The following is a 144,179-nucleotide window of genomic DNA, read 5'->3' on the forward strand; positions in this document are numbered from 1 at the left end:
CATGAGTGACGCGACCAGCTTTTATATTACTCCAGTCAATAGTTTTTACTTCATCCACTACACACTTAGGGACCACAGGAATTTCCATGCGTTTGACCGATTGCATGTAATAATATATCGCATTGCACCAGAGTCAATCATAATCTGAGCATCGATTCATTGATTTTGGGCTAGGAGTTGGGAGACTATTTGTCCCAATCAACCCAAAGAACTTGCCTCCATAGTCTTTGGGCTCTTCAGTTTCCCTACTCACTACGCCTTTTTGTTTTTACAGGACAGTCACGTAGGAATTGTCCTTGTTTTCCACAATAAAGGCACAACTTCTTATCCCGGCATTGCTGTCTCTCTTCGTCACTCAGGGGGCCCTGCACACTCTCTATTTGCATAGGCTCAGGTTCTTCTGCACCTTTTCAATTTCTGCTTTCTTATCTTTATACATAACCACTTTGGGGTTAAAACACCCTTTCTCTTGTCTCTGCTTATGTAGCCGATGATCTAATTCAACTTTGAGATTAATAAGAGCATTACAGGACTCTGGGGGATATAGTACTGGTGCGAGTACATCTTTTAGTTAATCTTTAAGCTCTTTATAAAAAAGAGCCCTCCGTTTGGCCTCCGGCCACCCTGCCTCCGCACCCAATTTATTGAAACTGGAAATATAAGTCGTCAAATCTTTGGACCCTTGTTTTAGATGTAAGATGATCTGAATTCCTAAAGTTGTGGGACCTGTCTAATAAATAGGAACTGCCCTTTTAACATTCAACATATACTACAATACTTCTTCCTCTTTAGAAGAAGAATTAGGGAAAAAAGAAGGCAACAGTACCGCTTGCTAGACATGAAATGTTGAGAGAACTGTGGAAAAGAAGGAATGATCAGGGCTTAGAATAACCCCTTCTTCCATAAATCTAAGCAAAGAAGGTTTAACAGTAAAGCTGCCAACTCCTCAATTCTTCTGGGGAAAGTTATCGCCACCAGAAAAACCACCTTCATAGCTAGGTACTTTAAGTCCACATAGAGCAATGGTTAAAACGCCCTCCCCCTGTAAAGCCTTTAAAGCCAGAGGTAGATCCCAGGTGCGTAGAACTGGTTTAACCATTGGTTTAGAAACTGAGACTGAGAATTTTTGGATGAAGAAGAAGGCTGGTAAATGATGAGGAATGCCTTTCCTCTTTAAAGAGACAATGAAGTTTGTCCTCCAGTTCCACCCCAAACAAGTGTGCTACCTCAAAGGGTATACGCAGAGCTGCCGACTTCCAAGAACCCTCTATTCACCATCCTTTAAGGAACAAGTTCCTTCTGGCAGCCACATTAGCACCCTCAGCTTATGCAGATGAACGAACCTAATTAAACACAGTGTCCAAAAGCAACTCAGAGTGTTTCTCGATAGCTTCCAATAATTCAGAGCACGCCGACTGGCCATCGACTGCCCTGAAGAGCTCCTTAGCATCCGAAAACAGAGACTGACTAACATAGACCCCATAGATACCTGTTCTCATCAATTTTGTAAAGCAAAGGTAATTTTTTTATCTGTTCAATCCTTCCAAAATCATGTCCTCAGTGATAGTGAGTACACCCCACAAGACTGACAAACATAGATTCCACAAACTCAGGTAACTTTTTCAAGGCAAACTCTAGAGCATAAAGTGTGGCCATAAACCTAGGGACAATGATTTTATTCTAGTCCTTTTCACTCATGCATGAACTCTGTAATAACAGCGGTGCCACTCTCTCTGGCCTCAATAAATATTGAAACACAACATAAGGCCGCAGCAATGCAGGATACATACGCTTGCCTGTCCGTCGACAGCGGCTTGTGTATGTATGCAGCCACACCGCCTGCTGACAGCCATACCTCCGGAGACGGGCGTCACAATGCATGAATCGGCTATCCAGTGATTTCGATTCAAACCAGTTCTCTTTTGCTACCCACAATGCCCTTCACCGAAGGTAGCAGGGGCATTGTGGGGTCTCCTCCCCAGGTCCCCTGTCCAACAGGGATTCCAAGGTTCTACTCCTGTCCCAGTCAGGACATGAGAAAAAACAGGAAGTGACATTAGGCATACTTGGCTTATATGGCATAGGGTGGTCTGGATCTGTAGGTGAAATTTCCTGTTCTTTCTCATGTGGAAGGTGGGACTAACCTCATGTTTAATGACTTAGATGAGGACGTAAGAGGTAGGACATGGGGACAAATAATTTTTCAAATGTACAACTTTAATCATCATTTCCGGTTGAGCCTCTGACGTATCGCTGTGTGCAGTGAACTTATTTTGTCTTTCACTATGAAGAAAACGCAGGCTGATGCACTCCTTGCATGGAACATGGGACTTTGCCAAGGCTAGTACGTTGTTGCTCTGAAACCAACTGAGTCTGTTTTGGATGGTACCAAAGTTCCAGAACATGTGTCTTTTCCATCTGATCTTGACTCCTTGATTCTTTTAAACTCATCTACCTTCTATGCTTTCATTTTAGCACACATTTTTCCCGTTGTTTCCTGTTCTTTATCGGTAATGTTCTTAATAGCTTCTTGAGAAGACAGGTCTCATTTTCATATGATCTTCAGCATATATATTTGTTAGCTCTGTTTGCGTTTGGGCCAACTGCGCTCAGGTTTTACTTCATTCCTTGCCTTATTTCTGTTTCTGTTCTTTAGCCAATGGAGTACTTTCAGCTTCCAGATATATTTAATTATTGCCTATTTTGATGCTTTTTATTCAGTCTGGTGCTTATTGCACTAGTGCCAATGATTGCGCTTGTTTTCTATACCTCGAATTGCCCAGTGGTAGTCTCTGTATGATTACTGGTTTAATTCTAAGTGCAGTTACCATATGTTTTGATAAATGTATCTCAGATTGGAGTTTGAACTCACCGATTTGTCTTTGCAAATGCTTATTAATCTGTTCCCACTTCCCCTGTTGTTGTTCACGATCTTATATACTTCTTCAGGGTGTGGTATTCTTTGCAGTTCTCTGAGATCTTCTGTTCTACCATATCTATTTCTGGTGACTGGTTAGAGCCACTTTCAACTGTTGTGAGCACTAAAGTGATCAAGACAGATCTACTGCATTTTGCGAACGGTTACTCTGCGCAGTTAACTTTAAATTAAGGTATATAGGCTATATATACAGAACGTTAAAAAATCAGTATTCAGCCGCAAACTGAATACCAGTTTCTAAATCGTAGAAATGGAATTTATAGAGCCAATTCGCAGTCCTCAAGTTAGCGTTGCAAATGGTTTCTAAGTCTGTAACTTAGTGACTCCAAATGCTGAATTGGAAATAGTTATTTGCGATTCGCTATTTATGTGTTCATCACAGCTGCAAATAGCGAACAGTCGCGAAAACAGTAAATTGCACATGCAATTTACCACCACCTCAATCCTGCTGGTAATCATGTGCAAATTACATAAAGTGCCCAAGAATGCATCACAGTTTTTCCTGCTCTGTAGGTCATGGCGAATGAGGATTTTGTCTGGATTGCAGAGAAGGCATAGAAGAGACAGGAGAGGATTTTCAGACTGAGGGTCACACTGTATGACCAAACAGCTGAGGAGATATAACCACATATAGACTAAGTAGCAAAGTAATCATAGATCTAATTGCTGAATTAAAGCCTCAGCTTGAGAGACTCACATTATGTGGTAAGACCATCCCCACCTATGTTCAAGTGTGCATCTATTAGTGTCTGGTAGCTATCAAGATGTGATTGCAACAGCTAGTGGTGTGTCCCAGAGTTCACTGTCACGATTTTTCCATGCATTTCTTGATTCTATATTAATGTTAATCAATACCAAAAGCGTTTACTTGACGGGCGAGTGCAACCAGGGGACCTACCTATGACTTTGATGGAGGGTGCCGGGGTGAGCGCAGAACTACCATATGTGGTTAGGCAAACGGCCTGCTTGTGGCAGGAAGTTGTGGAATGAGTGCTGGGGTGGGCTCCCTTTCACCCAGAATTGTACATCTGGCAATTAGTTTCTCTGAGAAGGATGGTGGAAAACATGTCTTTCCAGGCATGGAGAGAGGGTGATTGCATGGCATTTGCAGACTTATATGTAAATGACACCTCACTTTTGAGCAGGCATGTGAAGGGTTTGGCCTGGGACAGAGGCAATATCTTCAATATGCTGGCCTGATGGAACTGGCCAAGGTGACATGGCCCACTTATCTAGATATGCCCCAGACTACTGAGACCTTAGACATAATGCTAACATGTGGAGCTGGGCGCAGACTGGTGTCTTAGTTGTACAAGGCCATGAGAGTGGACTCGGGATCTCGGGCTTTTAGGGCGTGGGACGCTTGGAATGAGGAATTGCAGGCGCCATTGCCGGAGATGGATTGGGTGAGAGTATGTACGCTAACTCGTAAGGTGTCTTGCAATGCCCGGCTGAAGTTGCTGCGCTATAACTTCTTGCAGCTGGTGTATATGACCCCGGTGAGGCTCCACAGTATCAACGCCTCCTATTCGCGTGAATGTCCTAGATGTCATAGCGCCCATACGGGGTTCATGCATTTGGCGTGGGAATGCCCGGAAGTTCATCAGTATTGGCTTGATCTGGTAGCGAGTCTCCGTGGAGGGGTGGGAATCGCGCTAGAAGCTATGCCTGAACAGTGCCTCCTAGGGATGGTACTGCAATGCGAAAAAAGAAAATGGATAGCAAGCTAATACAACTAGTGTTGGTGTTGGCTGAACGGAGGGTCGCCATTTGCTGGTTGGGTGAGCGGGCCCCCTCTTTTGTGAACTGGATGAGAGATGTGGGAGAGTGGTCTTTGGTGGAGGAACTGCATATGAAAGCCTGCCGCAGGGATGAAAAGTTGGAAGTGGACATAGTAAGTTGGAGAGAGTTATGCAGGGAATTTTGAAATCCAACGGGGACAGGTAGTGAATAGGCTAGTGAGTTAACAGGCTAGTGAGTCTGATGGATGTAAACGTTGGTGCTTTTGTCAACTCTAACTGTTTATGACGCTGGATTTGCTGATGATGTGTAGATCAATAAAGGGTTCTGGCCCATAATCAGCAAGGCTAGGCCAATATAACAGTATACATAACAACACAAAAGCCAATACTGATAATCATTCAACAATTGACTCTTCACAATCACTTGTGACACTCATAGTGATTGACAAACCAATACATTTATTTGGTCTTTTTGAATTTTTTGTATACTAAATTGAATCAGTTCATGTTATTACTTCAATGAACATTCTCACAATTGTAAAGCCACATAACAACTATACAAACATATGGACAATTACTTATGAAACAAAAATATGACACACTGCCAGCCACATTGAGGATGGACGCTTGGATCGGACGCGAGTAAAGAGACACAAGCCTGAAGATTGCTACACACGGCTTAGTGGGGTGTTCCTCTTTTAAAAAAAAAAAATGGATTCAGCCATGAGCTGCTCGGATACGTCCTCCTGAGACGTTAAACCATCCTCACAATCCTTTACGACTAAGCTGTTACAGCACACCCTAATTAGTTATAATGAATCCAAAAATAAGCGTATTGGATATTTATATCTCTTAACATATGATAATCAATCCCTGAAATCATACGACAAGTGTAATATATTCCAATCTTGTAGAGATTTTCAAAGATAATCCACGAACATCTTCCGTTAAAAAGTTTTCTTATTGTAGTAAAAGAAATTCCCAGGAATTATTGAAGCCAACACGTGTTTTGTCTGTACAAATTTGTATTCAGACTTTCTCAAAGCGCAATGGCAGTATTGAAGGCAGATGGTCAGCGCCACAATGGGTGTTCCGTATGGGTGATGATCTAATCAGAACTCAAAACAATCCTGAGTTCAGACCACAAATTCAAATAACATGTATAGTTGAGAGTGTAAGGCTACACAACTCTTCAGATATCAGTATCAGACCTGTGCCCTGTTGGTCTTGGCCAACTCCAAAGCAGTCCCAAAATATGGCTGCTCAAATAATGTGAACCAATTACAAATTAACTGAAGTCACGCCCTTGCTCAATACGTGTACGATAACCGATACTAGAGCACCAGCTCCTACAGTAGTAGAGGAGCATCGAAAAACCAGACCTTGGTAAGTAGGTCACCTCACGAAACACTGAGGTCGACAACACACCGGTCGTACGTGTGGCTGTCCATGGAGAAAACAATCACCTCACGATCCATTCTCCAAAAAAACTTCAAAGCAGGCATTCTCGAACTTTTGAATGGTAATGATTACACCTTCGATGGGCACAGTCAGTGCCACCATAAAACACTTAAACAAGCTCCCTGGTCCCAGTTCTTGATGATAACCCCAACCAAAATATTTTAGGGGTTTGAAAAGCGTCTACCTACTGTGTATAACTAAACAAGTGATTCTGAAACTTGAGTGTCAGGTCTCTGTGGTTAAAATACCCTATAATGAAAAACAAATGTATGTATTGATGACCTGAACACAGTACTGTTTGGTTAAATATCCCTCCAGGGGTTGTGTTGGATTTTAAGAATTTTTTCAAAACAAAAGCTTTTTTTACGACTTTAACCTTTCTCTTGGTGTTCTTCTCTTTTTTTCCTTTTTTACTTTTCGATTTACTTCACTTTATTTCCTTCAGAACTTGAGCTTGCTTAATTTCTTTAAACGTTTGTAAATGTGATATGTAATGTAATGTCATATTTTTGTTTGATAAGTAATTGTCCATATGTTTGTATAGTTGTTATGTGGTTCGAAAATGTTGAGAATGTTCATTGAAATATTAACACAAACTGATTCAATTTAGTATACAAAAAATCAAAAAGACCAAATTTATTTTTATTTTATTTATTTTATTGAATTTATATTGCGCACAGCTACCCATAAAGGGTTTCCCGGCGCCAGGGACAGCCTAAAGAAGAAAGATAGGTAATTGCTGAAACAGGAAAAGCAGAAGCATTTGACCAACTAAAACAGAAAAGTTTTTAGCTTTTTGCGAAAAGCCAGGAGATTGGTCTCCGTTTTGAGCGTCAACGGAAGAGCATTCCACATCTTCGGCCCCAAATGGGCAAAAGAGCGGCCTCCCATTTTTGTCAAGCGAATTCTAGGAATTACAAAATTGGCTTGATTTGATGACCTAAGGGGACGATTTGGCTGGTATAGCCGGACAAGATTGTGCAAGTATGTGGGAGCGGAACCCTGACGGATTTTAAACATAAGGCACAAAGTTTTAAAAGCTACACGGTCAGCAATTTTTAACCAATGAAGGTCACATAGGGCTTGTGTTGCAGACATTCTGCGTGGAACATTGCACAGAAGGCGGGCAGCTGAGTTCTGCACAACCTGGAGTATATTCATTGTAGCTCTATCAGCTCCCAGATAGAGCAGATTGCCGTAGTCAATACGGGACATTACAAGAGCCTGGACAACAGTTCGACGAGTAGACTCAGGCAGCATCCATAGGATCTTCTGCAACCAGCGTAGAGTATTAAAGCAGATTGCAGCGACCTTAGTTGCTTGTTGACGCATCGAGAGTTTCTCGTCGATTAGAAAGCCGAGGTTACGAACAACTGGCACGGGGGTAGGCAGTGGACCCATGTCACTAGGCCAGTGTCTAGAGCCCCACAGATCTTTATGTTTGCCAAGTACGATAACCTCGGTCTTATCACCATTGAGTTTTAGCAGGTTAACCTGCATCCAGGCTGCAACCCGAGAAAGGCCGATTTTAAGGGCAGAGGTGTCCTGAGACCTACTGTCAGACAGGGAGAACACGATCTGCGTGTCGTCTGCATAGGAATAAATAGACAGACCGGCGTCCTCTACAATCGTGGCAAGGGGTCTGATGTAAATATTGAACAACAAAGGGCTCAATATAGACCCCTGCGGAACGCCATAAGCAGATGAGCAGATCGCCGATTCAGCTTTGGTTGAAAATACCTGAAAGGTACGCTCATTAAGAAATGAAGCCACCCAGGCAAGCGCAGATCCCGCAACACCAAGGGAGTGAAGGGACTCTAGAAGAATGGAATGCGACACGGTATCAAAAGCCGCGCTTAAATCCAATAGTATAAGCGCAAAGGTCTCACCACTATCAATACCGTGTCGGAGTCGCTCAGTCACCCCCAGGAGTGCGGATTCGGTGGAATAATTGGCGCGAAAGCCTGATTGGGATGGATGGAGATATCCCGTATTTTCAACAAATTCGTTTAGCTGAAAGTTGACATGGCGTTCTAGTATCTTAGAACAAGCTGGCAGCAGGGATATAGGCCTAAAGTTGGCCAGGTTAGTAATGTCCATACCAGATTTCTTCTGTAAGGGAACGACCATGGCGTGTTTCCATTCCTGTTCCACCCGAGATTCACTGAGAGAGATGTTAAGTAACCTCATTAGGAATCTACGTGGTTCAAGGTCAAGTTGTTTCAATATCCTCATAGGGACAGGGTCCCGAGGAGATCCTGACTTGATGCTTTTTAGGCACGACAGGAAGGAAACATCATCAAATAATTTCCAGTTGTGCAGAAACTCAGTGGGAGGGACAAAGACATTACAACAAGAGCCAGATAAGAAGGGATCAATAGGGGGCGGAAGGGAAATTAAGGATTGGTGAATGTCTTGAACCTTCGATATAAAAAAGTCCGCAATAGCATTACAATGTTTACCATCCAAAGCTGGCAACACAGGAACAGTGTCAGCACCTGTAAGTTTATTAACAGTAGCAAAAAGAGTCCGAGGACAATTTTGCACTGAAGTGATAGTAGAGGTAATGTAAACTGCTTGGCCCGTTTACAGTTGGCATGATAAGCTTTTAGCTCATCCTTGTAAATCAGTTTAGAGGGAATGGAATAAAATCTTCTCCACTTCCTCTCCAAGGCTTTACATTTAGCACGTTGGATTTTTAACTCATCCGAGTACCAAGGTGCTGGGGGACGCAAAGATCGAAATTTACTGCCCGAACAGGGGGCATGCACAGATACTGCATCTGTTAGCCACCTAATAATAGGGGCATTCAAATTCTGCTCAGTATTATTGAGAGAAGGAATAGTCTTCGTCAGATGCAGATTAAAAGTGACTATATCGATTTTGTCCCATCGATAAGAGGGTTTTGTTTCCTCTACATAAACATTGGCTATGTAAAGACCGGGCGGTAACACAAAGTGTACGGCATAATGATCGGACCACACTAGCGGACGTGCCAGATGAGAGCACTCAAATGGAAGAGTGGAAATAACTGGGTCCAAAAGGTGACCGGCAATATGAGTAGCTCCAGTATTGCAAAGTTTGAGATTAAAAACCTCTAGATCAGAAAGAAGAGATTTTGTAAGGGAATTATTAACATCATCTAGATGAATATTTAAATCACCAAGTATGGTGAAATTATTTGATTTCAGGAGTATTGCTGATAGACAGTCAACAAGTAAGGGAATCCAAGAAGCAGCATTCCCCGGGGGCCGATAGATTAGCAGACCCGAAAGTGTCAAACGGGGATTAATCGTGAGTTTAAACAATGCAGCTTCACTACCTGGAAGATGTAGTGCCTCCAGTTTACATTGGTAGGTGGATTTAAAGATAATGGCAATTCCACCCCCTTTACCTGAGGGTCTATCCTGATGTAACATAACATAGTTAGAAGGAATCGCAGTAGCGATATCCGGACCTGAGCTGGCATGAATCCAGGTCTCGGTTAGGAATAAAACATCAGGGGATTCCTCAATTATGAAATCATGGATGTTTAGATTATTCTTAGGGAGCGATCTACAGTTTAGGCTCCAAAAATGGAGCGGGGCGGGAGGGGAAGTACCACCCTTCGTAGGCTTCCGTTTCCCCCTACAGTGCTTAGTATACTGTTGGGTTTTAGAGAGCTGCATTTTGCCAGTAGTAAAACCGCAGCCGGGGCATAAGAAGTAATGGCATGGCAGAGTGCAGATAGCGCAATGAGAGGAGACAGAAGGTCGCAGTAAATAGAGTGCCGCAAATGAATAATAAACGCGACCGCCCTGAGTTAACGTACCTGAAGTCACGTTGGTAGTGGACAGCCCGTCCTGCAGCCCGTCCTCAGCGCGGACGGGCGCAGACGGGCAGGACTCAGGCACGACTCCGGCTAAGCGAGGGCGACCCATTTGCGCGTCCCGCTGCGCGGTAGAGAAGAGCTTTAAATAAGCACTCCAGGCCCAGCTCGGTCACAAGGGCGTTCCAAAATGGCGCCCGTAGTTGTAGTAGTGATCCCAAACTAAGATGGCCCCCAAGCAGGGCAAACCCCGGGACCCGGACTCGCCGAAAACGGCGATGCGCTTTCCTTTATATGCGGTGTGAGGGAGGGAGAGATGTTAAGCCCAGCCTGACCCCGCCTAAAAACAGGGGAAAAACGAAAATAAATACCAAAGCAAATATGAAGAAAGGTGAGTTTAAAAATGAGGTAGCGCTAGCAGCAGCGCGAGCGCTAAGCAGCAATACCTATCAGGGCAGAGATGGAGGAGTAATCGCCTTAAATAGGCACTCCAGGCCCAGCTCGGTCACAAGGGCGTTCCAAAATGGCGCCCGTAGTTGTAGTAGTGATCCCAAACTAAGATTGCCCCCAAGCAGGGCAAACCCCGGGACCCGGACTCGCCGAAAACGGCGATGCGCTTTCCTTTATATGCGGTGTGAGGGAGGGAGAGATGTTAAGCCCAGCCTGACCCCGCCTAAAAACAGGGGAAAAACGAAAATAAATACCAAAGCAAATATGAAGAAAGGTGAGTTTAAAAATGAGGTAGCGCTAGCAGCAGCGCGAGCGCTAAGCAGCAATACCTATCAACTATCACTTTTAATAAGTACCAAATAAATGTCTTTGTTTGTCAATCACTATGAGTGTCACGAGGGATTGTGAAGAGTCAGTTGTTGAATGATTATCAGTATTGGCTTTTGTGTTTGCTCTGTATAATGGATTTGCTGCTGAGTCATGAAAAGTGTAAAGTATATTCAACTGTGCAATATGCTTGGGACTCTAATGCGTGTAATGAAAATAAGCCAATAGATATTGTCTCGAACGATTCTGTATATGACTGCCCAGTTTGATGTGAAAATTGACAAATAAAGTTAAAAAAAAAAGAAAATGTTAATCAATACCCACATATATTTGCCTAGAAATTACCATGAACTGCATACACCTAAGCTTCAATTTTGCAGGATAACAAAGTTCCCAAATGTCATTGGATGTGTAGATGGTATATGTGTCAATCTGCCCACTCTCCACCATAGAGTATTAATTCAGCAACAGTAAAAGTACTAATACTAAGTGTATACATGTTCTGTGTGATATAAAATATGTGATCCAAAACATAGTAGCACGTTTTCCTGGAAGTACCCATGATTCATTAATTTTCCGAAACAGTGACATCCATGCAAGGCTACAAAGTTTGATGACGCAAATATTTTGAGTTATAAGCCTATGTTATTTTTTTTTTACATAATAGGACATATTTTTTAAATGTGATGTATAACAATATACATTACTATTTCGGATGATAGTTCATATGCCACACACTCCTGGATAATGACTCCATATATGAATCCATCCACACACAGTGAGCGTCGCAACAATGTGGCACAAAGGGAAACCAGAAGTGTGATTGAGGACACATTTGGAATACAGAAAAGTAGATTCAGATGCCAGCACAAGAGTGGTGGTGCCCTACATTACGCTCCCGACATCTGCTGCAAGAGTGTTGCAACATGTGCAATTTTTCACAATGTAGCAACATGAAGAGGTTTAGCTGTTACTGTAATTGACTATGAAACTGATGAGGAGGAATAACAGCTATCATAATGTCTTCAACATGATGAATTGGGACCAGCAAAGAGTTGAAGGTGCCATGCCAACATTACTGATTATTATTGTTTTGAGTGAGTGAAATCTAGACAAACTAATACTAAATAAAGCTCATGCCATTTTGTGCAGGTAACAGAAATCAAACTTTAATCCTACTTTCTTCTAGGACTGTAAGCATAAAAAATGATATTACTTCATGTCACCATTAGTATAGAAACATAATTTGACATATGGGTTACGAAAAACAGGGTAATCAACATAAGGACAAGGATATCAGACTATGACTTCCATTTGGTTTGACTAGAAGGGCTGACACCCAGATTTTAACCTTCAGTAGTGCAACTCCTGGTTTCACGAATGCTCATGGTGTTACTAACAGACATACTACTCACACTAGAGTGTTCCTTACTCTCTGGAAATACTACTTTCCTGGCACCTGCTAACTGAGTAGTTTGCAATGTCTCAACAGCATTTGTGATCTGTACCAGTCACGGGCCCCATCCCCGCTGTTGTGTCCCATATCAACCTGGAGGTCTCAAGCCATCCATCCATACAGACTACTGACGTGCCCTACGTCTGTGGCGTACATGGTCTGCATTAATATCTAGACATAGGGGCTTCATAGCTTCTTTCAGATGATCAATCTCAGCATTCATGTGCTGTTGAAAATCAGCTAGGGTTGCTGCAATGTTCTCGAATCCGGATGCCATCCTATTCTCAATATTAGTAAGTTTGTTATTAATCTGCTTTATTTCCCTCTGTTGTAGGCGCTGAACTTTAGCATTTAGGTCTCCAATTCACCAAACACCATTACATTTTATGCAATGTCACCACTTTCAAGGTTTGCAGGGGATGGATTAGAGGACACATGGCGAGTGTGATGTCTTTGTCTGCCCCACTGTTCTCTTGGCCTGTCTGCAGGGTCCTGGCTCAGTCTCAGAGTTCTCCCTGCACTATTTGTAAAATATGGAATAAGGTCACGAGCTCGTGCCATTGCGCTACTAATTGAAATGAAAAATCTGGATATTGCAATTGCACTAGGAAATGATATGAGAGGTGTAAACTGTTTTGCAAGGGAAAATCTTAAGAAAGGATAGTGATTCATTTATCTTTTAACCCACCCATTCAGTAGATAAAGGCTTAAGACCAAAGATAACTATAGACCAAATGGTTTTAATTTATTGCTTCTAAGGAGGAATGATGTGGGTAAAGCACCCTTTTAATCTTAGGGTCTATGTTATCATTGTTTAATTATGTTTTTATGAGGTTTTAAACTTTTTAACTGAGTCTATAAAATTGGAAATATAGAGGCTGCTAGGGGCGATTGTAGATACGGTTTTATTACAGATGTATTAAGCAAAGCTATCCGCAGAGTAACTGTGTGATTTTAAATGTTAATGAGTTTCTTCAAGTTAGTTGTCTGGTGTTGTATAGTTTTATGTATTTATAAGATCCGTGGAGTTTAAAGACTATGGCCTAAATAAACAGAGTTCTCTCTCTCTCTCCCTGCACACAGTACATTGAATGACTGTGACTGCACTTGCACTGTGGTGCTCATTGGTGTCAATTGTGGAATTGTGTCTTCACTATCATCAAGAAGTGGCTCTTTCTCTTGCATTGGAATATCCTCAAGGGCCTCACCTTCAGACACATCAGTCCTATAGGCATGGATATCTGTTTAAAAAATGAATACATATCATTTAATGTATTGTGGCTGAGTTAGATGAGTTTAAATTATTGTGTTGATATATTGAAGTTTTGGGGGGCGGTCCGAGATGGCGGAGTGAGGACGCCCTAGAGCACAGCTGCTGCCGGGGCTCCCGCGGACTCACCAGTTTTTGATGTTTTTGGGGTTACCCAACCCTGCAAGGGGTCCCATGCTTTGCTGATTTTACCCCTTAGGGCTAATACTGCCTAAACTTGACGAATATTTGTTTTTGCTATACCAAGAGCCAAGAGGGTACTTACGGACACCGGCGTGCTCCCAACGGTGGATTCAGCAATCTGCTTGTGAGGAGCAGCCGGTATTCTTTCTGCGGTGTGGCCATCTCGCTGTTTCATCACTTCATTGCTTCATTGATTCGCTGGAGGAACGTCGAATGCTTTGGCTCTGGCTGATCCGCCGTTTCGTGCAGCAATCCACCCTGCGCCTGGCTCACCTAAACCAGGGATCTGTATTCGGCTGGTCGGGGCTGCGGTTTGGACGTGGACGTGCACCTCGGACCGCGGAAGCCGAAGAGGAGAAGAGTTTGCTGAACTTGCCGAAAACAGAAGCGATGGCTCCAAAAAACTTGCCTAGGTCAACTCGGGCTACCAAAACTGTGGTAATCGACCAAGCAGTAATATCGCCAGCCTGGGTTACAACTACGATTACAACTGCAGCTGTGACAGCTATGATGGGGGCATCTGTACTTCCGTTGGTTACCACAGCAAAATCGCCAGCTTGAGCCACGGGGGCGAACAAGCAGGTACTACGCCCTCCAGTATTGATTGTCGATGGTACGTTTTCTTCTAATGCAGTATTATCTAAAACTAACAAGGAAGCAAATACTAACTCGGACCCTATTATAGAAGGGAACAGGGGGGTGCCCTTAAATTTGGAAAAGGAAAATGAAAATGAGAATGAGGGGACTTCTATAACTCCACCTCCGCCTAGTGATAAAACCGACTCATCTGGCATGCCGGTTCGATTAGGAACTACAGTGCTAGGAGATGGTCTTGACTCTGTTCCTCAAGAGACGAATACACCTTTAGCCAAAGGCAAGGAGACAACTGCTGGTAAAGGGCCCAGGGAGCCGGAATTGGATATAGCTAATCCACAGAAACTACCATGGGGAAAAGTTTTACCAGCTCGACAACTGTGACTGTGTTACCCTCCGGAGTGGGGGATGAGGATCGGGATGGCGAGGGTGAAGGCGAGGGTAAAGGAGGCTGTTCTTCTGAGGGCTCTGAATATGAGGAGGGAGAAGAGTACGAAACAGGGGCTAGAGCCGCTATAGAAACAGCCAAATTTATGGCGGATCGAAGGGGAAAGGCTAAACAAAAAAAAGTCCAAGAACAGGAATAAGAAAGGGAAAAGAACACCAGTAGAAGGTTTATCTTTACTCAATACTGCTCCAACTATGAAAAAAATATCAATCTGGACAAACGCCCTCTTAGGAAGTGAATCCAGGCTAAGGGACTATTGAAGAACATGACCCTTAGATTGTCAGGCTCGGCCCTATCTGCTGATGAATTTCAGGAAAAGCGTGCGGGCCCCCACCCGTCGCCTCAAGCTCCCCCTGCACCAGCATCAGCTTTGGATGTAGATTTGGTCCCGCTTACCAGTCCTACAGGTCTGGCATCTAGCTCTGTACTGGAAACTTCCCCTGTAAGTCTTGAAACATCCAGCCATGGTCCCGGCATATTAACATGTATGCCTTCTGATAGCCCGGACTCCCCTTACGACACCTTGCCAGATGGTTTTGAGAAACGGGGCCCTGAATTGTCTCCTTTCGAGGTTATCCTAAATACTCTAACTAGCCATCGTGCTGAGGCGCAAGACCTTTTTCTACAACTACGGGGGGAGAACACCAAACTCCAGAACTCATTGACAGAAATGACTTCCAAATTAGGCGGGATGTCGCAGGAAATTGAAGACCTTCAGCAGAGAGTTGTTGGTATTGAAGAGAGCTCAGCTCACACTGAGTCTTCTCTGAAGGATCACGAGAGCCAGATTCTTGCTCTACAGCTGAAGGTCGAGGACCTAGAGAACCGCCAACGTCGATCAAATCTGAGACTCTTTGGTGTCCCGGAGGATGCTGAGGGGCCAGATGCAAGGGCATACGTGGTGAATCTACTAAATAAAGCTCTACCTGATTTAGCTGACTGGGATTGGGACTCTCAGGTTCAGAGAGCCCATTGTCTCCCCCATTTCAGAAGAAGAGGGATAGCAAATACCCTAGGCCCTTTATTTTTTATTTTGGGAATTTTCTTTTGAGGGAGGCAGTAGCTTTTAAAGCACATCCCAACTCTCCTATCAAGTTTGAGAATATGTCTTTATTTGTTCGCTCAGATTTGAGTAAACCTACTATGGATAGGAGGTGGAGATTAAAAAAATTGATAGACCCTTTCAAAGCTATTGGGGGACTAGCGTTTTTGCAGAAGCCTGCCCGTCTCAAAGTCATTAAAGGAGCTCACACCTATTATTTCTCGGATGAGAAGGAGAAGCTGAGCATGCTATCTAATATGAGTTAAATTTTGGGCTAAAACTGAGCGATTATTATGTATTTTTTATCTCTCTTTAGTTTTCTTTAGCTTTCTCAGATCCCGTGGGATCGCAACTAAAGTGCTTTTTTTTCCCTTCCTTCTTATTGTTTGTTGGTACTTAAAAAAACAACATAAAAAACAACTGGGTGGTCAGGTAGCCCTGGTGCTGCTTTGCTCTGAGCTGCCCATTCAACGGCAGCAGATACGGAGGGGGCTCCCTCTTGTTCTGGGTTGAGGGAGAGGGGGGGGTGGGGGTGGGCCCAGGTTCTCCGAGGGGTGGTCGTTTGGGGAGGGCTAAAAATTTTTAAAAGTCAGCACTTTGTGATAAAGGCTTTAATCTGAAAGGAAGACACTGTTGCTTTTTCTTATTATTTTCTCTGCTTGATAATATACAGTGTGGCGAAATTGGCTTAAATCATCGATTAAAATGCATATATTAAAATGCTTAGCGTGGAACGTAGCCGGCCTAAATAGCAAGAGCAAAAGAAGACTTATTTCTGAAGAATTAAGCCTTTACAACCCTCAGCTTTTACAAAAAGGTGAGGAGGAATTATCATGCCTCCATCAAACACTCCAAAGCAACATATTACACAAACCTGATTGAATCATCTAATAATAAGCAAAAAGAAATATCCCAAATTGTTAAAAGTTTAATTAATCCCAAAATACTTTCGCAGTAAATTCCGCCATCCCAGACTTTCTGTGATGAAATAGCAACGTTTTTTGAACAAAAAATCATTAACCTTACAAAAGATTTCCCGCTAATTGATGAACAAGAATTAGATACAGCACATAAAGTACTAACAGAAAAATCCGATATTAGAAGTTGGGAAAGTTTTGCTGTGATTAGTCCGGATGAATCTTCCCAAGCCATTTCTAGACTAAAATCAGGCTCACCTTTTGACCCTTGTCCTCCGGCCTTATTAAAAGCAATTATAGAGGAAGTTAATCCAGTGATTAATTCGATTCTGAATTCATCTCTACAGACAGGAGATATTCCAACATGCTGGAAGGTTGCAGCGGTCAAACCCCTTCAGAAAAAAGCCATCCAAGATCCCACTGTACTAACCAATCTACGGCCCATCTCGCTCCTTCCAGCCGTATGTAAACTTGCAGAGACTTGTGTTAATAAACAGCTCACAGCATATTTGGAGGAAAATGATATTCTCCATCCAAACCAGGCCGGCTTTAGGGCACACCACTCGACACCTCTGCTGTTCTCCACGGAAACAATTAGAGCTGCATTGGATCAGGGCAAAAGAGCAGTCCTGATCCTGCTAGATCTATCTGCAGCCTTCGACACGGTGTCCCATGCTATCCTGTTACATCGCTTAATGAGTGCAGGTATAGGGGGCACCGTGTTGAAATGGTTTAACAACTTCCTAACACAAAGAAAGCAGATTACCATACTAGGGCAGTACTGTTCTGAAGAAAAGAAAGTCTATTCAGGGGTACCTCAGGGATCTAGTTTGAGCCCCATTTTATTTAATCTTTATATGGTCCCACTGATCGAGCTCATTTCTTCCTTTAACATCAGCTCAATAGCATACGCCAATGATACTCAATTGGTCCTAATCTTAGACGAGGACCCGGCGATTGCAGAGCGCTCTTTGAGGGATTGCCTGAAGGCAACATTTGACTGGATGAATAAGAATCACTTGAGATGTAACATCGCAAAAACAGAAATTTTGCCTTTTGGCAAAAATAATCCCTTCTCGCCGCAGACCTGTTGGCCAATAGAGGCAGAGGCTCCGCCTAGCACCATTATAGCTGCGCGTAACCTGGGAATCAAATTTGACGAGACCCTATCCTTTAAACAACAGATAAGAGAAGTAGCGGATCATGCTTCAATTTAATAAAGGGTCTCAGGAAATTTTTCGATCTCCTTACTCTATCGGCCAGACGTACTGTAGCAGTGGCATTAATCACAACCAGGTTGGATTATTGCAACAGCTTGTATGTAGGGGTAAATAAATCATCCCTGCATAGGTTGCAAATGGTCCAACATGCTGCAGCAAGACTAGTTCTTAAGTGGCCCAAAAAAACCTCAGCCTCTGCAGCACTGGGTGTGCTCCACTGGCTTCCTATTCAAAAACGTATATTATTTAAGGCCCTAATAATTACATTTAGGGCCTTTCACAAACAAGGCCCAGTATATCTGCAAAAAAATTTCAACTGCTACCACCCCGGTCGAGAGCTCAGATCATCAACCGCAACTTGATGGCCATTCCAAAATTCAGACTCGCCACTAGAGGAGGAAAAATGTTAGCAGTAAGAGGGGCGAAAGCTTGAAATAAACTGCCTCATCAAATGCGTGCAATCACCTGTGAAAGGAAATTCAGAAAATCCCTCAAAACATGGATTTACAGCCTGGCAGATACCACCTGTAAAACACTGGTCTAAGATCCTAACGGCAACATGGTAATATCATCTTCACCATCTCTGAGTACACAAGTCAAAGTGCCAAGATGCTCCCAGGAGCGATAGTGCGCTATAAAAATCCCCCCTCACATCACATCACATCACATCACAGCTAATTTTCTTATCTGAGACACATATTTCGTATAAGGATAGAAAGATACTTAACCAGCTGGGTTATGAGGTTATAGTTTGCTCTTCTCAACAGATTTCTCTTAGGGGTGTTGCCATAGTAAAGGATAAAAGATCTAAAACTGAAACGATCAAATCTGGCACTGATAAATTAGGCCGGTGGGTGATTGCGCAAGTTAATATTGGTAATAATAAATATGTACTCTGTGTAAGCATGGGCGTAAAATCCGCTCCGCTCGCGGATTTTTCGGATTTTCGGCAAATCCGCAATCCGCGAACGCTCGCGAATTTGTCGAAAATCCGTGAATCCGCTCGCGGCGGATTTTTTGCTTGGTTGCGGCGCGCGGCGTGGTGCACGGCGTTCACTTTCCGTCATTTTAGCGTTTGCCGAGTTGTTTTTCTTTGCGAGTGACGCGCCATTTTAGATCTTGCTGCGTGTTCCCGCGGGAGTTTGTCGCCCGCGAATACGTACTCGCGGCTTGCCACCTTGCACAGCACACCTCGCGAGAGTTCGCAATTGCGAACACGTAGTTGCGGCGGAAAGGAACAATCTCGCACTTGCGAAATAAAGATTTTGCAATTTCGCACAAGAAAATCACCAGCAAACAGGATAAACCTTCAGAAAATTATGATTTTTATCAGAATCACTCCTCAGGTTGACATTTGCATGGCCTTTTTTTTTTGCAAGGAGTCCATTTTGGGGGGGGGGGGGAAGGAAGTGCCCCACAGTCTCCAACTTCCTGTTCCTGTCCAGCAGGCTCCTCCCAGTGCTTTGTCCATCTCCTGGTCACTTTCATTTGGATCTGGAGCTGGAAGGATTACTTTTTGTGGGTGCTGCTGGATATTTGGATTTGAGGCCTTTTTGACTGTCTTTGGATCACTTTTGGATTAGAAATCAACTTTCACAAGTAAGTTTGTTTGGGGCATTACAGTTGCTGCAAGTAAAATTTTGGAACTTTTTCAGAACATTAAATAAATTATATTGTGGGTAGCCACAGTATCCAGTAGGACCAGGGTTGGTTAGGGGTACATGATACAACTGTTTTGTTGAATTTAAACACCATTTAGGCCATGGATGGGCTGGGATTGTGCTGATTTTTGTCTTTTTTTTGGGACTGCTGGTGGGGCCCTTTGCCCAGGGGTGGTGAGTGTTGCATGGGCCTAGTCTTTCTGTGGGGTGTCTTCTTAAATTTAAACATAATTGAGGCCATGGATGGGCTGGGATTGTGCTTATTTTATTGTTTTTTGTCGTTTTTGGGGGGCTGCTGGTGTGGCCTTTTGCCCAGGGGTGGTGGGTGGTGCATGGACTGAGTGTGCCTGTGGTGTGGTCTCACTCTCTTTAATGTAAACATCATGGATGGCATTGGATTGTGGTGATTTCTGGCTGTTTTTCTGTTTTTTGGGGGTGTACTGTTGATGTGGACTGGCCATGTGGGTGGTGGTGGTGGCCGTCTTGAGTGCTGGCTGCTACAGGCAACATGTGCTTGGGGTGTAAGGGGCCATTTTGAGGAGAGGCAGTGTCTGAGGCCTGCACTTATTTTGCCTACTTTTCATCCATTATGCCCAGGGGTAGTGAGTGTTGCATGGGCCTAGTGTGTTTTTGAGGGGTGTCTTCTTGAATTTAAACACCATTGAGGCCATGGATGGGCTGGGATTGTGCTGATTTTATTGTTTTTTGTCGTTTTTTTGGGCCTGCTGGTGGGGCCCTTTGCCCAGGGGTGGTGAGTGTTGCATGGGCCTAGTCTTTCTGTGGGGTGTCTTCTTGAATTTAAACATAATAGAGGCCATGGATGGGCTGGGATTGTGCTTATTTTATTGTTTTTTGTCGTTTTTGGGGGGCTGCTGGTGTGGCCTTTTGCCCAGGGGTGGTGGTGCATGGACTGAGTGTGCCTGTGGTGTGGTCTCACTCTCTTTAATGTAAACATCATGGATGGCATTGGATTGTGGTGATTTCTGGCTGTTTTTCTGTTTTTTGGGGGTGTACTGTTGATGTGGACTGGCCATGTGGGTGGTGGTGGTGGCCATCTTGAGTGCTGGCTGGTACAGGCAACATGTGCCTGGGGTGTAAGGGGCCATTTTGAGGAGAGGCAGTGTCTGAGGCCTGCACTTATTTTGCCTACTTTTCATCCATTATGCCCAGGGGTAGTGAGTGTTGCATGGGCCTAGTGTTTCTGAGGGGTGTCTTCTTGAATTTAAACACCATTGAGGCCATGGATGGGCTGGGATTGTGCTGATTTTATTGTTTTTTGTCGTTTTTTTGGGCCTGCTGGTGGGGCCCTTTGCCCAGGGGTGGTGAGTGTTGCATGGGCCTAGTCTTTCTGTGGGGTGTCTTCTTGAATTTAAACATAATTGAGGCCATGGATGGGCTGGGATTGGGCTTATTTTATTGTTTTTTGTCGTTTTTGGGGGGCTGCTGGTGTGGCCTTTTGCCCAGGGGTGGTGGGTGGTGCATGGACTGAGTGTGCCTGTGGTGTGGTCTCACTCTCTTTAATGTAAACATCATAGATGGCGTTGGATTGTGGTGATTTCTGGCTGTTTTTCTGTTTTTTGGGGGTGTACTGTTGATGTGGACTGGCCATGTGGGTGGTGGTGGTGGCCATCTTGAGTGCTGGCTGGTACAGGCAACATGTGCCTGGGGTGTAAGGGGCCATTTTGAGGAGAGGCAGTGTCTGAGGCCTGCACTTATTTTGCCTACTTTTCATCCATTATGCCCAGGGGTAGTGAGTGTTGCATGGGCCTAGTGTGTTTTTGAGGGGTGTCTTCTTGAATTTAAACACCATTGAGGCCATGGATGGGCTGGGATTGTGCTGATTTTATTGTTTTTTGTCGTTTTTTTGGGCCTGCTGGTGGGGCCCTTTGCCCAGGGGTGGTGAGTGTTGCATGGGCCTAGTCTTTCTGTGGGGTGTCTTCTTGAATTTAAACATAATAGAGGCCATGGATGGGCTGGGATTGTGCTTATTTTATTGTTTTTTGTCGTTTTTGGGGGGCTGCTGGTGTGGCCTTTTGCCCAGGGGTGGTGGTGCATGGACTGAGTGTGCCTGTGGTGTGGTCTCACTCTCTTTAATGTAAACATCATGGATGGCATTGGATTGTGGTGATTTCTGGCTGTTTTTCTGTTTTTTGGGGGTGTACTGTTGATGTGGACTGGCCATGTGGGTGGTGGTGGTGGCCATCTTGAGTGCTGGCTGGTACAGGCAACATGTGCCTGGGGTGTAAGGGGCCATTTTGAGGAGAGGCAGTGTCTGAGGCCTGCACTTATTTTGCCTACTTTTCATCCATTATGCCCAGGGGTAGTGAGTGTTGCATGGGCCTAGTGTTTCTGAGGGGTGTCTTCTTGAATTTAAACACCATTGAGGCCATGGATGGGCTGGGATTGTGCTGATTTTATTGTTTTTTGTTGTTTTTTTGGGCCTGCTGGTGTGGCCCTTTGCCCAGGGGTGGTGAGTGAGTGTTGCATGGGCCTAGTCTTTCTGTGGGGTGTCTTCTTGAATTTAAACATAATTGAGGCCATGGATGGGCTGGGATTGTGCTTATTTTATTGTTTTTTGTCGTTTTTGGGGGGCTGCTGGTGGGGCCCTTTGCCCAGGGGTGGTGAGTGGTGCATGGACTGAGTGTGCCTGTGGTGTGGTCTCACTCTCTTTAATGTAAACATCATGGATGGCGTTGGATTGTGGTGATTTCTGGCTGTTTTTCTGTTTTTTGGGGGTGTACTGTTGATGTGGACTGGCCATGTGGGTGGTGGTGGTGGCCATCTTGAGTGCTGGCTGGTACAGGCAACATGTGCCTGGGGTGTAAGGGGCCATTTTGAGGAGAGGCAGTGTCTGAGGCCTGCACTTATTTTGCCTACTTTTCATCCATTATGCCCAGGGGTAGTGAGTGTTGCATACTTGCATGTCCGTAGTCTTTCTGTGGGGTGTCTTCAATGTAAACATCAAGGATGGCATGGGATTGTGCTCATTTTTCTGTGTTTTGTCGAATTTTTGGGGTGTATAACTGAACTGATGTTCCTCTGTCTTCCATTGCTTTTAGGTGCACAAGAAGACTCAAGAGAACCACCAGTGCCAGGAAGAAGTCCTGCAGCGGTGTGTGCAGCATAACGTCACGCGACGTCACGTCTGGACACAGAACCCTCTGCAACTCGTGCAACTGCTGCCTGCTGACCTGCTCTGAAGAGGATGGCCCCAAAAAAAGTAACCCGTAGCTCCTCTAGCAAGAAAGGTGCCAGTAAGGAGCAGAAGAAGCAAGTTACCAAGGAGACTGGTGTGCCGCCCGCCCCTTTTTTTGGGAGTAAAAAAAAAAGTATGCCTGCAGCAGCAGCAGCGGGATCTGCTGGGGACCAAGCTGGCAGCACCCCCCCCGCTCCATTGGGCTCAGTGCCACCACCACCACCACGCCAACTTAAGTCCAAGCCCTTGAGTGCTGCAGAGGCAGCCAGTATAGTTCTTCAATCACCATCGACCAGTGATGTTGGCTCATCGCAAGAAAGCAGCAGCAATGTCCCTCAATCAACACAGGTTGTTGTAGCTCATCTGACGAGTGTTGAACAACCACAGCCGCAACAACAATCACATGTGCAAGTACAAGCCCAAGTACATGTGGAAGGAGAGGCAGCGCAAGGAGATGCGCAAGCAGAGGTGCATGGAGGGTCACAAGTGCCCACAATAGTTGTTCCTCCCGAAGTAGGGGCACATCAGGAAATCGACAATCAAGGCGAGGTATCATTTGAGGAAGCCACTCCTCCTGCTGATCCTTCATTGTCTTCCACAACCCTAGCAAGGAAGAGATCAAGGGTGGTGTCTACATCCTCTTCAAGCACACCTCCTTCTGATGATACGGATCAAACTTGGGAACCAGCACCACAGCCGTCTGAGAGTGAGGCACACCATGATCCAACAAAGGTACTTAAGCGTAAAAGGAAGCTCGTCCAAAGTCTCAGACTTATGGAGTGTGATGAGGCTCAACAAGAAGTGGCGGATACTGCTGCTGATGAAGACTCTGCCAACGACGACCCAGTCATCATAAAGGTCACTGCAGCCCCAGCGGGCATGCAGCAAACAGACATTTTGACCCTAGCCCGAAGAGCTGCTGCGCGTGATGATGATGATGATGATGTTGTCGATGAGGAGGCAGTGGAAACACCACAATCATTGGAGTTAAGTAGTACACCAACTCGTCCCGCTTCCATATTTCTTTCTGGCAAGAAGAGACCTGCGTCAACCTCGACCTTAATTAGTGGCTGTGAAAGTGGAAAACGTACAAAAGTTGGGCAATCCAGATCCTCCACTTCATCTGGCATTAGCTTCATGACCACCACCACCAGTATCGCCGCCTCCTCCAGGTCCCACAGACACTTCAAGTCCCCAGTTTGGGACTTCTTTACTGTTTGTCCCAAAAATCCAAAGTTTGCCATTTGTACCCTTTGTAAGCTTGCAGTTAGTCGTGGTAAGTCAGGTACCAACTATGGTACCGGCGGCCAGAGTGGTCATCTTGAGAGAAAGCACGCTGTCCAATGGTTTGCGCACCTAGCTGCGATCAAGAAAGGCCAAAATCAAGGAAACGTTGATGTTTCATCTGATGTTGACGAGCAGGAAGAAGACGTGTCAAACACTTCCCTTACACCCAGTACCCCTGTCAGCAGCACACCCAATGTGAGGCACACTAAGAGTGTTGGAGCGAGTGAGACACCAACGCACAAAAGTTCACCAGCGAGCAAAATTGGGTCAACGAAGTCATTATCAGCCCGTAAATGCTTGGTCCAGGCCAACATTAGAACAATGCTTACTTCAGACGTGCCATATGAACGCAACCACCCACTGACGCGTCTGTATAACACTAAGCTGGCTAAAATGCTAGCTGTGGACCTTCTACCTTTTTCTTTTGTAGAAGCGGTAGGTTTTCTTGAATTAGTTGCAACGCTCTGCCCTAAATGGAAGGTTCCGAGCCGGTTCTATTTTGCCAGAGTTGCGGTTCCAGCACTACATGAAGATGTGCTGCAGGCGATTGGGGCAGCTTTGCAGAAGAGTGCTGTTCACACAATACATCTGACAACAGACATGTGGACCAGTGGCCCAGGCGATGATTACATGTGCATCACTGCACACTGGGTCTCTTTTTCAGGTGTTATAGCAAAGCTAAACGCAGGTGTTGACCCGGACCAAGTTTTCAAAGCTGCTCGGAAACATGCAACACTAGCCATGTTTGGCTTGGAGAAAAGTCACACAGCAGAAAACCTTTTGGAAGAGTTTGACAAAAAGGTCTTGACAATGCTATCCCCCCTAAAACGCAAGATTGGTTATGTTTCCACGGATAATGGCGCCAATGTAGTTAAGGCCATGTTCCTTGGTGACCATGTTAGAGTGCCGTGTTTGGCGCACTGTATCAACCTGGTAGTTCAAAAATTCTTGAGTGATAAAGAGAGTCCAGCGTTCGAGGTAATGGCCACCTGCCGCAAAATGTGCAACCATTTCAGCCATTCTTTTAAGGCCCGGAAGCATCTGCGGAGACTGCTACTTCAACGTGGAATGCCAGTGAAAGCACTCATCCAGGAGGTGGCAACACGTTGGAACTCAACCTTCTACATGCTTGAGCGTCTGCATGAGCAGTATACGGTACTCGATCACTATTTCTTGACAGAGGCTACATCTCAGAAGGAGGACCTGCGGATGAGTAAGGCGCAATGGGACATAGTTAAAAGCCTGACAGACATGCTTCGTCCTTTTGAGTTCTTCACGCGTGCAGTCAGCCAGGAGGACTGTAATTTGGGAAAAGCTATCCCATTGTTGTGCATACTGGAGCACCAACTGATGGCGGTTTCTTCTGAGTTTGCAAAAGATGAAAAAAAAAAAAACCATTTCATTTTGTCTGAGAAATTATTACATCGCCTACGTGGTGATGAACGTCTTCAAAACATCAACTCAGATCAGCATTACATTTGTGCTACTATTCTGGATCCACGCTACAAAAAGGCGCTGGCAGACAACGCATTCTTTCCTTTCGCTGATGCAGATGTTCAAAAGTACAAACATTGGTTAGCCTGGTCAGCCAAGAGGTTTGAAAAAGAACGGCAGGTTATTGAAGGAGAAGCCAGTACATCAGCATCAGCATCAGCAGGCCATCCGCAGTCACAAGAATCCACTTCTGCACCTGTGGCTGGGGCACAAGTGACCTCTCAGCCGTTAAAGACACCGGCAACTGGATCATCTGCACCACACACAATGACAACACTAACAGTGGCTGGGGAGGAGGATTGGCTAAGTTTGATGGGGTATGGTTCTCGAAAAAATGTCACAGGCACAGCAAAAAGTAAGCAAAGTGGAGGAACAGTTGATGACCTTGAGTCGATGGTGCAGGACTATCTGAATGACTCAACAGAGGTCTTCCTTAATGATGAGCCATTGCAGTATTGGCATGGCAAAAAACAATTGTGGCCACAGCTCTTCAACCTGGCTATAAACTATTTGTCTTGCCCACTCGCAAGTGTGTCTTCTGAACGTGTTTTCAGTGCTGCTGGTGGCATTGTAACTCCCAAACGGAGCCGCCTCTCGCCCAAAAATGTGGAGCGGCTGACAATGATCAAGATGAATCAGCACCTCATACCACCAGATTACAAAGTACGAGAAAGCACGCCGCATGAAGACGAGGAGGACAGCAACGTAGATGAGGGGATTTTTTCTCTGTTCGGTGCCACTGACCTCATCCAGCCTGAATTCGCAGAGTATGATGACGAAATCTTGTTCTTATTCCCTGACACCGAGCCCTGAAAATGAGACAATCAATCAAGAACTTTCTTTTTCGTCCTTATTCACTTTTATTCCTGTGTGCTTTGTGTCTCTCTTTCTTTGTTTTGCACAGTTAATTTAATTCAAACTTTAATCACCTAATCCCAAAAACAAGACCATCATCAGAACTGTCTTCACTTGTTTGCTTATTGATTTGAAGGTGCCGCAGTCTACATTCCTCAGGTTCACAAGTTCTGAAGAACATGCTCCTCTATCCTCCTCCTCCAGACTGCGATTTCCCTCCAAGCAGAGTGCTGGATTACGCACAATGAAGAAAGACTCAGCACTTGTGGGGGTGTTGTACTTCTTTGCGGGTGAGTTGACGGTTTTGGGCCCATTGCTGTGAAGCTCTAATAATGGACAAAAGTGTTTTGGACCAAATATGAGGTGGAAATTTCTTGCCGTTTTTGCTGACTTGCTTGCCTTTGAGGTGCTCTTTGGCGGGGTTCCGGGGGTTTGTGTGTAATTTTTGGTGTCTGTCGAAGCACTGCTGCGACAGTCTAATCTTGATTGCATTTGCTTTTCAGGAAATCCGTGGTGGAAAACAGGAGTTATGATGATTGATGATGATGACCTAGCTGAACAGCGCCGCATTTGGAACGAAGGCCGAGAGATATTGTAAGTATGAGATTTAGCTTTTTCGCTGTTTGGGGGTGTTGTCGGGTGTTTTTTTGCGGGTGGGTTGGCGCCGGCGGGTCTTGCCTGGGGCATTCCTGGGAAGGTCTAATACCGGATAGAAGGGTTTTGGACAAAATCCATAAGGAACAGCCTTTTTTTTGCCATTTCTTCAGACATCTTGCTCAATGTAGCGTTTTGGGGGGCTTCCTGCTGTTCGTGGGTGGGTTGCGGCCGGGGTCTCTGTCGAAGCACTGCTGCGACAGTCTAATCTTGATTGCATTTGCTTTTCAGGAAATCCGTGGTGGAAAACAGGAGTTATGATGATTGATGATGATGACGACCTAGCTGCACAGCGCCGCGTTTGGACCGAAGGCCGAGAGACATTGTAAGTATGAGATTTAGCTTTTTCGCTGTTTGGGGGTGTTGTGTCGGGTGTTTTTTTGCGGGTGGGTTGGCGGGTCTTGCCTGGGGCATTCCTGGGAAGGTCTAATACCGGATACAAGTGTTTTGGACAAAATCCATAAGGAACAGCCTTTTTTTTGCCATTTCTTCAGACATCTTGCTCAATGTAGCGTTTTGGGGGGCTTCCTGCTGTTCGTGGGTGGGTTGCGGCCGGGGTCTCTGTCGAAGCACTGCTGCGACAGTCTAATCTTGATTGCATTTGCTTTTCAGGAAATCCGTGGTGGAAAACAGGAGTTATGATGATTGATGATGACCTAGCTGCACAGCGCGTTACTTTGGACCGAAGGCCGAGAGATATTGTAAGTATGAGATTGAGCTTTTTCGCTGTTTGGGGGTGTTGTCGCGTGTTTTTTTGCGGGTGGGTTGGCGGGTCTTGGCTGGGGCATTCCTGGGAAGGTCTAATGCCGGATAGAAGTGTTTTGGACAAAATCCTTAAGGAAAAGCCTTTTTTTTGCCATTTCTTCAGACATCTTGCTCAATGTAGCGTTTTGGGGGGCTTCCTGCTGTTCGTGGGTGGGTTGCGGCCGGGGTCTCTGTCGAAGCACTGCTGCGACAGTCTAATCTTGATTGCATTTGCTTTTCAGGAAATCCGTGGTGGAAAACAGGAGTTATGATGATTGATGATGATGACGACCTAGCTGCACAGCGCCGCGTTTGGACCGAAGGCCGAGAGACATTGTAAGTATGAGATTTAGCTTTTTCGCTGTTTGGTGGTGTTGTGTCGGGTGTTTTTTTGCGGGTGGGTTGGCGGGTCTTGCCTGGGGCATTACTGGGAAAGGTCTAATACCGGCTAGAAGTTTGTTGGACAAAATCCATAAGGAAACACCAGTTTTGGCACTTTTTGTAAGTTAGGGTTCGTTAGGGTTAGCCCTAGCAGCAGGATTGCATGTGTTTAGGGGGGTTCTATTGCAACGCGGTTCTGTTGTTGTAGAGCACTGTTGGAGCGATGCTGGCTATGGATACTTTTGCTTGCAGGCAAGTGGTTTGAATACAATCCACGGACTGTATTTGGGCCTACTGTTACTTTCAAAGTACGTTTTGTAACCATTTTTCTGCTAGGCATCGTTTTTGGAGATATGATTGGGTTCTTCTACATTTTTGCGACTGGCTTTAGTAAGGGTCTTGGTGGGAGCATTGCTGGGAAGGTCAAATTTTGTTCTAAAACACAGTAGTACACCCACCTTGAGGGGAAAGATCCGCTATAATATTTTGGCCATCCTTATTGATCCTTAAAAAGGTGACTCAGACAGAGCACGCAATTTCAAAAATATTGTACTGTCTATTAGGGAAATCAAAGTGTCACTTTTTGAACCACACAGCGTACATACCTTTTATTTATTTATCAGTGGTATTGTAATAGCACTTCCTGTTTTCCGTTCAATAATTACAGGCCGGGTTTCAGTCAACATCCGCCAGGCAGGCAGTGGACAGGGTGTCTCTTCTGTCAGTGGTCACCACCACATTGATGGACGAAGCGTCAGCTGGAATGGAGGAGTGCCGCCAATAAGAGGAATTGTTTGCTGCATGCAACTTACTTACCAATTTCAACAGGACAACTCCAACAACATACGCAATACAGATACAGTATCCATTGTTGTCTTTTATTCTATGAGTGTGACTGCATGTGCTTACCTTTAGTTTGTAACCAAAGATTGTCTGTAAACTCTGTATCTTCAATTATTGTTTGTCCAAGCTCTGCTTTTTTTTTCTTCTCTCAACAAAACCTACCCAAAAAGAAACCCCCATTCCCATCCATTTTACAAACCCTAACCCTCTTCCCCCGGGCTGTGTTGTTTTGCTTGATGTCTGACTAAAATGACATCAATAATTCCACACACTTGCTGGGGAGGATAAGGTGATAGCAGCAACAGGCTGGTGAAGGAATACGAGGATATCTTCTAGACTTACTCAGCTTCAGTACTATATCTTCTAGTAGTAGTAGCCAATGTCAAATAAATTCAACGCAAGTACTAGTTATACTTGCAAGCAAATACTTTACCATTTGTTAGGCTACATTATGGCACTGTTCTAGTGTACTGTCACCTGCTATTTTCTCGATCGTACCGTAACCGTTGTAATGCTACAGTAAGGAGGACAAACAAGGTTTCGTTTTCTTTTTTTCCATAGGCATGCAACTGCCACTGTGTCACACCACTAGTACCACCGCAATGAGGAAATGTCACCCGCCCAGGATTGACAACGTTAATCCCCATTTCACCTGGAGCCAGCCCTGGGCCTAGCCCTAATTTCTAACACAAATTACAGGTAAGATAAGCGTTTGGTGGGAGGTAGTATAATGGAGTATTATTTCGGAGTAGACAAGAGATTGACGGTTGTACTACTAAAGTCCTACGACTGTTCAGGAAAACAAAGTTACTGTTACACCCCCGCCCCCCACCCACCAGACTGAAAAGCAGTAAAAAACAGGTATGGTCAGATAAAGTTGAAAAATATATTTATTTAGCCCTAACAAAATAATCTCCCTCACCCACCCTAACCCCAACGATTGTCTCTGAAACGTCCCAAAAGGATCCCAACTCCCAAATCCCACCCCCCAAAAGTCTATAAAAAAAGGGCAAGGGACACTCCACTACTGGAGGGTGCTAGTGCTGGTGCATGATGCGGCATGGGCATCATACTCCTTGCGGAGGGTGGCAAGCTCGGAGCGGAGGCCCTTAACCAAGTTCTTATACCTCAGGACCTCCTGCTCCAGGTTGGACATGCGGACTCGTAGGCGGCGTTGGCGTTCCTTGCAGCTCCTGTGGGGGGCAGCTGGTATTTCGGTTGCTTGGCGGTGGCGGTCGGCTTTCTTAGCCCGGCTCGGTCCCGCTGGCTTAGTCACGGAGGAGGATGCAGTGGTCACAGTCGAAGATGTTGCCCCGCTCGACTGCGTGTCCTCCTCCTCCTCCAGGGCCACCAGCCGCCGATACTCGGCGACTGTGGCCTCCAGCCTCCGTTGCCGGGCCAATCTAGCCTGCTCCCTCCTTGTTGTTGATTTGGAAGGAGCAACTATATGAAGAAAGAAAGACATAGTCTGTAACCAATGCTCCTTATTAATAAGACAAAGTGATTGAGCCGAAAGTTGGGTCACAGAGTACAAGTAGCAAATTGAAAGCACAGTACATAACTATTGAGGACAGTATCTATGTAACCTCCCACTTCTGCATCCTTGCTCTAACAGTAGTGGTAGTTTAATGAACTAATTCTACGACCACTGTGGACTTCCATTACAGTCGACTATGACAGTACACCAGTCTTATTCTTCTTCTTCTCTCTTGTTTAGGGAAATGGGTACGTTATCTTATGCAAGCCGGCAGAATGACATGGACACAGCACAGTGAAGTTGCACCCGAGAAAAAAAGTTGCACACCATGATGATGGAGACAGACTTGCGTTACTGTACCGGTCCAGTACATGCAGGTGGTGAAGCTATTACTTTTCTATTACGGGTGGCACTGAGAATACTCTGTTACAAGGGCTACTGCTTAATTAATTTACCTTTCACCCTACAGTGCAAATGAGTACTAGAAAAGGAAACTGAAGAAGCTAACTAATTTGATTATCTATCACTTCACATGGGACGTATTTAATGACAGATGAGATGACTTTAGGTGCTTTGCTTAATATTGAGTGAACAGTGATACACCCACACATGAATGACGTACTACAAGTAAACTAAAGTTATTAAGAGAGGTACGGAGTGTCCACCGTAATAACCAGATATATGCTGTGAATGCAAACGCAATACAAAGTACTGCTACTATTCATGGTAGTATTGGACACATTTACAATTTCTTTTCCTTGCCTTCCCTGCACTGGGACGGACGTGCGGGTGCGGTGGTACATGCTCTTCAAGGTAACACTTACTTCACCTGGCGACCATCTACTCTCTCTAGATACACATGTGCTATGTAAGAGTCAGAGAATACCATGCTCCAGGCATCCATTCAGTCAAAGTATACGCACACATACAGTTTCTGTTTCACCCACCCAGGCTGCTGTCCTTCCACCCATCCTTGCTTCATCATTGACCCAGCCATGCACCATACCATATTCTTTCCTTCCCAGCCACCTCTGGGTCCAAGCAAACACATATCGTTCTTCTTTGCCAGCCATCATACAAGTTCGCGTCCCACTTACTTACACCCTTCTTTCGCTTTTCGTTCATCCCATCCATCACGTTCGTCTAAGAACTTATTGGGATTCTTCTCACCAAAAACTTCACAGCTAAGTCGAAGTACATTTCGAGGAGGCTACTACTTGGTTGATTTGTAATTGTAATACACCCGTGCAGAAAGCACACTATGCAGTCTTCAATCTCAATAAGTAAGGAATATATAGCTTACCTGTTTCCGCCACCACCGTTTGATCCCCCACAGGAACGGCCACCAGCTCTTCTAACGCCGCCTCCTCCCCAGAGGCCTCCGAGTCCAAGTCCAACACAGCCACCTCCGCGCTGGCCCCGTCACCAGATGTTACACCTACAAAGTACATTTAAGAATGTTAGAATACACCACTCACTACTATATAATATTTGGTCTAGGAGAAATGTTAAAAAAACAGAATACAATGTAATAATTTGTGACTGTCTACTCCATAGTAAAAATGTCCCATTTTCCAGGGAAGGCTGTTGTCTTGCTGGCGCTGCACTTTTATGCACAACTGATGAATGCTTGCTTTTGATTTTTAACACGCACCACTTTTTCTCCTAACAGACAGAAGCTTGACTCCTGAGTCCTAAGAACACGACCAGGATCAAGTTCAAACTAGGTGAGAGTTCGGCTCGACCACAAGAAATGTGTCCAATTAATCGTCAGCACTAACCACTTTTCCGTTTACAGTTAAATAGTTTTATGACAAAGTAGATTTTAATAAATGTGTTTACTTTTAATAAAGCTTTTACACTTAAATAGACTCTGTGGTTTTTGTTCCTCTAGACTAGAGTGGATGAGCTAAAGGTTTTGGAATTTTTGCAAGCATGAGTGCCTCTGACACTTCTTGACTGTGCTGTGACTCCGTACTACTCTCTTGTCCTGCGTACGATAATCTAGAGATCATTGGGGATCTATAATCGGTGACTTCGGGAGCTGAATGACTCTGCCACACTATCTAGTCAGTAAGGAGACAGTGCATAGAGGTATTGCTGAATATAATGGGAGTCCAATGGAATTGCCAAATGTCCAATCTTAGTTAGCTACACAGACAGACTAATAAGAATAGTCTAGTAATACCACAGGGAGTCATATTCGAGGCAGGATAAGAATTTATATCCAGTCTACAAGAAGATCAAAGACGATTTAGAAAAAATCGAATGAGGAACGCTAGGAAAAAATAGGTACTGTTTATTAAAATGTAAACTTACTGGGGCCAGCAAAGGAGCCCTCGCCTGCCCGATCCTGGCCTGCATCCTCAGCACCCTCCTCCTGTGTCCTCTTGCCCTTGGGGGGAGCTGATGTACAACATGAAAGAAAGAAAAACCAGAAAACATGGATGAGATTTTTCAACCAAATCAAACATTTGAAAAGAACAATAACAACATATTTTGGAAAAATAGCAAATAGATAGACAACTATTCCACGGGATCTATCTCATGTGGTATACTACGTTATTCGTATTGCCTGATTTGCGGAACGTTGACTTAGAAAGTTCCTATGTAACTCAAAAAACAGACTACTAAAGAGGTTTGCCTAGGCCTGGCACTGCAGGCAGCAGTGCGCAACACGTGACAGACAAAGTCCATCCTGCTTGCAGATCAGTGAATACTCAAACTATCAATCCACCCGCCACCACCGCCACTATTTCTTCTGATAGCCATGTGACTGTCTAAAGGAAGGACTGGACTTCAGTCTGTTGGGGCTGATTTATAAGTCCCTTGCGGAAGTTGCGGCTGATTTTCCTCCATTGTTGCGTGCCTTTTCTGACGCAGCGGCAGAACAAAAGACTCGCCATGGTGTTGGTGCGGCGTATATATTAAAAAAAAAAACACATATGGGCATATGGGCGATGCATCACGTTGTAAAGCCCTGCGCCATCAGGGGGCGTTCCGGCGCAAGGGAGGGCGTACCTGCGCAGGAACGAATCCTAAAAGTGGCTGAGGGAAATCTACAAGATGTCAATCAGTCACTTTTAGGACAATGATGCATGACTCAAACCCTGCGCGCTTGAAGCCGACGTACGGCTTGATGCATCATTGGGGAGATAGGGTACCCCAGAGCATTGCTGGAGCTGCGCCATCGTTGGCACGCAACTCCAGCAATGCGCTGCCTTTACGGCACAGATGCGTAAGGCTTCTGTGACGTTTTGGGCCAATGGGTGGTGGTGGCATGGCACACAATTACTGCCGCATCCCTGCTACTTTGCAGGGATGCGCCGGTAATTGAAAATATGACCCTTACTGTCTAGCATTACGCAGTTCTTTTCTTTACAGTACACTCATACATAATTTCTCAGGCCAATGAAATGCTTCTGAACACAACATACAAAACAAAGAAGCATAGTAGCAAGCAAGGCTACTGAGAAGGAGAGCAGTGCACCTGAAAATGAAATGCATAGAAGATTTTGAAATATAATTTACCTCAATGTAATCGGCAGCATTATTGCTCTTGGTAAAGAACAAAGATTTGCAAATAACAGAGCAGGATAAAACAGAGTAGTAAATGTACTACTACTACTACTCACCAAGCCCGGGGACCTCTACGCCGAGCGCGTCCAGCAAGTCCCGCTCCCGGTCCATGACATCGGTCCAGCGGTGGGTGGCCTGGTTATATGTGCGCCGGACCCCAGAGATCTTGTACATGGCCCGGCACACCTTCTCCCACCGCTGGCGGCGCTCCCGGATGCCATAGCCGGTCGCGATCTTGCCGCCTCCCAGGATCGTCTTGGGGAGGCGGCGCTGGACGTGGAAGATCAGTGCCGCCACTTCCTCCGCGCTGAAGATCTCCCTCGGGACCACTTGCTCCCCCCTTAAACGCCCGCACGGGAGCCGGGCACGGGGTGCGGGACCCTTCCCCTTCTCAGGGTGCTTCCCGGCTCCCTTTACCATGGTCTGGGCAGAAATAAACTTAAATGATAAAGAAGAAATAGAATAGTGAAGAAGAAAAGAAAAGAGTTTAAAAAAGTAGTTTAAAAGTAACTAAAAGCTGCAGAAAACACAAAAATATAGAGCTAGAAAAATAGAGGGTTAGATAATAAGTAAAATTAGATCAAAAAAACTTCAAACAAGCAAAGGATGGCAGAGATTGAGAGAGGATAGAGAAAGCATGCCCAGAACCATAGCAATGAATGAGAAACAAGATGGCCGCGCCCGTTCACGACCGCGTGGGTAAGTTCGCGCAAGATTTTCCTTGCGAGTACGCGCGAAATTGTACTAGCGAGCAGCACACTTTGCGAGATTACACATAGCGGGCGGAAACGGAATTACGTCACGCCAACAAGATGGCCGCGCCCGTGTACGACCGATAGGGTAACTTGGCAAACGTATAGCTAGAAGCGCCTCGCGAACACGCGCAAGATCACGCGAACATACACGTCGCAACAAAAACAATTTTGTATTCGCACGTATTCGCGGCTTCCGAAATCGATCTCGCACGGATTCGCGCCCCAAAAAACGCGCGAAATTGCAGAAAAAACGATTTTAGCTAAACTGAAAGCAATGAGCAGGTGCAAAAGTTCAAACTTAACACTAGTAACATTCAAGGTAGTGCTTCCTGATGGGCCCCTCCAGAGTTTGCAACTATTCTATGACCCTGCTATGACCCAAACAGCAGGCTCATAGAATAGCACCATAAAGGTCCTGTGAAAAAAATTTTTCACTGCAACAAAAAGCAAATTACAGATAAGGAAGGAAGCAGGTGCCAGCCAGACTGGAACTTTCAAAATTACTGACACATTAATGAAACACAAATTAATTGATGGCAGTTGAAGAAGGGCAGGTGTGCTTGCTTTTTTCAACCACCATAATCTACAGTGATAAATAAACCTAATAGGTGCCAGTGAGGATGTACTAGAGGGTGGCATGGGTGTCCCAGAGGGTGGCAGTGGTGAAACAGAGGGTGCTGTGAACCTGTGATGATAAACCAGACGTAGAAACAACATAGTCGCGGCCGTTGCAAGCCGAAAAGTAAGTTCGCAATTGCGAACTTGTCCCAAAATCGGCGCGAACACGCGCCAACACAAAAAACGGAAAAATCCGCAAATCCGCTAGAGTTCGCGGATCTTCGCGGATTGCGAATCCGTAAATACGCAAATTCGCGGATTGCTTTTGTTTTTGATTAACTGAATTTGGAATTATTGGGTTGGGAGGGGGAACTTATCGTGATGGGGGATTTTAATTGCATTATGGATTATCAGCAGGACACAACAAGACTGGGTACTTTGCAGCGTATGCACAAAGTCAGGGCCGCTATTTTAAATATAAGCCGAGTACACAATGTTAAAGATGTATGGCGTTCTCTCTATCCCGACATACCTGGCTACACGTTCTACTCAGCTCTCATAAACTTTGTACGCGGATTGACATGGCATGGGCAACGGATCGAATAATTCAGAATAGCTCTATGGAAATTTGGTCACGGGTGTCTTCGGATCATAATCCCATTCTATTAACATATAGCTATGATGAGGGTCAAATCAACACAAGATTGTTTTCCTTCCCTCCTTACCTATTGACCGATACAGCTTATATTTCTCAGCTCAAGCTGCATTTGTGTGAATTTATTAAAATAAATCTTCACACGGCTTCCCATATTTGTGTTTGGGACACTTGTAAGGCCAGCATCAGAGGCCATGCGCAACAATATATTTATAAACAGAATTCTGAACGCCGGAAGATTAATAACAAATTAATAGCAGATATTATGGAATATGAAACTTTATTGGTTGTGGCGCTCCGTTTGCGCTCCACCAACATTGTAGAAATAGAGATAAAACTTGGATCATTAAAATCTAATCTTAAAACAACTTTTATTGAAAAAAGCTGCGCCAAAATGCACAAGACTAAAATTCAGTATTATGAAGGAGGGGATAAAATCGGTAAGCTACTGACTTACAAAGTGGCGGATGATAGAGCTCAGACTCGTATTAAATGTATAAAAGGTGCGAATCAAATTATTTATAATCAACCTGTGCAGATCTTGACCCAATTCAGGGAGTATTATAGTACCCTTTATACCCCGGGGAACCAACCCCCTACATCTGACATCTTAGAATACCTAGAAAGTAATATCAAGGGAAAATTTAATTCACCTGGTTTAGAACATCTGTCGGATGATATTAATGGGCTAGAATTAAGGCAGGCTATTTTATCTTTGCCTATGGGGAAAGCCTCAGGGGAGGACTCAATACCGGTGGAATTATATAAAATTTGCATTGAGGAAATAATTTCCCTTTTTCTTCTTGTAACACAATATATTGGGGTAAAGGGTATCGCCCCAGATTCTTGGAATACAACAAAAATTATTTCTTCCTAAAAAAGGACAAACCAGCTGAGGAATGCGGGTCGTACAGGCCAATTTCTTTGATTAACTCAGATGCGAAGGTTTTTGCCAAGGTTTTGGCAAATAGGCTGGCCCTGATTATCCCTGAGATTGTTAGTGAACAACAGCACGGTTTCGTCTTGGGCAGGGACACAACAACCCACATTAACACAGCTATCACAGCCTTTGACATTGCAGAGACTGAAGCCTTCCCACTCGGCATGATTTTATTAGATGCCAAAAATGCCTTTGACCGAGTGGGGTGTGACTATGTTTGGTCTGTGTTGTCTTTCATTGGTTTCAGGGGTAAAATGGTCAGCTGGATTCAGGCTCTATACGATCAACCCACGGCTAAAATTAGCTATTCAGGTCTGTTATCCTCTGCTTTACCCATTGCACGAGGAACTCGGCAGGGGTGCCCGCTGTCACCCCTGCTCTTTTCCATATCTATGGAGCCATTTCTTTCTGCACTCCTGGCCCAGCCTAGGATAATCCCATTTTGTTCTGGACCTCACTGTTTGAAAATTACCGCATATGCGGATGACATTGCAATATACTCTTCAAATGTCACAACAGCACTAGAGGGCATTATGGTTGAAGCGAAAAAAATTGGCAATGTCTCTGGCTACAAATTAAACGCGAATAAAACCAAGATAGTGGTCAACTATAAATCTCCGGGGGGAATTATTGGGATCTGTAGGGCAGCTAACTATTTAGGGGTGAAAATATCATCTAAGATTAGTGATATAATTCCCATTAATTATGACGTGCTTGTCAAATCAACCAAACTGCCTTTAAAAAAATGGCATAAACTACCATTAAATATCATAGGTAGAATAAATTTAATTAAGATGAAAATTCTTCAGAAATTTCTTTATTTTTTTCGTTCTATTCCTTTGGCACTTAATAATGTTTTTTTTAAAAAGCTTGATGGAATTTTAGCAGTTTCAATTGGGGCTATCGGAAAGCACGAAAAAGCTTATCTTCATTAAAAGGATCTATTGATATGGGAGGTCTTAGCTTTCCAGACTATAAACTCTACTTTTGGGCCACTTTTATTGGGCGCCTTCGTTCCTTGCTTAACCCTGATTTAAAAAAATTGTTTTTTCATACCATTATGCTGAATTTAGATGTAAGAATGTTTTTGCTCAGATTGAATGACCCAATTTTTTACAAAAGAGTCAAATTTAAGACAGCGCAAGACATTGCCAAGATCTGGTTCAGTATTTTGCTTTTCTGCAAGACCTCTTTCTATCATCCAAAATTAAGGCTTTGGGACAACCCAGGACTTCCGGGGATATTTAATGATAGCTGGGCTAGTGCTTGGGCAACCCATGGTATTGTAACCTTGGGGGGCTTGTATGGTAGTTTAGACTTTGAGACACTAAAACTTCTGTACCATCTTACGGAGTCTATGAGGTTTAAATACATCCAGGTACACGACTCTCTGATACATCGGATGAAAATTCGAACGGTTTCAGAATCTGATATCTGGGAGTACCTCTATTCATCTAAAACTAAATCAGTAATAAGCACCGGTTATAGCTGCTTAATTTCTTATGTAAAACAGGATTGTTCTAAATTAGCGGAGAAATGGAGCTTTAAACTGGGAATGACGATCTATTAAGATCAGATTTCTCATTCTCTCTCAAAAATTAATAATTTGGTTCAATCAGCTAGCTTACGATTGCAACAATCTAAAACCTCTTGTTTTTTATACTATACCCCGGAAGGGATTCTTAAATGGTCTTCAAATACATTATATACTTATCGTACCAAATGCCCTTAGTCTGTTACTGTGGGTGCTAATATAGAACACATGTTATTTTCCTGCCTGCTATTGAACGACTTTTGGTTTAATTTGGATAAAGTTTTTAAATTTAAATTGGTAAGGCCACCATCACTCTCAGCGTCTACTGTACTTTTAGATATACATAGTACTACCTTACCTCAACAGGCCCTAATTACTATTCTGTTATCCTGTGCTAAACTTATGATAGCTCGCGCATGGATATCATGCAGTGGTGGTCTTTGGTCAATGAAATTCATAACATGGAAGCAGGAATAGCCCGAATTAGGGGTACTAGGTCTTTGCTTAAATTTGAGAAAATATGGGGCAATTTTATTTAAAATCTTTTATGAAGTAGATTTCTCTTAAAATGGTATGAATTATTTGCTAAGCATTGTGTATTTCTTTTATTTTGTATTTTTGCCATTCTGTATATATTCATGTATAGACATCGATGGTATATATGCATTGTTTTTGTTTGGTTTTCACTTTGTGCTGACAATAAAAATTTATAATAATAAAAAAAAAGATATATTGAAGTTTTGGAACTTTACAGCAGCCCTTTGTGAATGCACTGCGTCTCCCATGATGAACTGTTCATGTGCAAGGATAGTTTAATCACAATGGTATTTCTGTGTGGGCCACATATCATCCACATTTTCACTATCATGTGCTAAAGATCTGTTCTTAATATGTATTTGGCATGGTGATTAGAATCTTGTAGCACACTTACCTTGAGAGGTACGTGGCATCTCAGAAGTATCAATACTTCCAAAGCCTTCCACTGCCTCTGGCTCCAATTTTGTTCCAAAAAGTTCCTCAAGTGCAGAGCGGGGGGCCTCCTCCAGTTCCTCTGACCTGCATTAGCCAGGTTGCAATCTTCTCCTTTGTCCTGGATCTTAGCTTGTACCGTATTGTTTTAATCTCATCAATAAACCTCTGTGTGACTCCCACCGCATTTATTTTTATCTGCATTGCCTCCCAGATTTTTCTTTTTTGGGATTCAGGCACAGCAAGAGATGTTTTCCCAAACAGTTCATCATGGTGGGCCACACATTTCTCTGCCAGGATCTCTGAATCCTTTTTCAAAAACTTAAATTTTTGTTTTCTGGCCCAATCTTCCTTGTTGGTGTCCTTATGTGATATGTTCAGCTTCTTTAGGGGTGGATAACGAGCCCTCAGGGAGATTGAGAGAGGATTTTCACCTAAACTTCCAACCGCAATCTTCTCCAATGTTCACTGCTTCCTGCATACACTGTCATCAAAGTGGAGCATATGTATCATTCGCTATTTGCCAGCCGATTCATTTTAGGAAATCGCTATTTGCGATTCCCTAAATAGCAATCGGAATGAACAACGAATCACTAATACGAACTGAACAATATTTTACCTATGTGGGAGTCACGCAAACTCGCAAATAGGTTAGCGCTAGTCTGCTATTTCATACGTTTGTCCCTTGGTGATGTAGGAAAGTAGGGTCAGATGTACAAAAACTTTCTGTGGTCGCAAGCGGGACAATTTTCAGAATTGTCTTGTTTATTAACACAAAAAAGCATTTTGTTATGTATAAATCCCAAATTGTGATTTGGTAGTACGTTACCAAATTACAGTTTGGAATTGCGAATACATACCAATTCGGTATTTGGAAAGGGCATGTTTAGGGCGTCCCTCTCAAATACCGAATCTGAGTGGGATATATTAATGTTTTATGACCAAATTCCATTCGCAAAACTTTTTATATTTTACCGACACCTCGAAGGAAGTGGTAACCCATTCGCAAATAGGCAGGGGTTCCCATGGGACCATTCCCTGCTCTTCAAAAATGAAACTTCAATGTTTCATTTTTGTTCATGCGATGCATCTCATTTTCCTTTAAGAAAAACGGGCTGCATTAAAAAAAAAAGAAAATTGCTTTATTTAAAAGCAATCACCTACATGGTGGTCTGCTAACTCCAACAGCTACAATCCCTGTGATGGCTGAGATTCCAAGTGGGTTGCACACTGCGACCTACCTTATTAATATTCATGAGGTAGGTCGATTTCTGACCCACTCAGAATCCTTATTTAAGAGTTGTACATTTTCTTTTTTCTTAGATTAGGATTTGGGATTTCCTAATAGCGATTCGGTAAGAATCACAACTAGAAAATCGCAATTCCTAAATTTTGTGCAGCGGGTTTCTTACTGCTCAATCAGCCAGCACACATCTATTAACAGCAAAAGCAGCCTCTTCAGTCAGGGCATGGGCTTCACAAAGTAGCCTCGCAGCCCCATTATTGTCTGTCTCCCCTGTGAAATGTTTGACTCCTCATGCTTCATTTAAACTGTATGATATTACAATGAAACATATTTGGCCTTATTGAAATAGAGGAAAAACTATTGAATCAAAGAAAGAATTATACATTTTATTTTTTTAGAGTTGTATATAGCGCAAACTAGACCTGAGACATCGGGTATCAGAGCTCTTTACATGAGCAACAGTTTCGTTACAGATGTACACATTCATTTTTGTTAGGCACAGGGAGATTAAGTGATTTGCCCAGAATCACAGGATGTTGTGCGTCGTTGCCGAGGCTCGAAACCTGTTCCCCAACTTTGAGGTCAACTGCTCTAGCAGTAAGGCTACATCCTCTCCCCAATACATTAAACAATAGATAAAGTGACACCTGCCTTTTAGGGACAGTGTTGGCATTAGTGTGATATATGGCATCCTGATGAAAGAAGAGATGAATTATATGCTATTATGCTCAGGTTTGCAGAATAACTTAGTGAGTTTTGATTAAGGGGTGTGATGAGAATATATATATTTTTTACCTTTAAGGCTATGGCACTTTTATTCTGGCACCAGCAGGTACATCCCCAGGAGTGGGGCAAGCCATGGAGCTTCAGGCTTTGTCATCCACCACAAAGTACAAAACATGTTTCTACTATCTTTCCAACAATATTTTCAGCACTTCTTATTTTGTACCAGGCATCAGGTCATATCTCCTGCATATACTCCAGTTCGCTTCAGGCCTTTTGGTGTATTTCAGCCTAGCAGTGCATCATGCAGATCACCTTCACACTCCACCATCATCTGAGGTCCATGATCATTGTCTTTCAGTTGGCTAAGAAACTTTAAGCTTCCATTGTCTCTACTCAGGGCAGGATGGTAGGAATGTATTACTTCAGGACATCTCTTCCTATTTTCCTATTTTGTTCAACCTGCAGGCACCAGTACACCACCCAATAATTGGACCCATCACCCCAACTGCAGATTTTCCACCTGTCAGTGGGTGATCACCAGGCTTCTGCTGGTTCTTTAATGCAGGTTTCTCTCTCTTGTCCCCGAGTCCACTGCATCAGCCTGCCTTTGCTATGTGGGATGAGGGACTGTTCAAATCTTAGGGTCAGATGTACCAACATTAGGAATACTAATTTCCCTAACTGCGGTTATATCGGAATTGCAATTAGGAAATCGGTTTTCCTAATGTATAAACCTTTTTATTTCCAAATAGCGATTCCTAGTAAGTTGTAACTCGACCTACCTCATGAATGTTAATGACGTAGATTGCAATTACAGCCATCACAGTAATGGTGGCCTGCTGGGGTCAGTTAACAACCATGTCTGTGATTGCTTTTAAATAAAGCAATATTTTTCCATTTGAAAAGCATCCCGTTTTCCCTACAGGAAAATGGGATGCATTTCCAAAAATGAAAGTGAAACATTTAAGTTCCATTTTTTAAGACCAGTCAGTGCTTGGTTGGACCACTGCCTGCTCTTATAAAATATTTACTTTACATTCTCAAAGGAGAAGGGGTCCTGTGGGGACACCTTCTCATTTACGAATGGGTTAGAATTGGTGATAAAGTATTACTGTTTTGCGACCAGAATTTAGTCACAAAACAATAATACATAACATTTCAGTTCAGTATTTGAAAGGGACACCCTAAACACGCGTCTTCCTAATACTGAATTGGTATGCATTTGAAACCCCAACAGCGATTCAGGAACATGTTACGCAATCCCAATTTGGGGTTAAAGCATACAAAAAATGCCTTTTTAGGTCTCGGCTAGTAGAGGCTGCGCACATGCGCAGTCTCGCTGGCGAGATTTAATGACTCTGAGTAGCGAGGTTAAGCCCCGCCCCTCGTCTCCATTGACTGGCCTCATAAACGGCGGCCAGCCATTGGAGAAGAGGTCTCAGTGACATCATTCTCTCGATCTAAGCCTCGTCCTTTTCGGATTGGGGGGCGTGTTTTTTAGTTTCTTTCTACCCTCTTCTCCATTGGCTGGAATGGTAAACAACAGTCAAAAACACAACCGTTGTTTACATTACAGCCAATGGAGAAGAGGGGAGAAGGAAAAACACGCCCCCCAATCGCAAAAGGACGGGGCTTAGTGACAAATAGCGAGCGCTTGTTTAATGATTCAATTTGATGGTAAAATGCAGAAGCGAAGAGTTGACTTTTACTAGGTACTGTAACTTCTCTTCATCGTAAACCCGGCTGCTCGGTCGTTGCTGAAAGATAGCATATATGGAATGCTTCGATTCCGCACTGCGGGAGGGTTTTATTAATAACACGCGTCAGCAATTTCCTACGGAAACACAAAAAATGTACACCTTGTATTCAATTTCTTATCCAGCTGTGAAGTTTATAGTGAATTCTTTTACAAGGTTTACTCTTGGGTCAGACGCATAAACTGCTGTGTGCATTTTGATCTAAGACGATTGCTTGTGATAGTGAACCACACTGCCCTGTTCTTGCTCTTCCACTTTCTCCTTAATCGAGGGGTGGTATATGCAGGGAGCGGATGGTACAGTCCGTCACGACCCGTGTTTGCTCGGTGAATGGTTCGGCCGGGGTGGCGGCAGCATTCCAGAGAGCCATGCAGACAGTGTGTATGCTGAGCGCGCTGCTGTGCAGCGGGAGTCTCGGGCTGGCTCGCCGGATCTCGGGGCTGTGTGAAGGGGGCTCCGCCGCACAGTGAATCACGGACCGGGCTCTGCTGTCTGCGGATACACGCTCGCATGCCCCTCCGTTCACGAGCATGGTACCGCCCGGCGGCTGGTGATCCCAGATCTGACTTTGCTGCTGGGGAGCCGCAGGGACGCTCACCGGGTACATGAGGTGCTCTGCATTGGCCAGTCCGCCTGCCCACGATTGACGATGAGAGGTATGTGTGTGCCTGCTGCAGGGAACTAAAAAACCAAATGAAAGTAGACAAAGGGCACGCTAAATCAAAACAGCAGTCTGCTGGGGATGGAGATCCTGCTGCCAGCTGGGCGCGCATGCACACCTGGGCAGACAGGTTGCCGCATGGCTACAGGAAAGGGATGATGAGCACCAGCTGCAAACATGCTGGGTCTGAGTTACAAAAGGTACTTGCTGGAGCTGCATGATTGGGGTGACAGGAAAGCAAGAACAGGCAACCTGCTGCATGGATGACAGGAGGGGGAAGCAAGCAACAGGCTGCAGGAGGTGGGTAGCAGGGGTCACACAGTAAGCGCTAGCCTTCTGTCAGGGGTCCTGAGACCGTTACACGAGAGCATCCTTACATTGCAGATGGTTAGCTATGGCCGAGGTCAGCTGGCTTGCTAGAGGTAGGTGGCTAGGCGCGAAGGGAAGCAGAGCCAGGACTGTAGTGTTTTATTTAGTAGGGTGAGCAGGTTCGGACGGGGACAGAAGCTAGGCCCGGTCACCAAAATAAGTGGCCCCTATTAGCGAATCAGAAATATTGGCCGACATTTTCAAAACTAGGCAGTTTTCAACTTGGAATGATACATTGTGTAAGTGTTTTGCAAGGTATGGGAGAATACATGGATTTGAGCTTCTTGCAGGCAGTGTTAGTGGAAATATCGGGGGAATCAACAGTAAAAGCCATCCCACCAGACCATATAGCAGCCCACACATAGAGCTGCCAGACCAGCCCTTAAGGTACTGCCAGATTGCCCTATCGGACAGTCTTACCCTGGCATAGAGACAGTCAGAGGTGGTAGGCAGAGCGGCGCAGTTGGCATCCAGGCACAGGCAACAGTTTGGAGCAGCTTGCAGCAGAGTGATAGCTGTATTGTTGCATTGCTTTGATTTTTGCACAGAGGGTTGCTGCCACTAGTGCGTCTCCATAGTCTGTATTAGGCTCAAGCCAGAGCATGTGTGAATGGTCACCTTGCCCTGTGTGGTGCAGAACGGCTTTGGAGATGACTAGTGACTTCAGGGAGTAACGCAGGCAGTCTGACTGCACGTGGCCGCAGGAGCAAGCAGATGTTGGGAGAAGAAAGCTCGGGATTAAACGTGTCGTGAAGGTATCTGTTTGAAACGTACTGTACAGCAAATATCAGTGACCCCTGAAAGGGAGTTCAGAGGATCAAAGCAAGTTGGCTACTGGAGACAGACAGGTAAGGCCATGTGCCTACATAACCTTTTGAAGTTGAGGTCAATATGCCGTGTACCCAATATCATTCTGTCTGCCTGTGTTGGATAACTATGACCAAGGGAGTAGAGGATGAAGGTCGTGTGGTGAAAAAGGCACCAGAGATTTGGGGAATCAAGAAAGGGTAACTTGCCTAAAGAAAGGGAGACAGTGATATGCAACTTCTGGCCTTTAGGATCAGGAAACACAGTGCACTGGCCGCAGAGAACTGATGTGTGGGTCAAAGGGTGACCGAAATAGCCATGTATTTGAAAATGAAATCTGGGCACAGTGCGACAAAGCAGCAGAGCCCAACTGGTGAAAAGTGTGTAGAAAACAGCTAACTGGTGTTCGGGTAGGAACAGTGATAAACAAGACTGCATGGGCAATCTCAGTAGGCGCAAAGGGCTTGAATTACTCTTTTTTTATGGGAAAGTAGCATACAAATAAACTGTGTGCAACATAAGGCACCCCATCTAGGACTTAGACCTGCCTGTGAACAGGGATAACTGTTTTGTGTTCAGTATTGTAAACTGTTTTGCGTTCAGTATTGTAGGACTGTGTGATGAATCAGAGCTGTCAACTTGCTAACAATGAGAATTACCAAGCCAATGGGGATGAATGGAGGCAGATGGAATGGATGAATTATAGTGAATGGAGCAAGCCACTGAAGGCATGGTGTAGAGCAGTAGTTGACTGTAGGTAGTGACTGCAGAAACTGAAGTATATTCATTAGGCAGAAAATTGATTATGCAAAACCAAGGGTAGTGGCAATATCCGCAGGCAGCCTCCAATAAATGTACATCTGAGGACAGAGTATTGAAGTCCCAGGTATCTCACACGTGCTAGGGAACACAGCAGCATCCGAGCACTGGTGATAGGCAAGGAAATCTTACAACAATGTACTGCGGATGGGAGTTAAGAAGGGACAGAGGGACCGGTCACCTGCTGTCGGTGCTGACAGGTTAGCAGGGCACAAAACCACAACCGCCACCACCACCACATCCACCACCACATCCACCACCACCACATCCACCACCACCACATCCACCACCACCACCACATCCACCACCACCACATCCACCACCACCACATCCACATCCACCACATCCACCACCACCATATCCTCCACGTCCACCACCACCACATCCACCACATCCACATCCGTGTGTGTGTGTGTGTTTGGGTGCAAATGCAATAGGTCTTGCATTTGCGAGAGATTAAGTTATTGGCATTGTAAATGACAATGCCATTTATTTATCTGATTTCAAAACCAACACATAAATAAAAAAGTTGTCATTTACAATCCCAATAGCTCTAACTTTTGCAAAGGCGAGACCGTTGCATTGTAAATGCTTGTTTGCATTTGCAAATGCCTAATTCTGGTTATCTGGCCTTTTGCGAATGCATATAGACTTGCTACATCTGGCCGTTAGTTCCCAGTTCACTTGTCCCTCTCTTCCTAGTCCCTATGGCCAGCGTGTATCAGGCTCTTGATTCCCGTATGTGTTTCTGACAGCATTTTTGTAACAGTCTCGAAGTTGCAATCCCTGCAGGAGCATTCCTTCAAGCTCTGGCAGTAATGGTGAGTGGGTTTCCTGCTCCCAGCTGTCAATCCTGGGGCTGAACATCTTTTATCCCACTCATGGAGTTATTACTTTCTGATCAACATGAAATGATTTACTTTATGAGAGAGAGAACTGTTGTCTAGTTTAATCCTAATCACAAACTGGAACACAGCCCATTGGCCTAGTCAAAACATTTGTCTTTGCTTTAGAGGTTGCAGCTAATTAATGCGAGCATCTAAAGTCACTTCCAGATAAGTAAATGCAATAACACTCATTAATTTCAAGTCTGTTTATTGAGTTTGTGTCAGACAGTACAGATGGAACCAGGAGCAGCAGATGCTTTCGATAATAAAGTCATGTGACAAATAGCAAGCAAGGTAGGCACAGTTATACGGAGTTCTATATAGAGGCTGTATATGGGGTGCAGTGAAGTATAATGATATGGGGTGCAAAGGGATACAACCATACTTGTAGCTTAAGAAGGTTACAGAGGTTCGGGAGAAACTAAGTTCGCTCAATAGGCAGAGAGGAGCCACAGTTTACAATTACATGTACAATCTTTGGTAGGGTGGTGTCTCAGGAGCAGGGAGGGGGAAGGAAGCCTTGTGCTTCATACATGTACTGTACCTAGAGGAGAGCAAGGGGGCCAACGGGCTCAGTATGATAAAGAAAGTGAACAATAAGAAAGAACATGTCTCCAGCATTTTCCAGAAGGATGCAGTGCAAGCCTTTGGTGTAAAGGGAGAGGCTTGGGAGTAGCGACACTGCTGCAACACTTCGTAAGTCTTGGAAATGAGGCCTTTGGAGCCCTCATAATTACAGATCAGAGATTTGAAAAGTGTCAGAGGCCTTGCGGCCTCCAGGGTATTGGAGGGGAACAATGCCCATTGGCATAGTTGAAAATATTGGTGACGTGTTGTGCCCAGCACTTTAAACTCTGCCTTACACTTTTCAAAAGGTTTAATCGTTTGCCCCTGGAATAGATCATGTAGGATACTACATTGACCCGTTTCCCATCATAAATAAAACAAATTTCGTTGCATGCACTGCATCACCAAATGCGATGCAGTGCGCGCAACGAAATTCGTTTTATTGATTTATATGTTTACTTACCTGTTAAACTCCGTAATCCATACATTACTACCCCCACACTGCCCCTCCCCCTCCCCACGTCACCGCCCTGCAGGAACTCCTACTACCGACCACAGCTGATTGCGGGTGATTGGGGTGTGAGGCGAGGGAAAGGTGGTCAATCCACTCCCCTCTGCTAGCCTATCCCATATTTCAAGAACTGTCCTGGTTGGCATTGCTATGTAGGTGCTGCAGGGACGGTGGTGTTTTGGGAGCCATGCCAGGTCCCATAATGGTCTACAAGCCACTGCACTGTCCATGTGAAACCAGTTCTTTTTACTCTTGGAGACCACCCGTTCCAAAACAAAGTGGAAGAGAGCCGCCCAGTAGCAGTGTAAGAGGTTTGGATACGGCAAGCCCCCTCTTTCCCTAGGTAGCATGAGCAGGGCACTGAAGACGTGAATGCCCCCCTTTCAAAATAAAGGAATGTAGGTCATGTTCCATGCGTGCAATGTCATCTGTGGGGCTAGCGGTAGGGAGTGACTGGAAGGGATAAAGCAATCTAGGGAGGATACTCATCTTGTTCACATTTATGTACCCCCAACCATGAAATGTGGAGGGGTTAACAAACCCTAAGATCTTCGATGAGCGGCCTGCAATAACACAATCAGTTGTTCCACTACCATGACTGGAGGGAAGCAGTGAAAGTGAGACCAAGATACTGGATACAGTGGGTTACCCATTGAAATGGGGCCAGCCCCTGCAAACATGGGAGCAGAGGCTGGGAGATGGTGAGATTGAGAACTTGAGATTTGGCCATATTTATTTTGTAGCCTGTGACTGCTTCAAACTCTTGCAGGTACTGAACAACTGCAGAGAGGACGGATTCAGGCTCTGTCAAAGTGAGAAGCAGATTATCGGCCTAAAGAAGCACTTTATGAATGTGGCCACCAAAGGGGATGCAGGCAATAGTCTGGGCCTGATGGATGAGGATGGCTAGGTGCTCTACCACAAGTGCAAATAATAGGGGGAAAGATCCCTGGTGAGTTACCTTGTGGTCTGGCCATTTACTGTAATATATGCCAATGGTGCTGTGTACACATCCATAATTCTGCTAATTATATTGGGACCTAGACCTACCTTGTGAAGGATCACACAAAGGAAGGTCCAACTCACCCTATCAAATGCCTTCTCAGCATGAGAAGGGAGAAGTAGGGCAGGGATGTTGTGTTTTTGGGTCTTTTCCACAAGGTACACAAGCAGCCTGATGTTGGCTGAGCCTTGCCTCTATTTGATAAACCCCCTTTGGTCCGATCTATCAGGATAAGTAGATGGATTCCAAGATGAATCGCTATCAGCTTGGTATAGAGTTTAGCATCAGTATTGAGCAGAGCAATCCATCGGAGGAGAAGATGTGATCCTTTCCAGGTTTAGGGATGAGGGCATTCTCTGCAGCAGTCATGACTGGTGTGAGGCCCGAGAAGTCTGTGGAAGAGTTATATAGCCGGAGGAGGTGGTCCTTTAACTGTGGGAAAATGCAAGATGAAAGCTAAACAGCAGGCCATCTGGCCCTGGAGTTTTCCCCAATGACAGGTCCTTTAGGGCCCTGTGAAGCTCCTCTACAGTTAACAGGGCATTTAATTCCTCCGAATGTCTCTGTGGGCGGTCACTCACGTTCATGCAGACAGGAAGCAATAGCAGCTGGATCTTCCCTACCACTAGTATAAAACTCTTGATAACATCTGCAAAATGATTCCTGTGTATCAGGCTTGTATGTTGCCCAACCTGCTCCATCTGTTTGAGTCTTTTAGTTATGTGCGCACAAGACGTTTGATGGCATAGTCTGTGGGCCAGGAGGGTTCCCACTTTGTCACCACTGTCATAGAATTTCTGTTTAAGAGCCAAAAGAGAACGCTTGGCTTTATTGATTCAGTGTGCACACTATTAGCCCCTCAATATAAACAATTGCCATTTGGCATGTGCGGTAGGCTGCAGTTTTTCTGCCTGCTCTAAGGAACTGATTTCTTCAGTGAGGTTGGACACCAGTAGAATAATGGAGATGGAGAAAATAATTGCCCCACTGATTGATTTCAAACCATCCCAAAGCCTAGAGAGGGGGGTATTGGGAAGATCATTGAGTTGTAGTGTAGTTCCTATCTTCCCAATAGGCTCTGCGCATTGGAATAATACCTACAGCAGTAAAGGCCTAGGCCAGACGTTAACTAGGTCTACTACTGTCGATACTAGACTTAATTTTTGGGTTTGCCAGCTAAGCTCAGAGTTCGCTAGAAACTTTCTCGAATGTTCAGGAAAGAATTACCTCCCCTGATTAGACAAGAAGGGATTTAGTTTAGACAACCATAGAACATGACAACTTTGCTCTCCCCTAATCAAGAGTCAATCTCGAGAGTCGTGTGAGCACAAGGCAATTATTTTACTCAGTCAGTACGTGCATTCTTAGTCTCATCAGAATGTAGAGAAAAGGAAGAGACGGGCGTGTTCAATAAAAAGGTGTTATTTATTGATCAGTCTCTTTTCTCATACATGAGAAATGGATCGATATTATTGCAATACTTATAGTTAAGTAAAGTGCATACATTAAAAGCAATAGTATAAAATAATACTGTAAAAACATTGATATGGTTTCTGAGCCATATGATGTTTAAAATGATTAAAATATATTTACATACACATATACATTTGACTAAACGTACTCAACTGGTGTTTCTAAATACGCCTACCCCGTGTACCTGACCTAAGTCTAATGCGTGGGCGGGAATAGAAAGTTACAGTTTAAGTTAAGTTTATTTTTGCCAAGTGAATAACTAAAGAATTCTCTGTGAGGGGTTATTCAGTTCTGTACCTGGAAGTTAGGATGAATGAGGAATAGTATCTCTTTCTCTGCTCTCGATATTCCAGGCTGCCTGCGAGGGCTGCCCAGAAACGCCGGTGCTGGGTCTCTCGGCTTGAGATAGCAGCGCGTCTCTCAGCGCGTCAGGAAGGCGGGGCTGCTGCCAGCGGGGTCTGCTTCTGCTCTCGGCTTCGGCAAGTATGGCTGCTCCGTCTTGTCACCACGCGTGTGTTTGCATAGGGCAAGGTCGGCAATATTTATACCTTAAAGGTGCCGAGATTGACGTAAGGATGGACATAGGTACGTCAATAAAGATGTCATACGACTTGCTCGTTAGCACATTCTTTACTAAAGTTCTCTGTGAAATCAAAACAATGGCCGCACGGATTATCCAGGTTGTCATAGGTTTGATTTGTTATGAGAACGTCGTATGCCTTATCAGGGGCTGGAGGAATGTCGCTTGTCTAATTAGATCTCAAGCGTTATGACCTAATCAGATAACACGTTCCTGTGCCGTAGTGTGACTGCGTCAGATAACGGTATCTGCATCATGGGGGTTTTCTTGCCTCATGGGCTGACTGTTAGTTAACTTGATAGTTAGTTTAACCAGAATAGGGTCAGGAATAGGGGGACTGATTCAGAACCTATAGAAATACACGACACCCACTCCACGCTAACTATGGTCATATCTACTAATCTATGCATAGTATAACATAGTACAACATACTATAGAGTATAGTGTATACCTTACCACCCCAAAATACATAAATGCATTTCGAAATTTTCAAATATACTGAAAAATTGCAGTCATATATATTGTATGCACTTAAGCTATGAATTAAATGCAAAAGTAAACACACATTTTTATGCATTATTGCTTATTGGTATATGAGAAATACACATGAAATGGCTCTTAATATGGCTATACAGAAAGGAAGTCCGAGACCATTTCATCACATAATAAAATATTTGTGAACATACCAGCGGGCAGCTAAAGTCTATAAAGTCTATAAAGTATCTAAAAATAGAAATTTTAGTTCTCTAGGAATAGTTCCTTACTTTAAGCAGAAGATCAGTGTCCCGGAAAAAAAATATATAGAAAAATATTTTAAGGGGCTTGCTGAAAAATATTGCTGTCCGTGAGCTGGAGTGAATTTGTTCATGTGACTTTATTTTTAAAGTTGAAGGCCGAATTCAGGGAACGCCGTGTGCGAGTTTACTCAAAAGTCTCTATTTCTGTTCTGGAGAGAACATCATATCATTCAGGCTTTCGAAAAAACTGTCAACAGCTTCATGGGAAAGTTCCACTAAGTCGGAAATAGGGGTAACCATGCATTCGTGCGCATGATTGTCTCCATTGACATTCTGATTCGCATTGCTGACAGAAGGTCGTACCTGTTCGATGCTGCTTTCATCTTGAACTTCACTACTCTTCAATCGCAGTGGTGAAGATTCCAGGAATGCCGTCATCAGGATTGGCAGCCTTTGAGGGCAGCACAAAGCGTGAACCTTGGTAGGAACCAACAGTGTATCTGCATCCACTGGCGCATCCGATTGTAGCGTCAGACAGGTGTCTAACACGCATTCTTCTCCGCATAGCAGACACCTTAGTACAGGTAAAACACACCTTTGCCACATTGGTCGAAATGATAGAAACCAAGTCATGTTTAGGTCTCTAAGCCGGGAGAGTCCCAGGATTTTTGATATCCGGTCCCGGTATCCAATGGCTAGGATCGTATCTTCCATTGTCGCGAGAGTTTGATCTGTGACATGGGTTGCCATAACGAAAAATAAGGACTAGGAATAGGATTCCGGCAATTAGTCCTAGGATCAGGGGAAGTCCGCCAAAAATCGAATGGACGAAATCTGGAAAAATACCCAGTATGGCTTTGAATGGTGTTAATGCCATCGAAAATACTGTCTTAAATACCTTTGAGACCCCAGTGGTATCAGAAATATTTAAGATTTCGCTCAGGATTTCCGCGAAATGTACGGGGGAATTAGTTGATAATAATGTATGTATCTCTGCAGTCGTCCTTGCGACTTGTAGATCATACGTTTCTTTTGATGACGTGAGCCTTGTAGGCGTCTGAAGAAGCACTGTTTTCATTCTGCTTAAAGTATCTATTCGAATAGAAGCAATTTTCAAACTGGGCCATGCCCTGCCTCCCTGTCTGGAAAGGAGCTGGGGAATAAAGAACGTCCACAGCACTTGACCTTCGCCGTTGTAGTTACTAGATAAGGAGTCCCGGGCATAAGACTACAACATCTGCGGTCTACAATAAGAATGTAACTCCCATTATAGAGTCTTTGAAAGAATGGTTCTATTTCAGTTGCAGGTGCGCCTTGCTGGTGACATGAAAGGTTGTATGAATTCCCTTCACAGGCTCCATGCAAACTAATTCCGTTACACAGAAGCGTGCCGCTTAGTGACATAGCACAATTGTTGCCACTAAGAAACACTTTCTGTCCTTTATTACTGACACATGCATGTGAATAGGGCAGGTTCCAAGTTGTTTTAAGGTACCCTTTTCCCAATTTCTCGAACATGCCAGCCTGTATATATTTTTGGCAGTATTGAAACCTGAAGGTTGAGATCGGAATATTTATGATTCCGTGGATTATCCATTCACTGACAGGTCGTTCTGACATTGTCATTGGTAATCTTTCTAGTTTTTCAATGCTCAAGATTGTATAATCAGCACCCTTTTGCGCCATACCGCTTTGTCTATCAGTAAGGTTAAAGATTTGGAATAGTGACGTTGTGTTGATTAAACGCCAAGGCACATAGCCTGAACGCAGATTTTGTAACGTCCAGCCAAGCTGTACAATGGAACGCAATTGTGACTGACCATGTTGTAATAACAGTAAGTCTTGCGATAATATATCGATTGCTGAAGACACAATGCTGTCCAATGAAAAAATTCTGGAGGACAGAGTCATTAACCCATTGTCCACTACAGATAGTGATTTTTCCAAATTAATACGGTCAATTTCCCGTATTCTTTCTGCTGTTTCAATTTGAGTAACCTTCCAGGCCTCATTATATGCTGCATATACAGAGGCTGCTATGAAACGCTTTTGACGCTGTTTGCGTGGTCCCATTATGAAATCACGCAAGTCAGCACCATCAGTAAGTAAAGTTAGGTGTTGCTTAATTTCAGGCAGTGTGGAAGTCTGTAGCCATTGAAGGCATAATTTGCCCACACTGTAGGTTGTTATTATCCCTGGGTGATGTCTTTGTGGATATCTAGGGTCTGGCCTGGTCATTTTGAAACCCTGTGTTTTATTCAGGAATCTATCTTGACAGTAATTTGTATCTGTGGGCCAGATCAACCATTGTTTCCAATCAGGATGTGTTCTGTTTTGGTTTAATATATGGTTTACGTCTATCTCTTCATCTGTATTAGAGCTATTGCTAAACATTGTTGGCTTCGGAATAGACGGTTTAATTAAATCTTTGATTTTGGCTAAGCCAAGACAGGTGGTTTGTTGAACAGTGTCATTTAAAAATATCATTTGTTCTGGGATCATGCAGGCTCTAAACAAAGCTTCTATACCCTGTACTTGCCATTCTTTTGTACCCCAAACACTTTTCAAATCAACATTTTTGTCCCAATAATCAAATCCAAATGTATTCATTTTTTCAAAGAATGAATCTGAATATATCAATTTTGTGTTGGTTATCATGGTTTTCATCCCTGTCTTGTTTGACAATTTAAAATAAAATGTTTCAGCATTACTTATGTTAAAACCTGAAAAATATGAATATTTGTCATATACGGTTCTAGAGCTCCCTTTTGGAGGTGTAGCACAATGTTCCCATTGATTATAACTTAAAACATTTCTAGGTTGTGCAGATTTATGTAAAAAATGGTTACCATAATGGTTATAGCAATACATACTATCATAATTTGTAGAACCTTGCAAATAATCATGTTTTGTGAATTTAGCAGACATTACTAAGTCAGACATCATATTGTTAATACTTTCGAAGTCCCAATCATCAGCAAATGAGTTTGGTTTTGCAAAGTCACTCAAGGAGATCTTGATTTGGTGTGGATATTTCAGGATCTCGACCGGACCATAAATTTCATAGTCAGTGTTGTCCCAGGCTACCCCACCAGGTATCGGATTGGCTGTGAAGTTGGCTGAAGAAAGTTCTGGAGATAGTTCTCTTTTCTCGACGTGTGAAGATGTGTGTGGTTTGAGGACCAAGTTGATGTTCTGACTTGCTGTGTCCATTTTAGCATATTTTCCCTCAATGAAGCGTCCCAAAGTAAATACCATGATAAGCCAAAGTATGAGGATAAATGCACCAAAACCCACCCAAAATTCAATCCATGGAGAAACCAGATATGTTTCTTTCAGATGTTTCAAAAGTTCCTTCGCTTTGTCTTTAAAGGATTTTGATGATGGCTGTGTCTTTGATTCACTGAAGCCTTCAGAGGAATCATCGAAGTTAATGAAGTAACCGGATGCAGTTCTGTCAATTGTTCCAATTGGTTCAGGATTTTTGTTTTTTGCATTTTCACTTGGTACTTCAGTATAGATTGGTGTGTCTCTGCTAAATGTCTTTATTTGGGTTTTCAGAGGTCTGAGTTCTATTGCATTGTTGCATAGTCCTTCTTGTTCTTCTGCAGGCGTTTCAAATGTGATGAGCCTCTTTGTTAGGACCTCTGTACTGGTAGCAAACCTTGGTGTTCTGCTACTTATTGGGAGTCCACTTGGCCTACTGTTTGTTATCGGCCACATGTTGTGGTTTTACCAGGTCGATGGATACAACTCGGTTCTCCTTTTTTCCAGCAAGTGGCGGTAGTACAACTGATCTTGTCCCGTTGACAGACAAGACAGGAACTGCTTTTCTGTAAGAAGGCCCAAATTCCTTCTTTACCGCGATCTTCTCCCTGACTAGATCCCCGACTTTTGGAATCCAGACAGGTCTTGCTGGGACAGGTGGTGATTCTTCAGTGGTCGTTGGCTGTTGTTTCAACTGTATGTTGCTCAGGTCTTTTCTTGTTTTGTTTAAGTCCTGCAAAATAGCCAAACGGTCTTTGACATCAAAGGTTTTTTCTATTACCACTGAAGTCTGACTATCAAGGTCAGAGATCAACATCCTAGTTCCGAATAATAATTCGTACGGACTGAATCCCTTCAGAGAATTTCTTGGCAAGTTATTTAGACTACGTTGGACACTTATTAGATGTTTGACCCACCCAGCTCCCGAACCTAATACCTTTGCCGTTATAGATTGCTTTATGTCACGGTTTTTTCTTTCAACAATTCCGTTCCCCTCAGGGTGAAATGGACAAGAGTACCGCAATTGCACGCCCATGCTGACCATGGCCTCCTTATAAGCCCGAGAGCTAAAAGCAGGACCATTGTCCGAATGCAGAATGCCAATTGCGTATGTGCCGATGAAGACCCGCAAATCTTTTATAACAGTTCTGGCGTCAGCCGTTCGCTGGGGCCACATCCATATGAATCTCGTGCATGAGTCCACTGCGACCAAGATATATTTATAGTTACCATCCCTTTGTAAGGGACCGCAGTGGTCTAGATAAACACAGGCTAATGGTTTATCCGAGATTAGAAGGGGCGTCTGTGCTGGACGTCTCACAGTTGATACTTTCATTTTTTGACATATTTCACATGCTAGAACATAGTTCCTTGTTTGTCTTCTCATTTGTGGCCACCAGTATCTCTGTTTTAATAATGATACAGTGGCTGAGACGCCAGCATGGGTAGAAGCAAGCCCTTCGTGTGCCGCTATTATTAGTCCTAACCTATGTTCCATGTTTGGAATTGCCCTATCCCCCACTCCAGGGATTTGAGCAAAAGGAACATTGTTTGCATCAGTTATGTATGAGTATTTTACTGGAAAGCCTTTAGGGAGTGGTTCTATCGAATCCTTTTCTGAAGCGCTGACAGCTTGTAATATTTCGCTGTCTATTTTTGTTTTTGACCTGGTGACGGCAGCTACGGAAGCCGTTTGCACAGCTGTCTTCGCGGCCTCATCAGCCAATGAATTCCCTGCAACGTGAACGCCATCACGTTGATGACTCAGTGTATGTATCACGTGAGTCTTTGGTAGTTCTTTTTTCAAAAGAGCTACTTGTTCCCAGAGCAGTTTCTGCTTTATTGGTGCATCTGTGTCATCTTTGTAACCGTTCTGAATCCATGTCTGCAAATCCTTGTTATATGCTTTGACGCAGTAATATGAATCTGACACTATAAGTGTCGGGAATTCGCGATCCGCATTATCTAGCGCCATTTTCAAAGCTATTATTTCAGTTTGTAGTTCTGAATTAGTTTCTACTGAGTGTGATTTTGTTAATAGAAGTCTTAGTTTACCTCCGCGCCACACTTCTTTTGTAATCTCACATGTGGGATTGTATGCATGTTCTCCCCAAACGGAGGGTTGAGCATGTCCGTCTGTATAGATTACACAGGCGTAATGTCGTAGAGGAAGAATGTCGATTGGCAGAGGATACGTTTTTTCACATTTTAGATTTTTTAATTCTTCTAGTTCTTAGAAAATTGTCAACCAGGCTATACTTGATAATTCATATCCTACATATAAGACTGTCAGATGGGCAATTCTTGACTTTTTAAAGTTGAATTTGTAACCCTCTGCAGCGAACCCAAGTATTATGGTGTTCACCCTTTTCAAGTGAGTCTCCAAGTCATCATCTGTTAAGTAAATGTCATCGACATAAGATAATGCTTCATCATCATATAGTTGTAGTAATTCTGTTACTCTCGCTGAGAATACCCCCGGGCTGTTCTTGTACCCCTGGGCTAACCGACAGAATTGCTTTTGAGTGCCATTTACTGAGAATGCAGTTAAATATCTGCTCTCTGGTGCTATGTTTTGACAAAAGAATCCATTGGAGATGTCCAAGGTTGTTTTGTATTTTTTGCGCACTATGTTATTCATTAGTGCAGCACTGTGTGAGTTTTGCACTGCAAAGGTTTTGCAACATGTGTTAAGGTGTCGGTAATCCAAAACTAGACGATATGAATTGTCTGGTTTGGAGACCGGAAACAAAAGATTGTTCATTTGTGAGGTGCAAGTTTCAATCACCCCCTGGTATTCTAGCTGATCTAGTATTTCATTTACTTGTTTTTTAGCTTCTTGTTTAATTGGGTACTGCCTTTGTGCAGTAGGTTGTGATTTTAACTGGATTTTGTGAGGAGGAGAATCCTCATCCCATCCTACGTGATTTTTATATAAAGCAGGTGCTAAGGCCACTGCCCACTTTCTAGCAAGTGTGTATTTTTTATGAATCGGTATTTGATTCGAGAAGGCAGGCATAATTACTTCTTCGCCATGAGGGCACTCCCTGACAAACTCTGGTGGCCAGTCTTTTTCAGCTAGAAGGATGTCATAACCCTTTGAGAGGTTATCCCAAAATAGTCCCCTTATTTTCCTAGTCTTATCTCCCTCTATACGTAATGTTATCTCGTATATCTTGTGGGGCTTGCTAACTCTGGTGTCTGCAGTTTCCACTTGAAGATATTCATTCGTGTCCACTGTCTCCAGATGATTCATAAGGACTTTGCGAGCTATGCTCACCTCTGCTGCGCTGTCTAGCATTGTCTGAGCCCACTCTCCGTTTTTCAGTTGTGTCCTCAGTATTCTCGGCATTGTTAACTACCTTGATACTGGCTACCTTCTTTTTTGGAAATTGTAATTTCTGTTTTAGCTGAGCAGGTTCCTTGTCTTTGGACTTGGCGTGCTCTTCTGATCGTCCTCTTCTTTCCGATTTCTGCGAGGAAGTCTGAAAAGATTGAGAGGGACGTGTATCAATGTCTTGATATCTATCAGGTTTTTTAATATTATCCCTATTTCTAAGGTTATATCTATTCCCAGAGGGGTCACTCTGTGGTGACCTCTGTCTTTGGTTTGGAGATTTCTCTCTTCGCCTAGGAGACCTCCCTCGGGACTGGAATTTCTTTTCTTTAGGATTGGATTGTTTGTTTCCATCCCAGTTCTTTTTTGGTGAATTATTATTAAAAAATATTTTTTCTGGACTTTTAGTCAGTTGCGGTTTTACTGGTATTCCACCTAGACTATCTCTGCCTAGTTCTTCATAGGATTTTTCTATGATTCTGGCAATTTCAGCTGGTTGGTCTGCTATATCTGTCTCTTTTAACCTCTGGCGGATCGCCACGTTTGCTGCTTCACCTTTTATGTTGGCTAGTAATATAGCCGAGACCTGCTTGAAGTCTTTCAGTAATTTCATACCAAGAGTTAAAGCAGGTTCTGGACCGTATTCATCTTGAATTTGTTTTAGCACATCTGGTATTACCGAAATGGATGGAACACCGTGCGTTTTTGTGTAGATGGAAGCAAAGACTGTACCCCAAGTGTCACAGTCCTCAATGTGTGGTGCGATTGCCATTGGGAGACATATAGTCAGAATCCTGTGTTTTTCTAATGGGGTGGTGTCAGGAAACACCGCCTCTATTTGGGTGATTTTCTGTGCCAACCAGAATGGTATCTGTTCCCGTTTAGCTGGAACCTTACCTAGGCAGGATTGGATGTTCTGTGGTGTAATTTTATTTGTGTTCCCCTGGTGAGGGGTCAGCTGTGGAAGTTTAATCGCTGGCTGAATTGTTGAAGTCCGCATTACATACTGAACTAATTGTCTATGAATTTTTAGTAGTTGTTTTAGCTGTATTAACAGCTCTGCTGCAGGCATTCTTTCGATGTCTGGATGTGGTGTGTATCCGGCTAAGACCGGCCACGTTGCTCCTGGTCTTCCTAAAGGACCGAGCCTTGTAATGTGATTGTTATGTTTTAGGGCGCCATCAAATAAGAGAAAATGCTCTTGGAATTTGAGTGGTACTTCCACCTCCTCGAAAGGAGTGTACGTTTCAGGAGGTTCCTCTACTTTGTAATAGTGGAAGTACTTTGTTACAGCATTTGCTGCTGGAAAATGTATCCATGAATAGTATACCTCTGTCTGCCGATATTCGTGTGCCTCAATTACGAATATGACTGTGCCACCTCTAGGTGTCAGTCCATTTTCTATAAGTTTTAAGGTTATAGATCTCCTTTTAATGACCGGAATGAGTATTATATCCGCGTCTGCTGCTTGCATGGTAGCATCAGCATCTGCGAGTTCAGTAGCTAATCTAACTGCCTCTCTTTCATCCTCATTGTCAGACATTTTACTGTCAATAAGGTTATTTTGTTTGTTTGCAGATCAGGTTTCTTTGTGGAAACAGAGATTAGATGCACAATATTTTGGAACTGTTTATCCTTCAACGTTGACTAGACCAAGAACCATACATAGGAGTTCCCTCCTGCGAGGTTTTGGAGGATATAACCTTTCACCCACTCCAGACGTCTTTGGAGTATTTGGGAAAAGGGGTCTGAGTGAGAAAGCACGACTGAGTTACTCTAAATGTCTTACGTTAGTTTTATCGCCCTTTCCAAACGCGTTGGGCGCCATGTAGTGTAGTTCCTATCTTCCCAATAGGCTCTGCGCATTGGAATAATACCTACAGCAGTAAAGGCCTAGGCCAGACGTTAACTAGGTCTACTACTGTCGATACTAGACTTAATTTTTGGGTTTGCCAGCTAAGCTCAGAGTTCGCTAGAAACTTTCTCGAATGTTCAGGAAAGAATTACCTCCCCTGATTAGACAAGAAGGGATTTAGTTTCTGACAACCATAGAACATGACAACTTTGCTCTCCCCTAATCAAGAGTCAATCTCGAGAGTCGTGTGAGCACAAGGCAATTATTTTACTCAGTCAGTACGTGCATTCTTAGTCTCATCAGAATGTAGAGAAAAGGAAGAGACGGGTGTGTTCAATAAAAAGGTGTTATTTATTGATCAGTCTCTTTTCTCATACATGAGAAATGGATCGATATTATTGCAATACTTATAGTTAAGTAAAGTGCATACATTAAAAGCAATAGTATAAAATAATACTGTAAAAACATTGATATGGTTTCTGAGCCATATGATGTTTAAAATGATTAAAATATATTTACATACACATATACATTTGACTAAACGTACTCAACTGGTGTTTCTAAATACGCCTACCCCGTGTACCTGACCTAAGTCTAATGCGTGGGCGGGAATAGAAAGTTACAGTTTAAGTTAAGTTTATTTTTGCCAAGTGAATAACTAAAGAATTCTCTGTGAGGGGTTATTCAGTTCTGTACCTGGAAGTTAGGATGAATGAGGAATAGTATCTCTTTCTCTGCTCTCGATATTCCAGGCTGCCTGCGAGGGCTGCCCAGAAACGCCGGTGCTGGGTCTCTCGGCTTGAGATAGCAGCGCGTCTCTCAGCGCGTCAGGAAGGCGGGGCTGCTGCCAGCGGGGTCTGCTTCTGCTCTCGGCTTCGGCAAGTATGGCTGCTCCGTCTTGTCACCACGCGTGTGTTTGCATAGGGCAAGGTCGGCAATATTTATACCTTAAAGGTGCCGAGATTGACGTAAGGATGGACATAGGTACGTCAATAAAGATGTCATACGACTTGCTCGTTAGCACATTCTTTACTAAAGTTCTCTGTGAAATCAAAACAATGGCCGCACGGATTATCCAGGTTGTCATAGGTTTGATTTGTTATGAGAACGTCGTATGCCTTATCAGGGGCTGGAGGAATGTCGCTTGTCTAATTAGATCTCAAGCGTTATGACCTAATCAGATAACACGTTCCTGTGCCGTAGTGTGACTGCGTCAGATAACGGTATCTGCATCATGGGGGTTTTCTTGCCTCATGGGCTGACTGTTAGTTAACTTGATAGTTAGTTTAACCAGAATAGGGTCAGGAATAGGGGGACTGATTCAGAACCTATAGAAATACACGACAGAGTGTGAAGTGGTTAGTAATGGGTGAGCTAAACATAGTCGATGTGTCAGTCAGAGCAGTGCGCATGGGAATAGAAAGAGTAATCTCTCACTCCCGGGGGAAGATAGTGTCAAGCATTGACTAACCCAAGGTTGGCCAGTCCTTTTTAGCAAATTCAACATCGTGCCTTACCCTTGGAGGTGTATCGCGTTTCTTTCAAGTTCTGCATTACAACCAAGGTTGAAGTCTCCCCCCCCCACTATGTCCCCTCTGGCGTTGCCCAGCTGGTCTCTCAGGACATTGCAAGTTAATATGTCCTGAGACTGGTTGGAGACATAAAAATTAAAAAGGTAAGGGTACCTACTGCCAGGATCTCTGGATAATCACACAAGCTTAGATGCAAAAGTCCTTTTGGAATAATATCGCTCCGCCCAGTGTTTTTGGTACTTGTGTAGGCCCAGTGTTGACAGAGGAACTGGGGGTGAGCCATGCAAGGACAATCCTCCTGGAGCACGTGGGTTTCTTGCAGGAAGATTACATCAGGGTCCTGCAGTAAAGGAAGCTCCAGATTTGTCTGCATTTGTTAGAAGAGCTAAGACATCGAACATTCAGGTAGAGGGATTTGTACAGCATGGAATATCCCCTGTGAGGGTCTCAAGGCGCTGGAGTTGCTTGCTGCTTCATGGTGATCTGTTCATTCGAACAGCCAGGTCTTGAATCCATTCCTGAATTGCTGGACAATGAGGTGGTCCTGGGATGTAGGGGAAGGTCGTTCCAAGACTTGGCCGCCAGGTGTGAGAAGGAGCATCCTCTGTTATTGCTTGAATTGTGTCTGGGGATTGTCTGCGAGAAAGAGGGAGGCGGATTGTAGGTGTTTGGTCGGTTGATGGTAGGTCATGCATTTGTTGATGTATGCTGGTCCTTCACTGTGAAGCACTTTAATGGGTGGGTCAACATCTTGAACTAGTATCTCTTCTGGATTGGGAGCCAGTGTAGCTTCTTGAGGTGGGGTGTGATGTGGGTACGCCTGAGGAGGTTGAGGATGAGTCTGGCCCCTGAGTTCAGTATTGTCTGTAGTCTCTTTAGAAGGCATGCAGTGATTCCTACGTAGAGTGTATTTCCGTAGTCCAGCCTGCTGGTGATGAGGTCCTACATGAAGTCCTTTGGTGTTGACTGGGAGCCATCAGAAGATCTTGCGAAGCATGTGTAGGGTGTAGAAACAGGCAGATGAGACCTCGTTGACCTGTTTTTCCATATATAGCTTGCTAACCAGGATAATGCTGAGGTTGAAGGCGTGGTCTGTAGGGGTGAGGTATGAGCTGAGTTCAGTAGGCCACCATGCGTCATTCCATGGAGAGGTTTGTTTTCAAAGATGAGGACTTCCGTCTTGTCCGTGTTGAGATGGGGACAGTTATTCATCATCCAGTCAATGAAGTTCATCATACTTCTGTGGACATTGGCTTTGGTGGTTGAAGGGTTTTCTGACAGCAGGAGGATGCTCTGGGTGTCAGGAGATGATATTGAGTCAGTGTGATCTGTTGCTGTTGGCCGGGGCATATATGTGTTGAAGAGTTTGGGGCTGAGAGGCGATCCCCATGGTACAGTTGGGTCCAGTACAACAGCAAAGCGGTAGAGGAGGCTGAAAGGGATCAATAAAGACAGGAGCAGAGAAGTCCTAAAAGAGTCCCACCCCCAAAAATACCCACTGTTAGGAGACTAAAGAAAGTACGTACATGTTGAATTAGACCATAATGGCCAACAGAATCCAATAAGATGGCCCGTTAATTTAGGGAACAAGTGGAAGAATCCACCAGTCCCCCTGAGGTGTCACCCTCAACAGGGACAAGCCTTTGAAGGGTGCGGAGACCTAGTTCACGATGCACATGTGAGGACCTAAAGATTAACGATAAGCCTAGAAAAGTTCAGAGTGCCAGCTCCGGATCCATGGGCCCTGCTAAAGAGAATGACGCACATTGAACAAATATATTCAGACTACACAAACATTCAATGGGCATAGAGTTATGAAAATTGTTCAGTCAGACATCGTTAAAGGCAGATTGGACAACATACTGTATCATATAGCTGGAGATATGAGGTGATATCTTTGTTGGCCTTATACAAGGCTTTAGCTTTGTGGTGGTGGTCAGGTCTGCGACCACGCGCAGTCTGCCATACAGAGCTTCATCGACCCAGCCTGTGATTCATCCGGTGGGCATGTTAAGCCGGTACACAGCTAATGAAGATGCCTCCACTCGTGTAGTATATACAGTAATAGGTAAAGGCAGGTAAGACAGCTTCCAGTCTGTCAGACAGAGCCAGGTCTCCACCACTCCGTGGGTCAGTGGTTGCCAAGGAGGGTGAAACCTGCACAATGGTTACTCAGGCATCATGAAGTAAGGAGTCAGTGAAGCTCCCCAGGTTCAGCAGTCTTTGCAGGAAGAGGTATTTGAATAGACCAGATGAGAGGTGCCAGGGCCAAATTACAGGCTTGCGGGTTCAAGCTAAGAACGGCAGGAGGGTGATGCAGCCCAAGATTGTCCAGGGAAGTGGGCCCTGATGCCGCAGGGAGTAGCCCCGCCGCTCAAGCCCCTGTGATCTTTTTCTGGGGCAAAGAGGCCCCACAACATGGTCCCCAAATAGCAGGGTAGGGCAGGCCGGGTGGGGGTGGGGATGGAGGGGGGGGGAGAAGGACAAACATTCAGAAAAAAAAGAAATAACTGACCACCTATGAATTGATGTGGAGGACAGACTCCGGGGGGGGGGTGGCAGGTGTCTCCACTGTTTTGGGGGGCCCCAAGAAGATGCAGCAGTGAGCAGCACCGAGATCAGGCAATCCTTGGGCCTTTGAAGTTTGTCCAGGAGATGGAGTGAGGAGAAAGAACAAGTGCTGAGAGTGTCTCCACCTCTGTGCAAACTAATGATGACTCGAGAATATGGCGCCACTGCCCTGGAAAGGTGATCGCTGTTCAGTTAGTCCGGGCCACCAATAGGCCCAACAATACCAGGAGAATGTGGTGCCATGACCTCCAGGCAGTAGTCGGGCAGTACACTATCCCCCGTGATAGTCAGTGTTCAGGAGACAGACAACAAATGTCTGGCCCCAAGGTGGCACATGGGTTGCCCAAGCAGGCGCCACTGGTAGTGGGTAAAATGGTGAGTAAGCTCTCATGGAGGTCACTCAGTAGGCCGGAGTCACACATCGCTGCATGGCCCCACCGCCACCAATATTTACCACAAGGGTCAGAGGAGGTAACGTACTGATTGCAGGCCCCCCCCCCCCCCCCTGGGCATTCATTCTTGCTGCTGCCCACATAAATAGAAGGCACACAAAAGCCCTGGGCCGTTCTGGGAAGTGTCCTATATATGAAAGTGATCGGAGGGGCAGCCAGGAGTTCATAGGCAGCGGTGTCCTCAGGATGGGGGTGAGGTGTAGTGGCCATCCTGCAGGAGCAACCAGTGTTGTTTAAATACCCCTCACACACCAAAAGGCCCCTTGGTGTCATGCTTCATCATCGGGGTCTTCGCAAACCTCTACGGAATGCGGCGTGCTACGACTCACGATTACGCAGGAGCACTGAAGGTGAACTATGTGTTGGTGTGTTTTTATTAAGTCCTCGGCTGGTATCATTAAAAAAGTGCAGACGAGGTTGTTATTTACTGGTTATGGTAAGACAACCCCTAAAGTGCGTCAACATGTTTCGGAGTAGAAGACTCCTTCTTCAGGACGAGGATGTGCACTAATTATCCTCACCTTACTCACATGTTTCAGTAGATGTCAAAGTGTGCTCTACAAAAATAATTATGGTGAAATGTACCTATCTGTTTTAAATAAGAAAGTCCGTTGCGCCCAATTGGCGATATACAGAACCTGTGAATGAACAAAAAGTCATGTAAAACACAAGGTCAAAATTAGGACACATGTTTAGGAAAAAACTGTGTAAATACACAGAAGGGTCACGACGAACCAAAAATAAGGTCCAGGAACCCTGAAAAAGAAAATTGAAAAAACACGAACAAACATATAGACTAGGACACACATTCATTGTCTCTGAAGGTCTCAATGGGATTCCGCAAGGTGAAAGAAACGGAATTAGTATCACATAGTTGTTGACAAATATACATTGCTTACTTATGATAATGGGCTAAGTAGCCTCATGAGCCAAAAGCGTGGTATTGGGGGTTCTCTGTTCTGCTCAATGTAGCAACCTGTGAGGTATCAAAGGAACTGAGTTTTAGGATCTAAAATACTTGTTCCCGGTACAGATATAAGTAGTCACATATTACACCAACACACTCACGGTTACAGCATGGCCAGGAAGGCTCTCATCCCCTCAACGCGGCTCAGACGAAGTGTCGGTTCACTGAAAAGCAACCTCCTTTTGTAGTGCCTCCCGAGGTCCTGATTGCTATCTAATTGGGAGCGGAATCGGCCCAAATAAGGGCATAGCCCTTAAAGGTCAGATCCGGTTCTGCGCATGGTTGGCCAGTGTGTCTGTTGTTGAAAAACACACGTGCGTAGTTCAGACACTGACCGCAAGCGCATGCGCGAAATGGTAGTGTCTGCCTGGGCGTTTTTATATCGCTTGCAGGACGTTCGCGCATGCGCGTGTGAGAGACCCCCGCTTATCTCTGCATAGCTGTGGTTATTTCTTTGAGAAAAACATGTTTTCGTATAAGCGCAGCCTACAGGCGTTTACACGTGACATGGGGGGGGGAATTTTTGCGAGGGGTTGGTGTTACACCTTGCCAGGTTTCTTGGTGTTGTTTTCTTGGAACCCAAGGTGGTAATTAGAGACCTATGTATTACATGGGTATGTTCTCTATTCAGAACAGTATCGACCACAGAAATTTTTACTTCTCCGGACTGGTATAGTTCAGGGGTAGTATGACAGTATTTTGTGGGTTATCATTGCAATTGGCTCCATGGAATGGAGTCGTTTAATCCAGTGGTGTCTGTGCCCAAACGAAACACCCACCTTTGCTCTTTTTCAAAAAGGCCCAACTCTGAAGGCAGTTGCTCAATCACAGTCCAGTGTATTTCATTCACACAATGCTGTGCCTCCAAAAAATGTGTTGCCAGTTTTGTAGTTTGTTTCTTGCATCTTACATTGCTTTTATGTTCATTTATTCTTGTCTTTACGGCACGTGTTGTCATACCCACATACTCCTTTCCACATGGGCATGTGATTAGGTATCCAACATTTCTACTGTTGCAGTTTGTGAACGTCCGTTGTTCCCATTTGGTGCCGTTTTTAAAGGTGAGATTAAGACTTCTCTCCGTCAGGTGGCAGCTATTACAATTGCCACATGGATGGTGTCCATGAAGACCTTGTAATCTGGTTTGTTGGATCACATTCGTACGTGGTCTAGTGTGCACCAAGATGTCTTTCAAGTTTCTTCCCCTCCTATGAGCGAATAAGGGTTTTTCTAGCTCTAGACTTCCACTTGTCAAAATCCACCAATGTTTATTTACCAGTTTCGAGATCTGGTTAGAAACAGGGCTGTATGTTGTCACACAGACTGTTCTGTTTTCTGTTTTCTCTTTTTGAGTGCTGTCCTCAAGGAGTGCTTACCGATTGTTATTGCGTGCCCTTTTCATTGCTTGTTTAATGATTCTTTCGGGATACCTTCTCTGTTGTAATTTTTTACTCAGATCTTGAGCCTGAGATTTGTATTTTCCCACATCGCTACAATTGCGGCGTAGGCGTAAGAACTGCCCGTATGGCAGATTCTCTCTTAGGTGACGTGGATGGAAACTGTCGTACCTAAGGAGGCAGTTCCTAGCTGTGGGTTTAAAATGTGTTTCGGTTTTCAGGTAACCTGCCTCATGGTAAATGTTCAAGTCTAGGAAGACCATTGAAACATTGGACATCTGGTGGGTAAACTTCAGAAAGGCATTTTGATTATTAATCCAATGCATGAAATCCATGACTGATTGATCATTCCTCTCCCAGATGACCAAAATGTCATCGATATAACGCTTCCAGGTGAGAATTTTAGTCCTGAATGGATTACTGGGATGCAGGATTATGGTAGTTTCCAAATGGTGCACATATAGACCTGCTAGGCTCGGCGCGAATGTGCTGCCCATACTGGTTCCGTGACGTTGTAGGTATAGAGTGCCCTCATACTCGAAAAAGTTTTTGGTAAGTGCCATGGAGATACATTCCATCACTACTCCTCTTGGGGTATGATAGTTCCATTGTTTTGTATGCAATACCTCCTCAATGATTAGGAGGGTTTCATCGTGTGGGAGACTGGTGTAAAGGCTCTCCACATCGAGGCTCAGTAGTATTTGGGAGTCTGGGTTAAATGGTTGGTTTTGTAACATTTGGAGCACAGCTTTTGTGTCCTTAAGGTACGTGTCTGTAGCTTGAACCAGAGGTCTTAAGAAGGCATCCGCAAATTTTGATAAGGGTTCAAGTATGGACGAGATGCCGGACACAATGGGGCGACCAGGTGGATTCTGTAGGTTTTTGTGGACCTTAGGTATTGTATAAAAGTAAGGTTTTCGGGGTTTTTTTTGCGTCAGAAAGGCGGCCTCTTTTTTAGAGAGCCAGTCGTGGGCAAGGGCTTCTTCTATCATCATACAGAGACAGGAAAACGAAGCAATAAGGGAACTTTCACAGAACAAACTAATCATCATAAAACCTGCGGATAAGGGTGGTGCAGTAGTTATTCAAACAACCACTGCATACGACCAAGAATGTAGAAGACTCCTTTCGGATAGGAGGAACTACCAGATTCTTGAAGAGGACCCCACAGAGTCCATACGCATCCAAATATGTATGCTATGTATGTATGTTCTATCTTGCCGTGAATCGGCAATGGCAGCCTTGACGGTTGCGTAAGTTCACACATATTTTGTCCCCGTCTAAGAACATCTCCCAGACCAGTTGTGATGGACCAAACCACTACCTAAGATAGAATCTGAAGTAAACTTCAGTGTAATCTATTCGATGGTCGTTTGACCATGTTTGTCATTATGACTGTAATTTAACACACAGTACAATGTCGCATCGAAAGAACAGACTCCGTTAAGTACATATATAAACATATGAATAAGTGTTTCTGTGACGATAAAATTAGTCGCATTGGCCGATACACGGCGCAAAGTTTTAACACAACTACATATTGTAACGTATTATGTTGAAAATGCATACTGACACCACTCTAAGATGGCGCTATGTTATTGTGGACGGATTAGTCCGCCTTTCATGTCCATGGTCAGTTTTGGCGCCGCTTTAAAAACATGAAACTGCATTGCTCGTTGTTGAACCACTGACGAAGGGACGCTGTCCCGAAACGCGTTTGCTTAAATAAACACCTCCGCTGTATGAATTGGAGCCCGGGAGTGCCGTGTCTTTATTCCTGTCCCGGCTGGGCATGTGTGGAAGGGACTGGAGCTGCAATATTTAAACGCGATACACCGGCGCGTTTTTTCGGCACCCGACACTAAGAGTGACCCTCGAGATCGGTGCAAATTGGAGCCTTAATCTTTTGACGGGGGGGCACCGCCGCCATCCACGAACAAGTAAGGAAGGAGAAATTTCCCACCGTCCGTTGGAGTTCATCTGGGATCAAAAGGATTTGAACCGGAATACAAAGAAGACAAGAGACGAAATAGGGAGAAACTGGTAGAAGAACAGAAAGCACCGCGACGAGAAGCGGTAAGCCATCATTTAAGTAACTTTCTCCCTAATCTCTAACCGGCATCCCAGAACGGTTACTCACTTTGGCGGTGTGTCGAGGGATCTTCCCATAATATCAGCAAAAGGAGGAGGCAGGCGAGGGTCTGGGACCGGACCGCCTGAACCGCAAAAAGTTCAAAAATGTTCAACATGAGTGAACGCAGAGACGCAGCTGGGGACATGTTTAAAAACAAAAACCCGGATACAACTAAACCACCACCCAAGGCCACCGCAGAAGAAACAAGCACCCTAGTTATACAATTCCAAAAGTTAGAAAAACTTTATGAGAGAGAACTTCGGAAGTGGTGGGAGGGCACATCCCTTCAAGGGTATATTGAAGTACAGCGGGTGCCTAGGGGATTGCGAATATTCACCGTGCCTGCTTATGAGAATCCCGACCCTCTCCTGCTCGAAGCATGGGCTGCCCACATTGCCTTATCATGCAAAGGTATGCTTGAGATCTTAGTACAATTTGTCTGGAGTGACCGGGACAAAACGGTCAAGGAAATTGAGGCAATAGAGGATGAATTATTAAAGAACTCCGATAAGGAGGAGCAAGAACAACTTCGAACAGCCATGAAAAAGAGATTACAAAAGTACGAGCTGAAAATCAAGATGAGAAAGCAGGAGAAATTCGAACGGGACGTGCGCGATTATGCGATGGGCAGAGTACTTACCTTCGCTAATAAATACAACCAGCCCCGAAAAGACTTGGCAAAGAAAGACCAGAAACCCGGGGCGCCACCTGAGTCAAGAATTGAGACGTCTGAATCAGATTTAAATGCAAGTGAAACCTCCGGGGACAAAATGACAAGTTCTTCAATTCCACAAAGGAAGACCCCTTTTCATCAGGAATTCAATGTCATCAGACACAGTTGGCTAAGGGGTGGAAAAAACAAGCCACCGGAGGAGGTAGACAAACAAGACGAGGGGGCTGGAAAAGGAAGGGGCAAAAGAAAGGCCAATATAGCCTCACGAACAACAAGAAGCAGGAAAGTACAAAGATGGTGAGACAAAGTGATTCCCTAACAATTGTCAATCTGTCAAAAAGAGTCCTGTCCCCGAGTGAAGAGTCCGTTTTAAAATTGGGACTCACTTTTTGCCCGAACACGCAGATGGAATATACCCAAACACGAATCGATCTTTACAAGTTTGTGAGAAAGATCAAGCTGCATAAATATTTCAAAGTAAAACCAACAGCTAAGGAGATGAAAATTCTGCGAGGCAATAAGAAGGGAACCGATCTCTTAAGTGTAAATGATCTAACCACATGTGAACTCTTGGAAAATCTCAGACAAGGCAGTGAATGCGACGTAAGTGCCTCCAATAATACCCTCACGCAGAGACTAGTAAATGTTGACGTCGACCAGGAGGCTCCAAGTAGTGGGTTCAAATTACCATCTAAATTTGTACCTCAAACCACAACGGATGCCATTGACACATTCTCCGACGCGGTCATCAGGGATCTGATGGCCATGAGAACAGTGAACACAAGACCAAATAACTTTAATATCACTAAGGATCAGAGAATGGCAATAAAAACCCTGACGGACGACAAATCGATCATCTGCAACCCCGCTGATAAAGGGGGCAACATTGTAATCATGTCACGTGAAAATTATGTTGAGGAAGCAACACACCAACTGCAAGATACTCACTGTTACACACAGATTGACAAAAAGGAATATCTTACAAGCATTGTAACCCTCCATGAACTTTTAAAGAAGTGGCATGGTAAACAGATGTTGGAACTGGAGGAATATTTATTCCTGAAAACTACCAACCCTACCATACCCACTTTTTACCACCTTCCCAAGGTTCATAAGAACATTGACAAACCGCCAGGAAGACCCATAATCTCCTCTATAGGAGGTCTGACCGAAAATCTTTCTAAATTCCTCAATCACTATCTCTTCGAATTTGTCCTATAACTCAAGTCCTACATTCGAGATACGACAGACTTCATTGAGAAAATCGAAAGTCTGGTATGGCAACCTTCATATGTGATGATAACATTAGACATCACAAGCTTATATACTTGCATAGAACATGGACAAGGAATGAATGCAAATGACTATTTTTTTAAGAAGAGACCATTGAAATTTGCAATGCATAACAAGATGATACTAGAATTAGTAAACTTCTGTTTGAATAACAACATCTTCCTTTTCCAGGAGATCCTGTACAGGCAAAAGTCGGGCACAGCGATGGGTTCCTGCTTCGCCCCCAGCTACGTGAATTTATTCGTGGGCTGGTGGGAGGAGCAGGAAGCCTGGGGCCCGAGGAACGCCACATGGAATAACAAAGTGGTGATTTGGTACAGGTATATAGACGACCTGTTCCTAGTGTGGGATGGGTCTGTAAATGAAGCACAAGAATATATTGAGATGTTGAATCACAATGACTGCAATTTAAGGTTTACGGGGGAGAGCAGTAAATCTCAGGTTAATTACTTGGACTTACAGGTATCAATAAAGGGGGGAAGAATTTCAACATCCCTTTATCGTAAGCCAACAGCTGGGAACAGTGTTCTGTTTGCTGCCAGTAGTCACCCACGCAAACTCATTAATAGCATTCCTTATGGGGAGTTTCTTAGGTTGAAACGAAACTGTACCCATGAGGAAGATTTCAATCTAGCGGTCAAAGGAAGTATGGACAGATTTGAAGAAAGGGGATATAAACCGAAACTTTTACTTGACACCTTAAATCGTGTAAAGAGATTACCACGTAATGTATTGTTCGAGAAAAACGAAAGACCCACGGTAGAAGGGAAATTTCGCATGGTAACGACTTACTTGGCGAATTCCTTCAAACTCAGGACAATCATGGCCAAACACTGACACATCCTAAAAACGGACCATATTGTGGGGTCAGATATTCCCATAACCCCACAATTTACCTTTAGGAAGGCGAGATCTTTAAGAGATCATATGGTTCATAGTCATCTAGAACCCATACGCAATACGAAAGGCACACTGAAGGAGGCAAAGGGCTTCTTCCCATGTGGGAAATGTAAGGCCTGCGCCTTCAGCAAACGCACACTCACTTATCAAGTGAGAGGTTGCCAAAACGAAAGAAAGATTGGGAAATTCATGACCTGTCAGACAGATTATGCAGTTTACTGCTTACAGTGCCCCTGCCAATTGAAATATATTGGTAGCACAATCAATTCTGTAAAACTAAGAGTTTTAGAACACATGAGAGCAATCATGAATAAGGACTTTACCTACCCTGTTGCTCGACACTTCGCGATTAAACATAACAGCAACAGAGACCTATTTAGGTTTTTCTGCTTGGACTGTGTCCCGGAAAATGCAAGGGGAGGGAATAGACTTCAGACTCTTAGGAGACTTGAATCTCGTTGCATAATTGATTTAGAAACAAAGGCACCGGGGGTCTGAATATGGGGGAGGAGATGGCAACTCACCTTGGATGACATACCACACAGATATTAAAATGTCTAAGCTCAGGAAAGTTATGATACATTTTGGAATGAAGTAACTGTTTGAAATTTGATAAACTGGAACTTTTTGGAACATAGAAATTATGAATGGATATATATGAAACAATGAATTGATGCGGTGGGTGGTGGGGTATAAGACTAAGAGTTTTTAATTAGGTAGTGGTTTGGTCCATCACAACTGGTCTGGGAGATGTTCTTAGAGGGGGACCAAATATGTGTGAACTTACGCAGCCGCCAAGGCTGCCATTGCCGATTCACGGCAAGATAGAATCTGAAGTAAACTTCAGTGTAATCTATTCAATGGTCGTTTGACCATGTTTGTCATTACGACTGTAATTTAACACACAGTGCAATGTCCCATCGAAAGAACAGACTCCGTTAAGTACATATATAAACATATGAATAAGTGTTTCTGTGACGATAAAATTAGTCGCATTGGCCGATACACGGCGCAACGTTTTAACACAACTACATATTGTATCGTATTATGTTGAAAATGCATACTGACACCACTCTAAGATGGCGCTATGTTATTGTGGACGGATTAGTCCGCCTTGAATGTCCATGGTCAGTTTTGGCGCCGCTTTAAAAACATGAAACTGCATTGCTCGTTGTTGAACCACTGACGAAGGGACGCTGTCCCGAAACGTGTTTGCTTAAATAAACACCTCCGCTGTATGAATTGGAGCCCGGGAGTGCCGTATCTTTATTCCTGGCCCGGCTGGGCATGTGTGGAAGGGACTGGAGCTGCAATATATATATATATATATATATATATATATATATATACTAGCAGCCTGTCCCGACCTTGTCCGGGAGCATTAAGGCTTCCCCTACCCCTGCCTCCCTCAACATTGCCCAGCAGCCCATGCCCCCGGCCGCCCCGTCCCCCGCCTGCCCCGACACCCGCCTGCACCGACATTGTCCCCGGAGCCTTACCTGAGCCGCCGCTCGTTAGTTCACCGCTCCTCCCCGCTCTGCTCCTCACCGCCTGTCTGCCGCCGCGGAGCCTTACCTCAGCCGCCGCTCGCTTCCCCTACCCCTGCCTCTCCCGACATTGCCCAGCAGCCTGTGCCCTCGCCCACCCCGTCCCCCGCCTGGCCCGACACCCGCCTGCCCCAACATTGTCCCCGGAGCCTTACCTCAGCTGCTGCTCCTCAGTTCACTGCTCCTCGCTGCTCTGCTCCTCACCACCTGTCCGCCGCCGCTCCTCCCCCGCGCCATGTCCGCCTCGCCTCTCCGCTGCTCGCACCGCCGCTGGTCTGTCCGCTGCTCATCACGTAACCGCTCCTCCCCGGCGCCATGTCCGCTGCTCCTCGGACGCCGCTCCTCCCAGTGCTCCTGACGTGAGCACGCACGTCGCAGCCGGCGCTACTTTGGAGGGACTACTTTTTTTTATATACATTTTGTAAATAACGTTTATTTTTAATATTTATATAGCCTATAACCATCTACACACCCTGACGATTTCAACGGTGTATCAGGTGTGTAGATTGGCGCCGTGGTTCCCGAGTTTACCCGCCTCAAAGCCTGAAAGTTCTTACTTTATTATAGTAGTATAGATATATAGTATAAGTGTTCCTTTTCACTCACCTAGCCACAGTCAAGTACTCCATCAGTACAACCTCTAATCCGAGAGTAACTTCTTTAAAGACTTTTGTGTGAGTTGAAGAGAGTGGTTTGTGTTGTTTGACTGTCTTAAGGTTGTTCCTGATAATGGATTCGATTCTGCCAAAAATTCTACCTCCATTGCTTGCTAGTTTTATCACATCATCTTTTAATGGGAGATATCAAAGTGCACCAATTTTCTCAAACAAAACGTGATATACTGCTTTGACTGTCCTGTTGTCAAGCAATGTATTAGAAATATTCTGTAAGAAATGTGAGAAATCCTAGAACAGCAGTTCCGGATCCGTTGCTTTGTGAAAGAGTGCTATCCCTGGAAGTAAATCACGGGATTTTTAAAACATACTAAATCTATGTGGGCCTTATCGAAAAGGCAAAATGTTTTCATTGGCTGTGAAACAATTGATAACTAGTCAACATTATAATTGATGAGTTGTATTTTTATTCCTCTTAATTATTTTTCCTAAAATCTCTTTATTGATTTTTTATAGACATCATAATGCTGTAGAACTCAAATGCATGCTGCATAAACACAATGGCAGGTAAGTATAAACCTAAGGCTTCTTGTGTAAGGCTTGAGAAACATGGGAAAGAAAACAACCTATTCCCATCTACTCCATTTCCATCCGCTCAGATGAACGTGCCTTCCCACCACAATCTCTTAATTATGTTTGATCTTTTATTCTGAAGAACGTGTAGAATTTGACATTGATGCTTCAGGCGAGGCTTCCATTTTGTTGCCATTCTTCTGTGTCATTAGTCTTACAAACCCTTGACAATTCCTTAAAAATCAATGGAAACTCAATATGGAGGCTGCACTTCAACTGGTCGGGCGAGCCAGAAGTACCTTCGATGATACTCCATTCTTTTTTGGAAGACAAATAAAAGGACTTTGTTTCACTCATCAGGTTAAACTGCATGCCTGAACATTTGTATGTATTTATTGTATGTATTTATTTGCTTATTAAGCGCGGCTGCCACCCAAAGGGCATCCTGGCACTGAGACTGCGTCTTTCCTGCAGTAGACTACAATTACATTACTCTGGGGAACAGAAAGGTCTTGAGGTCCTTTTTAAAGGAAGTGAGATCTTGTCTACTCCTCAGCGTCAGCGGGAGGGTGTTCCAAAGAGTAGTGGCCGTGAAACTAAAAGCACGGCCGCCCATCCTCATTCTATTAATCCTGGGGACCGTCACTAGAAACGCGGAGGAGGATCTTAGAAGTCTGGCAGCATAGTACCAGGAAAAAAGATTTTGGAGCGGTATCGGCCCCTGTCCATGCAGAGCCTTAAAGATGAGGCATAACGCCTTGAAGGAAATTCTCTGTTGGACGGGTAGCCAATGAAGATCAGCCAATGCGTCGGAAGAAGAGGCAGAGCGAGGGCGGGATAGAGCCAGTTTAGCCGCCATATTTTGGATCCTCTGCAGCTTTAAAATCAAAGTTTTGGGGGCTCCCAGAAGTAGTGCATTGCAGTAATCTAATCGACTAAGAATAGAACTGCGCACTACCTCTGCCCTAGCCTCTATGGAGAGGAGCGGTAAGATCTTACGTAGAGCACGGAGTAAGCCCATACAAACCGCTATAGTCCTGTTCACAGAGGCATCAAGCTGCAGGCTGGGTTCAAACAGAACTCCCAGATTACGGGCCGACTCAGCAGCCTCTACCATACCTAAGATGGATATAGGCCAGAAGTCGTCCGGAAGCGGCCGGGGGGTACGGTCTAGGGAGCAATGAAGAACCTCCGTTTTAGATCCATTGAATTGAAGCGAGTTGGCTCGCAACCACTCAGCTGTAGCCGACATACAGCAGTGAAAAGTGTCTCTCGATACTGCCTTAGTACCCTCAAATGAAAAAATCAGTTCAGTGTCATCGGCATAATTGATGACAGATATGCCGAATGACTTTATCAGGTCCACCAGAGGTTGAAGATACAGATTGAACAAGATCGGGCTGATCGCCGACCCCTGGGGGACACCCTGATCCACTTGTTGTATGGCAGATCGAAAAGGTGGTAGTGCCACTGCTTGCTGTCTGTTGCTGAGATAGGATGTTAACCATCTCAAAGCCAAGCCAGTTACTCCTGTACTCTGAAGACGGCTCAGTAGTACTGCATGGTCCACCGTGTCGAACGCGGCCGACATGTCAAGCAGCACTAAAAATGATGACTTGCCCATGTCGACACGCGTTCGTAAATCGTCCAACACGGTGACCAATGCAGCCTCCGTGCCATGAGCCGGTCTAAAGCCGAATTGCGATGTATCCAGGCAGGAGTTGTTCTCCAGAAAGCTGGATAGTGTTCTCGTGACCCACTTCTCTACAACTTTTATTATGAATGGTAAAAGCGAGATGGGCCTATAGTTGGCCGTGCTCGAAGGGTCCAAAGAAACCTTCTTCAGCAGTGGTGTGACAATTGCCAACTTCCAGCTATCTGGGACTACTGCTGTACTCAGTGACTGGCAGCAAATGGTGTGGAGCGGAGGAAACAGCTCATCTTCAAATGCCTTCCAGATCTTATGAGGCATAGGATCAAGTGGTGATCCTGAAGACACGCCATTAGCCAGGAGGCAAAATTCCTCCAGAGAAGGGCTAGGAAAGCAGGACAGCTGAGCCGCCGTGGGAGAGGGGTCTATAAGTGGAAACAAGGAAGATGTAGACTGACCAGGGATCCGAAGTCCGTTCAGAATTATCCTAATCTTCTCCTCAAACGCAGAGGCCAAAGAATCACACAATTCCTGGGAGACAGGGATAGCCGAGGCAGTACAAGGCGGGTTGGCTAGATTGTCGACCAATTTAAACAGTGCCTGCGATTTGTTAGAGGCCTTGGCCAATGTGTCTGCCAGAAATTGGGCTTTAGCCTTCTTCAGCTGAGTCTTATATTCCTGCAAGGTCACTTTATATGCTGCCTTATCTGACTCCCTGTATTCTCTCCTCCAGAGTCGTTCCTCCTGTTTGCAGCGAAGTTTATGCTGTCCAAGGTCATCAGTGAACCAGGCGTTAGTTCTTCTAGGCCTGTCCCTCACTTTCCTTAAGGGAGCCAGATCGTCCAGAGATGTCACAATCTGCTGGCAAAGGGCCATATAGCTTTTGTCCGCACTATCCTTCACCATAAATGGTCTGGACAGCAAGGTAGGTCTAGTTGGTTGTTTCAAAAGACAAGACCTTTGCCTACAGATCTTAGTAACACCTGGGTCACCTGTCCTTAGCGAGCCGGGCAAGAAGATAGACAATAGGACTAGCGCATGATCAGTCCAGCATTGATCCACGACCTCTCCCACTGAGACTAGATCTTTATCGGCAAATACAAGGTCTAAAGTATGCCCTTTAGCATGGGTAGGTGCCGTAACCAGCTGTACAAGTTGTATGTTGCTGCATGCTTGGCAAAGTTCTCTATATATTCGCGCCAGGATACTCCGGCAGTAATTGTGCGCGCTATAAAACAGCTTAACATAACATAACATAACATATATGCCAAATCTTGAGGGCCAGAAGGCCAAAGGTTAAAATCACCTAACACTAGTAGTCTAGTGTGGGAGTTCGAAAGGTCGTAGATCAGATCAATCAATGGCTGAAGAACCGTGGTGGTTGAAGAGGGTGGTCTATAACATAGAAGACCCGTAACCAGAGTGCCGCCCTGGGCCGTGATGGAAAAGCCCATGAGCTCAAACCCTGATACCTCTTTTACCACCAGCTGTGCAAAGGAAATTGAGTCTTTAAATATATAGCCTATTCCACCCCCTCTGCCAGTTGTTCGAGGGGAGTGTTTTATAAGATAGCCCGGAGGACAGGCCCACCCAAGTTCCACTCCGCAGTCTAACTTAGTCCAAGTCTCTGTTACAAAAAGGACGTCTAGATGTAAAGAGTCTATCAGAAAAGCAATTTCCGCGTGGTGTTTTACAAGAGATCGAACATTCAGTAGTCCACAAGAAAGAACTGTGGAAGGGAGAGGGGTCATAGTACCGTTTTTACCAGCATTAGTATCCATCTGGAGGTCCTGAGAATCTACTAAAGTATCCATTAAACGAGGGGTGGAAGAGGTAAACGCACCGGACGCGCCCGGGACGCGAACGGGCGCAAACGGGCTTACCTCTGGCGCACCTCCAGCGCGCACCCGCTGCGCGTCGTCGCTGCGCTCCGACCGTCTGCCCATTAGTTATAGCCCTACACGTGGGAGGAGTGTGAGGGGAGGAACTAGTCCCCTAGCAAAGATGGCGCCCGTAAATCGGCTGCCACGAATGCCCTCTCAAAGATGGCGGCCGCAAAAACACCCAGAGTCGGTCCCTAGCTGCCCTGATTCCTGCAAATGCAGGGTGATCCAACCTTTAACGTGCAGGTAAGAACTAGCACTATGCTAGAAGTACAAGGTACACGGCGCGAAAATGATAAGCGGCGCAAATACTATTAGGGAAAATACTAAAGTAACAAAAGAGTTTAAAACATAGCAGCAGCCAGCGCGCTACAAACAGCAAGTCTACCTGCGCGCGATCGTTCTGGCGGTTAAATACGCTCCTGCGCGCTCTTTCATATGTGGGAGGAGTGTGAGGGGAGGAACTAGTCCCCTAGCAAAGATGGCGCCCGTAAATCGGCTGCCACGAATGCCCTCTCAAAGATGGCGGCCGCAAAAGCACCCAGAGTCGGTCCCTAGCTGCCCTGATTCCTGCAAATGCAGGGTGATCCAACCTTTAATGTGCAGGTAAGAACTAGCACTATGCTAGAAGTACAAGGTACACGGTGCGAAAATGATAAGCGGCGCAAATACTATTAGGGAAAATACTAAAGTAACAAAAGAGTTTAAAACATAGCAGCAGCCAGCGCGCTACAAACAGCAAGTCTACCTGCGCGCGATCGTTCTGGCGGTTAAATACGCTCCTGCGCGCTCTTTCAGACGTGGGAGGAGTGTGAGGGGAGGAACTAGTCCCCTAGCAAAGATGGCGCCCGTAAATCGGCTGCCACGAATGCCCTCTCAAAGATGGCGGCCGCAAAAGCACCCAGAGTCGGTCCCTAGCTGCCCTGAATCCTGCAAATGCAGGGTGATCCAACCTTTAACGTGCAGGTAAGAACTAGCACTATGCTAGAAGTACAAGGTACACGGCGCGAAAATGATAAGCGGAGCAAATACTATTAGGGAAAATACTAAAGTAACAAAAGAGTTTAAAACATAGCAGCAGCCAGCGCACTACAAACAGCAAGTCTACCTGCGCGCGATCGTTCTGGCGGTTAAATACGCTCCTGCGTGCTCTTTCAGACGTGGGAGGAGTGTGAGGGGAGGATCTAGTCCCCTAGCAAAGATGGCGCCCGTAAATCGGCTGCCACGAATGCCCTCTCAAAGATGGCGGCCGCAAAAGCACCCAGAGTCGGTCCCTAGCTGCCCTGATTCCTGCAAATCCAGGGTGATCCAACCTTTAACGTGCAGGTAAGAACTAGCACTATGCTAGAAGTACAAGGTACACAGCGCGAAAATGATAAGCGGCGCAAATACTATTAGGGAAAATACTAAAGTAACAAAAGAGTTTAAAACATAGCAGCAGCCAGCACGCTACAAACAGCAAGTGGAACTATGCAGCCACAAGTGTAAATATACTGCCCATTTCTAGCCTTGCTTTTTTAAATCTGCTATTTCTTGAAATGTTTCTATTTTGAAACTTGGTATTCTTTTGTGAATTGCCAACTCCCTGAGCTTTTTTTAGGGGTTTGCACCAGAAAATAGTAACTTTGCATCTAAGCATGTGGTCCTGAGGTGCCTTTTTAAAGTTTATTATTTACTTCCACAAGCTCTGCTATTGGCAGAGCTTTCTCCTTGTCTGTGTGTGTCAATTTCCTTTGAGTACAGATGTTCATTGCAAGACCCTAGTGAAATGTGAGAGTGGTTTCAATCTATACTACTATTATAAAGGAAGAACTTTGAACCTTTGAGGCGGGTAAACTCGGGAACCACAGCGCCAATCCACACATCCGATACATCGTTGTAATTGTCAGGGTGTGCAGATGGAACTAGGCTATATAAATTAAAAAAATATAAGTTATTTAAAAAATGGACAAGAAAAAAAACGTAGTCCCATGGAAGTAGCGCCGGCCGCGACGTGCGTGCTGACATCAGGAGCGCGGGGAGGAGCGGCGTCCAGAAGCGCGAGGAGCAGCGGCGGACATGAGCGTGGGGAGGAGCGGCGGACAGGCGGGGAGGAGCGGTGAGGAGCTGCGGACAGGCTGGGAGGAGCGGAGGGGAGCAGCGGACAGGCGGGGGGGAGCGGCGAGGAGCTGCGGACCGGTGATCTAAAGAGCGCGGGGAGGTGCGGCGGATGAGGTAAGGCTCCGGGCAATGTCGGGGCGGGAGGAGGCCCTGAAGCCAAGGTCGGGACGGGCTGCTACTCCGGGGGACCCATGGACAATGTCGGGGCGGGCGGGGGGCGGGCGGGGACCCTGGAGCCTGATTGCTCCCGGACAAGGTCGGGACGGGCTGCTAGTTAACTTGATAAAGTACTGTGATCTTTGCTCCCCATGTCATTAAACTGGGATTTTGGTATTCATTCAATGGATTTGTCTACTCTTTTTTAAGTATTCACCCAAGTGGGCATCTATAATTGTTTCTGCTGCACAATTAGTGCTTAGAACTGAACCTTTTATTATAGAGTTATGTGAGGAATCTGAGGGTTGTTACTTCAGCAGTTCAATTATCTCCCCAAAACAGATAAAATTGAGTAATATGTATGAATGCAATTTCCAGTTGAAATATGTAAAGTGTTGCCTCCTCGTAGCTATTGTGTTGAGGTCAAACACATAACTACATGGTTTAGTTACAAACGTGGTGTGATTTACATAAGGTACTGTGATATTTACTGATTTACTATCAGCATTTAAAGCAACAGCGGTGATGTGCACATCTGATGTGTACACCTGTATTTGGTAATTCTGCGTCTGTAACACATCTGTGTAATTTGTGCAATCTCAGACAGTGGGTGATTGTATTCCGCTTTCCACAGGGCTGTTTTCCTTAACAAACTTACCTTCTGCAATCTTTCTTGATTGAGTACAGATCATTGTTGCAGCAGTAAGCATAAGTGACTGTTATTGTAATGGAAAGACTTTAAATCTACCTGGTTGTATTTTAATTGTTTAAAATTCATTTATGTAGTATACACTAAAGGATACATTGTAATTGTATTTGTTCCTTATGATGGTACCGCAGCATGAAGGGAGTGGAGGACCAAAACCCCAACAGTGCAATGTTGATCCTGTAAAAGTTAACAGATAAGATTTTTATTGATTTATGTGTTTTATAGAGCACGACTTGACCCGTTAGGGTATCAGAGCGCTTTACAGGAAAACAAAGTCATGTACAGAGTAGGCATAGCATCATCCGGTTACGGATCGAATGAGGGAGGGCAGGGTGCAGAATACATGAGGGAGATAGGGCACGTAGGTACAAAATAAATATCCAAATACTCAAGACGAGATAACATATTTACAGATTACGTTAACCAATGTTCGCGACAAGGCCCCATGTTTCTGATGGGGTGAGCTAGATAATCCGAAAGGAGACAATAGATGGCTATAGATCAGGGCCGTAGTGGTGGTAGAGGCAAAGTTTAAACGAGAAATTTACCCATGAGGATTGTTATGGCATCCTTTTTGAAGCGAGTCAGAGAGGGTATTCTTCTGATGTCAGGTGGGAGAGAGTTCCATATTCTTGGAGCAGCCCCGGAGAAAGCCTGGTTGTAAGTTTTTTTCCCCGAAAGCGTGCAGATTGGAGCAGGAGGTCTCTGACAAATCAGGAGTTTCTGATTCCTCCAGAAATCACAAGATTCTGCCTCAGATATGCAGGGGAGTTAGAATATAAGGCCTTGTGCATGATGCATGCTAATTTGAGCTGTATTCCTGCCTCCAGGGAAAGCCAGTTGAGAGCTTTCAAGTGCGGGGAAATATGGTAGTATTCCCTCATGCCAGTGAGTAGTCTGGCGGCCGCATTGAGGCAGGCTTTTAGAGGTGCCAGGGTGATCTTGAGTAGACCCGAGAGGGTAGAACAGCCATATTCCAGTCTTGAGATGACAAGTGCTTGGACTGCCATTTTTAGGTCGGGAGCATCGAGAAAGGGTTTCAATTTCCTATGGTAGCTCAGGTAGAATCTGGCTGATTTGGCCATTGAATTGATGTGGTCCCGCATGTTCGGATTGCTGTTGAGGGTGATTCCCAGGGATTTGGCCGAATCCACGATGGTTGGTGGGCAATTCAAGGCTGTGATAGCCTTAAACCATGATTGAATCTCAGGGTTGGTGATGGGCAGGGCGATCAGGAGAAATTCAGTTTTCTTTGCGTTGAGTTTGAGTTGATTGGATGTGAGCCATTGGACAGTGAGTTTCAAGGCTTCAATCAGGGAGAGGATCTCCTTGAGAGATGAGGTTTTGATGTGGATCTGAGTGTTATCAGCGTACATATGATAGGAGATATTAGCAGTGCGTAGCACTTTGGTAAGCGGTTCCAGGTAAAGACTGAAGAGTATGGGGGAAAGTTTTGATCCTTGAGGGACTCCAACCATGACCGGGGATGATGCCGATAGGTTGCCATTGACAAGGAATCTGTGGGACCGGTTTTGGAGGAAGGACCTGAACCACTATAGAAGAGTGCCATCCAAACCCATCCTGAATTTGCGGCGTTCAAGTAGTTTTTCATGGTTGACCGTGTCAAAGGCAGAGGAAAGGTCCTGGAGGATTAGGAGCCCTTGCCTTGGTCAAGGGCTTGGAGAGCATCATCAACGATGTGGAGCATAGTGGTTTCGGTGCTGTGCCCTGGTCTAAATCCAGATTGGAAGTCATCGAGCAGGTGGAAGTTGGTGATGTGTTGACTTAGCTGCTGCTGCACACATTTCTCCATCACTTTGGCTAAGAGGGGGATGTTGGAGATGGGTCTGAAGTTGTCAGGGGAGGCTGGATCCAGTGACAGCCTTTTCAGAATGGGGAGGACTTGGCCGGCTTTTAGAGAGTCGGGCATCGTTCCCTGCCTGAGAGAGGCGTTAATTATTGCAGTCTAGCTAGGAAAAATGGATTGGGCAACGGCAGCTAGGCAGTTGGAAGGAAGCGGGTCATTAAAATGGTTATTAGGGTTTAGGAAGATAGGATTTTGGACACTGAGTCGTCGTCATAGAGTTTGAAGTCAGTCCAGTGAGCATGGTTTTTAGGTGAAGCCTGTGGGGGCGACGTGGCTGGAGGAGGCGGGTTGAGAGGTGTTTAGGGCTATGTGATGGAGTTGAGTTCATTTCCGAGGGCTGAGATTTTGTCAGCAAAGAAGGAGGACAATTCCTCTGAGGATATAAGAGCCTTGGGGGTTTCTTTTGAAGTTTTGGCCAATTTGTTGGATTGGTGTTTGACCAGTTTGAAGAGCTTGTGGGGTCTGTTCTTGGCCTTGTAGGCATTTATGGCCTGGCAGAGGAGTTTTAGATGAGTGGCAGAGGGGTGCTGCCTCCAGGATCTTTCGGCTTGTTTGAGGACTCTTTGTTAGGGGATCCCGTGAGCCAGGGGTTTCTGTCTTTGATTTGGGTTCTTTTCAGCTTTAGTGGGGCTAGATCATCCAGGATGTTTGAGATAGATGCAGAATTGTGATAATTGAGGCCGCTGACTGTTGTGATATGCGAGGGGGGCGGATTTGCGGCGAGCCTCGAGTTCTCTGCGGTCCAGGTTCTTAGTGTCTCTGATCCAGCGTTTAGGAATCACCGGTTGCGATGCCCTTGTCTTTTGGGTGCCAGGTAGGAGAAAGGTGATGGCGTTGTGGTCAAACCAGTCGCATGGATCTATAGAGATGAGCTTGACTGTTGATTCTTTGGAGATAATCCAGTCAAGGGTGGCCCCTTTTAAATGAGTTGGTAATGAGCAGGCTTGGGTCAGGGCTTGATCGGCCAGGAGGCCCTTGATAGCGTTGACATGTGAATCCTTTGGATCGTTCCAGTGCAAATTAAAGTCACCAAGGAAAATATCATTGGCAATATTGGGACTCTTAGCTGTGATGATTTTCATGAGGTGGTCGGTGAAGGAGTCATTCATGCCTGGGGATGTAGTAAAAGATGTGCAGATTGCACAGTAGGGTGGAGTTTCTGTGAATAACGAGGGCGAGGTATTCGCAGGATTCAGTGGTTCCGTGACTGTCTGTCTAGCCTTGCAAATTTGTAGTTAGGAAGGACTAGGAGGTCCATGATGCTAGCTACATTTATATATTTTCCCTGCATATATGTACTTGCTCAAAGAAAGGTCTCTATATTGAAGAGTTTGTTGTATTCATTTGAATTGTTCTCACTCATTGGTGATAGGCTCTCACTTAACCTTTCCTGGGTTCCCTAAAGCCTTGTTAAATATTTTGAAATACTCTATATATAATGCTTGTGTAATTTTTTATAGCACAAACATAACCAAAAGGCAGCTGGGGAGCTCTGTATAGGCTCAAAGGCAGGGATACAATCATTGAGTTAACCTATGTAGGGTGTGCTGGATGCTAGGATCTTAGAAGGGGAAGTGGTGTGGTTAATGTGTAGCAAAATGGTGTTCTTTTAACATGTGTTTCTTCAACTGCTTCCTAAAGAGAAGAATAGCATAGCTGGTCCTTATGTCAATCCAGATCTGGATGTGTAGATGCCTAGTTTTTTGTAATGTACTTCTTTGTCTCCTGTGTGCATGTATTCTCGCTCCATGTGTGCAGAAAGCCACCGAAGATTTTGAGCTCATAAGCCACATAGGCGGTAGTGCTAGTTGTGATGGCTTTGCGGATATCACAACTAGCCTAGAAATACTGTAAAGTTTAACGGAACACAAGTCATCCGGATACCTTTCCCGAATCTCATTTAAATAAGAATTTCTTCAGGCACAAGTATTAATGAATTGCTCATGGGCAATAGTGGTATCACCAAAATTTAGTCACCGGATGGATTTCGGCTATTTAAAAAGTGAAAAGAAATACTTACTGTCAATGTGAACTGTTGTTGTCTAGCGTTAGTCTGTATCTGTGTCTGTAGACCGGAAAGGATTTGGCGGAAAAAATATGAACTTACAGAGAAAAATAGATACAAATCTATGATTTCAGTTTTTAAGAAAAAGTTGATTGAAGAAAAAACTTGTTACTATACTTCAAAGATCAAAAAAGCTAGTGGGTCAAGTAAAGAACTTTTTCGTACTGTGAAAAATTTAACTACTGTTCAAAGAGATGAGCCTACTATTATTAGTCAAGAATTTTGCAATGCCTTGGCCCTTTCTTTTAGATCCAAGGTTGAGCATATCTATGAGCTGTTCAGTCAATCAACTGCAGCGGATAAAACATTTTTAAATTACACTGTTGAACATGCTTTGTGGGTTCAACTTTGCGCCGACTTCACCCACGCAAGTTACCGAACTAATTACTATGATTAAGTCCGGCTCCCCAGAAGATCCCTGCCCTCCAAAAATCCTACAATCTATCAATAATTTGGTTGGTCCCCATCTCTCTAAAATATTTAACCAGATAATAGATCAGGGATTTTTTCCCACTATATGGAAAAAGCTTGTATCCTACCTCTCTTAAAAAAAAGTAACTTAGATGCAATGGACACTGCCAATTACCGACCGATTTCAAGAATCCCCCCTGCCAGCTAAGATAATGGAGAAGATCATGAATGCCGAACTGGCAACCTTTATTGCGGATAATTTGTAGATCATAGCCAGTTTGGCTTTAGACTGAACCATAGCACTGAGTCTGCTCTGATTAAGACCACAGAGGAAATACGTATGTCATTGGATAGCGGAGGTTCAGCAGCCTTGGTGCTGCTGGACCTATCCGCGGCATTTGACACAGTGGATCATTCTCTTTTAGTGCGCCGTCTAAAGTAGATTGGAATTGGAGGCAAAGCTCCTGCTCTGCTGACATCTTTCTTATCTGACAGAACTCAATCAGTGCACTTTGGGAATTTTAGGTCGGCACCTTTTTCTCTCCCCTGTGGGGTCCCACGCTTTTTAATATTTACGTAGCCGAGTTATCTCCTTTGATTAGAAGTTTCAATTTGATCCCTACGTCATATGCTGATGATACTCAGCTGGTGATTTCCACAGTGGATAAGGATTCTTATCATTCACTTAACCTCTAAAATTGTATGTCGTCCCTTAGCCACTGGATGAGCTCCCATTGCTTGAAGCTGAATTTGAGTAAGACGGAGGTGATAATGTTTGGAAATCTTTCTCCCCACTGGTCTCCCGTCTGGTGGCCGGATAGTCTTGGACTCCCCTCTACACCTGTGGACAAAGCAAAAAATCTTGGGGTCATTATAGATGGAAAGTTGAATTTTAAGACCCAAGTCTCTAAAGTAGTATTGTGAAAAGGTAGGGCCGAATTCGACCAAGAACCCTTCGGTGTTTGCCCGGCGTTAGCCGCCTCTCATACCATTCGAGATTACCAAACAAAGAGGCAGGCGCTGGAGACGGAAGGCAGGAAACAGGAGTTTATTCCGACGGAGCAGAACACGTCAAATCAGACAACAGGGTATCTTCTCGAGGTGCTCTAACCGCATCTCTGAGGCCTGGCCTCTTATACACAAGTTTATGGCTTTATTACATTTATGACATCCGTGGTATTGCTTTGAAGTACGAAAAATGCATCTTTGGAATCCCCGGTTCAGGCCCGTTCTCACACATATCTACAGTAGGGGTCCCCACCCAAATCTCAGCATGATGGCTATCGCGCAGCTGGACATTCCGCTGGGAACAGGAATGCGGGCGATCGGTCGGATCTAGGGGTGTGAAGGCATTGATTAATCCCCGCTCCTTTGATGTGAGGCGAGGTCCTACTGTAGGGGGCAATAAACCGTATCTGTTGGGCTAGGTGATGGCCTGGGGTCAGGCCGGACAATCGGGTAGGGAGGAAGAGGTTATCAAAAGGGCCTGTTCTATGAATGGGATGAAAGAGTGAGGGGGTTCAGCACGGGATGTGGCTCGGAGACAGGGTCGCGCTGGAGGTGCGTTTATGGCCCAAGCAGGAGAGACCGGGGGCTGTCGGGGCGCGGGGGGGATGCTTGCGAGGCAAGAGAGTGAGGGGGGAGAGACGCGCTGGCTATCGGGAGTGGGCAGAGAGGCCATGGCAATCAAAATGGCTGCTGCTTACGCGCACGTATGGATCTGGAAAGGACAAGATGGCGCCGATAATGTTTACGCCACAATCCAGATTTTAACAGTCCTCCCTTTTCAACATATCTAGCCAGCTTGTCAATTTATGTCTATCCCCATTATATTACGTATTTCGATATCATACAAAGCCTTCATACGTTCAGCTTCGAAGTTCGGAGTCTTAGGGCAAATACAGTTAGCAAACAGTGAGCACAGAGGCGGCAAGCATTGAATACCCAGGCAGAGTCCACATATTACGACGATTGGTATCAGTACGATCATGAACAACCTCCATCCCCAGTCTTTTACAGCACTCCAGAACCAACTCCCAAGTGACCATCCGTCTTGTTCCTGATGAATTTCTGAGGAGAGTCTGTGGGGGTGTTCAATGGCTTTGTAGACTGAGGGCGAATTGTCTGGTATGTAGGTACAACAGCTGGACCCGATGATACGGCATGCTCCTCCACGGTCCGCCAGAACCACATCTAGAACAAGGCGGTTTTGAAGAGCCACCAGACGGACCGCCTGAAGCTCGGCTGTATTGTTTGTGAGGATACCAGCTGTAATGTTCATCGTTGTTTCGACTGCCTGGAACAAATGCCGAATGGCACGACTGTTCGCCATCGGACCCCAAAGTGGAACAAGTCCCTTTATTGCATCCAAGAATTGTGCTCCAGTGGAGTCGGCCTGCTCAATGTCCTTCGCTCGTTTTTGTCGGTGATGGTTTGCCGGAGCCACATAGGTCGGAGGAAGGATGAAGGCAATGTAGCAGGTACCTCCCCAGCCCTTTGGGATCCAGGTGTAGGCTTTTGTACCACAGACGAAGTACATGTTTGGAGAGGTGACAAAAGAGGGTGAGTCGGTTGAGTCCAAAGTTCTGGTGATGCGGCAAGCGCTGTGGCTCACCAGTTGTGTCCCATGGCCTTTGATGCATACAAGGCCCGAGACATTGACGACAGATAGGGCCACAGTCAGGGTGGCAGTCGTTCGTTTCCGGAGGTAGTAGAAGGTGGGTCTGGCTGGATTGTTGAATACTTGCATCTCCACCCTTTCTTTGGTGGGGATGTCCATGTGAACAGAAGCATTGGAGGATAGAGGGCAGAAGGGAGCAGCAGTTCTTCCGGTTTTGTTCAGCCAGACCCCATGATAAAAGTGCGACATAGTTCCGCTGGAAGTGGCATTGTCTCTGTAGCTCTCTTGCAAGAGGATCAGCCAAGCAAGGCAGGAACCATGAACAGAGAAAGGTGAAGGGATGAAGGGGATGGAATGTCCGGTGGCATGTGGTATCAACCCACAGATCCAGCAATTCGTGGCATTGGCAGCAAGGTTCTGTTGGTGCAGCAACTGTACGAAGGAGTTGTTCCAGAACTCCTGACGCCTTTCTTGGATTTGAGGTGAAAGAGAGACCAGGTAGTGTTCTTTTATGGTGGTAGGCTGTGCAGTCGTCAGAAATGTCTTATGAGCCGATGCGTTCTCTTCCACGATCCAGAAGGTAGTCATGAGGAGGAGGCAAAAGAGAAGAGCGATAAGAAGAGCAATAGTCTTTGAGCTGTGCAATCTGTCAGTTTTCGGGTTTCTGTAGTGGGTCTTCGGATGTCCGGTTGCCTCCATCATCTTCGTATCGGGCGTTTCCATCATCTTCAAGGTGCTCGGTAGTGGGCAGAACCACAAACTTCGTTGGGCTTCTCTCCTGGCAGCCTTAGTAGTGTTAGGTCACCAGTCTGAGAATTGTAACTTAGTCAGTGGTCTGCTTAGCCGAAGCTCCCTTCTTTCGTCGCAGGTTATACCCTTCTCTGGATGGCACAGTGGGATCAGGGAATTTCGCCAATTCGAGTGTCTCTGTCTCAGGGTAGCAGCTCAGGGATGGTCGGTCTTTGTTCAGGAGCTCTTCTTGGGTGGTCACGTCTTCGGTCGACGTCAGGGTCGGAGAGATTTTCTTGCAATGATGTGCATGCAGCCAATTTCGCTTCCCCTCCACTCGAAGAGCTGTTCGGGTGGTGATCAAGACTTGCCAGGGGCCCGTCCAGCGGGGTTCCAGACTCTTCTCCCGTTGGAAGTTCCGAATTAGGACGAAATCTCCAGGCTGGATGGTATGTCCGGGGCCCCTGGAAGCATCGGGGATGGCCTGCAGCACCTGATGATGAATAACAGACAGTGTTTTAGTTAGGTTATACAGATAATCAGACATTAGGACGTCCGGGACGTCGTGAATAGATGTCGGTTTGGGTGCAGACCAGATACTCATGGGCCGGCCGAAAACGACCTCGTAAGGGGTCAAGTGGTGTTTGGTGGGGGTGGAACGCATTGACAGCAATGCCAGGGGAAGAGCGTCTGGCCATTTTAGTCCTGTGGTAGCCACTATTTTTGCCAGTTTTAGTTTCAATGTGGCGTTGTGTCGCTCGACCAGTCCAGCTGATTGGGGGTGAAAAACTGCGTGGAATTTCTGTCGTACCCCCAGCTCCTTCAGGATAAGCTGGATAACCTCGGCTACGAAATGGGGGCCATTGTCACTCCATAAAATACGACAAAGGCCGTAGCGAGGGAAGAACTCTTTCAGTAGTACCTTTGCAGTGGCAATGGCAGTGTTGTCACGCGTCGGGTAGGCTTCCACCCATTTGCTAAAAGCGCATACAACAACAAGTACATACTTCAGTCCTTGACATCTCTCTAACTGAATATAGTCCATCTGTAGGACTTCAAATGGGTGGTTAGGGACCCCAAATCCTCCTCGGGGTACGACAGTACCTTTCCCAGGGTTGTGTTGCAGACAAACTAGGCATTGTTGGACAAGACGTTTGGCTGAGTCTGTAATTTTGTCGTTATGCCACACTCGGGAGACAAGTTCAGCCATAGGGGCTGCTCCTATGTGTGCAGGGGAGTGAGCCATGGTCAGTATAGGGATCAAGTATGAATTGGGTAGCAACCATTTGTTCGTGTCTTTTGTCCGCCAGCAGCCTTCATCGTCCTTCAGTCCCACCCGTGCCCATTCAGTCAATTCGTGTGGTGCACTGGCTATCTGGATGTCCCTAATGGTCTCCCTAGCGTCCTTCCATTTTTCTGTTTGTGACCTGGTCACGTATATGCGTGTTGTCGTCCTATTCGCTGCTGTCGTCCGGGCGGTGATGTCCGCCAGTGCATTCCCCTGTCCGACGATATCTGTCACCCTTTTGTGTGCCTGACATTTGATCACAGCAAGTCGTTTGGGAAGGAGAACTGCTTCAATCAGAGCGGAGACTAGATCTCCGTGTAGGATGGGGGTGCCGTGTGAGGTCAGGAATCCCCTTTCCTTCCACAGGAGCCCAAAATGATGCACCACCCCGAAGGCATACTGACTGTCCGTGTAAATGTTTGCTGTCGTCCCTGCTGCTAGGATACAAGCTCGTGTGAGGGCAATCAGTTCTGCTGCCTGTGCAGATTTCTGTGTGATGCGGGCGGTCTCAACTACAGTTCGGGCTGTGGTGACTACATACGCAGCTGAGGTGGTGCCATCGGTGAGTTTGATGCAAGAGCCATCCACCCATAGCTCTCCGTCAGGATCTGGGAAAGCTGTGTCTCGAAGGTCCACTCTACTCCTAGTCTGTTCGTCCGTGAGGGTCACACAGTCATGTATAGGGGGCACATCGGGATCATTCTCAGGCAGAGGCAACAAGGTGGCTGGGTTCAGTGTGGTGCATCGTTTCAACGTGATGTGAGGTGCGAGCAGTGTCAGTTCGTACCCAGTCAGTCGTGCGCTGGTCAGGTGTTGTGTCTTGGTCTGGTTTAAGAGGGTGTCAACAGCATGGGGCACTAGTACAGTGAGGGAATTCGAGAGTACGATCCCCTCACTTTGTCGGATAGAGACAGCAGCAGCAGCTACTGCTCGAAGGCAGGCAGGCAAAGCTCTCGCTACAGGGTCAAGAGTGGCGAAGAAATAGGCACATGGTCGTTGTTTGGGGCCGATGGTTTGGGTCAGGACAGACAAAGCGCATCCCTCCCTTTCGTGGGTGTAGAGAGAGAAGGGTTTTGTATAATCAGGGGTTCCTAGGACTGGAGCTGAACAAAGGGCGTCTCGTAGTTCCTTGAAGGAGGATTGGCATTCAGGGGTCCAAGGGAGCGGGAAGGGGACATCTTTAGCCAGTAGGGAAAGTAGTGGTTTCACAATGAGGCTGAAATTTGGCAACCATTGTCGACAGAAGGAGGTGAGGCCTACCAAAGAGCGGACTTGCTTCGGGGTTCTAGGGATAGGGGTCTCTAGAATAGCCTGAATTCGATCGGGTGTGAGTTTTCTCCCATCTTTGGACAAGAGGTGGCCTAGGTAAGTGACTTGAGGTTGGCAGAATTGCAACTTCTTCTTGGAGACCTTGTGGCCGTTTTCCGCGAGGAAGTGCAGGAGTTGGATGGTGGCTGTGACTGCAAGTGGAGTGGTGTCGGCCGCCAAAAGGATATCATCGACGTACTGTATCAACACCACTCCATCCGGTAACTGGACTGCATCCAGCTGTCTCTTGAGGGCTTGGCTGTAGATGCTTGGACTTTCAGTGTAGCCCTGGGGTGCTCTACAAAATCTATATGAGCGGGATTTTAAAGTGAAGCCGAAAAGGTAGCGGCTGTCTGAGTGGATGGGGATGGAGAAAAATGCGTTCTTGAAATCGATTACCGTGAAGGTGGTGGCAGTGGAAGCAATCAGGGTCAGAATGGTGGTGATGTCTGAGACTACAGGGTACTGAGGTACGACTACTTTGTTGACTTCTCGTAGGTCGATGATGAAGCGGTACGCTTTTTCATCTCCCTCACCCTGCTTCTTTACAATGGGTAGGATAGGGCTGTTGCAAACATTGCTAACTACTTCTTCTACCACTCCTGCGTCTACCAGGGACTGGATGATTTTTACCAATGCCTTCTCGCCTTCAGGCGATATCCGATACTGTGGGAGATTTGGGAGCACTGCGTCCTGTCGAACAGTGATGTGCACATGGTCTATCATCATGCGTCCTACGTCCGAGTCAGTCTTTGCCCATAGGTACAGAGGTAGGGTGTCGAGTAAGGACAAGTCAGCGTCAGTGATGGAAAACATGCGTTGTGGGTGACAAGATCTGAGCAGCGTTGGGTTGTCGTACAGAATGACTCGGACTCCGTCTTGTGAACACCTAATAGTAGCTCGAAAATGTTTCAACAAGTCAAGTCCCATAATAGCGTCGGGGGTGTTGGAGGAGAGCAAAAACGTCGTGTCAGTGGTGTTATTGTCCAAGTTAAAAGAGATCGGTGTGGACAAGGGATTAGTGGAGGGCGTTCCATCAAAACCTATTGATGTCACATGTGAGCCAGACAAGGGTGCCCTGGGAATCAATCGTTTAGACAACGCACTACGTGTTGCACCAGTATCTACTAGAAATGGAGACTTCGTACCTAGGACCTTAGCGGTGACATAAGGACCTTGCTGGTCAACATAGAGCTCGACTGGATCCCTTCCTTGCCCTTGGCAGTCCTATGCAAAGTCGTGGGCATTGTCGCAGTCAGACTGCTGGCACTGATTCTGTCGGGGACAGTCAAACGTGTTCGGTCTGCCCGGTCTGTCATTGTAGGTGTTGTTTGTGTGCCCTCGTCCCTGTCCTCCATTTCTCGGCCCGCCCGCTACGTCTCTCGTGTCTTTATTTCTGAGTGCTTCTTGCAGAGCTGGACATTGAGACTTCCAATGGCCAAATCCTTTGCAAAACGCACACTGGTTCTCATCGAGGTCTGTTCGTGGAGCGCCGGGTGCGGGTGTGCGGTCTCTAGGGGGTGGATTTCTAGGAGCATTCGACTGGTAGTTCCCTCTATACTGTTCCCTTCCTATAGTCACCCCTTGCAACTGAGCAATCATCACCCTCTCTTTCAAGTCCTTTTTCTTTTTCTCAGTCGCTCGATCGTTCTCGTTCTTTTGTCGCTCATAGTATTGAGCCATCTGAAGGATAGCTGCGGGCTTGGAGGCCGCCCAACTACTCTTGCTAGTCTGTAGTTTCTGCGAGACTTCTGGTGTCAGGCCTTTCACATAGTTCTGGACAAACAAGTGATGTCCGGTTGCAGTGGTCATGTCCTGGCCGCTGTAATCGGAGAACACCGTTTCAAACCGGGAGAAGTATTCTGATACGTCTTCCTGGGGTTTCTGGCGACAGGCCGTTACTATCGACCAGTCCACCTTCCTTTCTGGGACCAAGGTTTTTAATTTCTGTATGATCTTATCTGGTAGGTCTAGAATGGCTTTCAAAGGTTTCTGTCCCGGCTCTCGCTGTTTGTCTACATCACCGAGTTGTATCCAGGTATGTCCGAACAGCTCAAGGTGGTCGACTTTCCGGATTTGCTTCCACACATCAGCTGGCAGACATAACCCGAAAAACAAATCGATATCCGCTAGGGTCATAATCGTCGAACCCAAAGCGGTGGCTAATTCTGTATAGAAGGCTGTGGGGTTCTTTCGCAGATCAGGCAAGGACTTTCGGAAAGTCAGGATGTCTTGCCGATCCCATGGTTGGTAAACCCAGTTGTAAACTACCCTCCCTCTCGCATCTTGGTGGTTAATATCGTCGTGTGTTCCCTGTCCTCGTGGGGGGACCCAATAGGGAGCGGCCTCCTTTATGGGCATCATAGTGTCAATTTTTTCTACTCTGGCTTCAGTCGCTGCAGGAGTCGTGGTGTTAGTCTCTGATTTCAGTTCCGTGAGGTGGCGGAAAACTTCAAGCGTACGCGTGAAGAGGTTCGTCACATCACACTCGCCCCCATCTCCGACATCAACTTTCCTATACAAAGTCGTTAAGTTTTCAGGGCCTTTTCCTTGGTATCGGTCCTCGTAGGCATTAAGGGTGTGGTAACAAAGGCGTACGACAAAGTGTCGTCTGTGGCTATTGGCATATGTATTGTACATATCCGTTACATAATCCTCACTTTCCTTTCGCATCACCAGTGTCTTTACAATCTTATCGATCCCAGCTCGTTCATCCTTACTTAATCTATTCGATCTCGCAGGGTCTTTCCTCCCAGCTTCGGGATCATCTGAAGTCACTGCTCGCGCTGCGCTGAGTGCGAGGGGTTCGGTCGGCGCAGAGGCCATGAGGACAGAGGCTCCGGCACTATTCTCGCCTGTCATCGGGGGTTGCGGGTGCTGCGCTAAGGGTTGGGAAGGGGCATATGGAGGGGGCATGTAGATGATTGGGGGACCTAGTAGTAAATCATCGTTCGTTCGCTGTTTCGAAGGTAGCTCGGGGTAAAGTGTAGAGGGTGTCCTGACGGGACACTGGCCCGATGATTCGGAATCTTGTTTTAGCTTGGTTTCCTCTCTTTCTTTTATTTCTTCCTTCAATTTGTTAGCGGATAGGTGAGCTCCTTTGCGTAATTCCTTTTCTAACCTGACCTCATTTCTCTTTTTCCGCTGTTCTGTTTCTTTGCACCACATGCCGAAGCTATCGAGCATAGTGGGTGTTGTCTTATTGTTATAAAGGGCTGTTCCCAGCGCGTTTATTTTATCGTTATCAAAGGATCCTATCAGTGGCCACTGATTTTCCCGATCCTTTCTCGTGTATTTATGCCACAGCTTACTATAAGCCACGGTGACTAGTCCATATTTAGTAAACATGTCCTTATTAGGGGTGCTCTCCAGTGGAGCCGGATGGTTCACCTCTAATAAGCGGTCCGGGTTGAACCAACTACCAACAAACGGGGCGAAGATAGGCATGACGGGTTACAAAGGGGACAAAAGTCTGCACTACCTATCCTTCACTATCTGCAAAGACTAAACAGAGTATTGCGACTCTGTGCTTGTTTGCAAATACAGAATGATCCAAAGAGAACCAATTCCAAAACAGTAAATGCTTGGATAACAATCAATCAAATGGAGAGGGAAGCAGGCACGACGGGTTACAACGGGGGCAAAGGCCTGCGTTACCTACCCTTCACTATCTGCAAAGGCTAAACAGAGTATTACGACTCTGTGCTTGTTTGCAAATAGAGAATCTCTCAGAAACAATCAAATGAGTAATACTAGTATTTTCAAACAATCAAACAATCAATTCGCAATTCGTCGTGTTACACGACCTTACCCGGACCGCATGGACGGTTTCTCGTCTTCCGCTTCCAGCGCCCGATCGTCGTCTATTCTCCGTAATTGCTGTGGCACTCCTGATGGTTCCCAGTCAGGACCGTAGATCACTCGAGAGAGGTCTGCTCAGAACCGGTGAAGTTCGGATGATCGGCTGCCAGACGAGGGTCTATCGGGCAGGAGCTCTTCCCGATCGTTGCAGTTGTTCACACTGTCGTCGGGACCTCTCCCACTGGATCCACGTGTCGCTGATGGGCCCCACGTTTGGGACGCCAATTGTGAAAAGGTAGGGCCGAATTCGACCAAGAACCCTTCGGTGTTTGCCCGGCGTTAGCCGCCTCTCATACCATTCGAGATTACCAAACAAAGAGGCAGGCGCTGGAGACGGAAGGCAGGAAACAGGAGTTTATTCCGACGGAGCAGAACACGTCAAATCAGACAACAGGGTATCTTCTCGAGGTGCTCTAACCGCATCTCTGAGGCCTGGCCTCTTATACACAAGTTTATGGCTTTATTACATTTATGAAATCCGTGGTATTGCTTTGAAGTACGAAAAAGGCATCTTTGGAATCCCCGGTTCAGGCCCGTTCTCACACATATCTACAGTAGGGGTCCCCACCCAAATCTAAGCATGATGGCTATCGCGCAGCTGGACATTCCGCTGGGAACAGGAATGCGGGCGATCTGTCGGATCTAGGGGTGTGAAGGCATTGATTAATCCCCGCTCCTTTGATGTGAGGCGAGGTCCTACTGTAGGGGGCAATAAACCGTATCTGTTGGGCTAGGTGATGGCCTGGGGTCAGGCCGGACAATCGGGCAGGGAGGAAGAGGTTATCAAAAGGGCCTGTTCTATGAATGAGATGAAAGAGTGAGGGGGTTCATCACGGGATGTGGCTCGGAGACAGGGTCGCGCTGGAGGTGCGTTTATGGCCCAAGCAGGAGAGACCGGGGGCTGTCGGGGCGCGGGGGGGATGCTTGCGAGGCAAGAGAGTGAGGGGGGAGAGACGCGCTGGCTATCGGGAGTGGGCAGAGAGGCCATGGCAATCAAAATGGCTGCTGCTTACGCGCACGTATGGATCTGAAAAGGACAAGATGGCGCCGATAATGTTTACGCCACAATCCAGATTTTAACAGTATTGTCTTGTTTTTTTTATAATTAAGACGATTAGGAAAGTTTTGCCATTTATTCCTAAATCCTGTAGAAAATCAGTAGTGACTGCTCTTATGTTGTCAAAACTTGATTATTGTAATAGTTTGTACATCAAGGTCCAGGCTGCCCTTCTTAGGAAGTTGAAGGCAGTACAAAATGCGGCGGCAAGACTGATCCTGAATATTCCAAAATTTCAATTGGTAAGAGCAGAAATAAGGAAACTTCACTGGCTGCCAGTCCACCAGCGGATAAAATTCAAGACTCTCTGCATTGCACATAAGGCACTACATAGAAAAGGACCAAGGTTCTTAGAGAACTTGTTTAGATGGTACTCCCCAAATAGAGTGCTGCAGTCAGCAAATGCTTACCTTATGCAGCCGGCCAGGATCCACAAGATGAACTGGGGTGGAAGGAGTTTAGCATTTAATACCATCAAAGAATGGAACTCCCTCCCGCTATACCTGAGAAAAATCACCCATCATTTGGAATTCAGGAAACAGCTTAAAACCTGGTTATTCCAGCAGTAGTATGGTTGAGTTCAGCACCATTTGGTCTGTTAGCGCCAAGATGCCTGAGGGTATTCGTGCGCTGTACACATTTTATTAACATAACATAACATAACATAACATCCATGTAACTTTTACTGAAGAGATTGATGGCATTGGGCTTTTCTGTGAAGTAAGAAATTAGTGGTTCTGGCAGGGAGTTAATACAGACCACACCATAGTTCACTTCACCATCTCTGACTCTCAGCATTTTACCAAGCATCACAGCCCTTCCCACCGCAGCTGGGGTAAAGTAACTGAAACACAATGGACACAGGTCCTCAGCACCACCCTACCTGAAGCCTCATCCGATCTCAACCATGCCGTCCAGAACTTCTCTGCTTGGAGCACCAAATGTGCTGGCAAAGTTGCCCCGATGAAACCAGCAAAACCAACAAAACCACAAAGCAAGCCAGATGGTACACGCCAGAGCCACTAAGCGCAACTGCTGCAGACTCGAGAAACGATGGTGTACCACAAGGAACCCCTCCAACAGCGCCACTCACAAAGCATCCCTCAGCTACTACCACCTGCGCATCAAGGAAGCCAAGAGAACTGCCTTTACCGACTGCATTGACACCGCAGCCAATCACATGAAAAAACTCTTCAAAATAGTCAGGGAATTTTCCAACCCGGCAACCACAGAGAATACAATCCACCCCTCCCAAGAACTTTGCAACACCCTCACGGACTTCTTCCACAGCAAGATTGCCACCATCTAAAACAACTTCAACCCCAGCCCATGGCTCTCAACCTCAAAAGCCTCGACTCACCAGCGCACACCAGCCGAATAATTACCACCTGGTCTCCGCTCACCACCCAGACAACCACAACCATCGTGACCTCCATCCACTCTGGGCACCCACCGATCATTTCCCCCTACTGTCTTTTCAACCTCAGACCCATCCCAATCAGCACAGAACTCACCAGCATCATTAACACCTCCATCACCACAGCAGCCTTTCTGGACGGATGGAAACACACAGATGCCGGACCCCTCCTAAAGAAACCCTCTGCTGACCCCAGCAAACAAAAACATTATCGACTGAACTCCATGCTCCTATACTCTGCCAAAGTACTCGAGAAGGCCATCAACCAACAGCTCACTGAATACCTGGAACTAAACCACCTTCTAGACTTCTTCCAATCTGGATTATGTGCGAACCACAGCACTGAGACTGGGCTGATTGATGCTACAGACGACATCAGAACCTTCCTTGACTGCAGAGAGACTGTGGCCCTGTTCCTCATCGACCTCTCTGCTGCATTTGACACTGTATCCCACCACACCCTCATCAACAGACTCTACAACATCGGCATAGAGCAAAACTCCCTCAAGTGGATCTCCTCCTTCCTTACAAGACTCACACAGAGCATCAGCTGCCTCCTTTTACTTCCGAACACAACAACATCATAAGCGGCGACCCCAAGGGTCTCCCTTCAGCCCCACCCAGTTCAACACCTACATAACATTGTCAGATCTCACAGCCTCAGCATAATTTCCTACGTGGATGACACTCAACTTATCCTCTCACTCACTGACGACTCCTCCACCATCCGAACTAACTTCTGCAACGCCATGACCAAAGTAGCCACCTGGATGAGAGACAACTGCCTTAAACTCAGCTCTGACAAGACAGCAGTACTGGCATTGGTAAGAACACCTCCATATGGGACCACAGCTGATGGCCAGGGGAACTCGGACCAACACCTACACCTACAGACCATGCATGCAACCTAGTCATCATTCTCCACAGTGAACTGATCATGAAACGACAGGTCAAATCAGTCACCTCCTCCTGCTTCCACACACTTCGCACTCTCTGCAGAATTTTCACATGGATCCCAGTCAACACCAGAAAGACCATCACCCAGGCCCTCGTCACTAGCCACCTCGACTACTGCAACGCTCTCTCAATCAATCAATCATTTGTAAAGCGCACTACATATCCACGAGTGTCTCAAGGCATTGGGGGGGGGGGCGCTATTGATCAAACAGCCAGGTCTTGAGTATCCTCCTGAAGGTCAGCAGGTCTTGGGTCTGTCGTAGGCTCAGTGGGAGGGTGTTCCATGTCTTGGCGGCGAGGTTCGAGAAGGATCTCCCACCGGTGGTTGTTTTTTGGATGCGCTGGACGGTAGCGAGGGAGAGGTCGGTGTCGTTGTAGAAGGAGAGCCGTCTGTTGAGGTAGGCTCTCCATGCCAGCATCTCCACCCAGCTCCTCAAAAAACTCCAGACCATTCAGAATGCTGCCGCCAGACTCATCCTTGACCTCCCCAAAGGAATCCATGTCACGCCCCCTACCTAAGGAACTTTCACTGGCTCCCCATCCAGAAAAGATCCCAGTTCAAGAGCCTCACACATGCCTACGATGCTCTACACAATCAAGGACCAGCCTACATCAACCACTAACTCAACTTTCATCTACCCGCAAGACATCTGCACTGTGTCTCTCTAGCCCATGTGCACACCCCCTACATCTGTCGCAGCCGCAGCTGAGGCCACTCCTTCTCCTACATCGCTGCCAGGGCCTGGAATGACCTGCCCCATCATCTTCGAACAGCACCCTGCCTGGCGGACTTCAGAAAGAATCCCAAGACCTAGCTCTTTGCCAGAGACATCTCACCCACAGTACCCAGATACCCTTAGGGGTGACAGTGCTGCACTTTTACAAATACAGATTGGTTGATTGATTGAATGATGGATGAAAAAAATGAGGTTGTCTATGGAAACGTTTTTGAAGGATCTCAAAGGTTTGGTCTTCTCCTTTGGGATTTCCTTTGTTTGTTGTAGGACATTGTGTAGGGAGATAGGGACGGCAAAGTGGTCAGTCCAGTCCCGTGATATGGGCGGGTTACATTGGAATGTTGGTAAGGTTGTGAATGCAAGGTCGAGTATGCGGCCTTTGGTGTGAGTTGCGGTACCATGTTGGTGTGTTGATAAAGTTGAAGAGGTTGACACTTGTTTTTTTTAGCTTATGTTGTCTTGGAGGTTGAAGTAACCCAAGAGGATGGTGTGGGCATGTCGGATGGAAGTGATGGAGAGGACCTCTGTGAATTCTTCAGCGAAGTCATTGTTCTGCTTAGAGGTCCATAGTTGAGATGGAAGGTTGTGGTCTGAGTTGGAAAGAGCGTGAAATTACATGTCAGTAGCTCCTTGGAGTTGAGTGCTATTTGCTTTCCTAGAGTGCAGGACCAGGAAGATTTATGGATGGCTGCAAGGTTTTTCTTATGTGTGTGGAATACATGATGTATTCTGTAGTCTGTGGGAATAAGGATGTCTAGGATGTGTGAACATGTGTGGAGAAGGGCATCATACTTGAAATAGGTAATGAGGTCTGCAATGTCTGGTGTGTGGAGTACTGCAGAGCAATTGTTAATGAGCAAGTGTTGGAATGTGAGTTCTGTAGCTTCAGGGTATTTGGTAGTTAGTAAAATGTGTACGAGGTCGGGTCTATGTGTAATGTGATTGCTATGTAAGTGTTTAGGTCTGGGTGTGACTTTTGGGATTGGCAGTATCTTTTGCTGAGTGAGGCATATGCTTATATTTAATCTTGTACGTTTCAGTATCACCGGGGATGTGGCCCAAGGCTCTTCCTGACTCTAACAGGCTCAAACTGGCAACCCTTGTCTGTGCTGCTCTTCGCTTGGAGAGCTTAGGCAATGGAATGCCTTGAAGTCCTAATTAAAGTAAGGAAAATGCAGGAAGTTATGCCACTTTTTGAGCAGATAGATGGTGAGAGCTCCAATGATGTTCCTTCCTGTGTAGGTGGACGATTTGAAATGAAGTCCTCTTGCGTTGTATCTTATTTTAAAGTTGTCCCTTCTGTTGGTTGAAAACTAGTGATACCACTTTCTGTGAAGAAGGATGATAGGAAATTATATATATATATATATATATATATTTATATATATATATACAGCCAGCCAGCCAGAGACGCAGATCAGAGGACCCCGCTTTGAGAAGTTGGCCCGGACCTCTACTGGCTCTGCTTCGGCAGTTTCTGCATACACCAAGGTATTGGATTGTCCGGAGCCCACCATGACGTTCGGGGAGGCACAGGGCGGTTGTGAGGTTACTTAGCCTCATACTGGGCGGCATGTCATTGCTGCCCCTGCCAAGTATTTTGCCCTGGACCGAAAGGCTGAAGCGGTGTGGGGACTCAAGGAGGCGTTTTATTTAACAACAAGCAGGAATATTGGACTGCCTTGAACATTGGAATCCTGTTTGCCGCCCGACTATTTTAGTCAAAGAAAAACTCCACGCAAACACCTACCGGAAAGCAGGGAGCTGCATTCTGGGTGATGCAGTCCGCGACGATTTTGTGAACTGAATCAGGTGGGATGACAACCTTTGGGCGGAGTCTTCTTTGAATTATAAGAAGGCTACAGGATATGTACTTTGTTTGATGGGAGCCTCCTGACTATCTTGGGCGCTGAGGAAGGCAACAAGTTTGCCGAAATGCATTCGCCATTATTGTTTGAATAAAGAGGTTTCCATGAATGTCCCCCAGTGTGGCCTCTGCTCTTTCGTGTGGAGGAGTTGGAAGTGATATATACAGACACATACACACACTGACATTTTTGTATCCTGTTGTGGCCTTTGTGTAATTTACAACATTAATCATACTGAGATGAATGTTATATGTGGATCCTTGTGGCTAACGTGGTTTACTTTGTGTAAATAATATAATGGGCCTTATAAGTGAGTACTAGTGATGATATGTGAATGTTTTACGAATGTGAAGTATAACACAGTAGTCTGCTTTTATGATTCTATTTGGTACAGTTTAAATTAACATATAGAAATTGTAATAAGCTTTACTTAAAAATATTGCATGAAGTACATCTTGAAATGTTTCACTCGTTCCCAATATTTTTGGGTAGTAGAAGTTTTGAGAATTTAAAGAGCACTGCTGAATATCATATTTGGCTATCATTTCCTAGGTTCAGTTAACCCGCCCCATTACTGTGTTTTACCTTGCTCAACATAAGTAACATTTTTAAAATGTAAATATACATTTTGAGAAAATATTAGCTGCAATGTTATTTGTTGGTCTTCAACCACTTTTTTTTAACTGTGAGAGAACTCCGAATTTAAAATTTGAAAACTGATAATTTAGTACATGGGGCAGTGAGTCCCCAAAACATCCGGTGATCATGGAAGAGGATGGCTCCCTGAAGCATTTGGAGTAGCATGCAAGTGTGAATTTGGACACTTGTGCTTACATTTTGAACCCTGGTCTAATTCGGCAAACACTTATTCATCTGAGAATAGTGATGGTTTGGAGCACTCGTGGTGGGGGGAAGACCATCGGTATGGTCGTCGCATGGTGGCCACCCTGTCTGGGAGAAACACCTGTTCCTTGCCAGGAAGCAAGGAATCTTGGGGTATGGCTTGACGCTGGCCTTGCCTTTGGCCCCCAGATTGGCCGGGTGGTGGGGGCATGCTTCGGAGTTTTAAAAACTCTGAGGAAGGTCTTGGACCTTCTGCCTATTACAGCTCGTCGGACGCTGGTGCATGCCCTCGTCACCTCGCGCTTAGACTACGGCAATTTGCTGTATCTGGGGGCCACGGGAAGGGTCATCAACCGCCTCCAAGTGCTGCAAAATGCAGCTGCTCGCCTAGTTCTGAGGCTCCCCAGAAGATCACCCTCAAAGGCAGTGCTCCAGGCCCTGCACTGGCTTCCTATTAGGCGCAGGGTGGAGTTCAAGGCTCTTTCCACGTGTCACCGTATCCTGGGCGGCAAAGCCCCAGTCCCGCTACAGAGTCTGGTTACCCGTTATGAGCCTACACGGGACCTGCGTTCCTCCTGTACAGGGCTACTGAAAGTCCCAAAAATAAAGAAGGCTCGAATGGGGGGCAGGTCTTTTAGATATCTGGCTGCTAAGCAGTGGAATACCCTGCCATTAGAGCTACGTTTGGAGCCTTCAGAATCTATTTTCAGAAGGAAACTTAAGACTCACCTATTCGGGAGGTAGGCGGCTGTGATGGCTGCTTGGACTGTTTACTCCACTTACCATAGCGCGGGGACACACGGGTGCGCGTAACCAGGCGCTCTACAAATTTCACTACTACTACTACTACTACTCAATGAATTATTCATCTGTTGGATGAAGTAGAGAAACCCACCTGATGCAACTACTGTGTGTTCTGTAGGAGGCTGTGGATGCAGATGACTAGCTAGGGCCCAATGTAGGTCGCCAATTACCGGTCGGTAACGGCCGATTTCGGCCGTTACCGACCGGTATTTGGGATTTGGCATGTAGGTAGGCTTAATTTACAGAATCGGTATATTTACCGATTCGGTAAATTTACCGATTCTGTAAAATACCGAATCGGTAAATTACCGAATCGGTAAATACAGATGTAGGTGGCACTGAAAACAGTGCCACAGGCCATTACCGATTCGTTATTTACCATGTAATACTATTACATGGTAAATAACGAATTCCAGTGTACATGCACATCTGTGCATGTACACCTGTGCAAATGTGGCACACAGACATGCCCTAAGGGCATGTATGTGTGTCACATGGCACACAAGCCAGAAACAGGGGTGCAACAGGGTGTCAAAGTGACACCCTGTCCCCCTTGTAAAATCGGTAATTTTACTGATTCGGTAATTACCAAATCGGTATTTGCTATTGAATCCTATGGGCTTCAAGGCCCATAGGAATCAATGGCAAATACTGATTCGGTAATTACCGAATCGGTAATTACCGAATCTTACCGATTCGGTATTTTTATCGACTTTTTTACCTACATAGCAATTATCGATTAGTAAATACCGAATCGGTAAAATTCGGTATTTACCATTCGGTAATTTGCTATTACCTACATCTGGGCCCTTTTTTGTGAGCATCTAAAGCATGAACATGATAAAGGGAAAGGTTCATTTAACCGAGCACAAGAGGGTAGGATCAATGAAGTGGACAAGAGAGCAAATTCACAGTATGTAAGAAAAGAGGATCAGGCAATGAGCAAGGGAAAAGTCTAAACCAACCTGTGGCCAACAAGACACAGAAATAAGTCAAACTGGTGTCCGAACATGGCTAGCTCAATCAGCCAGTGGGTAAGAATGCAGGATCAATCAGAGGGTGGGCAAAAGTGCAGTGTAAGTCAAGTCATAGGCAAGAATGCAGGATCAGGTGGACTATGGGCAAAAGTTCAGCCAAACTGTGGACACATATTCAGAATTAGCCGGACTGGGACAGAAATGTAACATTCGCAGATTGCCGCATACTGACTTTTTGTCTTGTATCCGCACAGCGTTACAGCATACTTTCGTGGGTGAAGAAGGAGCCAACATGATTAACTTTGAAAGTCACATAATTTTTGTAAACAGCTAGAATACAGATTGGGTGTTTATTGTATGCACATTCTTTTTCTAGAAATATTGACTCATTTGTCTTTGCAGGAGGGCATTTATATTCCTTTCCTTTCTATCTTTTGAATTTTTTTCTTCTGATCTACAGACAGGCGCAAAAAAGCGTGAAGATTTTGCGCAAACAAAAATTGTTTCTGTTTTGTACCCGACATTTCTGCATTTTATGTATGGTGTGCTTTGCCACCATTCCAAAGCTGTTGGTAAAAGTAAGTGCAAGCCTGAGTGAGTGATATTTGCACTCAACTCTGAGTTGCCAGAAGTACAAAATACCTTTTTGATCTAACAGAGCCTGAATGACTTACTAGGGGTACATCAAGATTCTGACTCCATTGTTAAAATGGGGTCAAACTGTATTTGCAGCCATTTTCTCACTTGCACTGATTAAGAGCCGCACGTCAATAGCATGACTGTACCTCTTATGCTTAAGAGGGGAACATCCATTATAATGCATGTTATTACAACGCATGCCATTACAACGTATATGCCTCATTGACCAGCACCTTCCCTGAGATAAGCCCCTGGCGGTGTTAGAATAGTAATTTACTTTGTAATGGTACATGCGTTGTAATGGCTTGCGTTGTAATGGCTTGTGTTGTAATGGAAATTGGTTGTCAAAACCGTGTTGTAAAAGTATGCATTGTAATAGTTTGCATTGTAACATCATACATCCGCTTAAGAGCCCTCCTCCTCTCTCCACTTCGCTTCAAGTTCATGCACAGGCACAGCACCAAAAACAAGGTAAGATCACAACCCTGTTCCCCAAGCAAGGCATCTACTCTATCAAACTACCAATATAGGCCACATGGGAAAGGCACCCTACCATACATGGCACTCCCATGTTGTTTAAGCACCACGTCAAGGGTTAGAAGCTCTATGAAGAACTTTGTGCTCAATTTTTACAGCAAAACAATTTATTTTCCCCTCCTGTAGAACACGTGATCCTTCTTAGCCTGTTAACAGCTGAATGTGAATAGATCAGGACAGCAGGCTTGCCAAATAATTGGATTGGGAGAACTCGGAGAGCAATGTTATTAATTCCACCGTTCAATAATTTTCAGACCTGGACTTGATCTCACATGGGATGAGCGGTTTATTGTGTTTCCAGCTTTCATCTTGAGGTGCCTTGCCCCTGAGGCTAAACTTCAGTATTTAATTTAATCCTAGCACACTTCAAAGTGGAATGCCAAGGTAAGCACATTTTCTCACTGAACGCTGATTTCCTATGTATTTATTAACCACCGCCTTGTGATGAGGTGTACAATGCTTATATTGGCAGATTTGGACATTGATGTATTCCAGTTCTGAAAAGAAACACATTTAAACACGAATAAACACAAGGTGAATTTTGCTACTGGGGGCCTTATTGCGTGGTCCCTGGAATTTCCGAAGGGGTCTGGTAGCCCCGGATGGTATCACTGCTGATATAACCTCCAGATAGACCCTGACTATGAACAGATTTTAATAAGACAATTCGAACAGAATAGGGTCAGCTGGAGGCTTTCCATATACATTTGTGGCTCACGGCGAGTCTGTATGAAATAGGGGATCCCACATAATCAAAGAGTGCAGATCATCCAATTTGTGTCAGGTCATACCAGCGCCTTGAGACCCTCAGGGGTGAGTAGTCGCACTTTATGAACCCCTGATTGATTGATTGATTGATTGATGGATTGACATCACTCACCTGGGCAGGTCCCTGGAATACTCAAGATCATGCCCATGCACATGGGAATGGCATTCCCAGTCATGGAAGCAAAGAGAGAGTGCCAAGATAAAGTGTCCAGGATCAAGCAGCAACTCAACAGTTGTTCAATGAATGAAAAGTAGAGTCATCACTGAAGCAGTTACTGTCACTGGAAGGATTAGCACCAAGAAGGATGTCTCGCCAATGCACGTTGATGCTCAGCCTATTAGCGCAAGTCACTTGTGTCCTTTGGCTTCCAACTTGGTCTTTTTTAACACGTGCACCAATGAACATGAGCTCCTGTCATTTCGCACTGGAAACTTGGCTCCATGAAGGTAGGCCTAGAACATGTCTTTATAGCCCACTTGAGTCCAGGAACTGTAATTTGTTCATCCGTTAGACAGTGCTTTTCAGACACTATCCTCCTCTTGTGAAAGTGAAGGGCTACCTTTGCTTTGATATATGACCTTCCTAGGCCTTCTTGACTGTAGAATGTATGTATGGTAAATGTGGATCTTTGTAGGCTAGCACTCGGTCATTAATGGCTTGGTTGAAGAATAGGTTAGGTGTTGATGTACCGTTGAACAGTTCAGATGAGACCTGTTGTGATCTGTGACACACACTTACCTTATTATCAAAGTGTTCATTTGGGGAAGGAATTGCTGGCAGGGTACCCCTAACATTGAGGCCACTTGGTGAAAGGGCTCTGAAGGCTTATGAAGGAAGCACTACGCATAAGCGCTTGAGCGCAAAAATTAAAGCACTGCATGTCCCATTAATCCACAGAACCTTGTCGATGTTTGAAAATAGTGACAGCCCATTTGAAGAGATCTAGGACCAGATGTAGGTAATCCAAATTTACCAAATCTAAAATACCGAATTTTACCGATGGGTATTTTAGAATCAGTAAATGCTATGTAGAAAAAAATTCGGTAAGTATTTACCGAATCGGTATTTACCGATTCGGTAATTCCCATTCATTCCTATGGGCCTGGAGGCCCATAGGAATGAATGGGAATTACCGAATCGGTAAATACCGATTTGGTAAAATAGGTAAACATTCAAGGGTTGCAGGGTGTCACATTGACACCCTGTTGCACCCCTGAATAGTGCTTGTGTGCGCATGTGGCAAACATACATGCCCTAAGGGCATGTATGTCTGCCACATGGCACTGTTGAAAATGCACAGATTTGCATTTTCAAAGGTATTCGGTATTTACCACCAACTAATAGTTGGTGGTAAATAACGAATCCTTAGAGCACATAAGCACTCTTAAAAGTGCTTCCTACATGCCATTTAACCGAATCAGTAAATAATGATTCGATAAATACCGATTCGGTATTTACCGAATCATCCCCTACATCTGAAAAGGCTCAATACCGGTCGGTAAGCCTGAAATTTACCGAATTTCGGGTTTACTGACCGGTAATGGGCCACCTACATCATGCCCCTAGTATACCTTACCTCTTGGTATAGAGTGTCCTTGCCAGACAGTCGAGATATTTTTTGTGATGTATCCAGGACACTTGAGCCAGACACTCTGAACACTTTGGAGACAGGTTGTTTTCAAGTTGGGAGCATGTCTCAAGTTAAAGCTGAATGGAGAGGGGGGGCGTGGCTTGCGCGCCGCTTCAGCATGGCGGTCCGCGCTTGAGCTCCGTGGCAAGAGGCTCCCGGCCGGCTATTTCTCCGCTCCCCAGCTGCCCTTGTGAGCGGAAACGGTGGTATTCAGCAGCGGAATATGCAGGGAACGGAATGACGGCGTTTTCTTGCTGTTTCTGTCACAGGCTGCCTGATTTCTGCCTCAGGCTTCCAAGACGCTCTTTCTCTTCACCGATGGCCGCCATTTCCTGCTCCTGACGCACTTGGCTGTTCTCCTCAGGAATGCTGTCGTGGTTACATTATTGCAGCTCGTGGGGGATGTCCTGGCAGTTTCTGCTCTGATGCCTGCATTTGGTAACATTTTTTCCTTTTTTACGCTCTTTTACTGCTACTTGACTGGAAATTCACTTGGCCTCGCGCTGTTCTCTCTCAGGACAGTTCTATTATACTAGTGTGGTATTTTTCGCAAGAACTCTTTGCTGAGCCCTCCTGCTCTACTTCTAGTTCTCTCACTCAGTAACTACCTATCTACCTGGCATATAAGTCCGCCGCTATTCTCTCCTTTGCGCCTATTCAGCTCAGTGTGCTATATCTGTAGTTTTTGCACTTCAGTCTGCGCACTTTTTTCATTCAAGTGGTTATTTATTTTTTCTCAGCGGCTACTCCTTCATGGCTGCCAATATGGGTCGTTCCTCGAATACCAAAGACCCTAAAGATGTTGGCACGTCGCTGAAAAGGCTTAAGTCGGTGTCTCCTACGCCTGAGTCTACTCATTCAGATACTACTTCCATGCTGGACACCATACTGGCACGCCTTAATGAAGTGCATGATATTGCACAGTCCACAAAAACTAATACAGACTTACTGCAAGTGGAGGTATCTGCTATCAGGAATGACTTTAAAGCCCTCTCTCTTCGTGTTTCGACTGCGGAATCACGAATTAGTTCTGCGGAGGATGGTATGCACAAACACTCCAGATCCCTTAACCACTTGGAGCGCTCAATGACGGCATTGCGCAGAGACCTAACTGAGCAGGAGGACCGTAATCGTAGATCTAACCTACGCATTTTTGGTCTGCCGGAAGATTCAGAGAAATCATCTTCATCTATGATAGAGTTCTTATCTCATTGGATTCCGGACACCTTACAAATCTCTTTCCACAGAGACTTTGAAATAGAAAGAGCACACCGTGTTCCAACGTTTCGGTCTAAGACAGCTACCCAGCCAAGGGCAATCATTTTTAAACCATTGCGGCATCAGCATACTGAATTGATTCTCTCTCATATGCGGAAAGCTAAACAAGTCATCTGGGATGGTCATCGGATCTCAATTTCTCAGGACTTTGCCAGAGATACGGTTATAAGGAGAAAAGGCTTCCTGAATCTTCGAAAACGTCTTTCTGAGATGGGTATTCTCTTCTCGTTTTCTGGTCCATCGAAATTCCGCATTACTTATAAAGGACGTTCTAGAATCTTCGAGGAGCCGGCTGATCTAAGTACCTTCCTGGACAACCAGCTGGAGATAGAGATGGAGATTCAAAAAGCGACTTCACAGGCTCCTGGTGCCTCGGGCACTTGAACTGTCTCCTTCTTTTTTCTGGATATATTTTTCTGTAGGAGTGGTTCTCTCTTCGCTTCTGGTCAGCTTATAGGCCGACCTTCACTTCCATGGATGTTCATGATCTTTTTCTGTTCTTCTTGTGTTCCTACTCATTTCTGTTCTATTCTTCTTTCTGGCATCCACATTTGTTCGTTCCTTTATAGATCTCTTTCTCATGGTACCTCTTGATATCTCTTTAATGTTTTCTTCTTCTACTATTTTACTCCGCTTCATCGACTTGTCGCTCTTTATTCTTACTCTTTTAATCAATTTATTCTGTTTCTCTCACTTGTCTTCAACTATTCTTCTCTCTCATCTCTGTCATCCTTTCTTTCGACATACTTTTCTATTTTCTTGCTGCTTCTCTCTTAACAGTTATCTTGCTTTTTCTGGTATGGGACATTCTCTATCCTTTTTTTTTTCTCTCTTTTTTTCTCCTCCTATTCTGATACTTTCCTACCCTCTTCTCTCACATATATAATGTTATTTTATACAGTTGTAGTGTATTCACTGAAGATGTAGTTATTTGTTTCGGATATACATATTGTTTGTTTTGCATTAATCTACTGTTCATGGTTTTCCTCATGTTTTTCTTTTTTTTCTTATCAGTTTTCTACTAGTATTTAGGAATATAGCTATGTTTCTCGCCATTGACTGCTATTTAAATGTGATTATACAATATCTAAGTTAGAGTATGTTTATTTACATTATTAAGCTGCTTTGCGGTACTGCTTTTGATTGTTACCAGTTTGTTTGTTTTTTCCTGCTAGCCGGCTATTATAGTTTTTGGGGCTATTGCTATCAACTATTTTTTAGCCTAGTTCGGGTCCCTTCCTTGCCTTTCCACGTTCTCCCTAGTATGATGTTGGCCTTTTTTAGGCCTCCCCTCCTGCTTCTCCTCTCCTTCCTCTCTTTTCTCCTTTCTTCTCTTCTTTCTTTCTCTCTTTCTTGGATTCCCCACATAGACGCTCCCGCAATGTTTCTTTTGTTTGCTGACTGGCTCCTTGTATTCATGGCGTTTGTCCTTTTTCTGTCATTCATGTCGTCTTTTTTCTATTTTTATGTTTCCCTATGCCAGGTTTAAATGTATTATCCCTTAATGTTAAGGGTTTGAATCACCCGGTGAAGAGGTCGAAAATCTTAGACTACTGTAAGTCTCTGTCTTCTGATTTGGTTCTTTTTCAAGAGACCAAGGTCACTAACAAAGAGGCGTTGTTTTTAAAGAAGGAATGGGTTTCGGATGTTTGCTGTTCTGATGCCTTTGGTAAACGAAATGGAGTCATTACACTGGTTTCAAAGAATTCTGGTTTATCGATCCTGTCTTCCGATCATGATTCGGAGGGTCGTTGGCTGTTGTCTAAATTGTCGGATGGACAGCATGATCTGTATGTGATGAATATCTATGCTCCTAACGTTGATGATCCATCCTTCTGGAAATCGGTTACTAAAAAATTAAATGACACCCCGCACTCTGGTAATCTTATTGTTGGTGGAGATTTCAACTTACCAATGGATCCTCTTTTAGACAAGAATTCTGCTTTTCATTTTCGTCCTCCTAAATCCCACAAACAAATGCTCAACATGTGCTCCATTATTCATCTGCAAGATATTTGGCGTCTTCATAATCCAACTGGTAGTGATTTTTCTTTCTTCTCTTCGCCTCACTCTTCCTTCTCTCGTATTGACTATCTCCTGGTTCATTCTTCTCTTGTTTCATCTTCCTCTTCTCCGCTTATACATCCTATTTTGATCTCTGATCACGCTGCGGTAACTTTTACGTTATCATCCTTTGCCCCTAAATCACGTGCTCGTTCGTGGAGATTAAATACTGAAGTTTTGCATGATCCTTCTCAGGTTCATGAGTTTTCTGAAGCTATAGATACCTTTTTCCATGAAAACGAAGGTTCTGTTTCTTCCCCAATTGTTCTTTGGGACTCCTTTAAATGCACTTTCCGTGGTCAAGTCATTAAATGTATGTCCAAACGTAATTCAGATATTAAAAAGGAACTTACGGATTTGTCTTCTGATATAAAATCTCTGGAAGCTTCCTTTAGGCAATCTAAGGATCCAACTTGTTTACAACAAATAAAACTACTAAAATACAAATATAATACTATTGTTACTAAAAGAGCCTATATTGGGGTGCAAGCTCAAAAATCCAAGAAGCTGTTATTAAAAAATCGGGCTGGGAAACTTTTGGCGGCTACGTTAAAATTTCAAGATTTTTCTTTCAAATCCTCGCAAATCTCTTCCATTACTGACCACACAGGCTCTAAAAAATTCCAAACAGGGGAAATACTTGAAGTTTTTCGTGATTTTTATAATAAGTTATATACTCCTTCTAATCATTCCTCTTTTGAACAATGTCAAGATTTTTTACAATCGGTTCCGATTCAATCGGTTTCTGATGCTGATCGCTCTTTTTTAAATGAGCCTATTTCCCCCGACGAAATCGTGTCTGCGATTAAAGCTACTCGTTCTGGCAAGGCTCCAGGCCCTGATGGGTATCCAATTTTATTTTATAAGACTTTTCTCCCTACGCTTGTCCCCAAATTGAAATCTGTCTTTGATACCTTTGTTAAGGATGGATCTGTTTCTGGTACGGCTGCTGAGGCTACTATAGTGGTGCTCCCGAAGGAAGGGAAGGACCATTCGGATCCTAAAAACTTCCGACCTATTTCTCTCCTTAACATGGAAGCTAAGATTTTTGCTAAAATCCTGGCCAAAAGATTAGAATCCTTTATCCCTCATCTTGTGCATCCTTCCCAAACTGGTTTTGTGAAAGGACGTCTTGCGCGAGACAATATCCGCACATTCTGTCATATTCTCGGTGCGGCTAAACGATCTCAACTCCCTGCCGCGGCCTTGGCCCTTGATGCGGAAAAGGCCTTTGATAAGGTCTCTTGGCCTTTTCTTCGTGCTGTTTTGTGCGCGCATAACCTAGGCGACTCTTTCATTAATATGGTGATGTCCTTATATTCTCAACCTCAAGCTAACATTAGAGTTAATGGTGCTACGTCGTCGTTTTTCAATCTTAGTCAGGGCACTAGACAGGGATGTCCTTTATCCCCACTTTTATTTTTACTATCTATTGATCCCCTTCTTCGTTTGATTGAGTTACACCCTGACATCAAAGGTTTTTCTTTTGGGCCTCACTGTATTAAAACTGCTGCATACGCAGATGATGTTCTTATCTTTACAGATGATATCGCTTTGGCAATCCCTGCTATTTCTAACACCATTTCCTTATTCTCTTCGGTTTCAGGGTATACCCTGAATAAAGATAAGACGGAGATGTTCCCTTTGAATGCCTATTGTTTCCCTTCTCATATGGGCTCAGCAGGCTTTAAATGGCAGTCTACACACCTGAAGTACTTAGGAATTTATTTTTGTTCTACTCTGTCTGCCACCGCTGCCTATAATGAATCCCATACTATCCTTAAAGTTCGTCGTCTTTTAGATACATGGTCTCCGAAACATATTTCATGGTGGGGTTGCCTTCAGACTCTCAAAATGATGATTACGCCGATTATTAATTTTGTTTCATCCATGATTCCGCTCAAATTGTCAGATTCCTTCTTTCGCGAACTCGATACTCTGACTTCTAAATTTTTGTGGAATGACAAACGTGCTCGCCTTGCATACAAATTTTTGCGTCGCCCTTGTGATATGGGAGGTTGTAATTTTCCTGATTGGGAAAAATACCAAACTGCCTTTTTGGCCTCTTAAGGTGCTTTCTGGTTCTCTCCGCCATCTCTTCACGTTCCCTCTTGGCTGCTGATAGAACAGGAACTAGCATCCCCTTTGCCTCCCGCCTCTTTTTGCACTACTTCTACTTTCCATATCCTGTTTTCCCGTTCTATCATTCTCGATACAATTGCTGCGGTCAGGAAAGTAGACAAGAAGGTGGCGATTCCTTTGCATAAAACTAGGTGGTCATCTATCTGGCGAAATTCCAAAATTAAGCTTATCATTACTCCAACTCTCATGTCCTATTGGGCAGTTAAAGGGATTTCTCTTGTCAAACATCTCTATGGTGATTCTGATGAACCATTACCTTTTTCTACCTTGGCTCAAAAGCATTCTTTAACAAATCTAGATTTTTATACTTTTCTTAAAATTAAAGTGGCCATTGCTAAAGTTCGTCTTCATCCTTCCTCCTCTACAATCTCACTTTTTCAGCTATGGATTAAATCTGGACATGTCGCCTCCAAAATTTATAAATTCTTGTCTTCTGCTTCACTTCCTGCACAGACGGTTGCTCAACAAAAATGGTTGCATCATTTTGACCATGCTATTACTGAGCATATTTCCCCTGATACTTGGCAATCAATTGGTAAATTTTCTCTCCGTAATAAGATCGCACCTTCCTTAATGCAGTCTAAGTTTTTCTCTATTAATCTTCTCCATTGGACACCTGTACGTCTTCATTCGCTTAACCTTAAAGATGACAACTTATGCTGGAGCTGCGGTTTGGTGGCAGGCGACTTTCCTCATATGTTTTTCCATTGCTCCTTGCTTCAACCTTTTTGGAACCTCACCCAGAAGCATCTCTCTCTTATCTTTGGTTTTCAGCTCCAACTTTCCTTCCCCTTAATCTTATTAGGCCCACTGGCGGCCCCTACTCCTCTCCCTTTAGATCCATTGGAGTTGCAGTTGTTGGATCTCCTCCTGACTGTAGCGGTGAAGATTATTCTTATGGAGTGGAAATCCTTTTCATCGGTTTCCTATCATACGTGGTGGGCTTGGGTCTCCTTTTTACGCAGTGCACACACTTCGGTTGATCAAGCTCACCTCTCTCCATCTATTTCTAGTGGGGTTTGGGAAGCTTTGGATGATTATATGGAGTTGTCTTCCAAAGGGTTGGTTCCTCAGTTTCCTTTTGATGTGTTTGTATGATTGTTGTCTGCTATTTGGTTTCTAGGCTGGGTTAGTCCTGTGGGAATCCTTCTTTTCTCTTTTTTCTCTTCTTTCTTTCCTGTCTTCTCTTCCTACTCATCCTCTCTTTACTCTTGCTCTTTTCTCCTCTCTTCTTCTTTTCTGTTTCCTCCCCTATCCCCTTCTCCACATTTTGATAGTGATACGTTTGTTTTATTGCCTTGATAGAGGCTTTTACTTGAATGATATTTATATCTCTCACGGGCTAATGTCCCTTATATCTATATAATCTCTTAGTTTACCTATTAATTCTAGCCCTTTTTTTACATATGTCTCTTGCATCGATGGTATCACTTGTATCACTTGTATTGTATTTTATATTCATTATTCTTACCGTTATTCTCATTAATAAAATTTTCTTGAAAAAAAAAAGCTGAATGGAGAGAAATATTCTAAGGAACTTAATCGTGCATTGATGACAAACATGGAAAGTCCAATGTTTCAATGGCACTATAAGTTCTATTCTTTGTTGCACGTTGGATACTAAACTATGTGGGGAATGGGTTACCTTCATCACCTTAAATGACTGTTGACAGCTTCACAAAGTATATATCGGATTTAGGGCAGTGATAAGTGTTTAAGAGAGTGATTCATTGAAACTAGTTTGAAGTATTTAATCCTTATGAAAATCTGTTTAGACTGAAGTTCAGCAAACAACCTTGAATGCAAATCTGAACCAGATAGTGTGTACTCATAGAACAGGAGATAGTTAAATTCCAAGACAAGGAAATGAAGCTATGCTAAAACGTTTGTATCAAATTTATAGATATAATTTATTTCCCAAAGAGTATGAGGCATAGTGATATTTTAGAGGTATATTATTTGTTATAGGAATTGCTACATGGCTCTATACAATGATAATGTATAGAAAGCATACATTTTGTCCTTATTTATTGTATTTATTTATTTATTTGCAGAGTTTTATGTAACGCTGGATAGGCCCGGAGGTATCAGACCGCTTTACATGAGGATCAGCGAGTTACTAGTTACAAAATGACATCAGTTACAGGAGCCAAGTAGCACATAGGAGAAAAACAGTGCATACACAATAACATGGGTTATTAGTGCGTAGCATAGCAAGACACACGTCAAATGGGGCATGGAAGGTAGGGGGAATGGTAAAAGGGGTAAGAAATGCATAATCGGGTCAAGAGACCGGCTAGAGGGAAAGTACTTACAAAACAGTCACAGTAAAAGACATACGAACCGCTGGGGACCAGCAATCATAAACATTCAGTGAGTCGGTGATAGTATAAGATGGGGGGGGGGAGTAGGAGACCAGAGTGGGGGACAACTTGAGGAAAAGAACAGACAGGTGAACAAGAAGCAGTCCAGCAACAATGAGGATGGGTCAAAACCGCCAAGATGGAGGACCCAGGCCATGGGAACCCACAGCATCAATCCAAAATGGCGGAACACGCAAAAATCCATCACGAAAACCACAAGGCAGCAGACCCAAAGGCTTCACGCAGGGTCGGATGGGGGAGGCAGCCACATGACCACCGAGGGACGATGGCAGAACACCCTCAATCACAAAGTGGGTTTTCGACGTACACACACCTAGGGCTCCAGGGGCAGAAGCATCGCCATTCAAAATGACGCAAAGACAGGGGAAAGTCAGATTCGGGCACCAGGCAACAGCCCAAGAGAGGTGGAGGCAGCAGCAGGGATCAGAAGGGTGTGCCTTCCCAAAACTCAAGAAGCAAAACAAGTTTGGGGGCACTGGTCAGCAGCGCCGCAGTACTCAGTGCTGCTGAACCCCCGCTGGGAGAAGCAAGACTCATGCATCTCCATCGTCGCTAGGGAGGTGGTGCAAGAGGACAGGCAACCGCAGCAAAACACGGAGGGTAGGGGACAGTCAGGAGGGGAGATGCCCAGCCGATCCCCTCCCAAGGCATACTTCACCAGTCATCGGCCTCTAAAATGGCTCCACCGCCAGCAGATCCTCTGCAACTCATCGTAAGGCAGGAGAGGAAAACACTGCGGCGAGACTAGGACAAACCATGTCCAATGTCTGGCTAGGTGGGTGACGGCTGAGGGGCAGTGCCAGAGTCAATCTCCTCTAAAGCTGCCTAAACAGCTCCACTGGGCAATGGCCATGTTTATCGAGGCTCCGCGGTCAGCACACTACTCAAGGTTCATCGGAAGATCTCGACTGGGTCGCGGGAACTGGAGAGTCGAATGGCCCCAGTCCATAAGAACCTCAAGTGAGCAAAAAAAGGTCCAAGGGGGGTAAATTCCAGGGGACCAGGGCCAAAAAGGAAATCCCTGGCCAGGGAGTTACCAACCAGAGCTCCTCACCGGAGTGCCATCTTGTCCAGTAATATGTCCTTTAGATATTCACTACAACCCAAGGGATGGCAGCACCAGTGGTCTACAACCTTTACACCACGGTCAAAACACCGCAGTGCCATTACGACGCATCTTTTACAACGCATCATTTTACAACACAAGTCGTTACCACGACTTGCACTGGAGGGCGCTCTAGACTAAGGAATAGTAGATTTACTATTCCAACACCTTCCCTACTGTACGTAGGCTGGAGTTGGAATAGTAAATCTTACTATTCCTAGGTCCAGCACCCTACAGCGCAAGTCGTGGTAACGACTTGCATTGTAAAAGATGCGTTGTGATGTACCGCTATCATTTTGATCGCGTTGTAACATCGTACATCCGCACCAGTAGTGCAGACGTCAGCATCTCACAGAGTGAGTGAGTGCTTTTGTTTCTCTCTTACTCTGAAACCCTTTCCGTGTGTCTCCTGCTAACCAACATATTTCTATGTTGAATGGTTCTCTGTGGATTCAGTGAAGTGTGGAAACCTTCCGGAATTAAGGTAAGTGCATACTGACAAGACCAAATGGGTTGCCTGCTTTGTGTTAAGGAGTGTCAGGCTTTTTGTCCATTTTCACTTTTTTTCTTTAACATCTTCGCCAGTTCAATGTGAGGCTTACAGAATTTGTTAGATCCTGCTGCAAATCTGTGCCAGTATCCACAGATTCTCAAGAAACATTCTTGTTCTATCAAAGTATTTGGAGAGGGCTAATTTTGAAGTACTACAGTTCCACAGGGACCAACAGAGATGTCCTTTGCCAATAAGATATGTCAACATATTTCACACTGATTTGGCAAACTTTGTGCTTGTATGATGAAAGTGTGAATCCTTGTTTTTTCGTTTGAATCTGTTTATTGGTTTTTAATCATGGTAAAATGCACATACAGCTTTGCGTAGTACGGGGCCGATTCACAGAACTAACTTAAGACAAAATCCTAAACTTACTACTTTTGGTATTCACAGAAGTTAGGATTTTGTCTTAAGTTTGTCTTAAGACAGACTTAAGACAGACTTAAGTTAGGATTTTGTGTTAAGTATGTCTTAAGTCTGTCTTAAGTCTGTCTTAAGACAAACTTAAGACAAAATCCTAACTTCTGTGAATACCAAAAGTAGTAAGTTTAGGATTTTTGTCTTAAGTTAGTTCTGTGAATCGGGCCCTACATGTCCATAATAGTTACCTCACTCAGAAGTGGACGGCAAATGAATACAACATTTGTGTCAAACATTATAAGACGATACCTAGTATAAAGTTCAGTGTAAGAGCCCAAATGTATTGTCTATTTTACAGGCAATTGTATCAGAGCTGGTGACCAATATACATAGCAAAAGGAGGATTCAATGTTACTCTATTATGAAGGAAAAGATAAACTGTTAATCCTCAAACAAAAACGAATGAAACCCGGGCCCACCTCCTCCAACACAGCAGCAAGCGGTACTGTACATCAAAACAGCGGTTGAAAGAGATCTCAGATCAGCACAATAGTTCGGTCAGTGTTGGGAATGGCAATGTGTCACATAAATATTGTGTGTCTAAAGGGCCCTCTACAGGTCTGCCAACGCCACCCTGGCTATCGATGATCAGTCTGGGGTGCTGTTCGTGTGCTGTAAAGCAGTGTGAAGGTCAATCAGGATAGTTTCCCAGTTGGTCATGATGGGGTATTTACGCTAACCCTTTGTGTCTTCCCTGTGTTGGGCAATACTCTCTGCGTGAGCCCACGTAGTCATGGGCTGTGCCCAGGCTGCAAGTACTGTGGGTGCAGGCAATTTCGTTTTTCGAGTGATTAGGCATTTGGCAACAATAAACCCAAGTCTGGGAAACAAGATGTTGCCCTGTGTTTCTTGTCCCTGTGATGTAGGCCCAGGAGGCAGATCTACCATTTTTTTGTCAAATCTGTTTATTGGCATTTATATTTTATAGGCATTACAATACTTGCGGAGTTCCATACATTACATCGCTGTGAGTATGACAAGCGTTCATGCATATGTAACATATTAAGTCCCCTTAGCGTTGCAGTTAGACACATGGATATAACCGGGTTTAGTACATGTACCAGGCTATGTCTACAGCAAAGTGGGGCCTGCGCATCCCAGCCTTGTACACAGAAATGATTTTCATAGAAAACAGTAACATTTCTTTTCAAATCAGAACAAACAAACTGCGGCATGGTCACAGATGTACAGTATGTGCCGTCCCCCTTCCTATCTCCGCCCCCGACAGTCCCCCACCCCCTGCTCCCCGGTCCACATGCACCTCCCACCTCCGCTGTTCCCCTGCGCTGCAGCACGGTGCATTGCACCAGTCTAGATGTCTGCAGTGTGCCACCCCAGCGCCCAATGTGCTTGGCTAATCCCCTGTCACTCCCCCGCTCACAGTACTGTCTGCTGATTGTAGGGCGTTAATCATACGTTCCCAGTGCTCTGCAATAGGTTCCCTGCGGATCCCCACTGTTTCCTCCCGCAGTATGGCGGTCCATTCTGCCCGGGCCCATGCTTGGAGGGACAGGGTCCAGGCCCGCACGCTAGGAGGATCCTGCGCCTTCCACCTCTTGGTGAGGAGGCGCGTTGCCACTACCATTCCCAGGTCCAGGAAACGGGACAATACCTTATCTTTGGGGGGCCTCTTAAAATGATGTAAGAGGAATTCAGGCCAGTTACAGGGGATGGTGCGTCCAGTACATTGCTTAAGGAGCCCGCTAATGTCCCCCCAGTAATTGCCCAGCCCTGGACAATTCCACAGAAGATGGAGAAGATCGGCATTCACCTCACCGCAGCTTGGACAGGACGCATCAGTTCTATGGAAGTATTTGTTAATTAAGGCTGGAGTAAGGTAGGCCCTGTGAACAATATATACCTGGATTTGGCGGAAGCGCATGTTTCTGGGGATCCGCACTGGACTTTTAAGGATTTTCTCCCACTCTTTATCAGCGAGTGCTCACCCCAGATCTCACTCCCATTTGCCCCGTAGTGGGTCCAAATTTAGTTCCGTGTGCGCTCTTAAGGATGCAGCGAACCATCTGACTAGGTGTCTACCCCTACCCATGACGTGAAGGTATTGTATAGTTAGATGCTACTTAGGCTCTGTTGTCACATCCCCCCACCTAGTCGTCATGTGTGCAGAAGGGAGCGATGTAGCAGGAACCCCCCGGAGGAAGCCCATCATCAGCGGCCAGTGTTTCGTATGGTATCAGCGTCCCATCTCTGTACAGCTCGCCTAGCGTCTGAATGTCTGCTTCGTGCCATCTTCCCAACATGTGACGCGTAAGGACCCCCTCGCCTCCCGGCGAGCCTTCCAGAGGCACTGCCGGTGAGTAAGGGAGCACTGTCCGCGTTAGCTGCAGCGCCCTATGGAAACATTTGTGTGCCACCGCCAACAGCAGCGGCGCGGGATGCGCCGGAGCCGCCAACAGGTGGAATAGCACAAGGACTCGCTCTAGTGTGTATGGTGGATCGTCCGTAGCCGTATCCTCTCTCCCCCTGTCCGCTAGCCAGCGGGCGATCCATTGGAGTTGCGCAGCCAGGTAGTAATGCTCAAAACAGGGAGCAGCTAATCCGCCTCTGTCAGTGGGGAGGAACAGTTTCCCGAGCGCCAGCCGGTGTCGGGATGTGCCCCAAATGAAGTCACGCAGGACCTTGTTGAGCATGGAGAAAAAGTAAGCGGGTATAAATAAAGGCAGGTTGGTGATGTGGTATAGAAGGCGAGGGAGCATGACCATTTTGGCAAGGGCCACTCTGCCCGTGGGCGTCAGCGGGAGCGTGGACCAGAAACCAATCTGAGACCTGAGTGCTGTCACTGCCCGTCCCAGGTTCCCGTCAAAGAGGTCAGACGGCTGCCGATAAATCTGGATTCCCAAGTACTTAAATGTGTCCACCTTCCATTGGACTCTCGTGCCATGCAGCTGGAACCCCTGATCGTCCACCTCGCTGCTGAATGCATAGAGGCAAGACTTGCCTGCGTTCACCCGTAGCCCGGAGAGCTCTGCGTGCGTTCACCCGTAGCCCGGAGAGCTCTGCGAAATGGCTCAGCAGACAGTCCAGTCGCTCCGGGATGTGGCCCACATCCCTGAAAATACCAGCAGGTCATCAGCATATAGTGACACCTGGTGGGTGCCATCACCCAGAGGAATGCCATCACCCAGGGTCTGTCTCATGTCCGCAGCCAGGGGTTCCATGGCCAGTGCGAAGAGTAATGGGGACAGAGGGCACCCCTGTCGGGTACCTCTGCCTACCGCCACTGCCTCCGAGACATAGGGTCCCAGCCTCACACAAACCACTGGGTTTCGGTAAAAGAAGTCCACCATCTGTAGGAAGTCTACATCTAGCTCGTATCTCTCTAACACTGCCTTCAGATAGCCCCACTCCAGGCAGTCGAAGGCCTTTTCCAGATCTAACACCAGGCACCCTGCTTTAGGCCAGTCTCTCAGTGCTTCCGCTGCTACCCTGAAATATCTCCTGAGGTTCAGGGAGGTGGACCGCGCCGGCACAAAGCCATTTTGATCCGAATGAACTATGTGAGGGACCACCGGCGCCAAGCAGTCTGCAAGGAGTTTGGCAAAGACTTTGTAGTCTATATTAAGCATCGCCAGTGGGCGATATGAGCCCAGTGCTGTAGGGTCTCTGTCAGGTTTAGGCACCGAAACCAGAAATGCCTCCAGCAAGGATGGTGGGAACAAACCTGCGTCTATCGCTGCATTATACAGTTGGAGGAGCCGGGGCGCTAGGATCTCCCTGTTCGCTTTGTAGTATTCGGGTGGCAGGCTGTCGGGCCGAGGGGACTTCCCAGTCGCCAAAGCCTGAATCGCGTCTCCCACCTCCTCTAGAGTGAAAGGGGCACTGAGCGTGTCCTTCTGGTCATCAGTGGCAATAGGCAGGGCAATGGAGTCCAGAAACTCGACCAGGATATGTCTAGCGCCAGTAGCGCGGGCCATATATAATTGTCTGCAGTGGTCAGTCAGCGCCTGGTGGATTTCACGCTGCGTGTAGACCATCTCCCCTCCCCCTGTGTGGATGGCGACCACCGGGGCACCACGACCTGCCTTTTGTACCAGCCAGGCCAGTAAGCGGCCAGCTCTATCCGCCTTGGCGTGGGTCCTGGCCATGTGCGCCGCATAATTGTGGCACCTCAGCCTTTCCATGAGGATCGCGTGCTCACTCCTTAGTTCACTGAGCTTGGCTGAGTGTCTACCATTCCCCTCACCCTCCCTCTCATAGCGCAAAAGCTTGGATTCTATTTGAGTCAGGGAGTCAGTCACTGTTTTACGGATGTTTCATGTGGCACCCATGCAGTGCCCGCGTATGGTCGCTTTATGCGCATCCCATTCCACCATGGGGTCGCTCGCCGTCTCCGCGTTCTCCTCGAAATAAGCTAGGATGGCCGTGCCCAGTGAAGAGCGAAACTCAGCATCTTTGAGTGCGGCCGGTTGTAGCCGCCACGTAGGCACAGGGGGTCGGTATGCCTCCCAACTAAATTGGAACAGAAGGGGATTATGATCTGGATGTGTTCTACCCAGATACTCTGACCTAGTCGGGAGTAGAGACTGGGAGCCTATTATGCGTTCCAAGCAGACATGTAGGTCATGGACTGGTGAATAGTATGAGTACACCTTGTCAGCAGGGTGTTGTGTGCGCCACAGGTCGTGCATTCCCCAGTGTGTAAGCCAGTTCTGTAGTGCCTGTGCGTTCGATGTTACTGCTGCAGCACGGAGGGGGGGAAGGACCGGTCCAGATGTGTGTCGAGAACCATGTTAAAGTCCCCGCCCAGTAACCATGGGAGGCCCGTGTATGGGTGAAGGGTTTGGTTTAGGCTTGCCAGAAATAAGGGTTGACCTGTGTTGGGGGCATATAAGGACCCCAGTAGGACCTCCTGCCCGTTTAACCTTCCCTTTGCAAGAGAGTACCTCCCCTCCAGGTTTACCTGTGCGTCCTCGCAGATAAACGGGACGCCGGCCCTCACCCAAATCAGTGTGCCGCGCGCATGTGCTGAGAATGTTGTGCCGTATATTTGTCCTCTCCAGCGTCTACGGAGTCTATCGAGTTCTGTCTGGGACATGTGTGTCTCCTGAAGGAGTGCAATCCCAACCCTGTGCCGTTGGAGAAAAGAGAAGACAGAGTAGCGGCGCGCCGGGGTGTGCATGCCACGTATGTTCCAAGTCATGATGTTAGTGCATGCCATGCGTGGGATTGTAGTACAGCCGTACGGGAGCATAGGGGTGGCGCCCCAAGCGAGACCAATGGGCAGCTTCTCGGGGGGAGTTATCAGTGTGCCGCTTCTGAACCATATGAACAATAACCAATAATGCAACAGAGTGGGCGTGTTCCCAACGGGGCATACGTCCAAACCAAAAGTGGGTCTACCAATCAGCGATGTGCAGTCTCAACGCAATGTGTATGCGGTGGAGCGTGTAGCAAACAGTCAAGTTAAGGCGCTCCCTTGTCTAGGGCCTGTGGGTGTCTGAGAGGTGCTTGAGAATGTCTAAGACGTGTAGCGCGCAGAGCCTGCACCGGCCTCCTGTACGGGCCTTTGTGCACACCCAGGATTCAGTGTTGCCTACTCGCAGGCCTGAGAGTGCACCTATATGGCTCGGATGGTATATGTGTCCCAAATAGCGCTACCTTAGGGGCCTAGTGTCCTACCCTGGCAGCCCGCTTCGCAGCAGCTATGTAAAGGATATAATGAACAGTGCATGGAAGTCAAAACCTTCAATCTGACCTTCAGAGTCCTGAATTCAGTCACATAAGGAAGTCCGCTGTCTGGGGTGTCACCACAGGCAGGTTTATGTCTTCTTTTTTTTTTTTTTTTCATTTTAAGAGATTTTTATTTTGTTTTAAGAATATACAAGATAATTATAACAAGTCACATATATCAGTCAAATGAAGTAATAAAGATGATATAGAATGACTATAAATATTTAAAACAATAAAAATTAAAAAAAGGGGAGGGGAGAGAGGAAGTTAGAAAAGAAAGCTAGAAAGGAAAGATAGAAGTAGGAAGAGAGGAGAAGGGAAAGGGAGATAGAAAGAGGAGAGAAGAGGGTACAATAATTAGACGGAGGAAAGAGAAGATAAATAGTTAGATAGGGGAAGCCAGAGAAGATCAGATTTAATTTTCAAGGGTACAGAAGAGGAAGAGGAGGCAATGGCAATTCGATGTTCATCACATATGAAATTCCACCAAGTGTGAACAGATAGTTTGGAGTTATCTTTCCAACAGGACAGAATAATTTTGAAAGCGAGAGCAATAAACAAGTCAAGTAATTTTGCACTTGGTGGAGCAATATCAAGGTCATTGTAGTCGGAACCTAAGAATATAGTAGCAAACGATAATGGAACAGAAAAATGAAACATGCGCATGCAAATATTCCAAACAGATTTCCAAAAATGTAAAACTGAGGGGCAATCGAATAGTTGATGTTTGAGTGTACCAGCTTGCAAAGCACAGGACCAACAAAGATCATTGGAGGATGGAGAAAACTTAGCAATACTCACAGGAGTAATAACAACTCTATGGTAGATAAAAAATAACGATTGTGTAATACGAGCAGTAACTGAAATCTTAAACAATTTACTCCATAAATGGTCCCATATATCAACACGTAGAGAAATAGATACGTCTATTTCCCAAGCACTTTCAGTAACAGATTTAGGTCTAACCTGAGCATTTGACAATAATAATTTATAAACTAGGGCAGCTTTGGGTTGTTGCAGTGAAAATAAGGGATATAAAGGGGAGGAAGGAGATAAAGAAGGGAAAGTATCAAATGTAGGAAGGGTTAACAAGTGAGATGATAAAGCAGTAGTAATGATATTGTATTCTTTGATGTAAGCTGCAGGAAGGTTAAACAGAACTTGCATTTCCGAAAAAGGAATAATGGAGTTATTAGAGAAAAATTGGTGAACAAATACAACATTCTTTTCTTTCCAGTGCTTGTAGTAGAAAGATTTGCCCTTGTACTTAAGATGTTTATTATACCATATGCTAGATAGCAAAAAGCTTTGTAGAGAGGATAAGTCTTTGGTAAATGAATTATGTAATATTACTTGTGAGTATTTTAATATAGGGTGTTTAGTCAGGAATGAACAATTGGACATAAAGACTGTGTGTTGAAAAGGAAAATCCTTCAGTAACGAGCGCTCAAATGTAATCCATTTAGGGATAGGGGTATCAGAAAAGTCAAAAGCTAAAGAAAAGGATTGTTTAATAAGGAATGCAGTGTAGTAAGTTTTAAAATCCGGGAATCAAACCCCACCTTCATTCTTAGGGCGTATCAATTTGTGTAGTGCTATGCGGGGGTGTTTATTGTTCCATAAAAACTTTGAGCAAATGGAATTCAATTTAATAAAATATGAGTTCGGAATTTTCATGGGGAGCATGGAGACAGTGTAGAGTACATGGGGCGTGATCATCATTTTGATGGTGTCTAATCTGCCCCACCAAGATAAAAATAATGGGGACCAAGTCTGAAGGAGAGATTCAATTTTCTTGGTAAGAGAGGCAAATGTGAGTTTAAGGGTATCGATAAGTGATGTGGAAAATCAGATACCTAGATATTTGAGTTTTGATGGACACCAAGCGAAATCAGTGGATGCAAACATGTATTGGAAACATGAGGAGTTTAATGGTAAGACCTCTGTTTTGGATAAATTGAGCTTATATCCAGAAACAGCGGAGTATAAAGGTTTATGTCTTCTGACTGTACAGTGGATGGCGAGGACGAACCGCTCACATCCAAGTCATTCTGCTGCCGGGCTTCAAAGCTGCCAGTATTGTTCACCACTCCTAGCGTCGCAACTGCCTCGAGTGCTTCTTGCCGCTCCTGTCGCATCTTCTCCGGGCTGGGAGCGACCTGGCCTAGTTCTGTACTCTCTTCCTCCTCCGCCTCCTGGAGCGCTGCTCTTGCCATCCGCCTTCCTCCGGGCCCGCGGGTCTCATTCCATTCCATTGCCCCGTCTCTTCCAACCAGTCCCAGACTTCCGACGGGGCCTCAAAGAAGCGTGCGCCCTCTTTAGTGACCACCCGGAGGAGGGAGGGGAACAGTAGGGAGTAAGGCAACTCCAGCTCTCGTAACTGCTGCTTCACAGCCATATATGTGCCTCTTCTTTTCTGTACTGTCGCCGAGTAGTCTGGAAAGAACATCACGCGGCTGTTGTCCACCTTGAGGTCGTGCAGCTTCCGGGTTTCGCGGAGCACCACATCGCGGTCTCGGTAGTTGAGGAGCTTGAAGAGCGACGGGCGAGGCCGAGTCCCGGGTCGCCGAACCTGTGCTGGTACTCTATGTGCCCTTTCCACCACAAAGTGAGAGGACAGTGTCCCGGGTGGCATGAGCGTCTGCAGCCCTGTCTCTGTATATTGCTCAGGGTTCTTCCCCTCCTCTCCCTCCGGCAGACCAACCACCCGGACGTTATTGCGCCAAGAGCGTCCTTCCGCGTCCTCCACGCGGTCTTCCAGCATGTGGATCCTGTCGATCAGATATTGCAGCACTGAGGCGTGACTGTGAACCACGGGTTGCAGTTCTTGGACAGACTGGCGCTGGGTGGCAACTGCCTCCGATAGTTTGCGATGATCCACATGCAGCAGCGTGAAGTCGGATGTGACTTTATCGATCCGTTCTTCCAGGGAGGTTTTGGTTTGCGCCAGGGTGGTTCCGATGCGCTCCACTGCCGCCAAAACAGTGTCCATCTTAGCCGCCAGAGTCGCTGTGAGCTCCAAGTCCTCCCGACTCCGCTCTTGTGCAGGGCCTAAGACGCCCGCCTTCTGCTGTTGCAGTCGTGTTTTGTCCCGCAGCTTCCCATCACTAACTTCTGTGCAGTTGGCATCGACGCACAGTTTCGGCGTGCCAGCGTGGAGTGGAGGGGCACCTCACTGGCTCAAGAGCTGCTGCTTCAAGCTTCAGGGGAGAGCTGTTTAGGGCGGGTAGTCACCAACAAGGGCCGTCGCCGAGAAATATAAGAGCGATCCTCCGACTGCCCCGTGGCTCGCTATTCCTCCATGTCCCAACAGTCTTTCCTTCCGCCCGGCAGGCACTCAAGTCGGTATTGTGCTGCTACCTCGGTCCCTGGCCGTGAGACATGCACTCCTGTATACAGACGGTCCTCTCTCACCCCTCCGCACCAACCTCTTTCTGGCCACGGTCGAGCAAGCCTGGGTACCTCAGGGACAACGGCCACGAGCCCTGCTGCCGGTAGGTTACTCTCCGGTGGCATCCACTACCACTGCAGGTAGCAGCCTTGCGGCCCGGGTTGTCCTCATGGAAGCTGCTCCCCTTATCCCATGGCGCACAGCGATGGTGGCTGACCCTCCCCCCCACTCCAGGCCTACACAGGGTCAAGGGTGCGTTCCGACTGCCCTCGCCACTCCACAGAGGTGGGGGGAGGGGGAGGGCGAAGGAAGGATTACTCCCCCACTGCTGCCGTATAAAACTGCCAATGCCGGTGCAGGAGGGAGGGGGGGAGGGCCGGGACTCCCCCCCCCCGGGGGTAGCAAGCTTTTCTTCCTTCCCCGGGGGGCCCGCGCCGCTCCCCTGTACCTTGAGCCTGCTTGTGCAGATAGCCGCTGAACTAATAACCGCCTCGGGCTCCAGCGGGCGCTATTTTGGACATCGGACGCGTGAGCTGCGTGTCCTCTCGGCTCCTGCAGTCTGGCTCCAAAGTCTTCCACGGCCCCCGTGTGTTAGCGCCGCTTCTCCGCCAGCTACCGCGGCCCAGGAGTCGCAGGTGTGCGTGTAGGAAGCCGCCGTGGTCCGCTGCCCGTTGCCTCAGCTCCTCCAGGCCCCTCCGCCCAGGTCTACGCTACGCCTCCGGGCGCGGGCGCGAGGTCTCGTCCGACCCTTCTGAGCACCTCCGGCCTCTCGTCACACGCCGCCTGTTGCGGGATCACTCACCCACGCACAAAGGCTGCCCACGCCTGGGCACTGAAGGACTGGAGCCCAGGGCAGACTCCGTCTCCTCCCGGCGCGATCTTCACGGTGCTGCAGAGAGTTTCCGGGGATGCCAAAGCCGCGGGTGAGTTTCGCGCCTTCGTCGGGTCAGCAGCGGTGTCACAGCCCCGGCTCCGTATCTCCACCGCCGCCGCCGCCTGGATTCAGGCCACTCCACGTCTCAATGGCCACGTAGCACTTTCACACGCCAGCTGTGCGCATCGTGGGTTTGCAAAAGGCATCTCAGCAAGATAATTTTAGGATAGTAGTGGCCCTGTGGACAGAGCTCTAACAGGTCGCATCCGCCATGTTGGCTTGCTAGCCACGCCCCCCAGAAGGCAGATCTACCATGTGCGCGTGTGTGCGCACTGAGTCAGAAAGCCAGCGCGTTAGGTGTCTTCCTGCTCCTAGCCCATGGAGATATTGTACGGTGAGGTGCATCTGGTGCTCCTGTGTCATATCTCCCCAAGTAGGATGAGAGCCCTATCTCGGTACAGGTCCCTCAGGGATTGTAGACCTACCTCGTGCCTGGAGCCCAGTTCGGTTAAGGAGGCGATATGGCCTTGTCTAGGTGTGCAGAGCAAGGCTAGCGCCGGAGCATAGGGGATCCTCTAACTCGTAATGAAAGGACTCCGTCAATAGCAATGATGCGCTACCCACAAGAGATGAAACCGTGCATTCTTATGCTGTCAGTCTGTACAGATCCTTCAGCGGTAGGCTTTTATATTGTTCTAGCTTTCTTCAAAGACAATGATGCCATCTAGATATAGCTGCACATCTATATCATGTATGTCTCCAACACTTTTTTGTTTTGCAATCGTTGAAAGGTTTTTGGGTTCCAGATATGCTTTGGGCACACATTTGAATTCAAAGAATCTAGATGAACATATGAAGGTTTAATCAATGTCTGGAAACTCATCCGGATCTGGAATCATCTGTTGCATAGATTTCGTGCACACAAATATCTGATTATTGTTACAAAGTATATGGCATCCACCATTCTAGGCACAGTGTACTTGTTTGGAAACGTTCTGCTGGTATGTGGACAGTAATCATTGCAAAAAGGATAGCTGTGTGTCTGTCTCTGCAGATAATGATTGGTAGTGAATATGGTCTTTGTGGGTCTCTGGTGATGCGGAGACACGAAACCCTGTAGATATGTTTGCACATCAGCTGGTGTCAAGTGTCAGGAACCCTCTCGGAATGGAATGTCAACAGACAGGTAAAGTCAGCGTATTGCATTAGCCTTCCCCACATCTCACTCACATGATGCTTAGAGGCATGTTGCTTCTGTGCTTCAGTTTAGCTTGCTCTCAGTTTCACCTTCTCTCAGTCAGATGGTGGTGAGTCTCCACAGTCCATATGACCAGGATCAACTTTAGAAACATTTCTTTTCCCACTATAAACATGAGCTTCATTGGGAGTGAGGTGAAATGTGTCACTATTTTTTCATTTTGTCTGAGTAATCTCAGGAGCGGTGATATTGGTCATCATAACGTAAAAGGATTGCCGTCTTTTCAAGTCTGGGGTAGCTGTGCTGCATCCTGGTAAAGTAATATCTCTCGTGCTGCCTTGAGTCATTCAGATGTGATCACTTTCCCACACATTACTCTCGAGGTATTTGGTCACAGCTTCTCAGGCTGTAGAGCTTGCTAGTAGGACATTTCTCATTGGTCCATTGGGTTCACAGCTGGCGTCTTCTCCTTTCCTCAAATAAGCCCACTGACAGTAGTGTATACATCATCAGAGTGATGGCTTAGTAAGATACAGACGATGCCGTAATATTTTGCTTTTGGCACCAAAAAGGGCATCATTGATTTCTAAGACAAAGAGTATTTTTACCATCAGTTGCTGTGTTTGTATGAGTGCAAGAGTGCAAGGGTGCTCTCTTCTGACATAACTCCAAAGACCTCTTGAGAGATTTAAATTTTCAGCTTGTTTCCAATGTAGTCACCAGTAACATCTCCAGTACCCAATATAGATTACTTTATCATCGTCATCAAGGGCAGAAGCTTCGGATATTTTTCAGAGTTTTTCTGTTGTGGGGATCATATGTGAGGACGGCCAGGCGTTCATTATCAAGCAGTTAAGCTGTCTGTCAACCCTCAACCCATAAACCTACATATAGCTTCTTCCCTATCAGTTCATCTGATAGTCTGGAGTTTCCAAAGGATTAATTGTGTTCCTGCACATTTATCAATTCCCATTCCTGTGAGATTTAAGGTGCTCCTGACCTGAGCCTCTCTGATGTTTCTTGACTCTGCTGCAATGAGTCGCTGTTCAGCTGTGCAAGTTGTTCAGAAACGTTCTTGTAGCATTCAGCATCCATGCACAAGTTAGCTATGTAACCATATCCCTGCATTTGTGCCAGAAGCAACAAAGCCGAGATGCAGTCCTGCCTGTTTCTGGTTCAGGTATGGGGTGTGGTTCTTTGAGCTCTTTGATGCTGCTGCTTCTTTCTTTTCTCTGGAGGTTTTGTTCAGTAGCAAAGTTTGTTGCTTCAGTGTAAGTTGCTGCCACTGAAGCATGACACTCTATAACTGTTTAGACTAACTTGACGTTATGTTTTCACTATCATAGCTCCACCTTTCTTTGTGCTTGAGAAGCAATCTGTAGAGAGGGTACACATTGGATCATCTTTCAAATGATCCTCATGCATTTGAATGTCTATGGTTATTGTTTGCATAGTATGGTGGATTTTTTTCTTCTGTCGTTGGGTTTCCGGAACATTATGGAAGCATGTTCAGCTTCCCAGAGAATCAGTTCCAATTTGACTAAAGCCAGGATCAATAGACTGAACTCACCTTGGTGTATGTGCTGGTTGCAGATGTCCTACCAGTACCTTTTCCTTAGTTAGACATATTTGAATGTTTGCATCTTGGTGGATTGGAAATGAAATGAAATGAAATGAAAACGGGATTTCTAAAGCGCATGGCTGCCCGGGGGCGTCCCAGCGCTAGGATTGTACTAACAACTGAGGAGGGAAACGGAAAAAAGGGAGGGATGTGCGCAAATTATTGTGGGAAAAGGTGAGTTTTGAGTAACTTGCGGAATTTATTGTGATTAGGTTCAGCGCGTAGCTGGGTTGGTAGGGTGTTCCAAGATATTGCAGCTGCAACTGAGAAACGGCATCCTCCAGTTCGGGCTTTCTTAATTCTGTGTACTGTGGCCAGGTTGCCATGGGAGGAACGCAAAGACCTATTGGGTTTGTATGGGAAGAGCATGATTTTGAGCAACGGGGGACCCTGGCCTTGTAGAGCTTTGTGTGTTCTACATAAGGCCTTAAATTTGACCCTTTCACGGATTGGCAGCCAGTGAAGAGCCCTCAAGGCAGGTTTGGCTGATGTTCTACGGGGGGTACCTGTCAGGAACCTTGCGGCGGCATTTAGAGTTCTCTGCAGAATGTTCATAGTTGCTTCAGGGGCTGACAGAAAGAGGGCATTGCCATAATCTAGCCTAGATGATATCAGACCTTGTATGAGAAGTTTTTGAGAAGGTGCTGGGAGCAGAGGGAGGATTTTCCTGGCCGAACGGAGTAGGCCTACGCAGGTACCCGCTGTTTTTTTGGCCTGGGTTTTCAATGAAAGGTCCGGTTCCAGCCAGAAACCCAGACTTTTAAGCTCCGTCTTGGGTTGCGGAAGGGTACCCAGGCAAGATGGCCACATAGCGCTAGGGAGGGGTGATGTTTGATGTCCCAGTAGCATAAGCTCGGTTTTGGAGCCATTCAATTTCAGCCTTGAGTCACACATCCACTGGTAAATCCCTTCGAGACAGTCATGAAGGTTTTTGAGTTGGGCACTTTCTAGCGAGAATGAGACCACCATTTGGGTGTCATCAGCGTATGTGATGGTTTTTATCCCAAAGGGGGTAACCACTTCCTCCAGGGGGGCCATGTAGGTGTTAAATAATGTAGGGCTCAATGAAGAGCCCTGAGGGACCCCACACTGGAGGGGGAAAAAATCAGATCGCTCATTGCCTTCACAGACCTGAAAGGTTCTATCTCTAAGGAAGGAAGCGAGCCAGCAAAGTGCCGTGTTTCTTACTCCTAAGTTGGACAATCGCTGGATCAGGATCTCATGGTCAACCGTATCAAATGCAGCGCTTAGATCCAGGAGGATCAGTAACACTGATCCTCCTGAATCCAAGATGCATCTGGCTTCCTCCACCACTTGTAGGAGGGCGGTCTTGGTCCCCTGACCAGGGCGAAACCCAGTTTGAGAGGGGCGAAGAAGGTTGTTGGCTTCGAGGAAGGCCGATAGTTGCTGATTGACAACCTTCTCTGTGATCTTGCTTATCCCAGGCAGGAGGGAAATTGGGCGAAGGTTGGAGAGGTCAAGTGGGTTAAGACCTGTTTTTTTCTGAAGGGCTTTGACTACTGCGTGCTTCCAGCTATGGGGGACCACTCCTTGGCTAAGAGAAGCGTTAATAAGGTTGGTGGCCAGGTGTGAGATGGTAGGTCCCACTTGTTTAAGGATATGAATGGGGGCTGGATCATTTGGAGAGCCACTTTTCATGCATGAAAGGGTTTTTTGAAACTATTCATTAGTCATCTGATTGAAACTGTCAAGGATAGGACCGGCCGTTGAAAGTGGAGAGGTTTCTGCAGGGTTTTTGTCAGATTTGGGGGGGAGGGTTTGTAGGATGGTTGTGATTTTATTCTGGAAAAATGTTGCTATTTGATTGCATCTAACAGCTGAGGGTACCTGAGTGGGGGGGGGATTGGGAATTTTTAATAAGTCTTTAAATATTTTGTAGGTCTCGCGGGACGAGTTTGAGGCAGATTTAATTTTTTCCTCATAGAAGGAGGACTGTGCTGATTTTCGGGCTAATTTATAGATTTTCATTGATTTTTTATATTCTTCTTTTATGAGTGGGTCCCAGTTTTTTCTCCATTTGCGTTCTTGGACTTTGCAAATTTTTCGTAGATTCCTAAGTTCTTGGGAATACCAGGGGGATTTGAAGGAAGTGCATTTTTTCTTAAGTTTTTTCTTGGGAGCGACTTGGTCTAAAGTGGAGGTGAGCCAGCTGTTAAAATTTTTGTCTGCTTTTTCTGGGTCAGGATCTGCGGAGGGGGCAGAGTGAATTCATTTTTGCGTCCAGTTTTCGAATGATAGTTTGGACCAAATTCTTTCCTGTTGCCTGGAGGTTGGGATCTGGGGGGTGTCAGGAGTGGTTTGCCAAATAAAAGGGACTAGAAAATGATCTGACCATGGGAGGGGGAGTGGGTGAGAGACTTCTAGATTATGGAGATTGGTGAAGAGTGGATCTAAGAGGTGTCCTTTGGTGTGAGTTGCTTCAGAGTTTTTGAGTTGGAGGTCGAATGCTTTTAATTCTGAAATTATGTCTCCGGCAGCTTTATCTTTATTATCCTCGAAATGGAGATTTAAGTCTCCTAGAAGGAGGAAGCTGGAGGTCGATATGCCAGTGGAGATTGTAGCCTCCAGCAGTGAGCTGACAAAGTTTCCTAAGCTGGCGGGAGGACGGTAAATAAGAAATCCCGAAAGGGATTTATTGGGATTTATTTGGAGGGAAAAGTGGATACTTTCGCAGTCCTCGATTCCTCCCTCTTGTATCCTGCAAGTGAGAGTGTTTTTATAAACGATCGCTAACCCCCCTCCTTTTCCTTTTGTTCTGTTTTGGTACAGTATAAGGTAGCCTGTGGGTAGCATGTTGACAATGTCGGCTTCGGAGTGGGGAGTCAGCCACGTTTCCGTAAGGAAAAGGACATCTAGTGTCATATCCTGAATAAGCTGATTAATTTCTAAGGAGTGTTTAGATGCAGATCTACAATTCAATAATGCTAGATTAACCGGCTTAGATATATGGCGATTGGGTTTCCCTCTAATTTCCTCTGAGAGTGGCGGTATAGGGATAAGGGTTGATGCGATCGAACGGTATTGAAGGAGATGATCCCTTGAGTATTCAAGTCGCTGGTCCCCAAAATTGGGCATAGTGAGTGGCCCTGTGCCCTGGCTGGCCCGGACGGACCCTCCGGCGCGCCATCGGCGCGCCCGCTGCGCCCGCCCGCTGCGCGGACGAGAAGAGGGCTTCATTTTATGGCGGATGGGCCGAAATCGCCCAGCCACTAGAGCGCTGTCCAGGCCCCTATCCAAGATGGCGGCCGTGGATTGAGTGCCTCGGGGTGAAGTTGACAAGGCAGACCGGGAGCCCTAAAACGGCTTCAGGTCGTGCAATTAGTCTGCACGAGGAAGCGGCTCACTCCGGTTGCTATTGCGAGAATAATAGGTAGTTTTGGAGGTATTTTCAAAAACACAGTAAAACGAAGCAATGCAATATTTTAAAACGCGCGAGTGCTAATAAAACGTTTTTAGTCAAAAACGAGCTTTACAGGCTAAATTACAGGAACAACAAGTATTCTGCTGCTCAAAGTCTAACCTCCCGGCTTTCCGCCTCAGGAGGGTACAATCACTGGCTGATGGCACAATGAGAAGCTCTTTTATGGCGGATGGGCCGAAATCGCCCAGCCACTAGAGCGCTGTCCAGGCCCCTATCCAAGATGGCGGCCGTGGATTGAGTGCCTCAGGGTGAAGTTGACAAGGCAGACCGGGAGCCCTAAAACGGCTTCAGGTCATGCAATTAGTCTGCACGAGGAAGCGGCTCACTCCGGTTGCTATTGCGAGAATAATAGGTAGTTTTGGAGGTATTTTCAAAAACACAGTAAAACGAAGCAATGCAATATTTTAAAACGCGCGAGTGCTAATAAAACGTTTTTAGTAAAAAACGAGCTTTACAGGCTAAATTACAGGAACAACAAGTATTCTTCTGCTCAAAGTCTAACCTCCCGGCTTTCCACCTCAGGAGGGTACAATCACTGGCTGATGGAACAATGAGAAGCTCTTTTATGGCGGATGGGCCGAAATCGCCCAGCCACTAGAGCGCTGTCCAGGCCCCTATCCAAGATGGCGGCCGTGGATTGAGTGCCTCGGGGTGAAGTTGACAAGGCACACCGGGAGCCCTAAAATGGCTTCAGGTCGTGCAATTAGTCTGCACAAGGAAGCGGCTCACTCCGGTTGCTATTGCGAGAATAATAGGTAGTTTTGGAGGTATTTTCAAAAACACAGTAAAACGAAGCAATGCAATATTTTAAAACGCGCGAGTGCTAATAAAACGTTTTTAGTCAAAAACGAGCTTTACAGGCTAAATTACAGGAACAACAAGTATTCTTCTGCTCAAAGTCTAACCTCCCGGCTTTCCACCTCAGGAGGGTACAATCACTGGCTGATGGAACAATGAGAAGCTCTTTTAATGCGGATGGGCCGAAATCGCCCAGCCACTAGAGCGCTGTCCAGGCCCCTATCCAAGATGGCGGCCGTGGATTGAGTGCCTCGGGGTGAAGTTGACAAGGCACACCGGGAGCCCTAAAATGGCTTCAGGTCGTGCAATTAGTCTGCACAAGGAAGCGGCTCACTCCGGTTGCTATTGCGAGAATAATAGGTAGTTTTGGAGGTATTTTCAAAAACACAGTAAAACGAAGCAATGCAATATTTTAAAACGCGCGAGTGCTAATAAAACGTTTTTAGTCAAAAACGAGCTTTACAGGCTAAATTACAGGAACAACAAGTATTCTGCTGCTCAAAGGAAATGGATCAAAACCTTCAAGTCTCGGGATTTCTAAACTCACTATTTAGGGTCCTAGTCGTGCTTTGAGCAGTGGCATCCAACTGAGTTGATCTAATGGAGTAGGCAGCGTGATTGCATTTCTTCATTGGCACTTGCTTCTTTTTCTTTGTTTGGTCACTGAAACTGTCCTCTCCCAAAGAACTTGTGTATTTAGGTGCTTCCTCTGAGAAGGTGTGCAAACTTCCTCTGTCAAGGCCTGACAAAGACTTGACCAAAGTGCTCATATCAGCACTTACTGCTGGGGTGCTTACAATTTGTCCCAGCTGGAATAGTTGGGGTCAAAGTGTGTGGCAGGGCCGGGATTGTAGTAACATCGTATTGGTTTCCCGGGTTTGCTCTTGGGATGAAATGTCTCCAGCACAATACATTAGCTAATTCTGTCAGCAAGTCTGCACATCTTCCTATTATCTTGAAGCTTCCCAGCTTTCCATTCAATAGCTCTATTACTTTTAAACTTGTGGACATGGGACTTGCCTCTTTCTGTTATTTTGAGGCTTAGCAGGTCTTTTTTTTAATGGTTCTAGCGCTTGTAAATGGTGGATGTGGGAAATGACGCATCCACCTCTTCCAGGATTACATGTTACACTGGGTCTAGACCTATTCAATTCATTGCATTTCATTTTCATCGTCTACTTACATGCTCAAGTATATGCAAGTGATTTGTTACAGTTGTAAAGTAGTGATTGTCAAGGACAGGATCCAAAGACAAGAGGACTATTGAGTCTCCATCTTTAGTGCCAGAAGATAGGGTGACTCCTCCAAGTAGCCATCTTGCCCCCCAATGCACAATAGTATACATGAAAGGCCTCAGGTGTCTACTTAAGGGGTACCCAGTTAGGAAGAAAATATGCCTAGGGTAAAAGCCTCACTGGAGATCTTGCAGCCCTTGACCAAAGATGAATATAAGCAATGAAGTAATAAGCAAGGTACATTACCTTTCCTGCGATCTAGGAGGAGGAACGAGTCATTATAAAATCCAGAAGTAGAATCCAGTTGACATTCAGACAGAGACAGAAAAGGTAACAAGAGTTAAAGAATGCTAAGAAATCTTTAGGGAATGAATACCTTGCACTGCATCTTCCTCTTCTGATTACCTCTATTACGTATGTTTCAAGCAGGAAGTGACACCACAGTAAAAGAAAGTATTGCATCTTGGATTGGGAACCTCAGATAAACTTGGAAAGAGCAGCTTAAAAAGTGTGTCTACTCCCTATTGCTGGATTGTATTTGACAAACAACGAAGAAGCTCAAGTTTGACATTCATCATGCCATACTCAATTCTGCAGTCCTATCACCACCATTTATGGTCTGTGCTCCAAGCAACTTGTGGAACACCCCTCTGAGTGACTGCCAGAGTGGACACACCAGAAAAATGCAGGGGGCGAGGATGCCTAGCCATGAGCTGCGAATGACTTCCAACAATAGGCTTGAAGGAAGTGACACAATTAGGGCCACCGGGTCACTTCTGACCACCTCTCAGCCTTCCACACAAATGAAGAGTTGGTCAGAAAGTAGAGAATACAAACCAAGTTATTTATTAGTTTTTGCTCGAGCGGAGTCCAGTCTTTCTAGGCCCCTTAGATGCTTCTGAGGGGAATGACTCTCCCCAACATTATATAAGTTGATATACATTTCCAATGGCCAGCAAAACCCACGCAAAACTGGAAACTTCCAGTTGGAGCAGGCTAACTAAGGAGACACAGAATATGAGTTACGCTCCTGGGATCGTGTACATGTTTATCTCTACCTCAAGGTTACTCGGCCCGTGCCCACTATGGTAGAGCATGATAATGGGTCTATCTAACAAAGAGGGTATGCAAAGGCACATTCATGTATTCAATGAGATAGCAAAGCTCAACCTTGAAGAAATACAAAAAAGAAATATCTGAGCTTTTATGCCGAGGCAGACAGAATGAGACAGAAGTTAGTTTGATCATTACACAAAATGGCGGCTGTGGGCAAAATGGTGACGCAAATGCTAATTTAAGCGCAATGCCAATAGGGGGAGCCGATTGGAAGTATTTGTCCAGAGCAACAGGCTGTCAATCTGCGTGTGGACCACCCCTTCCTCTGCTGAATGCAGGAAGTTTGTGGCAAGCTCTTGGTACTGGTCTGAGCACATACCTCCACACATTGGTGTCCCTTCCTACACAAAACAATCCTGCCTATGTTGGTGCTAGGCAGCAATTTGTATGCCAACACAAGAGGAATGCACTTTATTTGATAGAACAGTGCATTATTGCTCTTTCACTTTGGCACAGGGCAGTGCAGCAAGAAGACTACCCTACGCCAATTCCTCATAAATTAGGCTCTTTGTCTCCACTGGCTTCCGGTTCAAGAGAGAATTCACTTCAAGGCCTTATGTATTGCCCATATATCCTTGAAGGGAAATGGTCCACCCCTTATCAAGGACCTAGTCGGCCCCATAAAACGTTGAGAACACTGCGTTCTGATGATCTTCATCTGGCTATGATTCCCCAAATCAGGAGGTCTAGATCGGGCGGCCGCCTTTTCTCATATAACTCAGCCAAGCTGTGGAATTCGCTTCTCCTCGCTCTCTGGAAAGAACCCAACTACCTAGCCTTTTCGAAACAGCTAAAGACTTGGCTCTTTCATTGAGTTCTCTCCTCCTCACGTATGCTGTCCTGTCACAGCGTTGGGATACCCCCGGATAGTCATGCGCTATACAAGAGCCTTTTCCATTCCATTCCATTTAGCTACACATTTGACCATGCCCCCACGCTCACAGATCTTTGGTTTTCTAAACACAGTTTAATGTTATTTCCCCACTGTAAAAATTAATTGCTGTGGGAATTGGAGGCGTTTATGGTTGTTGATAGTTGTCGATGATGAGAAGTACCAGGTTCTAGATATGTTTGTCAGGAGGGGGTCCTTACGCCTAAAATATTTTGACACGGTGGTTTTGGCATCGAAAGGTTTGAAGACATCTGCGTAAGACTGTATAAAATCTTGCGACAAAACTAATTCTATGTTTCGCCATACCTAAAAAAGAGGTGGTTATTAGAAATACAGTAAAAAGTGAAAAAAACACTTTATGTGTTTCTTTATCTGTATCCATTTCACAAATGTTTCATTATGATGAAAAAATTCAAATGTTTAATATTTGGTTTAATTATTGCTGGAACAGTTAGATTATGTCTTCAACAAATGTTCCTTGACCAAAACTGGCAGAGTAAGCGCACACTGCTGGAGTCCTTCTTTGGCACTGCTTGAGTACAGTTCTAGAAGTCCAGAAACATTATGGCAGTCAAAATTAAAATTTTGAAGCTGATATTTAGGTACGAACAGGTACAATGCTTTGCAAAAAATAGTCTGGGTGTGAGACAGCGATTGTACGAATGACCAGGTAATATGATGTTAGCAGGCAGACTTAGCACTATCTTTCTCTAACGTTTCCTATAATAAAAGCAGGAAGTGGTGAGCTTAGTGACCTGGCCTGAGCAATCGAGTTTATCATCAAAGGCGAAGTCTAGATTGCACACCATTGACGTAGGTGTAGGACGAGTACCACCAGTCCTAAAACAGAGAGATTGAGGGCCCTCCCCATACAAAACCATGATTTTTCCGGAGTTCAATTTGAAGCAGTTTCTGTTCATCCATGAGACCAGAAATGGAAGTGCCACATGAGTCCCATGAAAAGCACCAAACCAGGCTTGCTCCCCCTGAAAAATAGAATTCGATTTACATAATTAAGTCAGTTGTTTATTGACTTCGGGAACTTTTGCTATTAAAAGGTTGCAAAGAAATAGGGCTGAAATTGCTGTCAATGGTTGAAGTGGCTGGGAATGGTTGAATCTGCATTGGGTGTCTTAAGAAGCGGGACCACAATGGCTTGTTTTCAGCAGCAGGGAATGGTTCCAGTTTTAAGTAATGCATAACTAAGAGACAATATAGTAGGAGCCAAAATATGAATGGACATTTGAAAGAAATTGGCATGGCAGGGATCCAGCGGAGAACCCAGAATGATGGTTTTAATGCCATTGATGCAAGAGAACTATAAAAGAATGGTGTTGTTGGTGTCTAACTTTGCTATTTCATTTTTGTCGTGGATCATTAGAGTCTTATCTGTATCAAAAGTGGCATAAACAGCCTCCATTTTAAAGTAAAAAAAACGATGATTTTCACATAGATCAAGCGAAGGTAATATAGTCTTATCACAAGACAAGTCTGCAAGTTCCTTCACAATCTTAAAAACATCGGTAGCATTGTTATCGCTTGAGGTAATAAGAGTAGCAACTCAGAGTGTGCTAATTTGATTGATTTTATTTATAGTAGTTAATGGCATTGTTATAGTTATCCTTGAGAACAATGTCATAATTCGTGTACTAAGGTCTTTTGAGTGCCTTACAAGCATATTTAGAAAATCTAAAATCCTTTGTGTACCAAGAGGCTGAAAATATATTATTGGAAGAAAAGTTTCTAAAATAAATTAGAATTTATAATTCGCATATATTTTATAGTAATATGACACAGTCTTTTCCAGTGTATTCTCACCTCCTCGAGTAGCCCTGCACTTTGTTTCCTAGCTGCATTACTGCCTGCCTTGCTTTGAGCTATGTCCTATGACGGCTGTCTTCACTGTCTTGCCAGTCTCATGTTGCTCTGATGTTCTTTCAGAACATCTGCACTACAGCCTCTGGCTTGCTAGGAGGAATCGCACTGGTTTCCCAGTGTGGACACTGGAACACCCTTTGTAGATAGTTTATGTAGCATTGAAGGTTGATGCCACGCATATGACTGTGCACCAGTCCCTCAAGGGTGGGGGAACATGAGATTAAATGGGACCTAAGCAAGGGGGAAGTGTGGACAGAATGTGGCAGCAAGTTCTAGTCATATCTGCACTGTGTAATGTGCATCCCCCGTTGGGAACTCGTACAACTATTGTATCATTTAAATGGCCCTATGCATTAGTGGGAGGGCTTACCCACTGTCAGAGTGCGCTTGGTGGTAGCTGTCATCGAAGGGGCATTGCTGGTGAGCTCAAACTTTAATAGCTTTTCTCAGAATGCCCAGAGTGCAAAAAACATTTGTGCCAGCTGGGTCACATTTTATGCGCCTGATTTTTAGTTTTTTTCCCTCATTGAAGGCATGCAATGTCTGTTGCGAGACATTTTGTTATCTAATTGTGGGCTAAGAGCCCATCCATTACTTACCATTGCTTGGTTACATTCTCCCTCTCATTTATTTACTTTTAATTTGTCAATTTCTAAAGACTTTCCTTCTTCTTCTTGTGATTGTTCCTTCCCTGGAGCATTGGCATATTACCGTGTCTTTCCATGGCTCTCTTATTCAGATGCTACATTTTTCTTTTTGTTTAAGCACTCAACCAGAGTGGAAGTGTGTTCCTTCTTTCCCCCTTGTGTTCCTTTCCCCTCTCCGTGTTCCTCCCATTCCCCTTTTACCTACCCTCTGATGTCTGTGTGCTTCACCAGCCCCACCTACACACACTCCGTCCTTTTGCTTCCCACTGCTTTTCGGTTTGCTTACCCATTCCATCTCACCCAACCTCTGTAGCGTGTGTTCTTCCTCCACACCTATCACTCACCCTCCCATTTCATTGTGGTTTTCTCAGCCAATCTCGTACTCCCTTTCTTGTCTGTGTTCTTGCCCTAGCGCCCACCCCGCATTGTCCGTGTGATCCACCACCATCATTTGCCAGTCCCCTCCCTATCACTTGCCATTCTCTAATGCACCTCCCTCCATGTTCCCTCAAACCTCAAACCACTCCTCCTTTTGTTTGTGGAGTGAGTTGGGGGGAAGAGGCAACACAGAGGGGGGAAGGGTAGGAGAGACGGACGTGGGTGTGGGGAGAGGACAGATGATAGGTAATGGGAAGCACATGGATAAAATTAATATAAAAAAACACTCTGACGTGGGCAGAGCTAATGCTTTTTAAAAAATAATTATTTGTGACCATGCTGCACAGCAGCTGTGTTGCCGTACAGTATGGCTACAATCCTTGCCAAAGGCAGTTAACAGGGCGGCTCTAGGCTCATGGATCCCCTGGGCAGGGAGCAAAGGTAGGCAAATATGTATCCATCCTCAGAGGATTATTATATTAAGGATATATATTGGCGTGGCAGCCCCTGCGGTTTGGCGGCCCTGTGCAGGTGCACAGCTTGCACATGCCTAAGGCCGCCCCTGCAGTTACTCTCATAGCTGAGACATAGTGGCTTTGCCAATGTTTGTTACAAAAGTGTCTAAGCTATCCATATTGATTACCCAGCTGGAATGGAGTGAACCCTGATATGGCATAGCTTGAAGGCAACATGACCAGAGCACTGCTGGCAATGTGGAGGTCTCTCCCACTTAAGACTGTGTACAGAATACTGCTGGAGGAGTGATAAGACTGTCTGTATTGATGAGAGTAGGCCACAATGACAGCGCACTGTAGGGAGGAGCATAACACTGTAGGATGCAGCTGCTGGAGAGATTACATTGTAAAATAGTGCTAAGTAGGGCACAGCTGAGAGAGGGCAGGTGAGAGGTGGCTCACCATGTGGGCTCTGTTGGGAGGATGTTCTGACAGTCTGGGTACTGCATAGAGGGTTAAAACACTATAGCAAGATAAGGAGCTTACTCTGACAGGCACTTCTGAGCGCAAGATTACACCATAGGACTCTGAGCTGCTAGGAGCAGAATTATATCCTAGGGTACTTACGAGAAGGCACTCACTCCAGGACATTGGTGGGACTGAGCTCACAATATTAAGGAAATGCAGGAGGATGACTTAAACTGGAAGACACCAACCTACTTCCTGGGTGTTTAATGAGAGTAACACAAATACCCACTGTGAAAAGTCAGCATTGTCATAAATATACTTAAAATGTATTCTTGATGGCTGAATGATCAGCTGGCATGGAGTATGCCCAATCATTCTCCTTAAATCACAAGTTATGTTCTTAATACTGCTTTAAAACATAACTGAAACACCTAGGAAGTTTGATGATAAAGGTTGCAATCAGCGCTGCAAGTCTGGTTCTAGTGACGTGGCTAGCCCTTTGGCCGCCCGTGGTTGTAGAACGGGGGGGGCTGGGCGATTGCCACCCCAAGATGGCAGGTAAGAGCAGGGGAAGGCCGCTGCCCCCAAAACTCATGCCACCTGGGGCGGACCGCCTTCCCCCGCAGCCGCCCTTGCTACGCCACTGTCAGGTTCATAACTAGAGCAGCAAAGGAAGCGACTCTGATTAGCCAATGTATATTTACCACACTTTTAATCATGATCACCTGTTCAGTTAATCATTAACAAGCATAGGTTTAGTCTGCACGTACCTCCCAACACTTTTAACACTTTAAGGTGTATGAAGAAGGGTTTCAATGTGCAACCCTACCAGAATATTATCTCTATAAAGATGGGACAGCAATGGGCTTTGAGAGTTCCATTTGACACCATTCAGAAAATGCATTCTGTATCCAATTGTACAACCGTATAGCTTTATGAGAGGAGATGTGGTGTACTGGTGCAGGTCAAAATATAGGTGCGTTTTGAGAGCTCTGCCAATTTTTCGGTCCAGGTATAGCAGTGCACTGTATATGGCAGAACTGATATGTGTAGTACTAGTTCTTTATTAAACCTAGAAGCGGGAGATAACGACGTGGTTTAATTCATGCGCTGCATGTTTTATTAAACATGTAACTCAAAAACAAAAATCAATATTAGTACATTTTCTCAATTAAACATATCTTCCTTGCAGCAATAGAACACGTTTGAATATTGGGGGGCTACAAGGGGCCAACAAAAGGAGTAGCAGAGCGGCCCTTGACCCTGTTTACAGGCAGGTCGCTCCCCACACTGCACAGCTCCAACAGATTGTGCCTGTGATCCCGCCCTCGCTGCTGCTGCGTGTTCGTCCAAGTCCTGTTTTTTCCCCCTCCACCTGACTTCCGCTTTTTCCTCACATTCTCATCTTTCACTGTATGTCACTTCTATTGCTTTATTGCTATATCTGCTTAATCTGCTTCATGTGCCCATTGCTCCTATTTCTTGATCCTGGTTTCCCTGCAATCTTGCCTTTCCCGCCGTTGCGTCCCCTGCGTCCCCGCCCCCTTCGCTCGCCCATTCGCTGCCCGCACCCGCCTCTCAGCTGCTCCTCCATCCCACCTCCCCTTCCTAATGGCGGCCGCTGCGTGGCAGCCATTAAGCTGGTGCGCCGAAAGCGTGCCTAAGGCAAGCCCGTCTGTGTCCATCCGCGCCAGGACCGCGCCCAGCGCCAGACCCCCTTTCCCCCGCGAGCGCTACGACACCTGACGCCGCTACGACACCAACCTCCTCCACGCACTCAACGCCGGCCGATCATCTAACTGCTACCAGGCCACCCGAAGCTCACTCACGGACCCTTCACCTGCCGTAACTACAGATTCACCAGCCTACGAACACCGGCACGTCCTGCCCCTCCCACCAGGGCAGGCCACAACCATCTCAGATGCATACTACTCAACACCCGCTCAGTCCCCAAGCACGCCGTCGAACTCTGGGACCCCCTCAACTCATCCATCCCCGGATTCGGCTTCTTGACGGAGACCTGGATGAGCCCCTCCTTGCCACCCGACATTGCCATAGCCATCCCGGACGGCTACAAAATCACCTGCAGGGACCGCACCAACAAACCAGGAGAAGGAATTGCCATCGTCCACAGGAATACCCTCAGAATTTCGACCAGCACCGAAGACGCCCTCAGCACGGCCGAACACCTGCACTTCCAGATCCACATCGATCACAACACAACCCTCAGAGGAACCCTCATCTACAGACCCCCGGACCCTGACCACAGTTCAGCAAATCCATCACAGACGTCGTCAGCATGCGCGCCCTTGCTTCCACAGACTACATCCTCCTCGGAGACCTGAACTTCCACCTCGAGAACACCAACGACAACAACTCCACCACCCTGCTCGAGATTTAAGTTTTCTTTAAAAAGCTGTATCTCCAGAACTCTCTAGTGCATTTTGTTCATCTTGGGGTCTAAAACTATAATCTATTTGAATGAATTAGTGTCTTATTTAATTTGTGTTGTGTGACTTTCTTATTTTGTTATTTGGTACTGTTAAATGCTTTACATAGTTCTTGTAAGCCTT

The sequence above is a fragment of the Lissotriton helveticus genome, chromosome 11 (assembly GCF_964261635.1).
Source record: "Lissotriton helveticus chromosome 11, aLisHel1.1, whole genome shotgun sequence".
NCBI lineage: Eukaryota > Metazoa > Chordata > Amphibia > Caudata > Salamandridae > Lissotriton > Lissotriton helveticus.